The sequence below is a fragment of the Anser cygnoides genome, chromosome 1, assembly GCF_040182565.1.
Source record: "Anser cygnoides isolate HZ-2024a breed goose chromosome 1, Taihu_goose_T2T_genome, whole genome shotgun sequence".
Lineage (NCBI taxonomy): Eukaryota > Metazoa > Chordata > Aves > Anseriformes > Anatidae > Anser > Anser cygnoides.
In genome coordinates, this window is record NC_089873.1 from 38,809,550 (window position 1) to 38,928,896 (window position 119,347).

At 42.0% G+C, this 119,347-nt stretch overlaps 5 protein-coding genes and 1 long non-coding RNA gene across 9 annotated transcripts; 4 read left to right on the forward strand and 2 right to left on the reverse strand.

Moving 5' to 3' along the window:
• The first annotated feature begins 12,925 nt into the window (after positions 1-12,925).
• LYZ (lysozyme) lies at positions 12,926-17,240 on the forward strand. Its single transcript, XM_013198195.3, has 4 exons — positions 12,926-13,833; positions 15,024-15,185; positions 16,088-16,166; positions 16,822-17,240. The coding sequence occupies exons 1-4, from the start codon at positions 13,698-13,700 to the stop codon at positions 16,886-16,888; spliced, it is 444 nt and encodes a 147-aa protein (XP_013053649.1). The 5' UTR covers positions 12,926-13,697; the 3' UTR covers positions 16,889-17,240.
• Positions 17,241-17,771: 531 nt separating this feature from the next.
• YEATS4 (YEATS domain containing 4) lies at positions 17,772-22,753 on the forward strand. The gene is made up of 7 exons (XM_048065366.2): positions 17,772-17,963; positions 18,074-18,193; positions 18,534-18,600; positions 18,694-18,788; positions 19,768-19,860; positions 19,938-20,025; positions 22,177-22,753. Exons 1-7 carry the CDS (start codon positions 17,913-17,915, stop codon positions 22,344-22,346), a joined length of 684 nt encoding a protein of 227 aa, XP_047921323.1. The 5' UTR covers positions 17,772-17,912; the 3' UTR covers positions 22,347-22,753.
• Positions 22,754-48,388: 25,635 nt separating this feature from the next.
• Positions 48,389-97,342, forward strand: FRS2 (fibroblast growth factor receptor substrate 2). 4 transcript variants are annotated; one of them, XM_066992878.1, is made up of 8 exons: positions 70,627-73,116; positions 73,618-75,726; positions 78,387-78,493; positions 80,976-81,067; positions 82,866-83,052; positions 86,135-86,293; positions 87,231-87,394; positions 89,747-97,342. In XM_066992878.1, the coding sequence occupies exons 4-8, from the start codon at positions 81,002-81,004 to the stop codon at positions 90,695-90,697; spliced, it is 1,527 nt and encodes a 508-aa protein (XP_066848979.1). In that variant the 5' UTR covers positions 70,627-73,116; positions 73,618-75,726; positions 78,387-78,493; positions 80,976-81,001; the 3' UTR covers positions 90,698-97,342. The 4 variants fall into 4 exon arrangements, with proteins under 4 accessions (XP_066848990.1, XP_066848979.1, XP_047921341.2 ...); XM_066992889.1 differs by lacking the exons at positions 70,627-73,116; positions 73,618-75,726 and adding an exon at positions 48,389-48,469; XM_048065384.2 differs by having other exon boundaries at positions 70,627-75,726.
• On the reverse strand, positions 68,843-70,106 carry LOC136790175 (uncharacterized). Its single transcript, XR_010829659.1, has 3 exons — positions 69,979-70,106; positions 69,014-69,110; positions 68,843-68,931 (listed from the first exon to the last, which is right to left on the reverse strand). It is a non-coding gene; the product is annotated as an uncharacterized lncRNA (long non-coding RNA).
• Positions 97,343-98,666: 1,324 nt separating the features above from the next.
• Positions 98,667-111,690, forward strand: CCT2 (chaperonin containing TCP1 subunit 2). The gene is made up of 16 exons (XM_048065383.2): positions 98,667-98,820; positions 99,701-99,775; positions 100,434-100,499; positions 100,598-100,709; positions 101,659-101,735; positions 102,564-102,676; positions 103,859-104,061; positions 104,261-104,361; positions 104,447-104,574; positions 105,900-106,003; positions 107,768-107,887; positions 108,526-108,654; positions 108,743-108,846; positions 109,744-109,843; positions 110,629-110,770; positions 111,412-111,690. Exons 1-16 carry the CDS (start codon positions 98,818-98,820, stop codon positions 111,440-111,442), a joined length of 1,608 nt encoding a protein of 535 aa, XP_047921340.1. The 5' UTR covers positions 98,667-98,817; the 3' UTR covers positions 111,443-111,690.
• Positions 111,691-113,756: 2,066 nt separating this feature from the next.
• On the reverse strand, positions 113,757-114,781 carry LRRC10 (leucine rich repeat containing 10). The gene has a single exon (XM_013196349.3). It carries the CDS (start codon positions 114,779-114,781, stop codon positions 113,948-113,950), a length of 834 nt encoding a protein of 277 aa, XP_013051803.1. The 3' UTR covers positions 113,757-113,947.
• Positions 114,782-119,347: the final 4,566 nt, after the last annotated feature.

The following is a 119,347-nucleotide window of genomic DNA, read 5'->3' on the forward strand; positions in this document are numbered from 1 at the left end:
ATGTGGCAAACGTTAATCATTACAAAACACACGTCAAACACAGCAGTGGTAAGCTAGGCTTATTTTGGTCAAAAAATCATCTGTACACCAGGTTGAGCTGTTGTCAGCTCATCTCCTACAGGCAGCTGGCCTAGACCCAATGGTAATGGTATCCTGTGATGGTTTAAACCTACTTTTGCCCCAGTGGTTTAACAGGTAAATATATTACTCTACTGCACAACAATAGTATATAAAAAACACATGTATACAGTTACATAGAAAAAGTCATCCGCACTGCAATGCTGTACCATAATAATGGTCAACTTCTAATTCCTAATATTTGTTGGAGTTCATTTACTGTAGCGCAATGTGCACTATGTCCATTGCACCATCTTAGATGACCGATAGCAGTTTGTGGTGTTGTCATCTCCAACTTTTATCTGTGACAAGCTTCCGGTATTCAGCAGTGGTAAGATTATGTGCAGAGACTGATATATATCTATTTTTTTCATTTGGGAAAAATATTGTTTCTAGTATTCATAGCTTCAAAGCCTGAAATGTGGTCTGATTGGCCTGAAAAATCACAGCTCTTGTGATTTTATTTAAACCTGATGTTTGAACAAATGAATGAAGGTGGGTGAGTCTGGGTACACATCTGTGAAAAAGAAACAACATGCTCAGTGAAAATGAACCTGGATTTCTTCAAGCTAGTGCCCTAAATCTATAGTAATGAAAATAACATTGGCTTACTCTATAGGGCTCCAACTTTAATTGCAGGCAGCAAGATAGGAAAACTAACTTGGCCAATGATTATTGCATTATGTCTCAGATTTGTGGTTAATGTGGGTTCTGTGCTAGGGGAGCATAGGTTGTAGCCTGGCTTTAGAGACCAGGTGAATGTCAGGACAGGCGGAAGGAGCCACAAGGGGTGTGGATTGTGGGCTTTGGAGGGCTCCAAGCTTTGTTCTGTGTGGAGAGCATAGGAGAAAACTGTTGTTAACTTTTTATTTTAAAGTACCTTGTTGCAATTTTCCTCTAGGTTAGGGTGTTCAGCAGTTCTCATTGCTAAATGGGAGAGAATTGTAAAGCATCCTGTCCCCAAAAACATAGGATGTGTACCCTAAGATAAACACAGTGAGGATTCAGTAGTGCGTGGATGAATTCACTGTGGAAGTCTTCGAGCATAGGTTAACGAACCAGGATGCCAGATCACCAAGGTCTGATTGGAAGCGGTACCCGAAGAACAAGGAAGGTAAGCACTCTGAAAATATTTTTTCCTTCCATGTAAGCTTTCTGGAAAAACAACACCGCTTGAGCAGAGACAAGGAAGTATTTCAGCAGCTTCCTAGGGGAAAATCTTGCTCAATTCTGCTTGTGAGAGCCTTGCTGCCAGGCTTTTTCAGTGAATCCTCTGCACTTGCTGCAGATTGAAAGGCCCTGGAGCCTATGGGCTATGGTGAGCCAGAGGGAAAACTGCTAGAATCCAGGCTCTGGCAGATTATTTTCCTTGCTCTCAGAAAGAGCTAACTCTTCCCAAATAACCAAGGGAAAATGAGCTTAAACAAAAAAGAACATCAAAAAAAAAACCAACCACCTAACTTATGAGGATAAAACTGTGTTTCTGAGCACAGGTGTATTGGCTGAGTAAAAGTACTGACTGGTAGGATTTCTTCGGGGAGTGGAAAGGTGGAACTATTTGTATGGTTTAGCAAGGGAGCCTGAAATAGTTGCTTATGTGAACTGTAGGCTTTTGACTGAGTTGCAATTGAAGGAGCACTTCTGGACTGCAGGAATTATTTCCATGAGGTTGCTCTTGAGTTCCTGTGAAGATGTTCTGCTACAGGTTTTGCAGCACAGGCAGTGGAGCAGCAAAGCCCGCAGGGTATCTTCATGCAAAAAAAGAAAATCCTTCTGCTACTGAACTAGTTCTGACCCAGCTTCAGTGAGTGCGCTGCTGAAGTTTCCCCTCTCACAGAGCTAGCATCTTGTTTTACTTCTGCCAACAGAAGAGCGAGCATTAGTGACTGGGGAGAGGCTTTATTTTTACAAATTTGACTCCGTGTGGAAGTGAAAGAGATGTAAGCGTTTGCTGGGAAAGTAGAACTTCAGGAAGTAGTCAGAGGTGAGCTTTTTGCCCCCTGCTGTATTTAGGGAGGGGAGAAATGTACAGGTTGAAAGTATTAGTGATGTTTCATACATTTGTATTCTCCCCTGGTTCGTCCTTCACACCTCAGAATACTGCAGCTAGTCCAGGGGAGAAGTGAAGTTGCAAAAGAGAAGAGGAGCAGAATGCAAATCAAATTCCAAAGTCAGCAGAGTGAGGTCTGTATGAAGCTGTGGGTAATAAAGCTTGTTCAGCGCAGGCAGAGTAAAAGGAAGATACAGGTTGTAGCAGATGTGTAGCTTACCATCACAAAGATGTGTGTGTGTATATATATATATATATATATATTTTAAACAAACATTATTACAGGAAATTCAGATGCTGACACATGAGTGTCTTTACACCCAATCTATCCTGAAATGCCAGGAAAGGATGCACTGCTTTAAACACTTTGGGGCCAGAACCTCTGCTGCATTGGGTAAGAGTCCTTTTGAAGGCCTATGGCATCACAGTTCTAGAAGTAAGATAGTCAACTGAGAACGATGTTTGCCAAGTTGACCTCTGCATTTCTCCAAAGATAACCACCTGGTAGCATGGCATGTTTTTATAGCAGTGCTGTCTGCACACTTAACACCTCTGACAGGGTTTATTTAACATATTAAACATACTTAAATTTAAACATTAACATATTAAACGTAGTTTAACATATTAACGTAGTTAAAGTATGACGACTGTACGTGACTTTCTGAATGCATCTTGGCTAACAGCACGTTGCTCCAACCCCAGTGAAGAGTTTAAAGACGATTGTTCATGCTGTGTGAGAGCAGCAGCTGCTGTTAGGAGAGCTGGCTGTGTAAGAGGCAAGACGGTTAACCAAGGCATGCAAGAGGAAGCAGGCTTATCAGTTGCATTGGATTGTCAGCTATTTTTCTTCGTGGAAGATCCAAAAGCAAGTGATTGATTTTGAAAAACGTAAGTAAATGGCTGGAGATGAGGAGACAATAAATAAGCCTGCTCCACATCCATGAAAAAAAAAAAAAAAACCTTTTTGGGAAATGTACAAGATAAAAACATCAGGAGGCCAAGGTGGGAATATATTTCCTTTCTCAGCTGATAGGGGAGGGCAGTGAGTTTGTTTTCAAGGGTTTGTTTCAAAGCAGAGAGGTGTGGCAACGGGAGAGAGAAGGGCTGGTGCTAAAAGGAGCGCGTGTATTTTTTGCTGGTTAAATTTGACCTGGAAGCGAGCTGGAGAAGAAACTCCCACTAGAACCACCACAGCTTCCTATCAGACTTCATTAGCTGTAAGTCTTGTAAACCGTGTCCCAGCTGTATAAATGGGAATTGAATCCACTTGGCACTGCTACCCATTGACTAGATTTCATCTTTTTAACGTTTTATGCTGAAGCGAGGCCCCTAGGTGTTCTGTCACACACACCCTAGAGTCAAAATGGTGCAGATGTTCACCGGTGGTGTAAAAGGTCCCCTCCTGCCATCTAGTGGCATGTAAAATTTCTCTGCTTCTTGCTTAATCTCATGAATGGAGAGATTTTTGCACCTCCTGTTTGGCTGCGAGGAAGTGGCGTGTTGTTGCGTGACACTTCTTCAGTGGTGGCTTTTGTTTGGGTTTTGAAATTTGGGTAGGAAGGTGACCTGAAACAGGAGAGGCTTTATTTTTTTTGGTGCTAAAAGTAATAGGTGAAAACACTATTTTTTTTTTTTTTTTTTAAGCCTGTATTTCAACTATGTATTTTGTGAGAGACTGTGGAGAACTGGTCGATTTAAACAGAGTTGTAAGAGACCGAAAGCTGACTAGTTAAGAGGAAAACACGTTTAATGAGATCTTCTAAAACTGCTGCTTCTAAACACTTGTTTGACTAATGAAGCTTTGGATAAATGAGCGCTATTATTACACCTGAGATGCTTGCTTATCTAATTAATGCCATGTTGATACATTTGTCACTTATCCCATATATTTACCTCTTTATGAGTTACGGTTTTGTCAGAACTAGACTTGATAATCCCCAGCTGTCCCAAGCATAAGAAGATAGCAGTCACTTCTTCCCCTTTTCCCACTAAATAAGCAAGCTGTGTGCTTTTTCCTGGCTTTGACACCTCATGAAAAAGTTCTAGTTTCTTGCCTTATCTTCTGCATATTTGAACGCCTTTTGAGTGCACTGCTGTTAAATTCTTTTGCGTGATTTCCTACATAATACACTTAAAGTGAAATATTTCAGTACTCAGAAGACTTTCTTTGACACAGAAAGCACTGGGAGATCCACACAGGAAGAGAACGTTGGCTGCAGTTGCTCTGATGAGCGCATCTCTGAGAAATGGACAAAGATGGGTGGGTTTCCACGAGGAACGGGCGGCGTTTGCCTCTGAAAGAGCTCTAAAGAGTTACTATTATTTCAGAACTGATGGTGAAACTAATTCTTAAAACTGACTCCTTAGGCTTCACAGCATCCCCTTTGCATCCCCTTTCCCTCTTCAGCAATCCGCTTATTTCTAGCAGCTGCCCTCACCTTTTACAATCTGCAGGCTGTGCTTTGCTTAAAAAATACGTGGCTCTGCTCTGCCTGGATGTGTTACAGCTCTGCCCTGGTGAAGCGGGATTAAAACAGAGACCATTCATCCCGAACAGAATCCTCATTCATGGATCACTTGAGCTGCAACCTCAAAATGTTAATTGGAGTATGTACATAATTAAAACTGCATTCTCACATTCCTAAATCCTTGAGCCTGGAATCTTTGCAACGTGTAGGTCCACAGCTCCCCTTTTCTCAAGGACCTGTAGTGTAAGAGTAGTGAAGCCGGTGAACGATTTAGAACAGCCAGCAGTGTTGTAGAAGAAACTGTTGGAAATAATGTCTAAATTGTGTGGTGGGTTCGTTTTTAATACATAAACTGCTTTGAATGAAAAGGGTCAGAGGAGGTCAGTGTTTTATTAGCAGCTATAAAAAACAGATGAGTGATTACTATTTTTCTCCACAAGAAAAACTATTTTGAGCTTTTTTGTGTAAGTATAAATTCTCCATAACGATTAAAACTATCTGCTGGCTGGCTTCCATCTCAGCTGGAGTCCATTAACATTTTCTTGGAGTTTCTTTCACAGTGTTAACAGTATGATACTTCAGAAAAATTGTATTTTTTCTTGTCATGTGAGATCCCGACTGTGCCCTCCTAGTTTCAGGTTGTCCCCTGACTGTTCCATTCAATTACTTGAAAAAAAAAAGTAATTTTATGCCTTTTACTAAAAATGAATTTAGAAATAAAACCCTTACCTCTACATTACCGCCTCTTTCAGCATTCTGGTTTTTAATTACAGCAATAACTAGCTTGCATTTTTAACTGAGGGAGGCTTGGGTGTGTTACTGGGGAACAAGGGAAGGTTTATATAAATTCAGGTCTTTTATTTAGAAAACTGGCAGGGTGCCAAAAACAACAACAACAGGAAAAAAAAAACTTTACCATTAAATTAATAGTCTGTTAAAACCATCAGGGGAAGTAAGAAAGATGGCGGCACAGTGTTCATGTCTGGAGCCAGGTTCGTGCTGCCTCCAGCTGTGCCTAATTCATGGAGTCTGTGGCCTCTTCCCCACTCCATTTGGTCCTTTCCAGGACTGGATGAAGCTTGAGGAAACTCGTACAAAGCTCGTGCGAAATCAGCTCCTGTGAGGTTATATGTAATCTCATGAGGAACAAAAATGTTCCTACCTCTTTTTTTAAAAAACTTGAAAATGTTGGCAAATTTAAATCCACAGCTCTGGAATTAAATCTTTGATCTAATCTGTTTAAGAATGCCTTGTCACCTGGAAATTTCATTAAAGAGTCTGGAATTGGAGGTCGATCCTCACTTACCAAAATCCTGGTATCAGTGCTCCATCCAAGGGAGCTGAAAAATGTAAGGAAGGCTGGTAAATGAAGGAAGAGTTTCTCAGTTCTGTGACATGCTGTAGTACAAACAGTCAATGTGCAACAGGTCTCAGTTTCTTGTATATCCCCACCCTATTTCAGCAATTACATCTCGGATCTCTTCTGTCTTGGGGTAAGATCTGCCCATCTCCAGGTTATCCTTGGTTGCAGTGAACAAGAAGGAAAGTCTGGTAGCTGAAGAACTAGTTCCTGATTCATGCATGCAGTTTGAGAGTACTGCAATCACTAGTGTTTGTGGGTTTTTTTGTTTGTTTGTTTGTTTTGTTTGTTTGTTTGTTTAGGATTAAACTCATCTATGATGGGAGTGGCCAACTTCCCATCCTTACAGGGTCATTTCTTTCCTAGCATCTGCATAATTATAGAATGATTTGGATTGGAAGGGACCTTAAAGACCACCTAGTTGTCAGGTCATGTCCTCTCATGGGCAGGGACACCTCCCGCCAGACCAGGTTGCCCAAAGCCCCATCCAGCCTGGTCTTGAGCACCTCCAGGGATGGGGCATCCACAGCTGCTCTGGGCAGCCTGTGCCAGGGCCTCACCACCCTCTGAGGGAAGAATTTCCTCCTTATATCTAATCTAAACCTACTCTTTTAGCTTAAAGCCATTCCCCCCCTTGTACTGTCACTACACCCCCTGACAAAAAGTCCCTCCCCAGCTCTCCTGCAGGCCCCATTGAGGTACTGGCAGGCCGCTGTAAGGTCTCCCTGGAGCCTTCTCTTCTCCAGGCTGAACAACCCCAACTCCCTCAGCCTGTCCCCATAGGAGAGCTGCTCCAGCCCGCTGAGCATCTTCATGGTCTTCCTCTGGACTCTTCATAATAGGTCCATATCCTTCTTGTGCTGGAGGCCCCAGAGCTGAACGCAGGCTCCAGGTGGGGTCTCACAAGAGCAGAGCAGAGGGGGACAATCCCCTCCCTCGCCCTGTGGGCCACACTGCTTTTGGTGCAGCCCAGGACACGGTTGGCTTTCTGGGCAGCAAGCACACATTGCCGGCTCATGTTGAGCTTCTCGTCAACCAGCACCCCCAGGTCCTTCTCCTCAGGGCTGCTCTGAATCCATTCTCCACCCAGCCTGTATTTGTGCTCGGGATTGCCCCAGCCCAGATGCAGCACCTTGCAACTTGGTGTTGCTGAACCTCATGAGGTTCGCACAGGCCCACCTCTCAGGCCTGCCCAGGTCCCTCTGGATGGCATCCTTTCCCTCCTGCATGTCAACTGCACCACACAGCTTGGTGGTATGGGCAAACTTGCTTAGGGTGCACTCGATCCCACTGTCCATGGCACCAACAAAGACGTTTAACATTGCCAATCCCCATACTGGCCCCTGAGGAACTTCACTTGTCACCAGCCTTCACCTGGACATTGAGCCAATGACCGCAGCTCTTTGAGGGTGACCACCCAGCCAACTCCTTACCCACCAAGTGGTCCATCCCTCAGATCCACGTCTCTCCAATTTAGAGAGAAGGATATTGTGTATAAGATAATGCTTCGCCTAAACTGGGTGCTTGGGTGGAAGCTGTGTTCAGCAGCTAGGACTGGGTGGCAGATGATGTGCAGTAGTCCCCAGCCAGGCTGGTGGCAGCCTGCTTTTCTTCAGGGTTGTTCCAGCTCTGTCTGCCACAGTGTGCGGTGCCGCTCAGCCCTGTCCCCTGCTATAGACAGGAACCTGAGTAACGCAGTGTGGTTCAGACAATCCCATCTATTTCCAGTCCTTTTCCTGTCATCTGCTTTATGCAGATTTTTGTTCTGCTTTTTGTTCTCACACCATTTTTCCCCCCGCGGCTGGCCCTATGCCACAACCTACTTGTGACTCAGAAACAACTGCTTTGGAGGCTACCACATCGCGTGCGATTTCCTTTATTTCAGAATGTGTAGAGCATGTGTTCAGTGTCAGTTTCTATAGTTATGCCATTTTTTCCCCTTTTTTCTTTTTTTTCCAAAAATGTGCTTCCATGCTGGTAATAACATTCATGCCTGTGAATGTTCAAACAATAAATCCATTAATTTAGTATTCTCTTGGTGATCAATTCTTCAATTCTCTGTGTGAGTTTTTTTTTTTTTTTAAAGAAGGGCTTTCTATTTATTTTTAATTCTCCCATATCAGTCTTCTCTATGACAAACACAGCAAATTAAAGGTAAAAAGGGCCAAGGATGGAGGAGGGTCTTTTAGCCTTACATAATTCACTACAAGGCTGCAGGAGAAACTGAATTCTCTAAGTAGCAATGCAGGGCTGGAGAATATAGCCTGGGACGTGCAGTTCAGGCCCCTGCTGTGGCAGCTAACCACAACTTATAACCCCTTCTAAGACTCATCTTAAATCCAAGTAGGGTCTGTTTGTGGTTTTTGCTCCTGCTGTTCCCACTGGAAGGCTATCCCACTATTCCACTGCTCCCGTGGGTATCAGCCTAAGTTGCTGCCTGAATTTCTTCTTGATCAGATTATATTCATTTGATCTGGTGCTGATATTGTTCTCTACTTTATATAGTTATTTCCCTTTTCCATTGTGTTTAACTCCTTAAGGCATTCAAAACAGCTAATTAATACTTGTTCTGCCTTTACTTTGGTAAGCCTGCTGTAAGAGACTCTTCCACTCTTTAGGACAGACTGTGTTACACCCACTTGCCCCATTCTTGCATATGCACGTTTCAGTTCCTTTTTCCTGTAACAGGAAAAAATACACATTCCTCTAACAGAAATACATGCACTATTCCAGGTGGGGTCTTAACAGGGTCTGCAGGGTGGCATTAGTACTTAGTCTGTTTACTGAAAGTACCTTCCCTGCTGCAGCCTCCCGTAAATCCAGTATATGGGATCAGATACTTCCAATAGATAAGCTTTTTTATCAGCAGAGACACTGGGTGCTTTGATGTTCTTAAGCTTTGTTCTGTTCCGACTACACCATTTTCTCCATCATCCAGCTGTTTCTGTATAATTTCCTTGTTATCTGTTGTCCCTTCTAAGTCAGTCTCTTTGACAAATATTAGCCTATTTTGGTGTTCTCTTCAGTGGCCGTTTAATTCTTCAATGTCTTCTTTCTGTTCTGTTGATACCACTGGAATTGGATTTGCCACAGTCTTGCAAAGAAAAATGTCTAGCTGAATGCCTTCTGCCATTCAGTGTTCTTACCAGTTCTTATTGTTTGGAGCGATCCCTAAAATACTAGAGCAACTTCCTTGTCAACAAGTTTGACTCTGTTGAGGGTGGAAAGGCCTTGCAGAGAGACCTTGACAAAGAGAGCTGGGCAATCACCAACTATATGAAGTTTAACACGAATAAGTGCCAGATTCTGAAGCTGGGAAGGGGCAGCCCTGGCTATGTGTACAGACTGGGGGGTGAGGGGCTGGAGGGCAGCCCCACAGAGAGGGGTCTGGGGGTTCTGGTCAACAGCAAGCTGAACACGAGCCAGCAGCGTGCCCTGGCAGCCAGGAGGGCCACCCGCACCCTGGGGTGCATCAGGCCCAGCACTGCCAGCCGGGCGAGGGAAGGGATTGTCCCGCTCTGCTCTGCGCTGGGCGGCCTCACCTCCAGCACTGTGGGCGGTTTGGGTGCCACAGTACAAAAAGGGCATTAAACTGTTGGAGAGTGCCCAGAGAAGGGCTACAAAGATGGTGAAGGGCCCAGAGGGGAAGACCTATGAGGAGCGGCTGAGGTCACTTGTCCTGTTCAGCCTGGAGAAGAGGAGGCTGAGGGGAGACCTCATCGCGGCCTACAGCTTCCTCACGAGGGGGAGTGGAGGGGCAGGCGCCGATCCGTTCTCCTTAGTGACCAGTGACAGGACCTGAGGGAATGGTGTCAAGCCGTGGCAGGGGAGGTTCAGGCTGGACATCAGGAAGGGGTTCTTCACTGAGAGGGTGGTCGTGCGCTGGAACAGGCTCCCCAGGGACGTAGTCACAGCACTGAACCTGATGGAGTTTAAGAAGCGTTTGGATTGTGCTTTTAGTCATATGGTCTGAATTTTTGGGTAGACCTGTGTGGTGCCAGGAGTTGGACTCGATGATCCTTGTGGGTCCCTTCCAACTCGGGATATTCTATGATTCTATGAAATTTGTTCATTTTACTGCATCCACTATGTAATTACTTTGAAATAACTCACAGTGTTTGACTTCATGGGCCAGCAGAGTCATAGTGGAGAATTTTTGCGTTAGGGTTAGGGTTATCTATTAGGGTTAGCACTGCCGTTAGGGTTAGGGCTAGGGCTAGGGCTAGGATAGGGCTAGGGTTAGGGTCAGGGTCAGGGTTAGGGTTAGGGTTAGGGCTGGCGTAGGGGTAGGGGTAGTAGGTATGGGGGTAGGTGTTAGGGGTTAGTGTTAAGGTTTAGGGGTTAGGAACTTTTGAGGCTGGCTGACATCAACTGAGAGATAGATGAAGTGGTTATCTAGCTCAATAAAATTAAGAAATATTTAAGCTGTAGCAAACAGCATTGACTAATTTATATAGGAACACCCCAAGCTGGAGATTTAATTTGCCAAAGCCACCCCACGGTATTTGGCTTATGAAATAAGTTGTGGTTACCCCTTCTGATGAATTGTGTGGAGAATCATGATGGCATTTCTTGCTGCTTTACTGCAATAAACTGATAAAATAGGAGACAGCAGAGTAGCACTTGCTCGTCTAGGTGTTCTGCCATCCAAACAGTGATTGCACTTGAACACTCAAAATGAGGGATGATATCAGCTGATATATAGCAGTGGCAGTGATGTTCAGGTGCTATTCTGCCTTTTATTAATTTCACCTAGGAGTTCATCAGCCCTTCAAAGGGATCTTTCCAAGCTGAAGGAGGTCAGCTTATTTTCTGTACATTGCCAAGCCTTTGCTTATGGCCTGACTGATGCCTCCCAGATGCTTTATAGTCAATTTCATCTTTATTTCTCTATGGTTTGGAGTCAGAACTGCTGTATTAGGAGGGAACATGTAGCAGGAAGTTTACCCCTTAGCTCCAAGGCCAGATCTTCCTCTAATGATCATGCTTCTTATGAGGGTTTGTGTGTGTGTGACTGTAGAATTGCCTTTGCTATTTTTTCTTTTTCATGCTGTTGGGAACATTTTCAATACCAGAGAAAAAGAAAAGCACTCTTCTCAGCAAAGAGGAAGTTATCACACCTACTAAATACAGGATGCAGTCCCAAATGTTTATAGCCTCAGGGTCTGAAAGAGGACTGGAAACTGTGTGTACAGTATTAGGCTTCTTTGCACGCAGTTTTTGAACAAGAAAGGTGTTCCTGGACAAGGTACTGCTAGTTAGTATTCTCACGATAGGAGACTATTACACCAGCTGGGTGAGTGACAATACATGAAATGTAATTTCTCCTCTTTTGCTTTCTTTCATACGGCCTAAGGAAATGAAGGAGAAAGTGGTGTCTTCCATCCGTTATTAATATAAAGCTAGGCTGGAAAATAAGATTCAGCTCTAGCCATGGGAGTACCTCCATGCGTTTGTGAATAGTGAATGCACTCACTTAACCTTGACAGAAGCGTATTCTGAATGACATTTCCATGGAATCAACCTAAACTTGAAGTATTTTATCTAAAGTACTGGGCAGGTCATACCCTGAAAGACTTGATAGACAGCTAAATTTGCTCATGCGATCTCCTCCCTTCTAGGCAGCATAAAGCTGTACGAAAAATGTCATTGCCACAGCCACACAGGTAACAACGGTAAGGAAATAATTTAAATATGAAACTTGGGCGCTTAGTTTGGCCCTCTGAGAAGTACTGTATGGGAATTTTCCCTCAAAGTGAATTCCTGCGAACCTATGTAATCAGAGATTGCTTCACTCCTCACTGGCTATGGCCACATACAGAAACAAATGCCTTTAAACTGCAGTCTGCAGCAGGACAGGAGGAAATACCTTGCCCGTTATGAAAGTGAATAACCACAGCCCCTGCAGGCATTTGACTCCTCTTTGAACCAACGCCGTGCATTCCTATGAAGTCTGTAGAAACAGTGGTGCATTTTTAGAAGATGTCCATGAAGGAACTTCTTGTTAAGCTCTTAAGTGTGGTACATTTGCAGTTGGCAGCTGACTGCTTGCAGGCGGATGAGTAAATAACGGTGAATATTTCTGTTTGACTAGCAGGAAGTCTCACATTTCTTTATAGGTATTTAGAAATACCAATTGTGTGTTGCAAGATGGGAATTTCTTAAGATTTTTTTTCTTCCTTGTTGGTGACAGCACCATTCTGGTTATTAAACTCAACTTACAAATAAGACAATAAAATAATGAGGATAATAAATCTAAGTTTGAAGACTAAGAAGGTTTTAGCTGCATTTATCTTGAAGAGATTGAGACCTTTACTGCGTAGCTATGGTATTTATGTGTCTCTTTGCTTTGTTACGTATTGGCCTCAGCAGAGGTCAGATAAGAACCCAAATCTGCCAGGCTACTTGATTGACTATGAGGCAACATCAATCCTCAAAAAAAAAAAAAAAGCAGTTTGCAGTTGTTAAAGTGAACTAGCTGATGCCATAATGCAATCAGTATCATCAGGTGGCTTAGCATGGCAGACGGAGTCTAGGGGCTGTGTTAGAAACTGCTCCCCTCTACCAGAGTTGCATTTTGAAGTGGGACACTGTGAAAAGCTGATCTCTGAAAGAGATTGCTGAACATTACAGAGTCAGTTTTCCATCCCACCTTTTGAAGCTTCTGCAGTTCGCCATGCAAAGCTGCTCAAACAAAGCACTTCCAATCAAATACAATTGTGTGCAGGCCGGCATACTGTTTCTTGCCAGCACTTTCTTCTGAAATAATTCAGTGGATAAGAATTTCAAAGGCTAATAAAAAGCAACCAGCTCTGAACATCATGAACAAGTAGAGCTGCCTTCAGTAGTTCAGCTCATGTATGCCCACTGGAAAATAAATAAATAAATAAGTTGTACAAACAACCTCAAGACTCAGTGGGTAAAACCCACTTCTCCTTATTCTCCTTATTAGTTCCACTATCAAAACAAGAACAAGATATAGGTGCTGGTAACTAGTGCAGAGGGTTTTTCATGCTTTGTCATTCGCGTAGATCTTATATGAGGGTTGATACATCAGGGGTATTAAGGCTGTGCTTCTTCCTCCCCAAATACTCCTGCTTGATGTCCCACCTCACTTGCCAGCAAATGTCCCCACAGCCCCCGTGCACTCAGAGCCCTGACAAACCCAGCATTGCTTCAGACTCCGGGCAAGAACACGCAGCACGGTGAGGTTGCTCCTGTTGGTACACGAACGATGCATCGACACTCTTCGGCACTTGGACTAGAAGAGCCACCTTTCTATTATCAGGGAATGGTCTAGTAATTATGCCAATTAAAATCTGTGTATTTACTTACGCTATTTTTGTTAGTAGCGATAGATTGGTGAACAGCAGCTGTGCAGTAAAACCGGGACTTTGATGATAAACTCCTAATAAACCTTGAGTAGCAGAGCCTAAATACCCAACTCCCTCTTCAATAGGTATTGCAACAGACTGTAAACAAAATTCATCTATGGCTAAAGTACTTTCCACCTGTTGTAAGAAATTTGACAAGTTTGGAGTGAGGTTTTAATTACTGGGAAATTGCCATATACTTGAAGGGCTGTTTCTGATGACGGCAGAGCAGAGAAACCAAAAGGGGGCAGGAGAAAAATATATAAGAGGCAAGTGCAGGAGAGCCTGCAGTCTCGCTCTTGAGAAATGGTGTGTGCTACGCTGACAACATGAAGGCTCTGCTGACCCTCGTGTTTTGCCTCCTACCCCTGGCTGCTCAGGGGAAAGTCTATGGAAGGTGTGAGCTGGCAGCAGCTATGAAGCGACTTGGACTGGACAAATACCGGGGATACAGCCTGGGAAACTGTAAGTCTGTTCTCCCCTGATTTCCAGTGAGCATGTGGGGTGGGAATTTCCATTTAACAAGCTTTGTTACAGTGAGCGGGTAGGCACGATGCTGCAATGTAGGTGTTAAGACTCAGCTGGGTTAGTCCACCTCTGCTGGCACAGACTGCAGCATTTTCTACAGCTTTTCCCTTTACCACTTCTTTCCCTGCCACTCTTCCACAGCCAAATAAAGCCGTTATCAGGAAGCGTTTTGCAGAAGCAGCCTGTCTCGTCATACCTCCCCAGGAGCTAATTGCTCGGCTTTTATTTGCTTTGATTCCTTCCTCTGCGGGTGGCTGCCACTGGTGACCTCCACCCTGAGGCTGTGGAGCAAGCAGGACGGGAGCGTGGAGCTGAGCTGGGCAGAGGCGCTGGTGCCAGGCTTGCTTGGTGGGAATCACTGGAAATAGTAGCGGGGGAGAGGAGACAGTGGGCGTGCTGCTGTGGAAAGGGGGCTGAGGGAGAGGGGTTCCTCCAGACAAGGGGCCTCCCTCCCTCAGGTGAAGGTCAGGTGAAGACTTCTTTCCTCCGGACAACAGGCTGTTGTTAAACCGATTTCCTTTGAAGAGAAGAAAGTGTGGGGTCTGATCCCGGATCTGGAGAGCGATCCATGTGAGGGTCAGACACAATCACTGTCCCCGTCCCTCTTCCTTCCCGCTGCCCTGACACAGATGCAGCAGATGTAGATGGGACAAAGTAAGGCCATTACGAGTCACGTGAAGTACAAGCGGCTGAAATAAACCTTGTCAAAGCGAGCGGCTATTTGTGCTGCTGCCATCTGCTGCGGTCATCGGCTCCCAAAAGCTTCAAAGAGAGACAGGATGAGAGACAGAGCATGCCCTGCCTGCTGCTGCCCACTCCAGTCAGCATCCCTTGAGACGTGGGTGCAGCCGGGCCACCCGCAGCCACATGGGCAGGAGCTGGCATTTATTTTGAAGAGTAGAAATCCTGTTCTGGGTTTTCTAAGGTCATTTTGAAGTTAAGACATGCTGTATTTGTTTTTCATACTGGGTTGGATTGGAATAAAAGGAGCCCCACCTGTCACATGCACTCTGTATACAATCACGTTTCAGCCAGGGAAGGAGATGGGGTGTGTATGTACACGAGTGAGTCGGGTCCGGTTTTAAAGCAAACATCTCTTTTTTTTCTTTTGAATGAAATTTTGACAGGGGTGTGTGCAGCAAAATATGAGAGCAACTTTAACACGCAGGCTACAAACCGTAACACTGATGGAAGCACTGACTACGGAGTTTTACAGATCAACAGCCGCTGGTGGTGCAATGACGGCAAGACCCCGAGGGCCAAGAACCTGTGCGGTATCCCATGCTCAGGTGAGCTCAGCTTCCACAGGCAATACCGTGACGGGCTGCCCTTTCATATTCCCGTTGCAAATGAGCAAAGGTTGGTGGCAGCCTTGGCTTCAGAAACATTGCCGTACAGAGTTCAAACTCACCCTGCCCCCTTTCAAAAGGGAGATCTGCACCATGGTCATGCACATGTGAGAGGAAAACATTTCTTTACTGCAGGAACTGTATTCCCGGTTACCCATCTTACTGTTTCTAGAGTAAAGAGGTTTCTGCAGAACACATTTATTAATCAGTAGTGACACTAACCCCTGGAAAATTTTCTTTGAAGGTAGTGAGAGCTTGACTTCTTGCAAAAGGCTGGCCCAAATGACCTCTTGCAGCCTGGTTTATTTTGTATAATTTCTGGATTTGCTTCATTGGTTTTACTCTTGCATTCTGATAATTGCAAGTTGCCAGAGGGAAGTTCTTTGCTTTTGCTTAGAAAATAGAGAACAGAAAAATTGCCACACATCTCAAGCCTTTGGTTCTTGTTGCTTGGTACAACGTCTTACCAAAGAAGGTGATACACTATATATATATATTCAAGAGCTGAACAAGATTTCTGGAGTAGTCAGTCCATAGCCTGAATATTTTGAAGTTCAAAGCGGCGGTACAACTATTATCATGCTTGCCACTATCATTTTCTCATTTTCTTGGGTGTTATATAGGCTTTTCCTCACATCATGTTTGCCCATGTACTATTTATTCTTCGGAACTTGTTTGTACAGGATGTTTAATTTAACCAGACACCATTTGGGCCCTTGGGAGAGGGAAGCAAAAAAATGGTGAACACCAACACATACTCCCTAAGGACATTTGAAGACTATTTAAAAAAAAATATGAAAAGAAAGAAAAAACTGACGTTGTTTCCTGTCTCCTTTTTTAAGCACTACTGAGATCAGACATAACAGAAACTGTGAAGTGTGCAAAGAAGATTGTCAGTGATGGAAATGGCATGAACGCATGGTAGGTTTTGGTGGGTTAAAAAAATGAGCTGCACTTGTAGAACACAGACAATTAAGAGAAGGAAAATCATTTTAAATTAATCCAGCTTAGAAAGAACAAGCAAATTGTAGCAGTCCCTTTCACATATATTTCAACCCAAAGCATATAAGAACAGTAGCTAAAATGAGCATCAGTGCAAATTGCAGCCGTGGCATCCTTGATGTTCTTCAAACCCTGATATGCACCAAATTCTTCATAACTAGCAGGGCACAAATATTGTCTCAGTTTTCCATTCCCCAAACTTTTAGTATTGAAGTGTAAAATAAATGACCTACAACATACATGTAACTGGTTTTGATTTTGCTGGCTGCAGGGCAAAGGGTAGAGTCATCTTGACCTGCTTTTACAATGCCCATGTGTTCTAATAAGAATTGACACTTTCAAAGAATAGAGTGCATAGACCAGTCCAACCTATAGTCTTAGGTGTGCTCTAATTTCTACATCAGGAATGCTTAATTGTGCCTCTCTCTTTGGGGAAGTAGCAAAGTACTTGATATATAACCTGGCCTTTTGCAGAATTTAGCTGTGTATCTAAGCCAGGGTTACTAAGAAAAGTCCCACCAGTGCCGACATTCGAGCTTGCTGTCATTAATTGCCCTGATCTTCCTCTGTCCAGGGTCGCGTGGCGCAACCGGTGCAAAGGGACAGATGTCTCCCAGTGGATCAGAGGCTGCAAGCTATGAGGCGCAGGTGCTCAGCGGAGCCCGTTCTCAACAGCCGGCACACCGAGCAAACTGGTTCTTCAAGGCGCTTGTTACGTGATCCAGACAAAATTCAGCCTTACTGCAAGGCAGCTCGTTTGTGAAGCCGATGCTTTACTCCTTGCTGATAAAAGGGGTTCGTTTCCACCCACCCGCCCCGTTTGCGCCCGATGCAGCTAAAACAACCAGCCGCTGGTTTTGCTGTATGTAGGCACGAGCAGGAACCCAATCTAACCGAAATCTCACCGCTAGGTTTTGCTGCTGCATACTAGCATGATGTTACTTGCTTGGCAGTTTTAAGTCCATTCATCATTAAAAAATATCTGCAAATGGCTGTGTATTGGTGAGCGTGCTTTTTAATTGCTAGTGCTGGCACGGATTTTAATCTGTGACTGCTCAAAGTGGTTATGGCTAATGAATTGTAGAATCATTAAGGTTGGAAAAGGGCTCTGTGATCATGTGCTCCAACCATCACCCTGATACCACTGTCACCCACTGAGCCGTGTCCCTAAGCACCACGTCCAGCCTTCCCTCGAGCACCCCCAGGGACGGTGACTCCACCACCTCCCTGGGCAACCCGTCCCAGTGCCTGACTGCTCTTTCTGAGGAGAAATGTCCCCTCATTTCCACCCTGAGCCTCCCCCGGCACAACCTGAGGCCATCCCCTCTCGCCCTATGGCTAGTTATCCGCGAGAAGGGGCCGACCCCCCGCTAACGGCCGCGGGACAGCCTCCTCGGCTAAGCCAGGAAATGGCGGCGGCGGCGGCCGCCTCAGCGGGGCCGCGCGCGGCGGCCGCCATCCCCCGGCCGCCCCCGGCCGCCATGGGGGCGCGCGCCCCTCCCGGCGCGGGCACGTGACGGCGGGGCCGCCATCTCGCGGTGCCGGCTGCGGCGGGGCCGGGCCGGGCCGGGCCGGGCCGAGCCGAGCGGCCGCGGGGCGGGAGCTGAGCGCGGGCGGCGGCTGGCGGCGGGCGGCTGGCGGCGGGCGGCGCCCCCTCGGTGCAATATGTTCAAGAGAATGGCCGAGTTCGGGCCTGACTCCGGCGGCAGGGTGAAGGTGCGGCGGGCCGGGCGCGGAGGGAGGGAGCCCGGGGGGGTCGGGGGCTGCCCCCCCGGCGGCTCGGGAGCGGCTGCGGGACCGTGGGGTTGTGGGTTTCTCGCTTTAAGGGCGTTACCATCGTGAAGCCGATCGTGTACGGGAACGTCGCGAGGTACTTCGGAAAGAAGAGAGAGGAGGACGGGCACACGCACCAGTGGACGGTTTACGTGAAGCCGTACAGGAACGAGGTGAGGAGCGGAAGGGGGCCGGGGTGCCGGCCCGAAAGGGGGCCGCGGGGGGAAACGGCCACCGAGGTGCGCGGCCCTCAAGGGGGAAAACGCTGCGGGGGGACGCAGCCGCTTCACGTGGAGCGGGACAGTTTGTCGTACAAGTGAACGAGGGGTTTAACGAGGTACGTGTGGTGCTACCAACCCGTGGTGCTGCTAACTTTTGGGTCCATGCTCTTATTTTCCTGCTGTTGTTGAACGTAGGGGTGTCAGAAGAAGGGCTAGGCGCCTGGCACGGGGGAGGAAGCAGCCGTTTGTCGTGCTGTGCAAATAACGAGAATTACCGGACCTTCCCTTTCAGGACATGTCTGCCTACGTGAAAAAAATTCAGTTCAAGTTGCACGAGAGCTACGGGAATCCTCTAAGAGGTAGGGTTTGTGTTTTGGCCTTTGTTTCTGGAGCTAGGGTTTTGGTTAGTTGCATGGGGGCTTCATCACCTTCCCTTCTGCTTCTTACTGCAGTTGTTACCAAGCCGCCGTATGAGATCACTGAGACAGGCTGGGGTGAATTTGAAATAATCATTAAGATATTTTTCATCGACCCCAATGAAAGACCTGTAAGTACATGAAACTTTCAACAGTACTTAAGGAATTATGGAGGCCTAAGGTTGTAGTGCGTTATATTGCTGGTCAAAATAAGTGCTATCAGCCACAGGGATAAGATACCTTGCTTTTGTTGGAAATGTATTCAACGGTTGGCCATGTTTTCCGATTTCTGTGCTTTATTACAGGCTAGGGTATTTGTGAAGGCTTTTGCTGTTCCTGGCATTTGCTTATATGTGAACGCATGCTGCACCTTACCTGCGTTGAGCACACAGGGAGGGTTTCTTCTCAGTGGCTTCCTAATCATAGGATATTTGAATATTTTAATTATCATAACGTAGCGTATGTGTGTGCGTGTGTGTGTATATATATATGTATATATTGTCTGTCAGATTTGGTCAAAATCAGTCAAAAAGTGGCAAAGTTGCTATACAAGCGTTAGTTTCCAAAGAAAAACAGGCTAGCACACTTCTGTAAAGCAGTGGAATGAACTATTTTCTTCCTATCATTTGTTTCAGGCATCTTGCAGTTTTGTGTATCCAAGTTTAGGTAGGAAACTTAATTACCATATTTTAGGGTAAGATATTAGCTCCTGAAAGGAGCAAGTTCATTCTGTCACGCAAACTATGGGGATGATAAGGTTGTGCAGACCATTTTCAAATGGATTTATTGGCAAAGTTGGTTTGAAATAAATCATCTGTTCTATTTGGAAATCTTTAGAGAAGGTATTTTTAGTAGTTTTTATGCATCAATCCTACAGCAGTTGTTTAGATGCTTTAAAAATACCAAGCAGCCTTTGTGGCTGGAATGTTTAATAATGAACATTAAACTTAAATAACTGCTGATGTTATATGACATTTATTTTTGTATTCCTAAAAGCCCTTTAAATCCTATGCAATTGTTTAGTAAGAACAAATACTACTTCTTCATATCTAGAAGGTGATTTGTATTTCCCTACAATTGTCAAGCTAATAAATCTCTGTCTCTGCACAGGTAACCCTGTATCACTTGCTGAAGCTTTTTCAGTCTGACACCAATGCTATCCTGGGAAAGAAAACTGTAGTTTCTGAATTCTATGATGAAATGGTATGAAAATTTTTAATGTAATCCTCACCTTATTTTGAAAAGTATTAGTGATATCACTTGTTTCTCTCCCCCATTAGATATTTCAAGATCCTACTGCAATGATGCAGCAGCTGTTAACAACGTCTCGTCAGCTAACACTAGGTGCTTATAAGCATGAAACAGAGTGTAAGTACAAAATACGTTCATTTTAGAAGTATAAACTATAGTTGGTTTTGGGTTTAGTGTTTCTTTTGTGGGATGTAATCATACAATGGATTTGGCTGCCGCTAGAAAGTGGTATTTTTGCCTTCAATTAACTTCAACTTTACAAAGATATTAATACTTATTTGAAAACTTAAGATTTTCAGATCTGTATGCTTGCTGAAAAGAAAGGAATTACAAATAACTTGGTATTAGGTTGATGGCATGATCTATGCCTAGTTTATCGTATTTGAAATGAATTAAAAGAGGATAAATTCAGACCATTGCCTTAGAGGTAATTAGGCTTGTGTCATGAGGATGTTAACTGGAAGCAAAGATTGTGCTTCACCACTGAAGTACGTAGCTGTTAGTGCTGCTTGAGACAAAGCAGCAACCCCCTTGGGATAGAGAGGAGCGTCTGGAAGCTCTTGCTGTTCTTTTCCCTTCTGTCTAATACTTTAACTGTAGGTCACTTCGTAATGCGCTTTTTCAGTGTAGTTTAATGTAACTTCTGTCCCTCCTGCCTAATCTGTCTTTAAATATAAAACCGAATATTAATGGAATTAAGGAAATAGGGCTATGAAGATAGTGCAGGGTCTAGAGGGGAAGATGTATGAGGCTGAGGCCCCTTGGTTTGTTCAGCCCAGAGCAGAGCAGGCTGAGGGGAGGCCTCATGGCGGCCTGCAGCTCCCTCACGAGGGGAGCGGAGGGGCAGGCGCTGAGCTCTGCTCTCTGGGGACAGCGACAGGACCCGAGGGAATGGCATGGGGCTGGGACAGGGGAGGGTCAGGCTGGGGGTTAGGGAAAGGTTCTGCACCCAGAGGGCGGTCGGGCACTGGGACAGGCTGCCCAGGGCAGTGCTCACAGCATGGAGCCTGCTGGAGTTCAAGAAGCATTTAGACAATGCTCTCAGACACAGGGTCTGGTTTTTTGGGTGGTCCTTTGGGGACCCAGGAGTTGGACTTCATGATCCTTGTGGGTGCCTTCCAACTTGGACTATTCTACGGTTCTACAAAATAAAATGAAATGCATTTATTCATAAAGTAATGCATTTAGCAATGATTTCTGCTCTGATCTTCTGAACTTGATTTCTGATTTTACGCTCTCAGAAAGCAGTTGTATTTATTAAGTACAAATTCTGCCTTGGTAGTTGCAATGCCATTGTACTTCTGGTCACTTGCTCTTTGGCTTTTTCCCCTGACACTGAATACCTCGATCAATGAATGCTTGAGCTCTACAGATTTAGGGTTCTGATTTGCTTCGTATCTGTTCAGGTGTTTGAACATGTGAGGTAATTCCATTTTCTACCTCAGTTTTGTCAGTCTTAAGGTGGATCTTTGTAGTATTGCATGTTGTTATGGTTTGTGGATAGAAAGCATTTAATAATTTGAAACTTTTTTTAAAAGTCCAGAAGTTTTCTTAATTAGAAGTTCTACATGTTTCTCCTGAACATCAATTAAAAAAAATAGATTTTTTGAATGCATTTCCTTAAAAAGTGCTATAGAAGCAGATAAAATTTTAGATCCAAAATGATGTAACGTAGGATCTGGAGGGATATCCATGGCCTAAGAAGACTTGTTGGCTTTGCATTGTCTTAAAACTTGTGCTTGACAAAAAATAAATAAATACCTCTGTCAGATGTTCCATCACCAGTCAGATGCTTATTAAAGCAAAGGTACCACCATTGAATTTTGTAGATGTGCAGAATCAAAATACAATGAAGAGCAGAAAATATGATACACTCTTCACTCTTCTTTTCCCATGTGCTGTATAAATTATTTGCAATAGTCTATAATCTCCTATTTCTTTTGCTGTCAACCATGTCATTTTTTTTCACCTATTTTCAGGTGTCGTTTTTTTTTAATTTTATTCTGGCAAATGCTATAGTGAATTATACTGTTCCAACCACAAAAACGATAGACTGAATGAGGTCATAAACACTTTTCTAATTCCAGCTTTTTTTCATGTATCATTTTTACCACAATCGTTGAATCTAAGACGAGTCGTCTTTTTTTTTTTTTTTTTTTAGGACACATACCTTCTAAATGGCTATCACTGTTTAAAAAATAAATGTATTTTTAATAATTATAACTTCTTTTTATACTTACTACTTATTTTTCTTTATCACCATTGCAGTTGCAGACCTTGAAGTAAAAACCAGGGAAAAGCTAGAAGCTGCTAAAAAGAAAACTAGTTTTGAAATTGCTGAGCTTAAAGAACGATTAAAAGCAAGTCGTGAAACCATCAACTGTTTAAAGAATGAAATCAGAAAACTTGAAGAAGATGATCAGTCTAAAGACATGTGATGAGTGGTGACTTGATAGGGAGCCTGTGCTGAAAATGAAAGGACTCCGGTCATGGAATTGTATGTGTTCTCCTGAATTCCCTAACGGAGACTGTGATTTTTATTTACAAGTCATTGGAATGCGTGGCGACTGACTTCATGAAGAGAACAAGAATGAACGTATCCTCTTTTTATAGTTGAAATCTGTGGGTGTGTACTGATTTATTTCAAGGAAACCAGGACTTGAAGACCAGATGACTTCTTAACTGCATTTGAGTGGTATACGAAAAGTTTGCATTAAGTCTTGTATTAGTTCAATGGGACTTTACAAAATGCCACTGTTTACTTTTGTATTTTTTTCTACTGTTTAGAGATGCATCTTTAAGTTGAAAATAAAACATGCTCTTTTTTTAAAAAAAAAAAGTCTCTGTCCAGTTTGGGCTTCAAGTACCATTATAAATAACAGTTTAAGTCAGGGGCTGTAATATAATAGTATGCAAGATGCTTAAGTCTTGTTAAAAGTAATTTCTGTAAGTCTGTTTATTACCAGCAGCATGAAAAAAACACTTCATAAAATCAGGAAAATATTGTTTTTAATAACTTCTTTATCTACAGATAAGAGTTTCTAGTCCCACATCTGCTTTAACAGAAAGGCATCAACCAGACAAGTTATGTTTGGATGCAGGAAACTATGTGTGTCCTGTTTTGTTGACATTCTGTTTAACATCTATATTCTGCTGTGCTTACTGTTAAGTAGGAAGTGTTCCCCCTGAAAAATTGGTACGTGATCTTTTGCTTGTGAATTCTTCTCTTCATTTGTAGAGGTAAACGAGCCTCACAGAGATGGCAGGACTTGAGGCTTTGAAAGGCTTGGAAATCTCTACTGCTTCAAAATCCTTTGATGCAGTAACCTCTGTCATAGAGAAGAAAAAAAAAAATACACCCTCCACTTCCATACAGATCAGTGTGAATGCTTTCAGACCAAAGCACTGATTTAGTCATACTTGAAATAATTGGTAATTTTGCATTTAGTATGGCGTGGGAAAGATTCATGACTGAAACAGTTCTAACAGTCTGGACTCAGTATGGAGATGTCATTAAGGAAGATAACTTTAAAATTCGGTGTACTTCGTTGAGGAAGATGAGGCAGCTTGTACCAGCAGCGTTCACACAAATCCCCCACAGCACTGCAGACCACCCAATTTTCTCTGATGAGGTAACTGCCATTGCTGATGATCACACTGAACAACTATTTTTACCAGCCGCTAGCAATTTTCTTGTACTGTTTTCCAAGCATTGTAGGTAAGTATAAATACGAGGGTTCCAGAGCACGCTGAAGTCAGTATATTCAGTTAAAACATAAACGAAAGGCAGGTTTGTTTTGTTTGGATACTGGAGACGTTTTTTCATTCCCACCTACTCTTTGTTACAGGCTGTCTTCTGTGGATGGAATTTGCTTTGACCAGTAGAGAAACTGGCAGCTGAGATACTGCTTATTGAGGGATCCTTGTTAACAAAGCTAAATGAATTTTAAGGTTTGGGTTATTCATTCAGTAACCAATTTCCTGGTTAGTAGTAGCTGAAAAAGAATGTCCTTGACAGCTTTGGTAGAAAAAAATGTGTCAGGTTTTGAAATAGGGATTGAAGGTAAGACTTGTGAGAGCCACAGTATATTACACATCTTAAGAATACTTTTCAATGAAAAATTAAAATATTCACATAATTTTATCATGCCTTATGTTATTCAAGATGTTTATTGCTTCTGAAGACTGAACAACTTTAATTGTTAATTTTAAGTAGTCAGATGCTTATTGGAAATCCTAAGAAGCTGAACTGGGAAATTTTCACTGAACTGATTACATAACAATTTTAGGACAGTTAAATAGCTGTGGAATTCTTCATTAGTTTGGTCTCGTGGGGCATTGTTAGAATTGTAAAGATTCTTATAATTTATAGGTATTAAGCAAGTCTGAGGCAATTTCTTAAACATACAGTGTCAGTAGTACCATAACAGAGCTGATCAAAACCTTTGGCTACTTCCTTTTCTCTAACAGTCATCAGTAGCAGATGTTCCTAAGGAAACACACAGTAGGGTTGGCACGAAGCGAGTCCTTCCAAATATGTTCTCTTGGCTTCTTGCGGATTTATTCCATTTCCTGAGCGGACCTGCTTTTAGGGTCCATTGAAAGGGCATGTTGAAATCAAAATGGGAGCGGAAAGCACGGTTTTGGTGTATAATAAACCAATACCAGGTTGTATTCAATGTTACTATCTTTATATTTCTGAGTTTAAATAATATTAATGCAAAGTAATTCAAATGGAATATTGAACAGGTTCTGTAAGATCTTTGACCAACAAAACGGATTTTAATATCCATAGTGCTGCAACAGCCTTGAACAGACTGAAAAAGAACGGAGTGGTACCTCTTGAGGCCGTTTTTAATGACATCCTATAACCAGCTGAGTAGTCAGCTTTACAGAAGCAAAAATCCTGGCTCCACTGTTAGTGGAGCTAACATCAACATGCTAGACCAGTGATGTAATTTTTGTTTGTGGTTAGTGGGTTTTTTCCTCAGGTTTTCTAGTCTTTTTGTATTTTTTTTCACTCTTTTGTGCTCTCTAAAGATTATACAATAGGCATTCTCCAGCTCATACTAAGGCAAGAAAATAGTCCTAATAACAGTAATTTCTCAGCATGGTCAGTTGACAAAAAACAGCAAAAATATACTGTGCTTTAGAAGGTTCCTTATCTGTCTGTGTTCTTTGTTTTTGTTAGAAAATCCTTCAGATGCTGACAACGCGATTGAACCCTGTATTAGGAAATAATAAAATTATGGAGAAAACTGAATTAAGAGTTTTAGGATCTTGGCTTGATAATAAAACGTGAGAAAAGCACCCCCCTCTATTTGACAAGGAAACCTGTAGAGTTCTTCAACCTCCTTTACATGCAGCTGTGTGGTTCACAATTGGCTTGGGTTATGTTTGGGTTTATGTATCTGCCATTAAAAGAGTTGTTCGTGCGAGCACCTGAGATATACCTATGGACACCTACTACGTATATATGCTAGTGTTGTATGCACATACAGCGTAGTACAGTGTTGATGTAGTGAGTATAATTTTAAAACTTACTGGAACGGAAATAGAGTGGGGCACCTAGGGACTCAGTTGCATTTGACCTCCATTGCCTTGATTTAAAAAAAGAACAACAAACCCACAGCTACGCGAAGCTGTATTTTTGGCAGCCCTTGAAAGATGCAATTCGAGGCAGATCGTTACAGTTTGTGCTTACCAGGGGGTTTTAACTTAAATGCTAGCTATTTTTATTGTTGCGAATGACTTCAGACTGTGTTTCCATCCTGAGTTATAATGGTGAAACAGATTTATTTAAAATTGCTTTGCAAAGGAAGGAGAAAATCCTTCATAATACTATAGGTACAGTTTGATATTACTGAATTGCACAGTAATTTGTCTAATTAAATACACCGAAGCTTTAGGCTCTGATTGAGCTAACCCTATGGTGGATAAAATTAAAGCAGGCTTATCTCAGTTTGTGTCCTTGCTGTTATCAGTTTTACTAACGAGGAATTTTCTACTCCAGGCATCAAACACCCAGGACTCATAGTTACTGTCACTTCTACTACAAAAACTTGTTTTTTTAGCTAAGGCATATGAATAGTCGTCACAGGAATTTCAAACACCTACTGCTTACCCGTTTGCTAGCCGGAATTTTTTATCACGTTTTTTTCTTTTTTAACCTAGCTCGGTCTCTTATATAACTTACCTCTTTCCTTCACCTTTGGGTTTGGCATGCTGCAGTTTACGGTCAGACTGTTGAGCCATACAGGGCTGTGCCTGGCATGTTTCTCTTCAAAGCGATACTACTACCCGATGGAAGACCTGTGCATGCACTCAGCTCAAAGATTTACTTGAGACCTTACGTGGTTAGTAGAGATGAGACTGGAAGGAATATTGCCACCCTGTCCCTCCTTTTTCCAGACAGCTGCTGGTAGTAACACCAGCCTAAAGACGCTTTTGCTGATGATGTATTAAAGACAAACCATATGAAATACATCATTGTTTGTTTCTTAGTGGGAATACAGATGTAAAAGCATGTCGGGTTGTTCTCCAAACACCAGGTGGCAGGTATGTGCAAAACGTTCTTCAGTCTCAACAGCATTTTAATTACTGGGGTTTTGGCAGATCTGTAGAGTCCTTGGTTGGTCTCGTTTGCTTTGAGACTTTGAGATCGTCTGATTAAACAACTTATATTTATGCAGAGATGACCAAATTATCTCTTGTGTATTATGAAACTGTTCAACAGCCTTATGAGCAAATCAAACGTACTGTGACAGGAAGCAAAAACAAGTGTGAATGTTGTTTTGCAATTTTTATTCATTTGGCAAGGGAATTACCTTTACAATTCAATGCCTGGTTTTTCTTTGTTTGTTTGTTTTTTGTTGTTTTTTCAGGCCGAGATTGTGTGACAATATAAATGCCCAAAATGTGATTTGGGTACTCTGCTGGATTGCATACTTTGCTTGCACTCAATTGCAGGTACAAAATGTCAGGACTTTCCATGAGTAACTATTTTTTAAACTTAATTTCAATAGACATATTTCAATGTTAATAGGCATCCATCATGAATTATTGCTTAATGAATACTGTAAATTAATCTTTAGCTTGTATGTTTGTTGGAACTTGGGATATTCCTGAATGCAGTAGGGAAGAACAGCTTAGTATGGGAAGAAGAAGGTGTTAGGATGATAAAAAAGAAAAATAGAAAGAATGAGAATAGGCATCTTAATATAATAGTTAGGATTTATTGTAACATTCATGTATGCTACATTTATACTATTTCTGTTTTAAAATGGTCTAAACTAGAACATGAAATTGTGAGTTTCTAGTGAAACACTGTCTTGCCTATGCAAATAGCTAATACCTGTCCAAAGTTAAAATCTACATCTCAACTTTCAGAGCAAAAACCTCCTGAAAGGAAAGTAAGGAGGGCAGAGGCACTTCTCCATACTGGACTCCACCACCCTCCTAGATAGCATTTGGGAATGATCAGAGCACCTGCCACTTTGCAGAGCTTTGCGTTTGCTCTCAACCTTCCACCTTCGTCCCTATCAGCACCGACCGGGGGCTGAGGTGTTGGAGGAACGCTGCCGTTGCCCTGGGTGGCTGACAGGATGCTGTGGGCAACGTCAGTAGAGTGCAAAACAGATTTGGTGCCCGGCCGACTGCCAGGCCTCGAGTCAGCATGTCTGCCCCTGGGACAGCGCTTTGTGCTCTCTGAGCATCTCGTCCCAGGTCTGTATCCTGCCAGATTCACAATACATACAATAAATACTCTACAGTATTTAGCAGCCAAGAATCTGCTTGTGATTTCAAATAGCTAACGTGATCTAGCTGTATTGAAAGTAAACTGTGTTTTGAGTTTTGCTTACTTTTTTATTAACAAACAAGCAATGAGTCCTAGTCCTTGTGCATTTGCTGAGGACAGAGAAGATAGTTTTCTAAGGCTGGGAATTTTTTCTAGTGGTGTTTTGTTCTTTTTCCTCGAGGATAAAAGGCAATGCCTTTACTGTAAAGGTTAAGTTAATTTATATGAATTTGTGTTGCTTTCTTGGAACAGGTTGACACAGTATAGGTATTTTAAAAAGGAGAAGCAGTAAAACCTTCATTGTCTAAAAAGTGAAATTTAATAAAAGTTCATTCATAGTCTAATCTGATCCCATATGGTACTGAATGCTCACAAGTGTCCTGCCTATGTATTTAGAGCTGCAAATGCTTAGTACTTCACTAAATAAACCTGACCTTCAATCCTTGTGAAGTTGGTGGGTTTCAGTCAGGACTCGGGTGGATGAAGGTAATAGATCAGTAAATGAAGAAGCCACCTTTTCATAGTGGAAAGGTCACTTGAAAAAAGGGCAGCCACTTCAGTAGTTTCGTAATGGCTACACTTTACAGCATTCCTGTGGAAGTTTTAAGCTAAAACTTCCGGAAACCTGATATGTATAAATTTATGTATATGTATAAATTAAAAAAAAATAATCAATTTGTCACCTAGCCATTGCTGCTGTATGCCCTCTTGTGGACTTTGCAGTAAAATTATTTTCTTGTAGTGTATTTTATATATTTGCCCAAAGCCTTGCCCTTGATAAGTTCATTCTCCCTCCTCAGATCCGTGCTACAGCTCTTTCACCACTCTTGACAAATAGTAAAGGGAAATCATCGGTAAGACACAAAGCGAAGAATCCCAGAGTTTTATCAGATAGTGTAAACTGCGAGCTTCAGTTTTACCTGAATCCAGAGATAGTTTGTGCAACACCTCTGAATGCATTTTGTAATCACCTAGCAGTTGTCCCCAAACACAGAGCTTGGCTAGCAGCTGTTTTATCTGTCACCTCTGAGTGGCCTATTGCAAAAATATCCAAACAAACCAGAACCCTGATGCTGAACCTCTACTGTAGTGTCTCTGATACAAAAATAAAATTCACTGATGTATGTTTTTTTTAATAATAGCAGCAGTTTGTAAACTGTGTCTAATGGTAAATCGTTAGCATATCACTGTGTTAGACACTCACTTATCGTTACAACTTCGGTTGGAATTTCTGCCTTAAAAAATACCACCGACAAATAAATCAACGCAGTTCTTTGAGTGCATTGTGGTCTCTTCACTGCTCCACAGTTTTATCGTTTTTCCAAGGACTGACACTAGCTTACTCCGGTTGGGCTGGAATTGCATCCAAAGTAACTTCAGCGAAGACATTTAGTAATTGAGAAGCAGAACTGGATTTGAAATAACATTCTCATGATCAAAGATTCTAAGAAGCTTTTGTAGTAATTGGAGAATAACAACTATATAAAATGTGTTTGCTTCTCATATTTAAATTAAGCATAAAGATAAAATGCATGAGAGCCTTATTAAATGAACGTACAGATATTGCATCTGATAAGATCAAAGCAATTGAGTGGGATTTTAATTTAGGCATTTGACTGACCTTGTCTTAAAAAAAAAGTTTTTGAAGTAATGCTGGCTTTGCTCCATAATATCTGAGAGGTTCACTCAGTTGTGGATTGCTGCACTGGGCTATTCCCTCCTCTGTTGCCATATTATTATTTATATAGTATCCTGAGAGTACTGCATGGTGCACATGCAAACTGTGCAGGCACAGTTCCAGGCCCGAAGACCTTCAGTCTAAACAGACAATATCGAACGGGCGGTATAATAAATTGCAGAGCTCTGCTTGAACTGTAAGTGGTGTCTTTCAGCTCTAAGATTATAGCCTTCAACCACTTTGAACCGAAAAGCATTTTTTGCAGTTCTCATCCTTCTGTAGCACCACAACTCAATCCAACCAGAGTGGGTAAGTGAGGTGACTGCTGTTCTGTAAGTTCCACTACCTTTTAAAATTAAAAAAAAAAGCTTCTTTAAAAAAAAATAGTATTCTTGGAAGTCACTTGAATAAAATTGTTCTTATGGTTTTAAAAAAGGAAATAAGACAAAAATTCTCTGGAAATATCCCATTTGTATCCAAAAGGCTTTGAACTGGAGAGTTGGAGAAGACATGCGGTTGTCTGGTACAGAAGTGAGGGCCCTTGGAATGAAAATGTAAGAACAAAAACTCTAAGCCTTTGACAAAATAATCCCGTATCAACCAATTGTGAATGTAGAACAACAACAACAACAAAAAAGCACTTCAGGCTGTTTTACAGAGGTTTGCACTGCCAAGTGGATCTTAAATAAGATGGGGATATGCAACGTGCCCTGAGCGCTAACAAGACGAGGAACGACTTGAACCAGCTCTGGAAAGGCCAAGGGTATGACAGAGAAGGGAAAAAAACTATCACAGATCATCTGTGGCCCGCAGTTACCAGCTCAGACTTTCCGTCACAAGGGAGCTTTCTTCCCTGAGGGAGCTCAAGCTTGCTTAACAGTGGAATGAATTTCCACAAGAGTCAAAGGCTCATAAACTTAAATGTTTTCGCTTCAGCTGGAAGATTATTTCTCTGGGGTTCTTTAACATGGAACAAATATTTTTATTTTATTTTTATTTTTAAACGCCTTGTTAAAGCAAAAACAACTCTGTCATCCTTTTCTGTTCCTGCTAAGAGGCAAGTATGGATTACAAACCTGATGGGCCAAGTATCTCCCTTACAGCAGATAGAGCTAGTCCCACCTGAGCCAAACTGTGCTGGGAAAGCTTCCGTGAGCCAGACAGACCTCCTTGGTCTCCATCCTTCAGACTCTCCCCCACACTTGTTTCTGTGTGAGAGAATAACGTTGGTATGTGTTTTGATCCTGTCCTTGATTTGGCTCAAAATCTAAGCTATTAAAAGTAATTGAAGGGAAATACAATTATTTCTGCTTAAAATAATTATTGCTTAAAATACCCTTAAATTAACAAGTCTACTTTTATTTCCCATGTCTCAAGCAATTATGTCGTTTGCTTATACCAGCTTCGCGTGTGAATTTCGGCAGTCCTGAAGTTGAGAAATAATACGCTGGCTGTAAACTGAGGCACCGTAAAAGCACACTTATATTCCATTACCAATATTTCTGCTTTGCCATACTTCATCTGTTCCTGTGTTACGCCTCTTCTGATTTCGGAGGATGGGGAACGAAGGAGAGCGAAGCCTGCTGCACCAGTGCTCAGAACTGTTGATCTTGCACTTTCTCTGACCACTGCTTTCACTAACAAATTATGATTAAGAGGCAGGAAAGAAGAGTAATCCTGCCAGTGTGAGCTTGGGTTCCCTCTGCAGATTTATTGCTGAGCAGGCAGAGTTGTTTTGGAAGGCAGAAAGAGAGCGCGTTTCACTGTTTCTCAACTTGACAATTTGACTTCTTCAGAGCAGCTTTTATTTCTTGCATAAAGTAATATATCCACCCCAGGGAAACTGCACAAAGGCAGTGTGGGGGCAATTTACTTCAATATTTACATTAAGGGTAATTCAAATTAATGCATTTTATCTTTTCTATCCAGATAGGAAAAACGCTGGATGAAAACAAACACAATTATGTCTGATTTTGCTGAGTCAGATCTACCTCTGCTAGGGGAAAAAAAAAAATCCAAGTTGCAACTTTAAATGTTCCTGTAAATGTTCTTCCTTGGCACAAAAAAAAATATTAATGATAATAATTTTAAGGGTTTTTTTTTGAAAAAGCCAGGGCCTCTCTCTCTGAGAAAGGACACGGGAATTTCTATGTTAGAGAAAGGAGTTTCAGAAGGGCAGGGGTATGAAACTCTGGTACGTGATACGGATTATAATCTGACCTTAAAGACCATCTCCCAAAGACATTTCAGTTATTCTGCAGCGTCCCTTAGGTGTGCAAATGCTCAATGGCAATGCTGCTAGCTATGTATTATTGTGATGGTACCTGCTGCCCCTGTAGGCCCTGGGTGCCCTCAGAGTCATGTTAACAATCTCTGAGCATGAAAAAAAGTCTGTATAAGTAGTAGCCCCAGAACCTGGAATAATTAATCCAGCCATTTATGAAAAGCATCAAAAAGATGCTTGGGCAGTTCTATAAGAAACACTAAGTCATTCTGTAATTCTGTAAGCTGATGGCAAAACACACACCAGAACAGCTGTTCAATAAAAGTTTACATCGATTCACCAGTCTTCTCTTCTCGCTGTCTCAGAGCCTACAAGTTGCCATCCTATGGCCTCGGACTTTCTGACAGTGCGATGCTTTTGCAAACTGGAAACTACAGCAGGACATACGCTTTAAGGATACAGGCCCAAGGCAAAAGTGGTGCTATTTGTAACATTTTCTATCTGGTAGTCACCATTCATAACTTACAACTTAGACTGTGAAAAGGCTGAGAAAACCATTGATTGATTTAAATCTGACTTAATTTTTCACCAAAGGCAAAAACTCCACGCACTGGTGCTTAATCATCCTTTGCATCATGTACAAGCATGCAGTTTTCCATACAAATTCCATAAGGTGTTTAATCTGCTATTGCAAAAATACTTATTTGCATACAATCACACCCTACTGTGGTTTTAAATGTTTTCTGAGAATACATTTTGAGCCTATTATCTTAACCTCACTGCCTTTCTACCCACATATAGACTAGCAGACATGCAAACCCTTTAATTTTTATTCTGGCCTGACTGCAATTAAGTTGAAGTGCATTTGTTCTTTAAAACTATAGGACTCAGCTTATTCCATAAGTATTGTTTGTGAATACCCTGTCGCACAGCTGCCGAGCTGCAGCACGGGCTGTGTCTTTCAAATAAAAGACAGATCTCCTCTTATTACAGGAGAAAGCAGCGACGGGCAGTTTGGGGTATTTTTGTAGCGCAAATTGTTTGTTCGTGCCATGCATCCCAGTTGCTGAACACAGTCAGTCACAGAGAGCACACGGGCATCTTATCTTCCAAAAATCTTAACCCAAATACCAAGAAGCACTGACCCTGGAATATTCCTGGAGTATCTTCCAGGAATGAGGCTGCACAGCCTCTCTGGGCAACTTCTTCCAATATTTGACTACCTTCATAGGAAAAAAATATATAAAAATGATCTCTGTATCTTTGCAGTGTATCCTTTGCACTCCATTTACCTGCTACCAATGGCACTGCTCCCACTTGATTTGAATTCTTTTTCTAAAGCAATGATAGTTTTAGCCAATACATTTCTGGAAACAGTGAGCTCCTTACTCTAGTTCTGTAGCATCTGAAAAAAAAACAACACACTACCTTTTGGCTGCTTTAAACCTGTTCATTACTTCCCGTGTTACCACTTTACTACAAGGAATGGATGATAGCTCCCTACTTTCTCTGCACAGCCCACCACTTTATGTAATTCAGTCCCCTTCCCTCAGTCATCCAGGCATGGTCCATTTTGTCTTTCTCTAACTGAGAAGTCCAAGCGTTGGCAGTCATGTTTTAAACAGAAATCATTATCAATGCTTTATTATTCTTTTTCTACATTCATATTCTTTCTGATGTGGGAAACCAGAGCTTCATGCTGTTCTCAAGATGTGGCTGTACCACCTATCTCCATAAAGATGTCGCAACACTCTTTGCTCTGCTGTCTTCCTTTCCAAATAATTCCTGACATTTTTCACTTGGAGCTGGAAATGAAGTTTCTGAAGAACCACCTATAGCGACTCTCAAGATGTCTTTTCGCTGTAATAATAGCCCATGTAAAACCGTGCGCATCTAATTAAGATTGGTTTTGCCCATATGCATCAGCTTACAGGTATTGAGACTGAATTTCAGCTTCTAGCTTAACACCCATGCTCAGCAGGGTGGGATCCCTCCACAACTCCTTGCTGTCAGTGTTATATTCCATGCCTGTAAAGGATTTTGCATCAGCAGCAAACCGTGCTGCTTCCTTACTCACTCTCTTTCCAAGACCATTTCTGAGTATGCTAACCTGGGCAGGTCCCAGCATGAATCCTCGTGGGAGTCTGATCGTAACTTTCCCGCAGTGTAAAAAATGACTATTTATTGCTTCCCCATTAACCCTTCTCTTTCAACCCGTTACTAATTCACAAGACAGCCTTCCTTCCAGACCTATGACAGCTAACTTTCGTTAGCAGCGTTGCCGTGGGATTGTGCCAAAAACTTTTGAAATCACTGCCTTGACTATATCAGCCTGGTTTATCAGTTTGTTCGTTTCGTCAGAGAACGTCATAATTGTGACAAAGCTTTTCTATCTACAAAAACTATGTTGATTTTTCCGCGGTCTGACGTACTTGTTTGTATACCGAAGCCTCACCCCAGCTCCCTGCCACTGATTTGCCTGTGTGACCTGAGACATGTCTTGGTTAGTTCTCAATAGGAGGACTCAGATGCTTGAAGTGAACACCTAGGATCCTTAGATCCAAAATAACTACTTTTGAAATCCTCACCCAGTTGCTTCCCAGCTATGGAGATGCTCACATTCCATGAATTCTTATTTCAGTGAGGTTCCCAAAACACCTCTGTGATTGCTCCAGTATGTACTCCCAGCAACCTAATCCTGCTCCTACGGATCCAGTCCAGGCAGTCACAACTGAATGATTTCAGCGGGTAGGACTAAGGAAGCTGTAATAACCATGTGATGGTTACGGCACCTACCAAGTGAAGGAAAATACAAATTCATATTTTCGCAGGTAGAGGATGAAACCAAACCCAGGTTCCCCTAAAAACTGAGTTTGGGACTTTTTAATCACCAAATTAAGGGAAAAGCACAGTTTGTCCTACCCCTTAAACATTCAAGTCTTGTATATAGGGGCCCCCACAGGCATCTCACAAGCTGAAGTGAACTCCAAGTGGAGCAAGCAGCTCCTTGTAACCCAGTTTTAGTTTTGAGGATGTTGAGAGACAAATCGTAAATGTTGGGACTGTACTTCCCAGCCTGCTCTGCACTGAAACACCTCCCGTGTAGCAAAATGGACCATTTGTCAGTGTCCTCGTTAAGAATTTGCAGTGTGGTCCCACCCTAGCATTCCTGAGCGCCCGCTGTAGAGGCTGAGACAAACGTGCGTAGTCCATCTGCCAATTTTCCAGCTGCAGCCTCGATACCTGCTCATGGGCCGCCGCAGAGCAGCATCTTTCGAGATTCCTTGGCACTAAACCCTGACCGCTGTGCCTGCAGTCACATAAATGCCATCAGCCTTTCACAGCACGAAGTTCAGCCAGCTTCTTGTTCGGGGTGGATCCCGCGTGATCCCATTCCTCCCCTTGCCTCCGCCACGTACCATATAGGAAACCTGGAGAGAGAACTGGGCGTCAGGGATATCACCAAGCTTCAGGATTGTGTAATGTTAACGGCCACGATGCTGAGCACTGCAGCACCGAGACCCCCCGTACCCCAAACCCACACACCCTTGTAAGCAACATGCAGCTGTAATTCTTCCTCTGGAAACGGGAACGCAGAAACAATCCCACTAATGCTAATGAGGTATCAACTAATACAATGACAAATGCCCTACGAATACCTAAGTAGTTACTCACTGAATGAATAAATAAATAAGGCAAAGGGCACTTGCTGCACGCAGAGATTTAAACTAACCAGCTGTCTTCTCCTGGGAGAGGCGACTACTCTGCGTCCTGAGCGAGGAAGGGTTTGCAAACTAGAAAAATGGCACATGACAACGTACTTCATTCCCCACCCTTTGCACTCACAGGGGAGTCAAAATTACAGAAGTTGCCTAATTTTTGAAGAGTCTGACATTGTGTCAATGCTCTTCGAACGCTGCTTAATACATATAGTACAGAGTTAAATGTGCGCAGCTTCGGGGCCCTGAAACTCCGCAATACCGGGGGGGAACTGAGGACATATCGGCAATCTTCACTCAGAATTTCCTTGCTTTTGTCAGATGAAGTCAAATCTTGAAAGATATTGCAACATACTGTAGCTTTTTTTTTTTTTTTTTTTGCATTTAATTAGATTTACGGCCCACTTGGTTATCACAGGCTAGTTGGAAACAGGCGTGCGCACATTGTGCAGTCAGCACATCGATGCTGCTCCTGGGAAAGAGCCAGCCAGAAGTTACAGGAGCTGCATGTGGCAGCCTTTGTTAGGGGAACGAAAACAGTTCAGTTGGGTTAAGCAGAGCATTCACTTGTGAGGCAAACTGCATTTGTATATGTACTTGTGAGGCCCAGAAGGCAGCTTCACTGGCAGTAATAATGTTTCTCAGACTTCGGATGTCCAAAAGGGTAAGGGACCAAGTATCTAGTATCTCAAGGAGTAGAACACCTAGAATCTCAGCCAGCAAGCTTAGTCTAAAATGAGGTCAGAGAAAATACCTGAGTTTAAATTCATGTTTTTGCAGCTCATTGTAATATCTATAAAAGTCTAGCTGTCACAGCAACAAGTATCCTCCCCTTCACAGCACGTTACTTAGAGCTCTTGGATCTTTCAACCACGCCAGTGGCATCCGTGTACAAGAACAAGGCAATTTATACACCTGAGGAAAAACAAATTGCGATACCACCAGTGACCTGCGTAACCAGTTCTGCTCCACTTTTCCGTGGATGTCGCAGGACTAAGAGCGGGTTTGTCATATTCTGGCAGGCATTTCAGGAGAAGTTTCATTATGTGAATTAAACCGTACGATGCCTGCATTTGCCACTGGATTTCTTTTTTTATTTTATTTTTATTTTTTCATTTTAAACTGAAATTTTGACAGCTCAACTAATGATGACCAGTAGTGAATTACTGGTGTAAATTTATGGGCTCAAACTTGTACTTACTTCTGAAAAATGAAAAAAAAACTACTAACTTTGTGGGGATAGGGGTTCTTTCTTAAGAAGTGCAGACCAGGCTGTAAGTGGCTGCTATATGGCCCTTACTGTATGCACGGGCTTTGTTTGATCATGAAAACAAAAACTTCTTGATCTGACACACAAAGGGTCATTCTACTTAGCATGCCACACATGAGGAGAGGCAGAATGTGACTGGTGTTATTCTGTGCAGCTAGCACACTAAGTCCAGCTCTCTCTCTTTGTAAATCTGTTTTCCAGCTCCAGAAATGTTTGCTATAGACTGTTTTTTTTTTTCTTGGTTTGTTTGTTTGTTTTTTGAAGAATTTTTTGTTAGTGTCTCATGGATTTTGGAGCCAGGGGAGAGGGCAGAATAAAATTACACTCTAGGCAGAATAAAATTACACTCCAGATAGTCTCTTACAACAGAGTGAGTTTCTGCACCACATTTCAGCCAGGAACATGCTTTTGCTGCTGAGTCATAAACCCTGAAAGACACTGTTTATTATATAATAGAGCCCTCACCTATAGCTGGGTTAGGTGGTGCCTATAGCAACATCAAAGGCCTTCTTCATTACAAAACAAAGCGACTGCAAAGTTCCACGATTTGTCATGAGGCTGTTGCTATGGTTTTATTTTTAGGAGAAACTGTTTACTCGCCTCTGTTTACTTCAAGAGCAGAATTTATAGTTGAAACATTAAGGATGTGTATCAGTATCCATCTACGAAAATACTTCCATTTTAAGATAAGCTTTAAAGAGAAGTATTCCTGCTGGGGAATCTCAGGCTGATCAGAAAAGGCTTCCCAGGTGAGAAGACAAACTATACATGAAATGGGGTAGGTTCCAAAGTTTTTTGGGGGAAGAAATATAACTCTTCTCTTCATACCCTGAAGAAGTTTGTTGCCATGAATCTCTAAACAACATATGAAAGGAAACTGCAAAAACATGGCGCAGAATGTGGCATTCCATTCCCCCACAGTCCCTTCTTTGTCAGACCCAGGCATTAAGAACACAATCTGAATAAGGGAGAACTTTCTTAATGGATAAATCTACTGTTAACATTTTTAATGTGATGGGACTGCTCTCTTGCTTACAGAATTGAATACCGTTAAATCGACGTAGGTAACAGGCAACAGCGATTGATCTGCTGAGTACAAGTTTCATGATGAACCCCACGATGTTGGTCCCTTCTTGTAAGAATCCAGGAACTGGAACAAGACAGATCTATGAACCAATCCTGAAATACATTAGGACAGTGAAATGAAAACTTATGGAAACACAAGCTGTGGTAAGTATATTTGAAGCAGTTCAAGCTCATTTCCTCTTCAAAGACTACGAATTGTTCCAAAATACCTCTATAACCTTCAGAATTTTAAATAAAAAAGAGGTGTTAACCTGAAAGTTTTAATTTGGGCTGAAAGTGTCATTATTAAGAAAGGAGTTATTCTAAGTAGTATTTAAAATAAACACCTTTAAACACAACGTTTAATTGGGTAAACCAGTTATGTATCAGAGAACGATTAAATGTACGATTACTTTTGTTGCCCCAGAAAAGCCAGTTAGCACATCCCATAACCACTGTATAAGACCATATAAAAAATGCCCAAGCAAACAATTTGAAATGTTTAGCTACTAAAATAGTTACTTTACAAGTTTTAGCTCTGAGCTAGCTGCTTATGGAGAAGCCTTACAGGTGGCATTGGCAGCAGCATCTCGTTTTTAAAGGGAGAGAATATGAGCTACACTGAAATGACAGAGGAGGTCTCTGATTCCAAAGTTGAAGGAATTATTCAAAAGGAAATTTAGGAAGATCCAAAACAGAATTGAAGATGTCATCAAAGGATTTAAAGCAATGTAGGTTCATAATTTGCAGGCATCTGCAAGCAGCTGTGCAATCTTTGAAAGAATAGCAATCTTGACAGATATCTCAGTTTGGGATGACAAAAATGATTATATATATGACCAGCAACCAATATGACATGGATCAGAAAGATCTATGAAGTGAGAAAAAGAAGGAACGACGTGGCCAGTTAGAAATTCCCAACAGCAGTGAGACACAGCATGATCTTAAGGAGCTAGAAAAACTCAACTGGAGAATGATACCCAACAGCTGCAGAATACAGCAAAGTAGCAGTGTCTAAATACAGAATTGGTCTGCCAGAAAATCTGAGTGAGCTAGCTAAGATAACATTTCAGTAAATAGTGGAGATGGCCAGTAAACAGGTGAAAAATTTCATTGCTTCACCTCTGATTAAGCTGTAGAACTAGATCCTCAAAGAGATGCCATGCTATCCATACCCAAAACAAACACTGACATGTAGTTTAAATACAGCCATTCACATGAGCGAATGCATGGTAAGAGCTAGAACCATAGAATCACAGGATCACGTTGCTTGGAAAAGACCTCTAAAATCATCTAGTCCAACCTTTAACCTAGCACTGCCGAGCCCACCATTAAACCATGTCACTAAGCTCTACTTCTACATGTTTTCTGAAGACCTCCAGGGATGGTCTACATCTACTACTTCCCTGGGCAGCCTGTTTGAATACTTCACAATCCTTTTAGTGAAGATTTTTTTCCTAATATTCAATCTAAACTTCCCCTGGCGCAACTTGAGGCCATTTCCTCTTGTCATACCTGTTGGTGCTTGGGAGAAGAGCTCAATCCCCACTTCGCTGTAGCCTCCTTTCAGGTAACTGTAGAATGCAATAAGGTCTCCCCTGAGCCTCCTTTTCTCCAGGCTAAACAACCCAGCTCCCTCAGCCCTTCCTCATAAGATTTGTTCTCTAGACTCTTCAGGAGCTTCGTTGCCCTCCTTGGGACACTCTCCAGCACCTCAATGTCCTTCTTGTAGTGAGGGACCCCAAACTGAACATAGTACTTGAGGTGCAGCCTCACCAGAGCCGAGTACAAGGAGACAACCATCTCCCTGGTCCTGCTGGCCTCAGATACAAGCCAGGTTGCCGTTGGCCTTCTTGGCCACCTGGGCACACTGCTGGCTCATATTCAGACGGCTGTTGACCAATAACCCAGTTCCCTTTCTGCCAGGCAGCTTTCCAGCCACTCTTCCCCCAGCCTGTAGTGCTGCATGGGGTTGTTGTGCCCCAAGTGCAGGACCCAGCACTTGGCCTTGTTGAACCTCGTAGATTGGCCTTGGCCCATCAGTCCAGCCTATCCAGATCCCTCTGCAGAGCCTTCCTACCCTCGAGCAGATCAACACTTGCACCCAACTTGTTGTCGTCCCCAAACTTACTGAGGGTACACTCAGTCCCCTCATCCAGATCATTGATAAGGACATTGAAGAGAAGTGGCCCCAGTGCTGAGCCCTGGGGGGCACCACTTGTGACTGGCCTCCAGCTGACTCTAACTCCATTCACCTCTCTTTGCACTTTTCCTACCCCCCTTGACAGAATAGGGAAAAAAAAAAAAGACTCAAGAGTCCTGTGGAAACTTTGTTTATTGCTTATCCAGATGCAGCTGAGGGCTATGGAAAAATTGCAATGTAGAAATACTTAGCTGGATGTGGACTCACAGATTGAGATCAACAACTACGGCTGAAGAGACTTAAAGGCAATTCTGTGTAAAAGAGGACCTACAGGACACAAGCTGTGCTGCAGATGTCTGTCTTTAGACCAGCTCGTTGTTTCGTAGCCCATTAGATAGGCTACATTTATGAGATATACAAGCATACACAGTATGTTAGATGACCATGTTTGCTAGAGACTTCATGTTACATGACCCAACTATAGGAAGATCTTGTCTCCTCTGATCTCATCCACATCCACCCTTTCAGCTATCATTGTGTTTCTAGGACATGCAGTTGAAGAAAACCTCTGCATGAAGTTCAGCTTCTCCAGCTCTCACACAGCCCACAGGTTACATGGACACTGGGGACCGCTGCCATTCATTTGCTTCTGCTTCATCTGCTGTCAAGAGCAGGGACAAAAGGTGAGCAGCTAACACAGCAACATTTTCCATTCTCCCTGTGAAAGCCCTCAGATGACTGAAGCAGTCAAAACACAAGGTGCATGACTGCTAAGATGGTTGGATGTATGGGCTGAGCAGTTCTGTGCAGTGACCAGAAGCCAGGCATTGTTTGGTGAAGTCAGAAGTCAGAGTAAGAGCAGAGAAGTTGGACACAACAAGGGGGAAATGCTTCTGTCATGGAGCACAAGTCCTGTGAGGAGTGGCTGAGGGAACTGGGGTTGTTTAGTCTGGAGGAGGCTCAGGGGAGACCTCATTGTTCTCTGCAACTACCTGAAAGAAGCTGTGGGGAGCTGGGGGTCGGCCTCTTCTCACAGGTAACTAGTGATAGGACTAGAGGGAATGGGCCTCAAGTTGTACCAGAGGAGGTTCAGGTTGGAAATGAGGAGACATTTCTCCTCAGAAAGAGCAGTCAGGCACTGGGACGGGTTGCCCAGGGAGGTGGTGGAGTCACCGTCCCTGGGGGTGCTCAAGGGAAGGCTGGACGTGGTGCTTAGGGACACGGCTCAGTGGTGACAGTGGTGGCAGGGGGTGGTTGGACCACATGATCCTGGAGGGCTTTTCCAACCCTGATGACTCCGTGACATGCGATGGGGGCGCGTTAAGCACCGCTCGCTGGCTGCTCAACCTGCGACCCAACCGCTTCATCTGTGTGTGCGCGTGCTTAGACGTTAACTCCGCAGCCACCCCGGCCGGGGCGGCCTCACGGCCTGCGCCCCGTCCCGTCCCGTCCCGTCCCTCCCGCCGCTGGGCGCCGCCGCGCAGGCCCCGCCGCCCCCTCCGCCACCCCCGGAAGGCGTCCGCGCCGTGCCCCGGAAGCGGTGGCGGGCAGAGTCCGGCCCAGCGCGAGGCCCTGCGGCTGCCGGGAGGCGCAGCCGTTACCGCCGCGGGACGCGGGGCCGCCCGCTCGCCCCTCAGCGCCGGCGGGGCCCGGCCCGGCCCGGCTCGGCTCGGCGCGGCGCGCGGCCGGCGGAGGTGGGTGCGGGCCCTCCCCTTGCCCCGGCTCCTCCTCGGGGGCCGCCTGCGGGGCGCGGGGCGAGCCCGGGGGCGGCGGCGGGTCCGGCCGGGGCGAGCTGTCAGCCCCCGGCCGCCAGCCAGGGGCCGGCCCCGGCGGCGGGGCTCGGCCGCGGGGAGCGGAGCCCGGGCCGCGCTCGCCCCGCTCCGCCCGCGGGGCTGGTGGGAGGGCGGGGGGGGGACCGGGGTGACCCGGGGGTGCCTGGGGAGCGGGGGTGCTGCCGCCGCTCGCTGGCCCCGCGGCTCGCTCCTCGTGATGGTCGGGATAATCGGGGTAATCGCGGGGAGAAGCCCTGAGGAGCGCTGACGGGCGCCGGGCTGGAAATGCTGTGTGTAATACGCGCGGGGAAGGCGTGCAGCGGAGGTCGGGGTTGGAGTCCGAAAGTTGCCGGTGGTGGTTGGGTGCTAAAAGCGTTAGGGAAAGGTTTTTGGTCGCTGTATGGCTTCTGAGTCGTCTTTGAGGCTTGCGGGTTAAGGCGCTAGTGACGGAGCGGTATGTAGTGTCACGAGAAAAACTGTTTTGCCTTACCGGTGTTCGCAGTACCTCCGTATTATGACTCTGTCATTAACCCTGCACTCCCTGCTCCGCAATATGATTGCGTTTAGGGGAACGAAGGACCATTTTTTCTAAGGTTCACTGCTGGGTGAAAAGTGATTTGTTACGAAGACACCTGGGTTCAGACCCCATAAGCATCCTGCTTTCCTGCTGGGGTCAGCAGAACTGCCGGGGACGTTGTTTCATTACCTGTTTTTCTCAGCAAGTGCATCTGAAAAGCACACCGGTCCACGCCTGCTTAAAAAGAAATGTGTGTTGGTATCAGCATAAACTGCCCGTTCAAGTCCAAAAATATGAACCGCGTTACAAAAGCAAAGTGATTAAGGACGTCATTTCTTGACCGAGAACCTCTGGGTTTATTTGCTTGCAGGTAAAGAATGCTTTGAAAACGCTCGGTGAGACAACATTCCAGCAGTTGTATTTATACCAGGTTAAATGGCTTCCCAGGGCTTTCCTCGCTTTCCAGTTCAATGTCTTGTCTTGAATGTTGGTGCTTAGTTGCAGTCAAATAAACTGGTCTCATTTCTGTGTAATTCTCGCACAGTAACTCTGTCTGCTCCTTCCTTGTGTGAGAAACTTCTTTTAAAGAGAAGTAGTGCAGCCTTTGTACAAAACGTTGTCTGAGGCAGTCTGTGGAAGAATCCAGCTTTGTAAGAAAAGGAGTTTTCGTAAACTGTCGAAGAATACAATATACGGCACTTGTGAAGACTGGTTTGAGGATCTGTCAATACAATTCTGCGCTTCAGCTGCCTGGTTCTTGATCTCTGAGGTTGATGTGCGATATGTCCCGTCTGCTAAATTAGTGTGTTTCTGTCCTCCGTTAAACTGGGTGAGCGTAAACAAAGATATTTATGTGCCATAGAAATTACTCCCTTTAAAATCTGATGATGCAATAATAAATTGCATCGGTTGAAAGTTAGCAACGTTATTTCTAACCACCAATCTGTACTACTGCTTACGATACTTTACTCTTCAAAAATTAGCTTGAAAGTAGCTATATCCATGTTTATTAGGGGTCTAATCCAGAACCCAAATCAGGCTTACTGCCTTCTGCGACCGTTGGCTCTTGCGGTGTAAGCGATGCAGCTCTCTGAATAGTGGTGAAATCCACTCCTGAGCCACTTTAGGACCACTTTAATCACCTGAACTGTTATTTAAATTTCTGGTAAACGTTAAATTCCAGTTAAGATAATACTTGACGTGGCTGTATTGGGTTTATGGCATATATGTTCTTATTAAGCAAAAAGCCCAGGCCGATTTAATCAGTGCTGTTTAGAGGAACGTCTGGCGAAGGCACCGTTATTAGGTTAGCGTCGCTCCCGCTCTGTCTTCATTTCGCTAACCATGAAGATTGGAGCCAGGAACGCCGTTACCGCTTCTGCCCGAGTAGGCTGCGGCTGCTTAGGCTTCTGAAAATGTGGTGACAACGCTCGGTCTTAAATCTGCCGTGAAAAATAATCCCGTTGAGCTGCTTTGGCGAGTTTAAATGTGAGCTGTGGTGGTGCACAGGCGTGTTTCCCGGCATCGCAAGCGGGTCAAAGTCGGGCTTTCTGCCTTCTGGCCTCCTGCCCGCTGCCCATCCCTTGGGGATGCCGATGTGGGGGGCTGAGCTGCCTGCGAGCCCGTGGGGCTGCTCGGGCCCCGTCTCGCCACGGACACCGTGGGACGTGAGCCGGGAACCAGCACCGTGGGCTCGGCGAGAGCGTATGGCAAAGCGGGGTGCTGCTGTTTGTTTGCGCCCTGCCTGCCGCTTCCTCCTCGGCGCGGGGCCGGGCCGAGGTGCGCAGGGAGCCGGGGAGGGGCAGGGTGAGGGGGAGGCCGGGTTCGCTGCACAAACACCTGGGCTGGCGGTGGGAGCGGGGTGCGGCCCTTGCTTTCGATGACAGGGGCGCGTCGTGCCGGTTTGAGGGGCGCTTGGTCCTGGCCTGGCTCAGCCAGGTCGCCTGGAGGGTTTGAGTGCATCTCTCGGTTACAGCTCACGGGCATAATTCACAGCTAAGACCCCTTAATCCATGGCAGCGTGTCGCTGATTTCGTTACGCACTCCAAAGGGATTTTGAGGGAAGAATCTGGCCATTTGTTTACTAATACCTCTTTTTTTTTTTGGTGTTTGCATTTGGTACCTATTGTTTTGTTTAGCGGTGCTTAATGGGAAAAATACGCTTCTGCTTATAACTGCAGTTCATCCGTCAAATTCTTGGAACAATGGATTTGTTCAGTGTGTGTGTTGAGTTCTTAAAGAGTAACTTCAGAACAGACAGTTATCAGAGTGTGTGCTAAGAAAACTGTGAGATATCCTGCAAGAGTAAGTAGGCTTAACAGCACCACCAAAAAAAAAACCTGTGAAAGTTACGATGCTGACCTGAGACTTAATGCTGTTAACTTCAGACAGCGTCCTAGGAGGCAGCGCATGACTCCTCTGCTTAAATAACAGTGTGGTTTTCAAAGCCTGGCTTAAGGCTTTCAGGCTTTACTTAATGTTTCAGGATGTGGATAGGCATTGCTTTTTGCAAACATCTATGAAAATTGTAGATACTGCATCCCGCAGCCATTTGTCTCTTCTGCTAGGCCACTGATGATGGCACCGAACGATCCTTCGCAGCGAAGGAGCCGCTAGTTGGTGGTGCTGCCTGCCCTCGGCACAGCCGGCACGTAATGGCCAGCGTCAGCTCTGCCTTCAGCACCCGGGTGCCACGGGGAATTCCTCCTGACGTGGATGAATGAGCCCTTACGTGATCCCCGCCCCTGCAGGTCTGTAGGGGTGGTGGCCTCTCTGCCGGCTGGCGATGAGTAACCACGGGCAGTAGCTTCTGCTGGAAGAGCTCATCTGTCTACTGCTGGTCAGCCACGTTTTCCCAAACAAATTTACTGGCTTTTGCTTTGGCTGCTGCTGTGTAACGTTGTTCTTTCTGATTGAGGGGCTGTTGGCTGAAAACTGCTGTCCAGAGATGTGTCGTTTCATGCAGCTTACACAGATGATATTTCAGTCGTGCAGAAGTTGCCCAAGAGCATGCATAATATAGCAGACTTTGCATCTCTCGCTCTTAAGCATCTTTTTTTTTTTTTTTTTTTTTCCCCTTTGGTCCTCCCTTCTGCTACAGGTAAGCTTTCATTTCAGACTTGAACTGGTCACAAACGGGTGGTGATCTCTTCTCACGTACACGTGTGTATGTGCCTGTATGTGTGTGTGTACCTCACATATTCCCCAACACAGCGCGCTCTTCAGCTTCCTCCTTTCTGCTGCTTGGCCGGCAGCAATCGTGATACCCGGTTTAGTTCAGTCATTATTACGGCCGATCTTCCTGGAGCCGTGTGATTCTCCAGGATTTCAGTCTTTCCCTCAAGCTTGAAATGACAACAAAAATAATTATCCCTTGGCTTTAATAAAAGAACTAATCACTTTTTTCCTGATGTTTATACAATAAAATTTCATGATTATTGCATGTTTGGGATCGGCTATATGCGTTCTTTTCTAATTAGTGGAAATGGCGTTATGATTACTGACTGTTCCCTTCTCTTCTTTTTGAATACTTTAATTTCATGGCTTTGTTCTCCTAAAATGCTCCCACATCCATATGTGGGGTAGTGAAGTTCTTGTCTCGTGAGCCGCGCTCAACCTGAGGCTGACTCGCAGGTGGCCAAGGATAATCCCCAGACCTTTTGCCGGGACCTCGGTCAACAAAGCCAGGCACCGTGTCTTTAGCCAGAAGAACAGGTTTCCTTCTCCGGGCTTCTCTTCGTTGGGATTTTGGCCCTGGCAGGGCTCAGTTGCTATTGCTGTCATTCCTATGGTGGTGATGGTTGCTGTAAACCACCGATCTGTCACTGTGTGCTGACTCAGTGGTGAAAAGCCGCTTTAATTTCCTGCCTTCTCAAGGATAAAACAGACCCTCTGTCCAGCGTGAGGTACCTGGACTCCTGTGTTCCTGGTGGGAGGTGCGGAACAGTGACTTGGAGCCGTTGGGTTGCCGGGCCCACCGATCTCCCGTGGCTGCTGCCAACAAGTTCAGCTGCATGGGACATCTTGCCCGATGGCGTTTCTTACCTCCACACCCATCGAGCAATCGTTTGTCAGGCAGATTTTCTTTGGATGGGATATTATGTGTGACACCTCGCACAGTGTGCAGACGGGGACATTTCATCGTTACCCGAAGTCAGTCAGTAAAAATAATTGTAGCAACGCCGCACTGAGTATGTGGGCAGGGGAAGGGTATTCAACGGCAGAATATTTAATTAAGCTAGAAAGCTTTCGTAGACTTTCGTCCTCATACATGATACTTTTTTGCAGCAGTATGTAGTCATGTATTTCTGAGAGGGGATGTCTTGATTTCATGACAGGGCGGAGAGTTGACGGGTTTTGCTGTGCCTGAGCACACGGTGACATCCTCTCCCCGAATGGAGCTGTTGCAGCAGCAGCTTTAAAAGGGAAACTCCGGCTGTTTTCTGCCGAAATGCAAACTCTGCCCTACATACTAGCTTCGAGTGACAAACGAATGATCCGCCGCTAACTGTAGTCCATTTTGGTAGCAACGTGTCTTGTGCTGAGCTCTTCTGAAATGACAGCAGCAGCTTTTTGCTCGCTTGCACGGCCGAGCAGAACAGAGCTGGCTGTGCGGCAGTTATCCTCCAGACGGCTAAATTTTTCAGTCTATTTATGAGTATCAACAAACACTTTGTGCATACTTTTGCCGTGCGTTGAATGCTTCTATTTTCCTTTAATTTAGCTTAAAACTAGTAATGGAATTCCTGAGGTTTTGAAAGGAATAGCTCTTGGCAAGCCTCGAGTTTTGAAACCAAAGGCAAATTAAGATACCAGGCAAACCCAGGGAGGGCTACTACTTCAGGGAAGCATGTTAAGATTCTTCCGACATCTTGGAGACTGTTTGCTGTATTTATGTTTAAAATATATATGTGTATCTTTGAATTACTCCTGTGGAGCGTAGTTGTTGTTGTTGTTTTGTTTAATACTTAAAAAAAGATAATACTGAAACTCAAGTGGAGGTTGTTTTTTTTTCCCTTGACACCGTTGAAGAGGTTTAGCCTCCTCAGCCAACCATTAGAAGCAGAGCGTAGAATATTCCTTTTAGGTTTTTCTTTGTATCTGACTGTATTTTTCAGTAATTCAAACAGTGATTGAAGCATGTAATTGGACTACAGGTTTTATGCTAACTCAAACATGCTTTTCCTTCCAAGTGACCACAATAAGTGTAACTGAAATAGTTATCATACATCTGTCAGGTAGTACAATGTGCAGCCGGGACGTTTATTTACATTTTCAAAGTGTTGCCGTGCTTTTTACAAAGCGCACAGCTAAGCGTTGCTTTCCTTTGGTGGGAATAAGCCCATTTGCACCGTAGGGAAACGTAGGCATCTGTGGGGCTGCTCGCTGCTCGTAGCCTGTTCCCAGTAATCCCGAGGTGTGCCGTGCTTGTAGAGAACTGCTGTGCTACCTCCTTTATTGAGGTTGCTGCGTTTCTTTTTGGAGTTTCGCCGCTCTGCGTGCCTTCATTCAGCCCTACGTTTCCTTGCAGTGTCTCTTATTATCATAAACATTTTGAATGTCTTGGAGCTCATTATCATCTCTCTCAGATTTAACTCGTTTGCTCTCCATTTGCAATGCTGCTGACAGCACTATAATCCTCTGTCGCCCGGGGCAGTAATTTGGGAGTAGCCCTCTTTTTTTCTCTTCTCCTTGAATCCACAGTCATGTTTTATTCATATCCTCCTTCTTCCTTGTCCAAACAACATTTCCAAGATCACATTTTCTTTTTCAGTCTTTACAAATAAAGTTTAGGCCTGTGTCTGTCATCTGGAGTACTTCAAGTACCTCCTCCCTCCCCTCCTGATATTCATATCTCTGCGATCTGCTTAAAATATGGCTGGGAAGATTTTTCAGTAGTCTGCTTGACTGCTGGCTTCCCTCATCAACTTCACGTTCATTGTCTTTGAGTCCGAAAAATCCGCATCTTGAATTTCCACAATGTGCTCTTCTTTCGCCCTGCTACTCGTGGTGCTTCAGTCTGTCCTTTTTTCCTCTACCACTGCACTTGTGTTTCAGGTCAGATGCTTCTTTTTGATTTAGGAAACTTCCGAGTGTTACCATATGATATATGGTGACCCTACTACATGAGAAAATCATTGCACATCTGACTTTTCTTCATGTCGTTAGGTATTGTGCTCTGCTTATACAGATGAACTGCATTTTTATCTAACGAAGCGGACAGGGATGCATGCTATCTTTTTTTTTTTTTTTTAATAGAGACCTGTGAAAATTATTTTGCTGTGTCTTCCCAATTTGGTTCACTTGTCTGATGACTGTACTTCCTTATTCTGGAATAAGAGAGGAGCACTGGTGACGCGCCTTAAGCTTTGTTGTGTGAGTACAATGTCAGGTGTTGTGAACTTTTATTACTCTATGTGATTGCAGTTAGTAAAGACGTTTTGCTGTACTTGTTAAGTTTATTGGGTGAGACAAATCTGACTCGTAGTCTGTAAATGATACACTAATTGAATTAAACTAGCAATAAAAATAGCATTAAATGCTATGTCTTATTGCAGAGCTAAAGCTAATACTAACAGAGGTAATACTTCTTTTTCTTTTTGACTATGCGAAACCAGTTGACTCTTAAGTATTTTTCATGTCTCATGAAGTATTGGGCCACAACGTTTTTGCATCAGTGACTTGTGATTTATTTATCGAGTGTTTAAACTTTGTTTTCAATTATAATGACTACAATAATTGTAATATTTAGCTTGCTGTACCTGTTTTAGGAATGTTTGAGGATAGCGGAATGAAATTGTCATGACCTCTTCTGAGTCATAGCAGCTGCCTTCTGTTTCATTCTCCTGAAACCTACTACATAGGCTTCAGTGCCTTGAGATTGAGAGCGCAGGGTACGTATTGCTCATCAGTTTGTACAGCAGTGAATGTGAAAGGACTTGAGTAGTTCTAGTTTTAGTGTTCATTTTAGAATCATAGAAACACAAGGTTGGAAAGGACTTACAAGATCATCTAGTCCAACTGTCCTCCTATCACCAATATTACCCACTAATCTACTAAATCGTATCTCGTAGCACCTCGTCCAGGCGCTTCATGAACGCTGCGAGGGACGGTGACTCCACCACCTCCCTGGGCAACCCGTTCCAGTGCCTGACCCCTCTTTTATTAGGTGTACCAGCAGTAATGCCAAAGCAAGCTGAATGGTTCGCATCATTCGTGTGGTGTTTGTGCGGCTAGGCTGGAGATAGCCTTAGTCTTAGCTGACTGGCCCCTACTTTAAGGCTCTTAAAAGCATTTAATCGGCAAATGTTTGGATGCTCTGTTTGAATGTGAATGCCTATTTTCTTATCTTTCTGATAGTCTCTTCATTTACTGCATGTGTTGTAGCCTACAGTGTTCAGTTTCTGAGGGAGCATTCTCTACTTGCAGTTTGGCTGGGAAGGATGCCATTACATTTATCTTTGTTACTAAAAGGCATTTGACTAAGTTTAGATCTTAAAAAGCAATGAACAAGCTAATATTCTATACAACGTTGTCTAATAAATTACTCTCTAAACTTGAAATTTATGCTCTTTATTTAGTGTTCTTATAATAACATTTTTAGGCCCATGGAGACGTCTTTAGTAATACATGCTAGTCAGGCAGTCCTGCACCTCTAGAGAATGCCTCGTTCTTAATTGCTGGGCTAGAAAAGAATGTATGCGGGAAGGGTAAAAGGGAATATACTACATCGGCTTCAATCAAATTATTATTATCATTTTTCTTCTTTTTCTCCTCATCCTTTTTTAGGTAGACAGCTAGATAGGTAAACCTTTCTTACCCAGTGCTTACATTCCCCCTTCACCAAGTTCCAGAACCTGTTTTGAAAACAGAGGTGGGGAAAGCGTTTTCAGGTTGTCTTCTAGGTCTTCAGTTCTGGAGCAATGTTTGTTTTGTCTTAGAGGCACAGCGTATGCCAGAAACTCAGATAAGCTTCTAGTTTCTGTAAGACTCTTCAGGTTTAAGTGTATATTATGACTGTTATTTTCAGATACTTATAGCCACTTAGGGTCTTGAAATATTTCTGCTAGTAAAGGGCGACGAGCTGCCCTTCAAAATCTAAAGTTTAAGTTATTTGTCTAGGATTTTCTGTGCCTACAGTGAATGTGGATCATCTGACCTTCAGAAATGTGTTTTCTTTTACTGTGACTTTTGTCCATAAATGTCAGTATGTTTGCTTACTAAATATTTATTTCTTCCTGCTTTAGAGTTCCTTGTTCTGCAGAGTCCCTCAAAATTGGTCCCGTACAGCACAGCTTCATGTGTCTGCTAAATTTAAATTTATTTCTCTTGAAGAGTTTGTATTTGTGAAGTCACCTGTAATCTATAGTTCTGTTTGTTAAATGGATGTAATTCACTAACTTTAAATGGTGTGTTTTTAAAATAGTTTAATATAAAAGTAAAAAGTAGCTTAATATTGTTAGTTGCATGGAACTTAAAAAGGAACCAACCCTTTCTGAGAGTTTGATTTGTGCCAGTACCATATCCATTTCACATTTTCTGAGAGCTCTTCATTGTTGACGTTAAAATAAATCGATCACATTTATGCTGCAGCCTGTCCCCTATTGTGCCTCCCCCTCCAAGGACATAAATGTCTCTGTCTTACCCTGGGGCTCAGCCTAAGGCAGGTTTTCGTTGTTTGTGTCCCAGTTTAAATATTTGTAAGTTTTAGGGCTCACAAATACAGGCATGTAAAAAGCTAATTGACAAGCAGTTGATAAATCAAGTTTCATGTTCATGTCACCTCTGAGAGCCTCCAGTACTCTTACCTATTGATGTGTAAATTGGAGCACGGTTTTGAGTTACGCTTTATTTATTTAGATTCTGATTCATGTAAGATTTTGCTGGGTGTTTTGACTTCTCGCTGAACCCCAGGCGACAAAACTTAGCAAAGGATGTAGGAAAAATAAGGTGCAACTTAAGCATATGCCAATCATTCTGTAATTCAGTGCTCGTAAACTCTCCCTTGGGAATGAAGGCGAGCCAGGTTACAGGTGAAGTCCTCGTAGCGTGAAGTAGGAAGATGTCAGAGGAGGAGTAAACCTGTGCAGCTGAGACTTTCAGGAACGAAGCACTTCATGATAAGTACTGCATTCTGGGGAAAGTTCTAGATAAAATAATTAAATGTCGACGAGGCTTACGCTAATAAATAGTGGTACCACTATTTACAAGGTGTTGGGCGGTGCGTCCGACTGCCGCCGCACTGCTTGCGGGATGCCTGGTCACGGAGGAGCGACGGGTGGGTTGGCTCTGGCGCTGCCTGGCAGAGCGGGCAGAGCGTTACGGGTTGTGCGTTGCCTTTTCATGAAACTTTCTGCCATGAGCATAAGTTTTTAGCACCAGACCGAATGCAATATTGTACATGGAATATGCAGTTTGCAACTTCTGTGCTAGAGAAAGAGCATTTGTTTCCCCAGTCTACGTATTGAGTTGGTAATTATTCCGAAATTAACTAAACATTTTTATGAACTGCTGTAGTGCTTGATTGCATAGAGTTCTCGAAACATTTCACGAAAATAAGCGTATTTGAAGTAAGACCTATTTTCTAATCCTGCTGTCAGATGTCAAAATGTCTGAAAGAGGCAGACTGCGTTTTTTCGTGTTGCTTTCCAATGCCCTACATAAGAGTTTGTGACCTAGATGTGTTGGTTTTTTTCTTCTAGTCGAGTTACGCAAGTTAACATGGCTTTTGTTGTTGATAATTAGCTAAAATTATTGGGGGGGATGGGGAAGGGACAGCCACTGTTCATTCTTTCATGGAAAGAAAATCTTCAGCTCTCTTCTGTCATTTGGGTGTATTCAGCTTTAGGTTCTCCTCCATCATTAGTGTGTAGAAATGCTAGCTTCCAGATTGTCAAAAATTGGACACAGCCCAGGAGCTGAAAAGAATGTAAACTTTTGTATAATGAATTATATGAAACTTCCCTGTCAGCTAAAGAGGAGTAAGTGAAATACCATACTAATGAGGTTTGAAAGTAGTTAGATTTTAGATTTGTTGCATATGATACGTTATTTCTCAAGTGCGCTGTACCAAGGAAGCGTAGCTTCAGAAGCGTGTTTCTGTTCTTCACTTCAGAACAGAAAACAAAATAAATAAATAAAAAGAATGCTTGAAAGGACGGAATAATAAAGTCAAATGGTTTATGATGAACAGTAGAAGTATTTTTGTATATTACTTCAAATGGTAAACGTTGTGAGTCAGCTGTTAGTGATTTGAGAGAGAATTTGCTTTATATGTATACAAATATATACATGCTCTATAATAATAATAACAAATATATACATACTTTACATGTATAAATTCCAATACCAAACAGAATTTTTGTGAGGCCAGATTGTTGGTTACCTATCATTATGAATGGGCTATTTTGAGGTGGGTGATTTTATGATTTTTTTTATAACTTCAGGGATATTATACAAAGAAGCATTTCAAAATAAGGTGAGAAAGAATAAGGGGGTGTCTTCTTTAGCATGTGAGCCTGTATTTGTAAATAGAATGTAACTAAAACTGTCACCAAAATGTTTGATGTTGAATTTTGTATGTTAAAAGCTAAACTCTTGCCAAGTTCCTCACAGGCTAACCCTAAAAACAAACTGTATTTAAATTTTCTTTGGGTTTCAAATCTGCATTTGTGAATATATCACTTTTAAGCTACTGGCAGGACTAAAAATGTTGAATAGAGATTTGGTAAAAATCCTGGAGACTGAGACGCCGAGATGGTTTTGCCCTATGCTAAAATCCCATCACATTTTCTTTTCAAGCTGAGATGTGGAGAAGAAAACTCCGTAAGAAGAGGAATCTTTAGGGTGTGTAATTTGGGACTGTGGAGTTCTACTTTTAAAGTTACTTTTATAGAAATTCAATTTTTTACAGAGGTTTAAACTTTTGTGGTGGTGCAGATACAAAGTGAGTAAGTAGATCATTCCCACTCTCCTCTAAGTATGTTTTTAAGTTTGAATGGCACAGTTTTGTCCAGCTGCTCCACAGCTGGGTGAAGTGTTAATAGTTAAACTGGATGTCAGCGCTTCTTTTTTATTTTAACTCAAAAGTAGTGACAGCATAGCTTGAAGCAGCCGGTGCCCTTTTTTTCTTCTGTTTGCCTTACACAACCATCATGTACACAGATGATCAAACTGTTTGTAAATCATTTTACAGTATGCCTTACAGATTTTTGTTCGCTTGCTTTAAATGGCAAAAATCTTGCTGTGAACTGCAGCAATTAGCAGCTGGTTTGAGTGTCAGTGGTTCAGTGCTTGTCTCCTGAGTAGGGTAGGGCTGGCACCTCCTGAGGTTAGGGAATTTATACATCAGCTCCTTCCTTGGAAATGTTGTTTGCTGCTTCCCAGAACTTCTTTTTAGTTCCAGGAAAAGTGTAAATGCTTCCCTATAAAAGTGTGCGATGATGTATCGGTCAGCCTGCACCTTATGTTACGAATTACACTGGGGGGTTTTGTGGTGTTCCGGAATTTTTCGTGCAGATTTTGTGTGTTATTTATACATATATCTTAGTGCTTTTTTTTGGTCTTCTACTAACTAAGCTACTGTTGGCCCAAAAGATGTGTTTCATCTAAGGTGGTATGTCACTATTAATGGTATAAATCTGTAGTAGTGACGTGACATTGCACGTGGAATTAAACTTGCCAAAAGTGTCATCGCTGGTGATTCTCGGAGAAACTCTCAAATGAGTTCTGAGGATCTTGTGATTACTTCTTGTTCCCTGGGCTATCTGGTGGCCGGTAGGAAAGTCCGGATGTGCCAGAGATTAAAGAAATCAGCTATCACTTCAGTACATCCGTTGCAAAAATTAGTAGAATTGACACACCCATACAAATTTGTTCTACCCAGTTTGACCCTAGTTTAGTGGATATAATAATAATAAAAAAACACTGTAGCACCTCAGCAGCCAAGAACTAATGTTTTTTAGGTTGAATAAAAAAAAAAAAACACAACATACCATGGGGGTAGGACTGTTAGAATGTGGAAAGTTAATGAAGTTGATGTGCTCGTGATCCCTGTTTGGTGTTTGCAAGCTCCTGCAAGAGTTGTGTGGCTGTATGGAACCAGTTGTTCAGCTGATGCTCTTCAGGGTGACTTCACTGCATTCGATCAAGATCATGGCGAAGTAATTAATTGTTACAGAAGAGTTTGTGGGATGTGCTAGGAGCCCTTCAGTAACAACTCTTGTGGGGACAGGCGTATAGCTGAGTTGCTTCTGGTCGGAGTTTCAGTGCCATACCTAAAGCACACCCAGGGCTTGTCTGCAGGGCAGAGTGAGTGGGCAGGAAGCTGGCGTATGAATTACAGCCTACCTCTGAGAGCCTGCGCAGCAAGAATTAGCACAGGCTGATCAGTGTATTGGTGCAAATTCACACTCTAATAGTGTGCTAGTCAAGCTTACTGGGTATGTTGAGTTGTTAAATCATTAATGTGCTTCCTTGCAGTTCCTTCCATCATTACAGACTTTCAGTCAAGTGGACGGTGGACCATCACGCTACTGAACAGAATCCTGGAGGCAATAAAAGCAGATAACATTATGTATGTGCGTTATGGACAAAGAAGTTGAATGTACTTTGGCGGTGATTGGTGTGAAGAGGTATTGGAACAGTTGATTTGAAAGTGAAGGGTGGGTTTCCTTGGGAGGGCAGACGTGTACCCTGTGAGAAGCCCAAGACTTCCCTTTGGAAGCATCGTTCCTCTTGCTGCTGCCGCAGTACGGTGGTGAGGCTGCTCTTGTGACTGCAGCACAGACAGGGATGCTCTGGAGCTTAGCCTGGGGGGAAATGAAGAAGAAACCAGGGAACTCCATGAAGTCAGGGGAGGAAACTTCAGAGAAGAGGAGGAATCACTTGAAAGGAAAATCAGAGCTAGTGTGATGGAGCAGAGGGTACAAAGGCAGATTGTGATTTAAATTAAAATACAATTTGTAAAGGTTGCTAGTTTACTTCTGCATCCTGTTCCATAAAATGTGAAGCTTCTGAAGTGAACATTTTGTATTTCACCGACATCTTCCTGATTGCAGATAACATAATGAGTTTTCCTTCTGCACAGTTCCAAATGATCCATCTGTCCTGAAAGACGTGTCTAGAAGCTGGTTATGACCTACAGGAGTTAATGTATTTTGGGTGATAACAAAGGTGCTTGATCAGCTTCCGCCCTTATATCTGGGAGTGCTATTTGAAATAAGGGAGACTTTTGATCACAGAAGGAGGTACATCAGAAAACATAATCTGGCGTGCCGTGAGGAGTTAGATGCTGAAGAACAAGCTTCCTCCATTTGCAAGTTTTGGGTTGAGAATAACATTTAGCAGCTATTTATAAACTTTAGCTTTTTGCTACCTACAGGAAAGCAAATTGCTTGAGTTAACCGAGGCTTTAAAACACAAAATGTAACTTTATTCCATGGTACAGAAAGGACTTTGCTTTAGAGCAGCTGCACGCTAGGATTAATCTTTCGCTCCTCATTTCTTGTGAACTGAAATTCTCAGATTCTGCTCCTTCCGTCCCTTCTTGCCAATAAGCTAAAATCTTGGTGACCCTCCTGTCGATGGGGAGTTAGTCGCCGTTTCTGCTGTAGTAGCCGATTTGCATCAGTGTGCAGCACTGGGCAGGTTTCAGAGTTTGACACGAGCCCTGCTTGCAGCATACCACAGGCTTCCAGCCGCTGGCACAGCAGAAGCGGGGGATGAATGTACTCTGGCTGTGGTTCCGTGCTATATTATTTAAAAGTTTTCCAACTGTTTGTTTTCCCTTCTGCACTACGTTTTGCTGCCCTCTCACTTATGATGTTATGCATACATACATAACATACATACATACATATATGTATATATATGGTAACTTAAGTAACCTAAATTAAAAGTCCTCTTTCCTTGCAAAGAAACATCAGTGTACACGCTTTGTATAATGTTCTTGCTTCTCTAGTTATTTTCCAGATACTTGTTAAGCAATATTTATTTCTAAATTAAAAAAGATAATATTCTCTTACTGTAGTTTATGGGGTAATGTACAGAAATTGATCTGCACTTTTCAGCTAGTCAACGTAAATGAGTAAGTAATTTGAAGGAGCCTGGAGATGTCAGGTTCACAATCTTAGAAACACTAAGGATTAAATAATTTCTGTGAAGTCATGCAACAGTATAAAAGCGTATATTATCTGTAGAACAAGCCAATTATGAGTGTGTTATGGTGATCAGATGTTACAGAAAATTCATCTGATTCAGATGCAGAACCGGACCTGCGGAAATCTGGGGTGTTCCATATACGTGAGCAGTGTAAAGGTTGGTGGGGTTGAACAAAAGTTGTAGGAGCTGGGCAAGATGAGGTAGTGGAAGAGCCCAGGGGATCGAATGCTACCTTATAAAGAAAAGGGACTGGGAATCAGTAGGAATAAACTTGAATTTTTGGAATATTCTACATTTGGGGGGTGCTTGACTTAGGTTAACCTGTGTAATATCACCTATTACGTATAAAGTTTGAATTACGGTGTTTTACTGTCTTAGCAGTAGCTAATGATGGTGTTTCTTAGTTCTAAATTACTTCCAGTGTTCCTGCAATATTATGTGGGGATAGGTAGCTTCTGTGATTTGTTTTGGGGAGAGTGTCTTCTAGAGTAAACAAAGGAATTGCAATAAATGGATATAATACCTGGATTCAAGTGCATTGTATTTACATAATGATTATTTCACACTTCTTCTGTGGCTCTAACATTTCTTTAGTTCCTTCCTAGTTCTCTTTTGTAAAATAATGTAGCTTTTGCAGAGTATATTGTGGGCTTGCAGTTTCCGTAACATGTTGCTGTTGACTAATTCAGTTATTGCTAGATGTAATGTGTTGCTTTGACAGAAGCGTTTTGTTTGCTTGTGCAGTCTGACACACACATTCTCATTTGCTTTTGAATTTTCTATATTAACTGCAAAAGTACAGAGAGAAAGAATAGGAGTCATGGTTTATCTTGGAATACCCAAGCTTGCTTTGGAACAGTACTGCCAAAGGCTATTACGCTTAGCGATTATTATGTTTATGAAGTTGTTGTATTTTCTCAAACCACAATTCTTGTAAAAGGATAATTACGTTAAAACTTGGGCTATTCTTTGCAGATTGTGTCAGTGCCAAAATATTTTCAAACAATACTTAGTTATCATTTCAAAGATATCCTTTTAACTTGAAATACTAAGTAGTATAATAAGCTCTTAAAACATACTACTGTCCCTCTAGTTTACTGAATATTAATTTTAAGGTGAAAGGAGGCCATTTATCTTCTGCTGCCATAAGAAATCAGATAGACTTGATTACCGGGGTGAAATGGGATAATTAATGTGAAGGCTTAAAGCTTATGTTCTTACTCTAAATTAATCTTTGTGCTGCAGATCATTTGGGAAGGGGGACAGAAATCTTGCCATCTGCAACTGTTGGTAATGAGTCCTCAGGTTTAGCAAATCCCAAACTTTCAAAGGTTTCATGCTGTGTATTTATGTAAAATGTAACTTACCCATGAGTTGGATAAGGCTCGGGCTGGAGTTTGGGAGGATGCTTGACATCACTAGTTGACTTTTTACTTGCAAAATGTTGGGAGTGACTTCTGTCTGCCAAATGAAATGGCTTAAATCTCAGAAGTTTAATCTTAATTTGTACATTCAAGTGAAGTTTTATGGCCTTATTTTGTAGGAGTAAGAGTATTTTATTTTATTTTTTAAACAGAATCTGTGCTGGCTAAATGGTTGCCATTCCTGTTCCTAAATATGTAGAAACTTTTGAAGCTGTATTTCTGCAGTTTTTTTGATGCCTCTACTGCTAAGGGAATGGAAGTTCAAAATTGCACTGCCAGACGTCGCAGAATGTAAGATTGCTGCTTGTATAGATCTAGATTAGGGAGTTGTACCAATTACTATTCTTGATCCCGAAACTCAAATATACCTTATTTTCCCCAACATTTAAACAGAATTTAGTAGTTGCTTGAAATTGCACTTTGCATAGATAACTGTAGCTTTATATGTACTTAAATATATATAAGATATAAATATATAAGTTGAAAGGAAGCGGTTTCAGAGGCTACAGCCTGTTTTCTTTTCCCTTAGGTGTTCTGTAGGTTTCTATAAAAGTGAAATTCTGGTATTTTAGCAGATCCCTGTAATATCCCTTTATGTTATAATGAAGCTGTGTTTTCATGACCACTTTAAAATGGTCAAGTAGAGAATTACAGTTTTTAAAAATAATGATTTATTTTGGCATTTTTGGGGGGGGGGTTCAGTGTCAACATAAGTATCAGCAGTAAGTTAAGTGGGATAGATATGAAAATATTAGTACTGAGTCATTTGAACACTGATTTCACTAGAGTAGTAAGAAATTATTGTGTTTTTTATTTATTTTTTTTTTCTAGGGAAGCAAGCAGGGGTTGGCAGTGTAAAAGTTTATGCAGTAGCCCAATATTTAATACGCAGTATTTAATGTGACCTTGAGTTAGTGCTAGGCAATTTATTTTGATTAGCAATATTCACTCTGTTCTGGCTATTTTTAAAGGTGTGCAGCGGTCTTAGTTGTTCCCTTTATGTAACTAATAGCAAATGCTCTGGTTAAGGTGCATAGGTATTACTACTAATGGAAATGAGATGTGAGTAGAGTACAGCTGAATTTCTTCTGCAAACTGGAGTTTTTTACATCCGTCTCCTCACCCTCCAGTCACTCCTATACCACGTGTACGTAGGTGTGGCTACTGGGACATGGTTAAGGTGATGTGGCTTTTTAAATTGTAAAATAGGATATTTAAGAAAAGCTCTAAGGTTTTAAAAGGTTTTCATTAATTTTGAGTATATGGTTAAAAGAGCTTTCAAATTCCATTTATTTTGAAAAATGTCTGCCTGTAACATTAAAATCTTCGATATAAAACGTGACCCTTATCAACATGAGTATTTGCTTGTAGTAGAAGAAGAAACGCCTCCTTTAAGCTTTTTGCTCCTTTTCAGTATAGATATTTGTTGCTATTGGTAAAACAGGTGTGCTTTTGGTGATTTTCAACCTGCTCCTGTTCTGTCTGCCCAGATTGGTACTGTTGCCTTGATGTGCAGAGTAGTATCAGACGCAAAATTACCTGTGCAATTTCTTCTCACTGTTAAGTTCAGAATGATGGAGTGATTATTACGCAAAACTTAAATTCTTGATGCTGACTTGTAGGTTTACTAAGGGGTGGTCTTGGATGCAGAATTTCACAGGAATTTTGTTCCTCTGTTCTCCCCAGAAATGTCCCGTCTGTCCCCGTTGCTTGAAGACAACAGAAACCCCATGGTTTGCACAGGATCACTGGACAAGCTTGTGATGTTAATCACATGTTACAACATCTGTTCTGCCATTCATATTGCTCCTTTTTCCTGAATCAATTAGAGAAGCCAGAACAATTAAAGATAAATACTTGGAATTTGAACGCATCAGTTCCTGATAATTGAAGATGCAGCTTAAGATTGGAAAATAGATATAAATAGTAATTGCACCCTTTAATGGTTTATAATTATTTAGATATTATTCAACATACATAGAGAGGTACATTTATATGGGAAAATGTTCTCAGAGTATAATATGGATACTTGTGCTATTGTTAATTTGTTTGACTGTTTTGGGTGGTGTTTTTTTCCTTCCCCTCACCGTTACTGAATGATAATCTTTGTGGCAGTTGTCACAGATCTGATACCAATCATACTTCAACCCTGTTTTCAGCCCCCTCCACCACAGCAAAGAAGAAGAGATGATATTAGTGGATCCAATGCTATATTTGTGTGTTGCAAGATCCAGGTGTAAAATCCACCCTGCTTGAAACCAGTTGCACTGGGAACCCGCGTTCCTCCCCAGTAGGCAGTGCATCGGAAGGGGAAGCAGGAGTGCTCGGGAGCTGGCGGCGCCCACATTACCGTCCTGCTGGGTGCAGGTGATCAGCTTCTGCCTGTTTGTTGGGTGACTTCAGTAGGGACTGATCTTTTTGCGTCAGAGAGCAGCAAATTGGATAATTCTGGTGTTCTGTGACTAGGTAACTAATGGATGCTTCAATCCAGCTGACGGCCAGAGCTCTCTGCACCAGCTCAGCATGCTTCCTGATGCGTCTCCAAAACATGCCGATATCCAAAATTACAAGCTCGCTGGGCTGCTAGGGCAGCTTGTGCGTTTGGTTGGTAGGAGTTGCACCATCCTAATGACTCTTTGTTCCTTGAAGTTCTCGCTGGCTGTTTACAGTGATGCACGCTCCTTTTCATTTGCCACGCAGGCACTGTTTTTTGAAACGTTTGTTGGGCACGTGCTCTTCTGACCTACCTTCTCTCCTTGCCACACAGCCTTGCCCCTGTATAGGCTTCGGTTTGTAAGGAATTGTGGGAGAGTTTTTGACAAGTTGCCCTTTTTGCCCTGGTTTACAAGCAAAGCCCTGAAAATGGCAGCGGGAAGGATTTGAGTCTCACGTGATTGAGATCCGTATGTAAGGACCTTTGGACTCGCTTTTTAATGTTCTCTCTTAGCATACAGTTCCTATAGGGCAAGTAAAGTACTTCTGGCACAGCGTGTCTTGAAAATGCTTTTATTTCAAGGTCAGTGGCCGTTACTTTTTATTCCCTTGACCCTTTTAGTATTGCGGACTGTTTACACTACAGGCTTACGAAAAGCAGTGGGTTTGTTGGTGCTGCGTGCTGACGGTGCACAAGGTATAGCTGCAGCTCCCTGGGAGGCTTCGTCTGGGTCAAGTTTTGTCTTTGTCTAGTTTCCTGAGAGGTTGTATGTTTTGCTTTTTCTGAGCCCGTACACATCAAGCTGTATGTTTGATGTCCTTACAGTTGTGGCTTCGAACGGTTACATGGAGCAGGGTGTTAGATAAAACCTCTGTTTAAGTACAGAGCTACATGTAAGATTTCATAACTGCCTGTACAGAAATTAAGGGTGAAATTAATGGAGGCTGTGAGGGAGGGAAAAGGTCAAATCAGCACAGGACGGATGGGCAGTGAGATCTGCGGGGAGTTTTCCAGGCCTCCTGGACTCCAGAGGTCCTGGCCGCGGTTGCTGCTATGGGCGGTGGTGGTGCGGTCACCCGGCTGCCCTTCTCCACCCAGCAGAGGGATCGGCACTGGGATGATGGGTGCTCTGTAACTTACATCGGTCTTACATGCGACAGGGTGATATGATAACGCGTACGCCTTGGAAGGGATACATTACGTTTTATTATCACCAAGTTTGTCTGTAGTTTTTACTCTAAAATGGCTTCTAAATGCCTTTGAATATTGAAGAGAGGTTTGCTCTTTTGTTCTGTTTTTGCTTGGTAATGCCAGCATTTGTTGTTAGCTGCTCGTTGCTTAAGGGCAGGAGGAACCTGGTCTGATTCCTTTTTGTTCAGACAAACTATTACATCTCACCCATTTACTCTTGAAGTGAAACCAGTTAACTTTCTACCTAAATAATATACTCAGAAAGGTATCTGACGTTGGTTTTGGAGCTACTCAAGAGATCAAAGCTCCACTAGTTTTCTTGTCAGTTGATTACAGACATTAATTACCATGTATTTATTGCATGTTTAATTATTTGGTGTTTTTCATACTTAATGGCTTTTAAAAACAGATTTCTTATTCTCAGAGGTTCTATCAAGTTATCTCCTCTTGAAGTGTAAACAATCTTTTTTTTTTTTTCCATTTGACCAGTGATTTCTGGGTGCAAATATTTACTAAGCTATAACTTCTAAATCCAGAAATCCCATCTTAATCCATTTGTAATGAACTCACCTGCTTAGGATAGGACAGCTCAGGGATCTGGCAGCGTCCCGCATCTCTTCTGAACACCAGAGAGCACCTCAGCAGTCGTTAACGTGTTTCTCCACAAAATATAACAACGTGCAGGGGTCTCAGGTGGCAGTGTTCAGCTAGTACAATATGTATGCAAAGTTCCTCAGAAATACCTTTTAATCTGCTGCATTTTGTTAAAACTAGTAAAAACAAATCCTCTCCTTGGAAAACGCTGTTTCAGCTGAGCTGGTTTTGGAATTCTGGTGTGCTGAGAAAGTATTACATAAAAAACTTTTTTTCCTAGCACGTCAAGCATTGGATTTCTGTACCTGTCAGCTGGAGATGGTGAGTAAAGCATCACTCCTGAGCTTGCACCAGGCTGCTGGTGAGAGGCTGTCAGCTGTCGGTCTCTCTAGCTGAGTTTTACATTTTTACCCAAACTGGCTAGTTCTTTTCTATGTAGTTAAATTACTAATTTTTTATATTGTTTTAGCCCGCTACCTTTGAAAGCTGATCTTTGAGGACGTGTAGTCGTCTTCTGGGTATGTGACAGATCTGGATTTACCTCCAGAACTGTTACCCTGTGAACTTTTCTTGAGAGAAATTGTTTTTATTTCAAAAAGATAAGCAAATATATTTCTCTGCTCTCAATAGCATGTTGGAAACTCTGCCCCCAGACCTTGCCTACGGAAAGCCAACAAAATGCACCAAAAAAACTGGTTTGGGGTTTTGCTGGTTTGTTTGCATATTGTTCCCAGGGCTTTCCTGAGCAGTTGCAATGTGTTGTAAGGAGTGAGAAGATTCTTTACGTACTTTACAGGAGTTTGAATATCAACAAGAGTAACAAGTGATTTCCCTTAGTTAAAAGAAATATTTGTTAAGATGCTGGAGCAGAGAAATATAACAAGGCAAATCTTTGTATAGATGTTTTACTGCTTTGAGTTTTCACCTAGAGAGTAACTGTAGAAGGGAGTTAGCAATTCTGGAAGGGAGTCTAGAAGTCAATTAAATATCTGTTTGAATCGGTTTTTGCTTCCATTCATCTGTAGTGGGAGTCTAGTTTATGATATTGAATCTTAGAAATTAAAGTTAAAATACAAACTTGAATTAGAATTGAACTTGAACTAGAATTGAGTGAGTTATTTTTATTTCCATTCTTGTCAAAGTAAGTGCCAGCAGGCTTTGTCGGCTTTTTATTTAAATGTTTTCATGCCAAAGTATTTTACATGCTGTGTTGTTTTTTTTTAAAACAACTGTGCTACTTTGTTAGAGACCCAAGGTTTCACCCACAGTCATGGTGCCGTAGATGTAAAAATCTATGAATAATTGGTTTTTATATCATGCTTCGGATGGACTTGTAATCCCCTGAAGCAGCAAGTTGGCTGTTTAAATTCGGTAAATAAAGTTACCTGTCATCTTACAGAATATTGTCGCATCGGGAGGGTATCCGTTTTCCTTGCTGTGGTTGCTTTAAAATTCAGCAGAGTCCCACAGATGGGTCAGAACCGTGTCTTTATTCATGTTCCCCGTTAACAGACTGCCTGTTCATCTGTGTTCCCCTGACTTCACACTGACAGCAAGGTATGATCGCTTATTTAATTGCAACACAGAGTAGGGTAACTACAAAGGTGTATCTGTGGGTGTAGTTTCAGGAGTGTTTCAAAGCCTTGGGGTGCTGTTGGGATAAGCAGTGCCACCCCCGTCTTGTGCTTGTGTGCTCACGTGGCCAACCTGATCGGAAGCTGGTGCAGATTAAGAATAGCCCAGCAAGGAAAACGATCGTTTTTAACCCAGGCCAGCTATCAGTGAAATAGCGATGTATGGGAGCGATGGCTAACTAGAGGAGCATTTCTAAGAAGCGCAGCCTAAGACAGTGGAAATGTAGGCACGTGTTTTTTTTTTACTATTTTTTTGCTTGTATAGCAGTAAATGTATTTCACTTACATTTATCAGAGATGAGGTACGCTTTAGCAGGAGGAGGGACGAGAGGCACTTCATCTGTGGTCAGATTGTGCTAACGAAGCTGGGATTCGGCATGACGCTCCAGCTGAGCTCCGAGAGCGGCCAGCTGTAGTCTTGCTCTCCCCGCACATTCCTGCCTCCTCTCTGTTTCGCCAGCCCTGTCACCAGGCCAGCAGGGAGGCAGCTCAGGAAGCTAAGCTGGCTGCAACACAACCTTCCAAAAATACGTTTCCAGCTGGCCTTGCTCCACGACGCAGCTCACCGTGGAGATGGGTGAGAGTTTGCGCTCACCTGTGGCTGGGAGCGGGCAGGAGGGCACATGGCGGCGCCTCACGCCTGTGGTACTGGGCAGCCTCCTGCTGCCGGAGACCGACCTCCCGGAAGGTGCCGGCGTGTCTCTGAGCAGCCCTGCCGTCCTCTTCATCCTGCTGCCCCTGGTGCCTGCCCGTGAGCCCTGCCAGGGTTCGGCTGCTGCTGCTCCCAGTGCCTCCGCGGCGGGCTCCATCCGCGTTAATGGTAATAATAATTAGCTCCGTCTGCTAATAATAATAATAAAGTACTGGGATCTTCCGCTGTCTGTAGAATCAATCTATTACAAGAGAAAATAGGCATTCAGTATAGCCATCGGATGCTGGCAAAATGGCTAGGCAAGGACATGCTTGTCCATGCTAACTGTAAACCAAATCAGCTCATCATGCACTGTTTGAAGTCCTGGTGTGGTATTTTCAAGCACATCGGCCTTGTTCTTCATATCTAGAAGTTGCAGATGTTTGCAGCATGTAAGGTTCCCTCATGAAATAATAGAGAATCATAAAATCAGCGTGTACTTGTACATAGAGGATGCCATTGAATGCAGTTCTGCTCATTCAGAGAGGGTTGCAGCTGAGCCTTCATATGCGCTTCTGAAACCCAGTCCTGCTACAAACACTGCGCTGAAAATGAGGAGCTACAAGCAGGTGGGGGCTGCTTGCTATATACATCTTGATGTTGCAATGAAGAAAAAGGATGTGACCACTGCATGGCAGCGTGTGCTGCACACACTCAGGCGTCGCAGTTGCTGATCACAAAACATGCATCTGCTATCAAGACAAGGATCCATAAAGATCATTTACTCTCCTTAAAAATTATCTGCCACTTAAGATCGAAGGTGATGATTTCAGTATAACGTGATGAATATGATTTATACTCTTGATTTAAAGAATTATGGCTTTTCTGTGTAATTGAAGGTACCAGTGCTTATAAATGTTGCGTGACACACAAAGTAGAGAGTTTAACCCTGAAAACCTTGCACAGAATTGACACAAAGTAGAGAGTTTAACCCCAAAAACCTTCCACGGAAGTGGTTCTCTAAAAGACATCTTCCACTTGGTTAGTGGAAGGAATCTTAAGGAAGGTCATGTTTAAATAAAATTAAATGTGACTTCTATGGTGAGGGAGTCTTCATTTTAGTGTAAAATCCTGCTCTTCAAAATTGGCACCTTCACTGTACAAACAGACTTTCAAATTACTAACTTGGGACTATAAAATGCCTGAGAAAGAACCTTCAGTAATGTCTTGAGTTCATTCTTAACACAAAGAAGAATAAAATCAGATATTTTTTCCATTTCCCACCATCTCACCCCAGAACACTTTTCCACATGATACAGATATAGTTGAAAAAACAGATTATTTTTTTTCCCATCACGGCTTTCTAAAATAATTATCTAAGTAGTAGCAAAGTGTGAAGTCCACAACTGATGGTATTGGGGGATTTTAAAACATGTCTGAGTTTGCAAGAAACACGTACATTCTTACATTATAATCCATTATTTTGAGAAGTAAAAGCGAGCAAATAGTTATTCAAGTTAACTTTAAAATGAAACTAGCAATTCAGTGGAATTATTTTACAGCATTGATTAAAGATATATTTTTAGGAATAACGGTGTAACAAAATTTGGTGCAAGATCCTATAGAAGGGCAAGGTGATGCCCTTGTTTCTCCAATCTCTAAATCAGTCATCACTCGTTCTCTGACAGATGTCATTTGCTTGCAGCCTCATGTCCACTCACTCAACAAGGACCAAGACTTGAGCCCAAGTGTGTTGGCCAGGATCCCCTGTGAGCAGCACAGGACAGGAAGAAAGCTGTCAAATCCTCGTGACACCTCGGGGGTTCCTCTTGATTGCTGGTGACAAACTAATTTTTGGATGACCTTTTATATCCTTTAGTGATCATCCAGCATTGTGTCATGGTCATTTTAGTTTTCAGCTTCCATAAATCTTAGGACAGGCAGCTGTTCATCATCTGTTTCTCCTTTGTTTTTCTGTAATAAATGTTTTTAAATATATGCCAGTAGGCTGTGTTGCGGGCTGGCTAACGGGAAGGGGACTGATCTATGTGATGTGATGCTGCCGTCCTCCAGGCTCTGCCACTGGCAGAGGTCGGGGACCTGTGTTCTTCCTTCTCAGCCCAAGCTAAGCGTTTAATCCACGTTCTGGTGCCAAGGCACTGACACACGTACATGCACACTCGTACACGCCCATTTCCATTCCTGTTACCTGTCGTTCTCATATTACTTTTACAGTTCTTTACAATCTTTATGAGGTATTTGTGAAAAGTGGACAATTCAGTATGGAGTCTGTAGGCAGGTATGTTAATTCTTTAATAAAAGAAGATGCTCTGTGATGTTAAAATTGGGCAGCAGTTGTCTCCAGTGGTGAAATATTCATCTAACAGAATAAAGGTTGGTAGGGCTCTGTATAGAGAGATCTGGATTGCTACAGAAATTTCTGTTCAATGTTTCAGCAGTGTTCAAGAAACAAACATTTTCTAAAACCCAAAGAGGAGCTTTTTTTTGAAAATCAAAAATATAATACAAGTAAATGGGACTTCTAACCTGTGTTACTTGTAGCACACTAAGAAAATAAAGATTTTTAGTTTAATGGAAGTTTTCTATCCAGTGTACTGGCAGATCACAGTCCAGTTTTTTGGTAACTTCCACCTCAGATAGGAAAAATAAAACTTTTTTAGGGCCTGTATCAGTTAGGCTAGTTGGGAGTCTGTTAAATCACTAACCAAGGAGTACTCAAAACAGATGAAGATGTTGTAAAGGGTGAAGTGCTATTTAATTGTGTGTAAATTGACAGTAAGAGATTCAGCAGCAAACAGAAGAAAAGGGTTGCTTTGATGCCCAAATATGATTAGGTTTGGGTTTTACTTAAATCTGCTGGGAAGATCAGGATGTGAATCACTTGGTAGAGCTCAGCTCGTGGATGGGTTAGGATGGTTCAAGAAATCAGCCACGCTAGATGTACGTATGCTCGTTTTCATTGCAAATGCAAAGAAAAAAAAATAACCTACTTGCTTTTTGACAGATGTAATTCAGCGGTAACGAGATTATGGATCTAACTAAGATCATGGATCTCGCTTCTCATCAGCTACCGGTGAAGTCTACGTAGTCCAGCTTTTGCGGAGAATGCAAATAGCTATTGTTAATCTTCCCCTCGTACACCCTAAGCTGGGGTTGTAGGGGAGGTGGGGTTAAATGGCAGTTGGAATTCTTCCTTAAAGTGGGAAGAAGAAACGTATGAGAAGCACATGAGGAGGCATGTGAACTGAACTAAGAAATTCAGCAGTCTTTCAAGTGTGATGAAAGGAATTTTCTGCAGAAAAGGGAGCAGCGATAAATAGAGGTGACAAACGATTTTTAAAAGAACCCAGATTTAGTGACACCTTGTAAGGATGGGACTTTCAGTTTTCCAAGAAACAACAACAACAAAAACACAGCTATAAAAGCAAGATGTTTGGGTAATGCCAGGTTACTTTTATCCACATGCTAGCAATTTTTTGATAAACAGAAACCAATGTATGGATAAGGAAGGACACAAGTTGAGAATACATACCAAAACAGTATTTTTTTTTAATTTCTTTTTTATAAAACACAGTAGCATGGTCTTAGCTTTGCTAATGTGTTACTCTGTCTGCTTTTAATTTGGGTAAGGCAAACCTTGCAGGCTTTTTAATGTTATTTTAATTAATGTATTAGAAGACTATGTGCAAAACATGTCAAAAACATAAAAGCAAAACGTAACCTTTCCTGAAATGTTGGAATGAACACTATTTCAGAGGTCAGAATAATGCAAAATATAAATTCAGTGCCACTTAGTTAGCAGATTTGGCACTTTGCTGGCTTTGAAGAATTGGCAAGAGCTGTGGGCCTCAAGTTTTAGGAGGCATTTGTGGTTAAATATTAGAGAGCTGACTCACTATTTCAACAGTTTGAAGCCAGGCATCCTTTTCAAGAATTAAGCTCAAGTCTCCCTTCTTCCTAGGGCCCATTACTTGACTTAATTGTTGTACCCTTTTGCTTTATTTTCCCATCTCCTTGCCTTTCTCCTTGATCCTCTATCCAAAAACCTTTCCTGTAGCAACGATGCTTAAAACTTCAGTCCCATTTCTGCTGTTTTGTTGTTGCATAAAAATGATACTTTCGCATATGTTGTTTCTCAGAGGGCATTTTTAAAGATATTTGGAGTTTCCAAGACTAAAACAATTCAGTGCAGCTTGCTTGTTTAACCTAATGCAGTGGTTTGGAGTTTGATGTTTTGGTTGTTTCTTTTAAAAGGATGTAGTTATTTTGGCAGACATTCACAGAAAACAGCATGGTGTTGCGGATCTGGAGAAATTGTTTTATTAAGAAAGTTAAAAAAATATATTTGCATGCGTGTAAGTTGTTTTAAAAATGATACCAAGTAAAATTTAAGTCTTGTTTCTCTGGAAGTTTAGAATAAGGGGATAATTTTTTAGAGAAAATTTAAATAAGAAACAAGGAACATTGTCTAATCCTCAGAAGGATTAATGGGGATGGTGGCATAAATGGCTCGTATTTTTTTTTCAAGATACCTTTTCATTAAAGACCTAGTTTTTTTTGGTTTTTTTTTTGAAATACGCTAACCTGAAGATGTTAAACTCCATTTAATGTCATTTTTATCTGTGTACCTGTAGAAAAGAGTAGTTGTATTGATGTAGTGCCTAGATGAAATGTGTGAGTGTCTTTTATATCGCCAAAAGATGGGGTGGAAGCTTCCTTCAAGGGAACGTGGGTCTCAAAGCGCTATGCTAGAAGTAAGTGGAGAGAGGTATAGGATCAGTGTCATGGAAGTGAGCCTGAAATGTCCCGTTGTTAGCAGGACACTGCTACCTGCTGTAGTTATCTCTTTGCTTTTCTGACCCGGCCCTTGAGGTTGCTCTTCCATCTTCATTTTGACATAGTGACAGTGGTGAACACAAGGGCTTTTCTGTTGGAAAAAGCATGTATTTTGAAGGGATTACTGAGAAATGGTGTTCCAAGAAATGTTTAACTAACTTATCTGAAGTTGAGCATTTTGCTAAAATGATCGCTTTTAAGAAGAACTGTAGAGCTTATTTTGTTTAAATACTAACATGTAATTTCCAAATTTTATATAACAGCTCTTCAAGATAGTTGGCAGGTCATTGTCAAGGCAGACTGTTTGGGAACATTTAGTTTAAAAAAAAATGCTTTTCTATTTTTTTCTTGTTTCTTTTTATTTTAAGTGGGTTTGGGTCATTGTTTTACGATAATCAGATTGAATCCAGATACACCAAAAAACTCCCCCAAACCTCTGCAGCAAAACAGAAGCATCACTTGAGTTGTGAAGGTCTGAAACCCACCTGTGCAAATTTGGGTGTTGGAAAGGAAGGAGGGGGGAAAATAAGAGAAGAGAAGGAGAATCTCTTCTGCCGGAGCCGCCTGGAGAGGGATGCTGCTGCCGGGGCAGCTCCTGATGTGCGCAGAGAGGAGGAATCGGCTGTGCTGGTGCATCAGCCCTCCCAATCACGCCTTCAAAGAGGGCTCGGAGGGCGGCACGCAGAAGCTACGGGCTGGTGTGCCGAAGCTTGCGTGTGGTTGCAATAAATTTGTTTTCACAGGAGCCAGGAGGCTGGCAGTTTAGCTTGGATTTTGCCAAGTTTCTTTTTTTTTTTTTTCTTTTTAATCTTGGAAAGGGCTAGCGAGAGAAAAGGAGTGTACGTTTAATACTGGATTTCAATCATAAGCCTGACAGCATGCTCATTTAATAAAAATCTTGGGGTAAAGCTCCACCTGCTAGCATAAATGAAGTTATAAACTGGATTCGGCAACCTCACCTCTGCCGTTCGTTGTCTGTTTTCCATAATTGCAGCCAGTGGCACCAAACTATTTCTCAGCACGTTTAGTTTCTTCTTGGATCTCCTTTGTTGTAGTTCTTAGCTCTGTGATGGTCTGTTAGCACCGGTGTTTTGTTCTTCCTGCCAGTACTTCTGCTAGTGAGCACTGCTGCCTTTTCTGCCTTATGGTACTGATGCAGCTTCAGTCTTAATTTTCTCAACTCTCATTGCCAAATGGAAGAAGGGCAAGGATTATGTCTGACCTTAGCACCATCTCTCCAAAATACATTCACAGCGTGGGGCCGAGGCGTTGTTACGTCAGGCTGCGCGAGGCCAGGACATCTGAAAGAAGAGTTGATTCGAAGGATGGCAGCGTGTGTGGGGAGGCAAGGAGGCAAGGTTTCTTCCAGTTCTGCTGAGCACACGTATCCCTTTAAAGCGCTCTGTTTCCATGGGAGAGTATTCCAGCTCTGGCACCTCTTACATCTGTTCTGTCTTCAGACATCAAAGCGAATTAGTCAGTCTTTGCTGATGTACAGAAATCGTCTATTTTTTCTCCAAATAATTACAAAGTGAATAGGACCATTCTGCGACCGTTGTGGGAACAAGTCTCTTGGAGCTGACCACAGTCAGTAATTACTAGTTCAGGGCAAACGCTTTATTTTGATGCTGCATCTCTTCTGTGCATGTGAGGTCTGGTACGTGGGAGTCCCGTGTTCCAGAAACCTAAGTTTTGTTTTCCAATTGAAAGAACTTGGCTTCGTGGTAGTGAATGTAGGCTAGCCAAAATAAATAGAAGGTCATAGTATGGGCTATTTTAAGTCTTAAGTAGGATACCAGGATTCTGAAATCATATAGAATTTGCCACCGTGGATTACATCACAACTCTGAAGACGCGGGGCTTGCCACATCAGATGAATCGGTTACCCATTTAATCTGTTGTACTACCCAGTTAGGAGATGGGCAGGATTCAGCTATCAGCAGAACTGCAGATTGCAGGATCCCTTCAGCCACCTTCACCGATATTCTGCAAGGAGTAAAATGGTGATAAAGCAGTTGTTATCTTGCTCAGCAGCAGTTTGCCTACATGGTGAGTTGGTTTCTCTGTTTGTTAGTCTGCCTGCTGTCTCCAGTGCCTTCCACTTCGATGAAAAATTTGTTCTGTGCTGAAAAATTAAAGCAGCTTTGTTGCAGTGATGTCTGTGTTTAGCGAGCGCAGGATGTCCTGAGTTACTTAGAAATTGTCTGTGTATAACCTGAAACGCTTGGCTTTGTACTTTCGGTTTGTGCTTAATCTCCGGGGTGACGGTATCCTGGTGCAACTGGTCGATGCTCCAGGATAACCGTCAGCATCAACATTGCTCAAAAACTCTGAGCTGGGAAAACTGCCTATCATAATGTGTCTGTAGGGACTTGGCTGTGTTTTCCTCAGGTATTTCCAGTTGTGAGAGTTGAAAAGAAGAGAGAGATGCGCTGGAATGAGCTTCAGGGAGGGGCAGGTTGCATGCTGTACGGCTCATCCCGGGGCAAACAGAAAAACAGAAAACAGAAGTTCGGTGGTGTTGCTGGCTTTCAAAGGAGCTGAGCATGTAAGCTTCAGGTTCTGCCAGAAAAGTTTGGGCAAGTAAAGGTAGTGCTACTTCTGCCATTATTTGGGGGTGTTTTAAATGGGACTTAATACACAGCTTGTGCAGTATCTTTTAAAGCATGTTTTTCCTCTTCGACATAACCCAGTCCCCAGTATTCTTCGTGAAGGAAATAGTGAAATAGGCTGCTTCAAATTTCATTCTGTGCTCGCTGCTTGTGTTTTTGCGTGGCAAAAATTCACTGTTCACAGGCTAAATGCCAGATGTAATTAGACACCAAGCAATATTGGACATGGTATGCAAGGGTGGAAACTGCGAAGCACAAAGGATGTCAAATCTGAAATTAAATGAATTCATATTTAGTATCACTCTGTAAAAAGCTTTGAAAAGACAAATAGGACAGGAAACATGAGGGTCGGGGGGAAAGATGGAAAGGGAGTTGCAGAGAGTGGTCTGTGTCCTTAAACGTTTGACAGTGATTTTGTTTCCAGATACTCGAGGTCATGGAAAAGATTAAAAATCTTCTAACATTTTTCAAGAGAAATCAGCGTTAAGGCGGTGTGGTTCCTGCATGAAGCCAGTTGTGGAGCTGTACCAAAATGGGGTTGCTTGTTTTGAATGTCACCGCTGTCCCCAGGTACTGGGGAAAGGGGTCAGCCTCAGGTGGAGGCATTGGTTTAACAGCATTCAGGCCAGCAACCTAAAGCAGAGGATGAATCTGGTGTTGTATTTAAAAACAAGTAATAGAAATTTTTTTCTCCATACTCCCTAGGTTTTTCTTTGCACTTTTCTATTTGCAGTACAGAACTTCCTTTTTTTATTTTTTATCCCAGTTGAGGTAGATACTTTTAAAAATAAAAATTAAAAAGTCTAGACGAGGCAGATGCTAGAAGTGTAATGGGTCTGTTCCTGCACAATGTGGTTTTAAGTGTTACGTATCTTAATAGCTTGGGAAGAGCAATGTTCCATTTTTAAGGAGTTTTATTAGAGGTGACAATATTAACATGCCTGGAGGAGGGGAGAAGGGGGAGCTTTCCTTAATCCTGAGCAATTTGTACATATTTTTGCATAGATACAAATAATTTGTTGCCATCAGTTCTGACAATTCCTGAACTCGAAGGCAGCAGCAGCGAGAGCCCTTCTGGGCTTGGGCCAGCTGTCTGCGGAGAGCAAATTCTACCTTTAGGCTGCAAATTCAACAGGCTTCGTTTCAGTCTTAGTGGAGACTTGATGGGGTTTCAGAAAGAAAGCCATTTAGTTTCATCCCACTTGCTGCTTTAGTTTCAGGCTGCTTCCTTCCACCTGGGGGAAAGCAAAGAGGGGCGCCGTCAGGTGGAAGGAGGCCCTTCGGCTCTTCGCTACCGCTTGTTCTGCTTTACACAGGTTATTTTCTTGGCAAGGTCACGGTTTCTGTGAAGGGCACTATTTTGGGAGGCCTTCGGGTGAACTTCTGTATTTCTGTTGTGTGGTCTGGTGCCAGTCATTCTCACAATGAGAGCACTTTGTGATGAAAAATGCCTGGCATTGATGACCCTAGGACAGAAAAGGACGTGTAAGTTAAATAATTCCTTTCTTGTCTTCTACATGGCAAATGTAAGTCAAAGGATGGAAGAATCTGAGTTAGAAATAGCTTGTGGGGTCTGTTCCTTCAGAAGTCTTAAAAACTTCAGGAGAAAACACTAGCCACTCTTCTAAACTTTTCTTGTTCCCATAAACACTGGTATCAGCAGAATACTTACTTATAAGTTACCGTGTTCTCTTCTTAAGATGTGTCTGATAATCCTAGATAACTTCAACTTTTAAAAACCGAAAAGAACCTCAGATGGCAGGAGGTTCATCTCCTGTTTTGTTACTGTTATGATTCACTGGCAGGTAACTTTAAATAGAGAAAAGCTTGTGAACAAAATGCTGCAGCTAAAAGAAAAAAAAAAAAGAAAAAAAGAAGAAAAAAAAGAAAAATTGTGAAAATATCTGAGATTTTTTTTTTTTTTAATATAATAAATGTTTGTCATTCTAACTGTCCCCCAAGCAATAACTTGAATTTATTTCACAGAAGTCAGCTATGAAATTGAAACCTTCCTCGGCTTGGTGCAGAAGACAGCCCTCATGTTCAGTGCTCCCTCTGCTCCCTTCCCACCGCTGAGCTTTTGCCTTTCAAAAACTTAAGGGTTTATCCTAAGGCTGTCAAGTACAACTAATATCCTATTTTTTTTCCTTTTTGTTTTCTTGATTGATCTGAGCATTAATTACAGAGTTAAGAAAGAAGCAGGTGTTGAAAACCATTCATATAAATTGTATTTTTAAGAGTATGGTAATGAAACTTCAGATTGAATATAGCCTTTCTGTTTGTTCTTGACAGCAAACAGCTGTGAGAAGCCTGGAGTTCTGCAGCTCTGAAACGTTCAAGTGTCATGATGCTGGTGCAGCTGGAAAAAATCTTAAATAGACTTAATTTTTGAGCTGTCTGAATTGTCGTGATTTTAGCGGTGGTGTTGGCTAACTTGTTTCAAGCGTAGATAAACCATGGCTAACACTTGGCAATGGTTGTGGGACACATTTGGGAAAATGTTTTAGGAATCAGCAGAGTTTGAACGATGAGGTTTTCGTCCCTGCATTGTTACTGAAGAAAAAACAAATGTGAGATGCTAGGCGTGCCAGCATCATCAATTCATGTGCTATTTCATGTTTTAAAAATAATTAAGGAATTGAAAAATATTATTCTACTTAGTATGCTAAATAGAATTCTTGACAGAAGTTAATGAAAAAGGTGAAATACCCCTGATGGAGATCCATCCATCTCTGAATGAGTTTGCAGTTTTCATATGCCTCCAAAAGCTGCAGTACTTTTGTTGGCTTGCTTTTGTCATAACACACAACATTTCCACCAAAATTGATGTTAAATGTAGAGAGTTTGATAATACATATCTTATTTTTACTCTACCTTTTTAATTAAGCATTTTAAATCTGAGTAAGAAATAAAAGCACAGGGGTGTTCTGTGTTGTAGTTGCTGGGATTAAAAATAAATAAATAAAAATTTAATTGTATAGACCAAACAAGAAACAGTCTTTGAAAACAATGGATGCTGACACTTTACGATTTAAAAAGTAGACACAGGCTTCCAAATTGGGTGACGGAGAACTCGATGGGGCTGAGAGCAAGATGCAGAGCATCTGGCAGCGTGGCAGCTCGGGGCTTTGAAAGGCCGCTTTGTCCTTGGAAGAGAGCATGCCCGAGAGATGGGTTTCCAGCCTTTGCTTCTCCCTGCCTCTTCTCAAGTGTGCTGCGCTTCGGGGTTTTCACTTCCCTGACTTTCAAAGGAGGTGTGCTAGGAATAACTGGAAGCAGAAAGTAGCCCCCCAGAGGTAACTTAACGTTGGCTTCTGCAGCCGGAGTGTGCGGAGCTTGGCTCGTGCCAGTTTTTAAGTCAGCTGTGCAACTCTGAGCTGATTTTGGCGGGGCTACCAGTCAGCCTGAGCACAAGGAGGGAGGTTGCTGCTCATCCGTGTGCCTTTCGGGTCACAAGAGGAACGCACACGTTGTTCAGACCATTCCCGGCCCAGGGCCGATGGCAGAAATGCCAATGTTGTTAGAAATTTCAAGGGTTTGACTGTGGGATTTTAATTTTACTTTTTATGTTATTATTTTTAAAGCGTTGACAGTGTTTACAGCGGAGCCTCTCCCTTCTTTGACTTCTGAGAGAGAATCACTTGTAGCCTCTGCAGTAGTGCTGGTGGTGCCCGCTGAGGGGCTGTAGCATCCTTACCCCACCTCCCTCCCCAAAATAAGGTATTTTATTTCTAAATGTCTAAGGCTCTGCTTAGTCTATGAAGGAAGAGACATGCTTTACCTTACCAATCCAACTAATAAGTCTTACTGGATTTATGGCAGTTCCTAATTTTCACTCCTGTTCATCAGGTATAAACACGTGCAGGTCTTGCTTTGTCTTTCCTGCCATTTTTGCCTCGCAATGCACCAACGGATGTGTTGGGAAGAAGCACAAAATCCTCTCCTGCCCCTTCTCCGTCCTTGCATGACTGCACCCCGTGGCCACTGATGCTTTGTGAAGGGGAAATTACAGCTCCCAAGTTTGACATTGTAGACATAACTGAGAAGATTAACTTTTACGGTTGTGACTGAAATTGCCCACTTCTCCTCGTGTGTGTAAGTTTGTGTAAATATTTTGCAATCTGGGAAGATTTAAGAAAATCCCAAATAGAGTAAATAACTCTTAAGCAAAACCCAGCTTGTAATTGAAAACAACTTGTTGGAGAATTCTGTTACAGCTTTACATTTAAAAGAAGATAGGTGCTGTAAATCTGTGTGCTTTCATTTATCCATTAAAAACTGCATTTAGACCATTTAAGAATTCATGTGTAACGAAAGCAGGGTAGTCTACCGTACGTAGTCAAACCATGGGAAGGCTTTAAAACTTTCCTAGTAAAATATCAGGGTAAATATCACCGCAGACACCTGCATTAGTGTGATTTCCATGTGATTTTTTGTTTGTTTACTATATAATTCTTATGACTACCTGTAAGATTTGACAGATAAAACACAGTCCACCAGAGAAAGTGGGTAATTTTTTTTTTCTTTCTCTGTTTTCTCTCCCTTCCTGAAAGTTTTCTCAGGTAATTTGTTAAACTAAGTAAAGCTTAGTATTAGTGAAAGGGCTGGGTTTTCTGAACACTGTCAGAGGTCATCCTGTTGTCATCCTGTCCCCAGCTGGCTCAGGTACTCGCTGGTCTCTGCTGATCTGGTTTTGATGTGCTAAGTCAACAAAAATCTGACCTCACCCAAAAATCTATGTGTACTCAAACAGATTGGGTAGGGCCATCACCGAAACAGAGCCTGCGTGTGTTGCAAAGGGATTGATCTTGAATACAATTGCATACAGTTTCGTCGAAGATCAAGAAGGCTTGTGGCTAAAGGGCAAATAAATTATATTAAGGGTACGTGACTGGCTGCAAGTTCCTGATCCTAAATACCGTTTGGGCACAGGAGAGAGAGAACCCATGTGTTGTATATGCAAATAGCCGTGTCCGTAGAGCACTTCAGAAAGGTTGTCCTTCTGTGCCTTTGTGGAATCTGCGTCTTAGCTTCAACTTAAATACAAGTAGTAAACTATTTCTTTTTTAATGTTGTATGACCAATGTACTCAAAAATTTATGCTCAGTCCTTGTCATCCTTTTCCGCCAGCTGGGAATAGCTCTTTTGTGTCAGACTGAAGTAATCGGTCTAGTATCCTGCTTCTTACAGTAGTCAATAGGAAATATATAGGGAAGGGAATAACAATAACCAACATTTTATGACCATTCCTTAATGCCCATCCAAGAATCTGCAGCTCAGAGACTTCTTGAGCCCAATGGGAAAACCTTGAGTTTAAAAGCTCATTACAGAGATATTTATTTATTTTTCTTCCTTGCATCTGTCCAGTTACTTTCGGAACCTATACATTTTTGATACTCATTCCCATAAGTTATCGTAGATGGCAAAGTTTAACTACACGTGGCATGCAAAATATATTTTTGTGTGGTTTTTGAACCTGCTCCATAACGTAATCTGCTGTTCCCTAATGCTTGCATCTGGAGTAGTTGTGCTTTTGTTATCTTCTACACATCATTCTGTACTCCTATTTTCTGCCTTTGATTATCCATGCCACTTGTAGTATATTTTCTGGCTTTACTACGTCTTTTTTTTTTTAACCGGGAAGGGGGGTCACAGTTGCACACATGACTGAGTATGTAGGTGCTCTGTGGATTCATACAATGCAGTTGTATTTTAGTTTTTGCTCTTCTAGTTCTTTCTGACCAATTCTGTTTCATTTGCTTTATGTTGGTAGCTATCGAGCTAGTTTATTGAGCTGTCGAGTGTTTTCATGACTCCATGACAGATCTTCTGTAAGAAGTAAAGCTCTTTTGCTAGGTGTGTTATTTTGCATTTTCCAGTATTGTATTTCTGCTGTCCTGCTGCACAGTCCCTCTATAATAAGAGCGTTCTGCAAGTGTTACTGCGATGCCAGGACGGGGGGTGAGCTTGGGACTACGTTACGTTTGATGCTGTGCAAAACAGAAAGGTGCTTTAGCTTCTGAAAATGCTTTTAATTGAACCATAAGGCAGAGGTCAGCAGATGGATACAGAATCATGGCAGTACTCTTGGTGGGCAGAGTTGCAATGGTTTGCACAGACACCCTGAAAGGCTGGTAAGAAAGTGGCTGAATAACATGGTTTTGTGAGAATTTAGCCCTTCTCGCCAGTTCAAGAAGCAGTGTCAAAGAAAACATGAAGAGCTTGCTTGGCAGTTCTCCAGACAGCGGATGGAGGCTGCCAACTGCTGGCCTGGTGGCAGCAGGAGTGGAGCTTTCAGTGGTAAATGCAAGAGGGCAGCTTGTATGAGAGTAGTCCAGGCAAAAAATAAAATAAAAGTGAAAGCAAGCAATTTATGGTTAATGCCATGGAGCAAGAGCCACGAGGGATGCAAAGAAAGGGGATGTGTTAGCCATCCATACAAGGTGACATTTGTATGTGGTCAGTAGGATGAGCAAGAGGGCCTTGAGCAGAGTAAGTTGTGTGGCTTCCTCTGTTTGCCTGCCCTGGTTTGTTTCAGTATGTGCTAAGGATAACAGGAGATAGGCAATGGAAATGCTCGGGGAGCTCGAAGAGATGAGGCTGGGCCTAAGGTTCCCCGTAAGAGGCAGCCTAACTGTGGAGACCTCACTTGACGTAATGATGCCAAAATAAAAAGGCCATATGTATTTCTGTTAGTTTACTAACTGGCGTCTTGAAAACAAAAACAAAAAAACATTTTTTATGTACTTTTCTAGTTCTAGGTCAAATGATTAGTTCTGTGACAAGACAGCATGACACTTTGAAGTATGACAGAACCCCTGATGCCGCAACAGAGGCTGGGAATATTAATGGCCAAATCTAGGTGAGTGATTTTAGCTTTGACGGTTCCCTGGTTGTTTTGTTTCTTCCTCATTGCCTTAGTTCCCATCGCAGCTTTGAAGCAGCATGATGGTTCTCGGTATTCTGAGGTATTAATATTAGAATATATTGGAGATGAAATAACAAGTGTGTATGATTGATTTTGATTACATCCATTTTCTTTGTCTTTCTTGAGACATGGTAGCTATATTTCAGACTTCTTCATATACTACATCTTTTTATTTGCAACTCTATATACTTCTCCCAAACTACTTTGCAGTTATTTTTTTATTGCCTATTCAGTTCACTGTTGATTTATCTTTATGGTGAATGCAAAGGATGTCACATTACTGTCACAGTGTGCTGCTCTTTAGTTGTGTTACGCCTTTGTCAAAAGGTTTTGAGAAATCTAAGACTGGGCTTTATTAAGTGTGAGCATCTGTGCTTGAAGGCTTGTAGATGCTTCTGTTTTTCAATTTAGTGCCGTAGGGACCAGAGCTTGAAAACCTTTGCTGCAAATTTATATTGCATTCGTTGTTAATCTGCACTGCAGCTGTTTTCACACATTGCTCTTTTTAACAGTGTTATCACAGAATAAATTGGGTATCGTCAGTCGGGTGATAAGACCAACATCTGAACATCTATGTAGTGAGGCATGGTGGGGTGCCAGGGTAGGAAACCAGTAACAGAAGATGTTCTGTATCTTCCTTTCCTAACAGAACAGGCAGAATTCTTCAGCAAAAAAAATGAGTAATTAGTCTAATAACAAGATACATGTATGGAGACTGTTGAAAGCAGTCTGTAATTGAGAGGTTGATTGGACTGATTAAGAAAATTGAAGGCTTCTCTTCACTGTGCAAGAACAACCAGCCAGTTGTGTGTAGCATAGCTTCTTTCTGTTGTAGTAGAAGCAGACAACAACCTAGTTCCCTGTTGGGTTGGGAAAAAAGCTCTGACAAATTAATGCATCTTTTTATGCTATGGCCAGGAATGACATCAGAGAATCCATTGATTTTTGGCAACGTCGGGCTATCTGCCTCTTTGTTACTGGATTAATCTAAGCCATGTTGTTAGCCTTTCTGTTAAGTTCTTCATTTCACCTCTGCAGGGCTTTGGTGGCCACTTACAGATGTCTGCAGTCTCTAGGGTAGCAGTATCGCTTTTGCGTGGCCTGTCTGGTCAAGAATAGTTAGCTGAACTTCACCGTCTGCCCTGTACCTTATTTTTCAGCAGGCTAAAGTGCTAATTGGATACTACTGTTGCACACTAATACAAATGCCTGGCTAGAAAGTGAGTCCCAGTTTTCCTAAGATGAAATCTGATTTTTCCCATTCTGTCAGAAGAAGTTCCGCCTTGCTTCTTCTTGACTCCAAGTGTCATACCTGTTGTTGCTTACTAGCTCTCTTCCAAGATTTTGATCCACTTTTCATTTGTGTAGTGGAAATTTTAATTCTTATCCAATATACAGCTCATGTAAATGGGTATGTTTCCTTTTATCTGACCTTCTTAAGAATTTAATATTGATCTGTAGTGGGGTAGTAAAAGGAGAAGAAAGTTGTGAGGCTTGGTTCTGTAACAGTTTTATCTTACTGCTCTATGAAAGCTTTACCATACATACAAAAATCTTTTCAGTTACAATACCAAGAATATGAAATATCTTTTTTCTTAATTTAGCCATGGAGTTAGTTGAGTATTTTCTTGTTTTATAGTAAGTAGACTGTATAACACAATTTAATCCAAAGGTAATGTAATAGGAATAAAAAAAAAGTTAGTTTTAAAATATTTGTGTTGAACATGGAGCTTTGTTTCCCTTGCCTTTGATTAGGTAGCTGTATGTACTTTGCTACGTGGGAAGTATTTTAAACTGGAAGCACAGAAGTTGAGCAGAGGGCTGCCTCCAGGCCCCTAGTGCCTCCACCCTCTATTGAACGTACTGGAGCTGCCCAAAGCAGGGCAGCTTTTCAGGATTGCCCTGCGGGCTCTTTGTGTTGCCTCTGCCTGGTAACCTGCAACCCTGGGCTGGGACGGGAGTCAGCCAGGGCTGTGCTCAGCAGCAAGCTGGAGAGTGCTCGTTTAGGTGGAACTGGGATCCAGGTAGTGCCTTACATAAAGACCTTGGTTTAGGAGAGAGAAGAATTGCAATCAATATTTGTTCTTTTTCTTTCTTTTTTTTTTTCCCCCCTCAAATGCTACTATGGGAACTAAGGTGAGAGGTTCAATCAAGTTCAGTGGGTCTGTTTGGTAGTAACATCGAGCTGAACTGTTGGTAGGACTTTCAGGGCTTAGCGCAGTCACTTCTCAGTGCCAAATCTCACATAGCTCTTAAATATTATTTTTTATCATTTCTGCCTGCAAAATTCATCATGAAAAATTGTAATTCAGGCAGAAATTTGTATTGTGTTGTTCTGTTGATGATGCTCTATTTTTACTTCAACTAAATGATCACCGTGTTTGGTTGTGGTTTGCTTTTTTTCTTTTTAATTTAGAGATCACATGGTCTTCTAAAGAAGTCATGGGTAGCTGTTGTAGCTGTCCAGATAAAGAAACTGTCCCAGATAACCATCGAAACAAGTTTAAGGTAAGCACTTGGTGTGGTATGCTGTGAATTATTTTGTTGCTTTCTTGCAGGATAGGTCTGTGATGGAAAACACTTAAACGAAAACAGGGAGAGAATTACCTAACGGTTAAACCATTACAGACCTGCAGGTGTCTGGCTGCAGGTTTCTCTTTTTTTCCCTTTGAGACTCCTTTCTTACTAGCAGTGACGGGAATTCTTTAGACAGGTTTTGTCATGACAGTTTTGATCTTCAGGTGGGAGAAGCAGCCCCATGTTTTTGGTCTGTCCCAGTTTGAGCTGGGGGCCCAATTAAACGCTGTTACCTCTGGGAGGTTTGGGACCATATGAGGGGGGTCACAGGCATAATGCAAGAGCTATTGGAGAGCTGTGGTTATGAACCTGGAGGTGGGGTCAGCAATGGAAGACTTTAGGACCGCTGATTTTAGTTGAAGATCACGGTTGATTTTATCATTTGGACAACCTTTTTTCCTTTACTTGAATGAACTTCATTTATATACGTGCTTCTGTCCCTTATACCCCTGGAATTTATAAGCTTGTGAACACTTGTTCATGTGCTTAACGTGAAGCTGCTGAAGTCAGTGCCTTTAAGTAAACATACCTTTGCGTAGTCACACAACTCGGCTCTGCCTCTGTGCTCCAAACTGTCTCCGTGAGCTGGCAAAGGAATGTAGTGCTTCCATAGTGAAAAATGATTCATGCACTGCCTGAGGGCACCACTGAAATGAGCTTTAAAACCATGGGAAATTCTGGAAATATTTAATATTATCAGTACGAAAAGCTGAAGGATAAAATATTTTTGTGTTCTTGCTTTTTATGCATTTGACTTAGCTTTGTGTAACTAGTTCCTACTTTTCTCCTTGTAGCATCTCTCCATTGTTTGTGTGGGTCTCTGATTGAGCAGCAGGGGGGAGAAGATGAAAGAATGTAGTTTGCAAAATGAAGACATTTGGCATAGGCTTCAGTGGCAGATGAAACTATTCTTAATTCTTTTTAAATGACTAGTTTTCAAGTTGAAAACGTCTCTTTAAGGAGTAAAATTAATTGATACCATAGGGAAGCTCTTTTTGTAGCCTTTTTATTGAGTAAGAAAGAATCCCCCTAAAAGCAGCGTTGTGAGATAAAACGCATCTGGGGGAAAATACATGTCAGGATTCCTTAAGGGGTGCAGAAGACCTCCAACTGGTGTAAAGGCAAAAAGAATAAGAATATAAGCTTTATATGCATCATGTTTTCACACAAGATAACCATAGGGTATTTGAATTATTTGTTGACATTAAAAAGGCAGGAAAAAAAATCCAAAACAGTCTGGCGATTGTGCACAGTACAACGCCCTACGGATATGTGAAGGTAGCTTTATCTTAGAGACCCTTCTCCTTTTTCATTCCTTTTCCCAACTTTAAGTGGGGTTATATGACAAAGCAAATAATTTTTTTTTTGAAACAGCGCTCTGAAAGATTTCATTATCTGAGGTATGCCTTATCTATGTGGAAATACTAGAATATGTACATACAGTCAGTTTAAAAAAATCATTAAACTTACAAATCTCTTTAAATATCACCACGGATTTTGCAATGATGTTACTTAGTCTCACTCATTGCTTTTAAATATGTATTATTTTAATTCTGGGTTGGAGGAGCAAAGGAACTGGTTTGGTGAGGTTTTTTTAAACTTTTACCTCAAGGATCATAACTCAAATGATGGAGCAGATGGAGCACATTAGTGGAACATTAAGATCACAGTAGTAGTACTGGTGCTCAAAAGAATACTTACCTGATGCTGTTGAACTTCCTTTTTGTAGGTTATTAACGTGGATGATGATGGTAATGAGCTGGGTTCTGGCATAATGGAACTTACAGATACAGAACTAATTTTGTACACCCGTAAAAGGGACTCTGTAAAATGGCACTACCTCTGTCTCCGTCGCTATGGCTATGACTCAAATCTTTTCTCTTTTGAAAGTGGTCGAAGGTGTCAAACTGGACAAGGTATGTAGAATTTTTGTATACAAAGATGTTTAGAAAGTAATTTGATGTTGGGGGATTTATTTATTAATTTATTTAAGGTGTACTTGCTATGTGAATGCAGTTTCTGGAAAAAAGTAAGTTGGATGGTCTTACAGTAAAATGAGGATTCGAGTTGCTTACAGATTTTGGTCTGGAGTATTCCATGGCTGTATGTGTTGATAGTTCTGGTCAACTCAGAAGGTGGTTTTGACAGGGAAATTCTTCTGTCTCAGCGGTTGACTTGACTTTCAAGGAAGGGTGGTGAAACCTGGAACCATGGGGGAATCTTCTCAGAATTCAGAGTTTTCACTATTTTTACATTTTTAAGAGACTAGAGCGCTGGAATGAACTGGATATCTCTGCTCTCTTATGGTCTTCACTAACACACTTGTTTCATCCTCTTCCTGAAACAAATACCGCTGATTTATTTCAATGACATCATTCTCAAATTTTTACAAATTTTTGTATTCAGACTGCAGACTCCAGCTATGCTTAGCTACTTTCTATGTGGCTTTAACCAGAAAGATAGCTACCTTTCCAGTTGCCAGATCATCCCTTACCTTGGCTAAGATAGGCTTTTCAATCTCTATTCACTGCAGCAGTCCCCAGTGGTGCAATAACTGTATTGGTTGAGGTCTGCAACTCATTTTGCATCTTCCTATCATGATGCAGCTCTATGTACTTGAAATTCTTATGTATTGATATGTTGTGAAATTAAGTTGCATTTTTATTTTCTTACCGATTTTTAGCATTTACTAGTGTTTTTATAAATAACAATATTTGCAATTACAAAATATTTTTTATCTTCACTGTAAAAAATCAGGAACATGAAATAACTTGATCATAAACAAATTTGGTCAAGCTTCATTGTCCAAGCAGAGGTAAGGGCAGATAGTTATTTTACAGGAAGAATTAAGAAAGCATTCTTGATTCAGCTCCTAATAAGAAATAAAGATGTTTTAAAATGTTACAGTATACTGCATATTAAAGTAAATTTTCAGACTTCTGAGGAGAAAATCATGATCTTTTTGTTTTGAAAAAAAAAAAACACCACTTTGATTTTTGCAGGTTTAATTTACTGTTTCTTTTAAATGTGTAAAATATATACTAATAAAATTCAATTGAAAAGACAATTTTGAAGGTTCTTCTCCACAGCCAAGATTTTCCACTGACTCTAATTGACTTCTCTGCTTCCCTCCTAATTTCCGTTTTTTTTTTTTTTTAAATAGAGAAGATTAAGCAGACTGTGTGAGCAGCAACGCTTTCTTCCCTCTTTTGTTTCTTGCCTTCCTTACGTAATATTAAATACTGTGAATATTGAGAAAAAAGAAATCTGGCAAAAAATGTTCTCTCTGCTGCCGTTTTGCAATGGAGCATTGTTTCTGAGACCTATACTAGTATTTGTGGGCAAGTTGCAAAACTTCATCTTCAGCTGGTGAGATGACCAAGAAGTTTTTCATTTGAGAATATCCTGCATATTGCCTTACAACTGATGGAATTAGTCAATATTCTTGTTTGTTGTTTTCCACTTAATCTCAGATATTTTATATTGATATATTGTCAGAATGCACTGGTGGTAAAACACCAAGTTTGTGCGAGGTATTGAAGTCCTTAAAGATATGATTTGGGAGCACAGCTAAAAGATAATTCGGGATAGGGAAATTAGAAGAATTACTGTGTTTCCATGCTATATACACCACAGATCATATTGTATTTATTGCAAATGTATTTAATAAAAAATCAAGGTTCCACAAAGTTACTTTTGCTTGCACTTTTAGTGCCAATTCAGTTTGCCTCATATTTGAAAGAATTAGCAATTTGGAAGCACTTTTTTTAAAGAGAGGGGACAAAGGCAGCTAGCAGGTTTTTTTTTTCCCCCATAAAGGCTTAAGGATCCAGTGTGAATTTCTGGAAATACAGGAAAAATTAAATATAGGCTGTTGTACTCGAGCTGGATTGTTGGTTAGGTAAAAGTGGTAGAAGCAGCTCTACAGCTGCTGTGTTGCAAGCATGAAGCTTATTCACTGCACCAGCCAAATATTAGTTGTTGATCATCATTCCTCTTAGCATCATTCCTCATTTGGTACGCTCCCAGCTAGGTTTTGTGAGCTTCTGCCGTGTGGAGTTTCTGATAATTCTGATCTATCTCAGTTCTGTGTCCGTAAATAAAGTTATGATGGTAGGTAGTTGCCAGCATATTAACATAATTGCACTTACAGAAATAGCAATATAGGTAGAGAGTTTTTAGTAAAGAGTGTAATTTTAAGACTGTAATACTCATTTAAAAAAATGAGCACCTGCACCCACGTTTAACAAGCATGTCAACTTTAACTTCATGCTTTCAATGGAAGAATAATCCAAAGCTGCGACTTTGCTTGTGAGGGTAAGTTGGGGCGCTCCCTGCTGTTTAAAAGCAAAGTGGCACAATACACACTCAAAATACACGGTATTGCTGCTCACTTTGTGCTCTGTGTCTATCCTTTAGCCTAAAACAATTGGTTTGTTACTGTCTGTTTCACACAGTTTGTCTTACTAGCTTTTCATTTTAATCTTCTTAAAAAAAAAAGCAAAAAACATTTGCGCAATGTTTAAATCCTTCTTTCCTGTTGTGCTGGTATCTTATTCTTATGGTAGTTTAATAGAAATCTGGTTTAAGAAACGTAACCTTGTAGCACCACAGTAATTTCATTTAGTGTATTTTTTTTTTTTTAATTTAACAGGTACCCTTTTTATCCACTTAGACAAAAACGCAACTTGCTGTTTGTGGCTTTTTTTTTTTTTATTCCTCATTTAGCCCTCAGAACGTACTTTTGGTGTTAACTGAACCAATTTTCTGTTCCTATTTAACTTCTGGTGCATGGGAAAATTATTCTATCAGATAAACACTTGAAAGGGTCTCATGGTATTTGTATGTCTTCTGTACAGTAAAGATTTCTTAACTTTTTTGCTTCTTTAACAGGTATTCGTTATGTGGATTCCAGTTTTATTACCTGAAAGCTATATATATTGTAAGGCATGTTTCTTACGTTAAAGGATTTTGATTTTTTTTCTTGTGTATTTATAGGAATCTTTGCCTTTAAATGTGCCCGTGCAGAAGAGCTATTTAATATGTTGCAAGAGATAATGCAGAATAATAGCATAAATGTGGTAGAAGAACCAGTAGTAGAAAGGAATAACCATCAGACTGAGTTGGAAGCTCCAAGAACCCCTCGAACGCCTACCAGTAAGTATGGTTATACTGTCAAATGACAAACCTGAATTTAATGTGGTACTTAGCTTTAAAATAGGCTTTTTCTTTTTTTTTTTTTTTTTTTTTTTAATTAAAGATTTAATGCAAATTAAATGCTATTTTCAGCTAGGAGGTTAATTACCAGCAATGAATTATTTTGAGGTACTTGCTGAGGATTTGCTTTCCAGAATCTCAAGTCCTGGGAGCAAAATGTTTGTAGACAAGTTCTTCAGCTTTAAGAAGTAAGCTTTGGGAACTTAGTTCTTGCACAAGAGCACTGTTTAACCATATACTTAATTCAGTTGCTTTATTATACATCACCATATTTTACTTTCAGCATTTCTGAGAAATTTTAATATTAGGCAGTGCTCCAACCTTTTTGTTAGGAAAAACGTAATGGTAATATCACATCTACAGGGGATTTGAAATCTTTTGCTGTGGGTAGATGGATGGATAGAGTGAAGTCTTACCAAAACTGCTGGAAGATTTTAGGTAATCCCAGGCAGATACCAAGACATCTGAAACTAGAAACAGCATGTTATTGATGAGTTCAGAGAAATAGAAGCTTAAATAAAGAAGTCGTCGTCCATCCTGTTACTGCCCCCCCCCCCCCCTTTAAAGGGATATGTGTTGTTAATGTGTTCATGGTAGCAAAAGGAGCTGGACGGGGAGTTTATTGAGAAAGCTGTAGTTATACACCTAGACTTCAGTGGTTGCTTCAGACATGTTTCCCAGTAAATACTGGGATGCTCTACTCAGCAATTTGCTTCCCCTTTCCTCCCCCCCAGCAAAATTGCCTTGTGAATATTTAAACTGTTTTACATATTTTGACGTCTTGTGAAAATTGAAGATAAATATATAAAACATATTACTCATATATAGTAAAATGTTCTATTTTAATATGTTTTTTCATATTTTCTAATTGAATCAGCTCCTGGGTTCAATGCACAAAGTTTACCTAACGGCTATCCCAGATACCCATCTTTTGGAGATGCTTCATCACATCCTTCCAGCAGGCATCCTTCTGTCGGAAGTGCACGCCTCCCCTCTGTCGGTGAAGAATCAACACATCCTCTACTTGTAGCAGAGGAACAAGTGGGTATATTCTTCCCCCTCCACCCCCCAATTCAGGCTCAACATTAGTTGAGGGTTTTTCACTGTTAATTCTGTAGCATTATGTTTTCATTTTTGTGTTTTTCAGAGTCAGGTATAATGTATTTCTACCACACCTGAGCTACTACTTAGATTTGTTTTTCCTCTTTATGATGCTTGGTAGGACAGATCACTGAGGAAGTGTAACTACTTGAAATTTTTATACTTTCGATGTCTTTATTTGTATATAAATGTATTTCCCTATACTCTTCTCAAAAATTTCAGAAGCTAATTTTAAACGCCTAAGTTGGACTTCACAATGAGAGATCTTGGTCAAAAACTTATTTACATGTAAGTCTTCTGTTTGGCAAATCATGGAAAAATGAGGTTAAAAGCAACCTCTGCAGTTCTCTAGGTCTGCTTGTGAAGTTAGAGGAGAGATTGCACAGAGCCTTGTTTGTCATGCTTTTAATAAATAGTACAAGCAAGGTGATCCTACAGTGTCTCTGAGCTGTGTTCCTGCCTTTGACCACCTTTATTCTGAAAGCATTTTTCCCTAATATGCAATCATTTTTTTTTCCTGTTACAGCTGGTGTCTATTGCCCCTTAGCCTTTTGGTGAACATTCCCAGAAAGGGTCTGGCTCTGTCTTCTCTTTAACTGTCTAAAAGTAGTTGAAAGTGACTATTAAATTGCTTCTTAGTCTTCTCTTACGACTGAAGAGAGCTGTCTCTCTCAGCTTCTCCTTGTATATCACTTGTTCTGGCCCCTCTAATCATGGCCCTCCTCTGGACTCACTCCAGTATGATGATGTTTTTCTTGTACTCGGAGCCCATTACTCCAGATTCGGTATCAGCAGTACTGAAATGAGGATAATGACTACTTTCCTTAACCTACTGGCTGTGCTTTTACTAACACCAACCAATAGGCATTTGGTATTCATTGCTGCAAGGGCCCACTGCTGACTCACATTCAACTTGGATCCCTGGTGCTTTTCTGCAAGGCTGTTCTCAAGTTAGTTGGTGCCCGCCCTGTACTGTCAGTGCTATTCTGTGCCTGGCTCTGGGCTTTAAGGTTGCCTTGCTGAGCTCTGTGAAGTTTATGTGAGGTTATTTCTCCAGGCTGCTGGGATCCTTCTCAGTGGAAGCCCTACCAATCTGGGAAAACCTGAAAACTTTCTGAAGGTGTGTTCTATCTCACCCTTCCTGTTGCTGATGAAAATGTTAGTCAAACGTAATAAAATGTAATCTGTCTTCAGAAGATTGTCATGTGTGACAAGAAAGAGTGTTGAAAACCAGAGAAGGTAATCAGAGCAGAGATCAGTGAACCATCTTTTGGGAAGGCATTTGGTAGAAGCCATCACAGAAGAGTCCAGGTGCTGTTGCTGGAGTTACTGCAGACTAAATCAGTTTAAAGAACCAGTGTAGGAGTCAAGTGAGCTGTAAATAACACTGCAGTTTGTAGAGCTTAAAGTTGTGAAGACTGGATGAGTTCCGCTGTTAAATACTGCTCTGCCATTTGGGTGCGCAGACAGTTTAAATGTGGAGGTGGTGTTCTTTACTGACTGCAGTCTTTCCCTTTCAGCCTCATGTTGATCCTCTGTGGGAACTTGGAGGGATAAACTAGTGGTGTACCCCTGCCTGCCGTAGTGGCATCTGGTGTTAACTCCTGCTTATTTTTAATCCTGAGTGCCACAGGTCTTGTGGAAGTGTATGTTTTTCTGTTTAGCTTCTGGTGTTAGAAAGCTGTTGGTTCTTGAAGAAAGAATGAACTGTTCTTGCAGTAGAGCCAACCTCTTGTCAATGGTTGAGTGGTACACGAGGCACGGTCCTGTTTTTTAAATGGGCAATAAATTTCCTTTGCAGCATGGAAGTTACAAAGACAAATTTAGCCAAAGCAAATCTGGAACTGTTGGTCGTTTTCATGGTAAGGGAGATCAAAGCAGAACTCTGCTTCGCTGATTTCTCCAAGTGAGCTAATGAACTGAGTTTAAGAAACCAAGGTTGCTCTGTCCAGAGCAGAGTTTGAATGGAACCTGGAAGGCTGCAACTAGAGCACAACTGAAATGAAAGATCAAATCAAAATAATCATTAATTTGAGATGTAAACATTATTTTGTCTGTCTCAAATACCTCTAATTTTATTTAAAGTAACATTGACAAAACCAACAACAAAACCAAAAAAATAAAGTTGAGCACAGCTCAGTGAAATTTGAGAAAGAGGATCTTAAACAGTTGCCATCGTGATATTTGGTTCTCAGGTATTTTGATCAGAAAAGGGGGGAGTTGAGAAGGAATGAAATTAAAAAAATAAAAATGTGCAACTAGAATTTGAATTTCCTTTTTTCTTCCTTTCAGGTGCACACTTACGTCAACACTACTGGGGTACAAGAGGAGAGGAAAAATCGATCAAGTGTGCATGCGCCACTGGAATCAAAGCTTTCAAACACTGAAACAACTAAAGTGAAAGAAGATCAGATTTGTACTGATGACAGAGATGCTCAGGTTCTCCTGGAGCCTGAAGGAGTCAAGTTTGTTTTAGGACCAACACCTGTTCAAAGGCAGTTAATGGAAAGAGAGAAACTGGAGCAACTTGGGAGAGACCAAGTTAGCGGCAGCAGCACAAACAACACTGAATGGGACACTGGATACGACAGTGATGAACGTAGAGAAACACCATCTGGTAACAAATTGGTGTATGAAAATATAAATAGGTTATCAATCCCTAGTGCCTCAGGGGTCAGAAGAGGTCGTTTGACATCAACCAGTACCTCAGATACCCAGAACATTAACAACTCTGCTCAGAGGAGAACTGCGCTGTTGAATTATGAGAACTTGCCATCCTTGCCTCCTGTTTGGGAAGCCCGCAAGCTGAGTAGAGATGAAGATGACAGTTTAGGACCAAAGACCCCATCTTTGAATGGCTACCACAATAACCTAGATCCAATGCATAATTATGTCAATACGGAGAATGTAACAGTACCAGCAAGTGCTCACAAAATAGAATTTACACGACGTCGGGACTGTACCCCAACAGTCTTTAACTTTGACATTAGGCGTCCAAGTTTAGAACACAGGCAGCTCAACTATATACAGGTTGACTTGGAAGGTGGTAGTGACTCCGACAACCCTCAGACTCCAAAAACCCCCACCACTCCACTTCCACAAACTCCAACCAGGCGCACAGAGCTGTATGCTGTGATAGACATTGAACGAACTGCTGCTATGTCAAGCTTGCAAAAAGCACTGCCCCGAGATGATGGTACTTCTAGGAAAACTAGACATAACAGTACTGACCTGCCTATGTGAGCCTGGGAAGCATTAGATCATTTGCACCTTTTGTGAAGTTTATAAAATTGAAGATGCAAGTACTTTGCATTTCTTAACACTAACGCCTTTTATAGACTAATAGAACTTTTTCTGCATATTTCATGTACTTGTCTAACTAAAGGGAATTAATGTAGAGCAAGTATTCATTTAGGTAACACTATTTCATTCTACAGTAGTAGTAATTACTGCATAGCAGCATCACCACCTTTCACAGTGCCTCTTTAAATTGATTAGAGTCTGAGTGACATGCCAGTTTTGAATTTATAAATATTCTGGTCTGGTGCCTATAGTCATTAATGGCATTTATAACAGTTTTTAAAGCCTCTTGATATGTGTGTTTATTAGCAGGTAAACCTAATCTTTCAAGATACATATCTACATTCATTCCTCATTGACGTGGCTCCTTCAGAATGAAGTGTATGTAATTCATTAATTCACTCAGTTTGATGTACACCAGATATATTGGTTCATCTCAAGGGATATAAGCACCACACGTTTTTGTTGGTTTTCTTTTTTTTTTTTTCCTTCAAAGACCACATGGGTAAGAAGGCATCTAATTCCCAATAGTTTTAAGTTGTGTGATGTTTGAGAGGTCACATCGAAGTTTGTTGATCAACATTATGAACACATCTAATCCCAGCCTTAAGCTACTTCAGCTAGAAGAGAATTCCAAGTGGCATATCAAGTTCCCTGTGAAATCAGACAGAATTTTAATCTCAGTAGAGTTTTTTTGTGAAGGAATTCACAGGTTGGCTATATGAATTAAGGCTCTTTTGTCATTTCTTAGTTCAGTGTGCCTTCCTTTCTTTGCATTTGTGCTTCTTTTTATCTGTTCCGTAACGTTTTAAGAGTCTAAATTTTGTACATAGCTTTAATTATTGTTCAGGGTTGTGTATGTGTTTGTCTTACTCTCTGCATTTGTCAAAGAAAGACTCTTGAAGGTCAAATGTTTGTCTTTGTCCAGTGTTCTACTTTTTTTATGCCTGACGGAAATATCCCAGCTCTCCAGCAGCATGCATTATTGCACAACTGGAAAGGTTTATTATGCAGTCATTGTCTTCCTCTAAAGCATCAGACACAGGTTACACGGGAGGCAGGGTACTGGACTTGATAGTTCTTCATAGAAAATTGCACATTCTAGCAATGTGCATCCATAGTTGATAGTGTACTTTAATTTAGAAAGAGATGTAGTAAATTATCTGAAGGTAGTATTATCTATGAACATACTTCTTTTGCAGTTGGTGAACTTGGTTACAATAATAGCTGCTCAGTGTTACAGGTACATCCAGGTGGAATGTCGTTTGAGTATGCCAGATGCACCCTTAGCAGAACTTTTTTTTTTCTTTTTTTTTTTTATACTCTGAATAATTTTAGAATTCTGGCAGTATTGCAGGTGCACCTTGGTACTGGCAGCAGAAGAGATTACTCTTGAGCCTGTGATTGCAAAGGAACTGACACTTGTGAACTGGTGCGATGTAATATAACCCTTGAACTGTGTGAGGAAAAACATGCAAGAAAAGCCATCTGAAGATCTGGAAAAGAAATAAGGGTCTTCATGCAATATTTAAATTTAAGTTTTATTAAAAATATATATATATTTTCAGGTTTTTAAATTGGAGTGTATCCCTGTTCCTTTGTTAACGTTTTCTCTGTGCTTCTCTCAATTTAGTAGTGGCAGCAGTGGTAGCACCTGAAGTACGTGTTTCTTGCCACATCATTAAGGGATATCAGGCAGCCTTTTAATTCTGAAAAACTTTACAGACTGTACGGTACTGAAATACCAGATGCACAAAGAACAGAATTTACAGAAGTAAGGGATGGGAGTTGTTGAGACCATTATGAGGAACTTAAATGAGATAAATAATAATAATTCATTAGTAATCTCACTGTCAACCTATGCATACTCATGTGATAGACTTGTTGACTTGTGGGGAGAACTTGGTACTCAAGAAGGTAAAGGCTACCGTATAGGTAGAGGTTCTTACAGGTCTGCAGTGTTAATGCTCATTCACATCTTTGCCATTGCTTCGCCTTATGCCAAGGAACAGTCTTGTACTGAAGAGAAATTACCAGGTGTTGCAAAATATTTACCGGTTGATGATACTGGTGTGATTCTTGTTCTTAGTTTAAGAACATGAATTTAAGTTCACTTAAATATGTGAGCCAGCCTAATGCTTCAACATGTGTTTTGAGGCAAATGTGTTTGATCTAGCTAGCTGCCTAGAAATATTTGGTCCTCATCTGTATAGTACAGGTGTCTCATAAATACTGATTAACTGAACCTTTAAAACATTCCTGTGAGGCAGGGAGATAATAGTCTTAATTGACAAATAGGGAAACAGAGGTTTACGGTAGATCCTAAGTGACTAGCCAGAATTAAAGGAAACATACGCCTTTTAGTTCTGGTGCACTGTCCCATACATTTATCCTGAATAGTATCAGATACAAGAGATGGTCTGAGTATTTTTATTTTTTATTTTTTTTATGTTGCAAGTTTCACAATACTTCATTACGGATGTTTTCTTAGCTATGGCCCCCAGAATTCAGAACATCTTGAGGTTCTTGTGATTTCTGAATGCATAGTCTTGGCATTTTTTTTAATATTCTAAATGAAATATGCACCAAGCAGAGTTAAGCAAAAACCTTCTCTAGCCTTAATTATATTAACCAATCTGGTACCATATTTTCTAGGACTTTTTTTTTTTAACCCTCTTTTATTCTACAGATGGGATAATGCTTTCTTGTTGCAAACACACTGGTTAGTCCCTGTTATCTGCACTGCTCATCTTTAGCATTCTTTTTTATTTCTTTATTTTATGCCCCTTGAAGTAGATGTAGTTGCAATGCACTTTACCCTTTGAGACTTGGTAAATATTTTTTCAGTTCAGTCTCTTTAAAGGTTGTGATTTTAGATTTAGTGTCTGTAATCTAGGGTTCAGTTTTCAGCTGAAATCTCACTACAGTATTTGATCATATTTATATTTTGGACCCACAGGTATATAGACTGGGAAACAAATATGTAACAAATTTCTTTAGTAACTGGGATCTGTTAAGTTTCCATACACTAGCTCCTGCAAAAATGGCAACATCGCCTTCAGGTCTGCTATTCATCCACAGCATGCAACTGGCTGCTACAAGCACATTTGATGAAGAAAAGCCTTTAATTATAGATATTCCTTCAGTGCAATGATTTATGAAAGACGTTGGACTGTATCTTTTTAAGAAGGAAATTGAATTGATAAAAAAGACGTAGCAGTGACTAAAAGTAGGCAATAAATATTGTACTGGAAATACAGTTGGCGAGAATCTAATCCATTGGTTATATCACAAAAATATTTTTTCTCAAATTGATCTGAAGTGGCAGTCTGATTTTAGTTTTGTGGTCTTTGTCAGTGACTCCAGAAAACAATATAAAAACGATCATTCTGAAACCTTTAGCTCTAATTGTAACATTTTTCCCCTGATAAGTAAGTTTTGCATATGGTAAGTGTTAAGTGTAATGGTGTGCATTGAAGCGCTACTCCTATTATAGTCTACAAAATTTTTGTAGAAATCTGAAATGTTTTAAGGATATATCATAAACTCCTTAATTCCTACCCCCCTTCCTTGCCCCCAGATACTTAAACATTCGTGTGTGTTTAAACCTCTGATGAGGGCTTTACTCTAAAAAGGGCCACAGAAAGGTGTAAGCTGTAGAAAGTCCAAAACAATGTCAAAACAGGGCTGCTCTTTTGCAGGTGACGGGCCAGCAGTTGGTTTTGCTGGATTTATGACAGTGTATTGGCTCAGAATATGTTTTATGTATAGCCACTTCATGCTGAGACAGAATCACAATATTGCAGACTGTCTCCACTGTTGGGGAATTTAAGATGCAAGTTCTGATTAACTTCAGTTACTACTTTGAGCATATCATATGAGCTGTGTCTGATTTGGACCTCTATTTCTAAGCAGTATTCTCTTTGTGTAAGGTGGGATCAATGGTGAAAATCCAATTTTTGCACTGTACTAATTTATTTATTGGCTACAAATAAGATAAAGCTGGTTTAGTAGGATCTAATAGTGGACTCAGATCTGAAATGTTCCAGTAACCCCCAAGAAGCCAAAAGAAATTTGGTCCCGCAGTTTGACAGATAGAATTAGGTGTTTTTAGAATTTAATCATAAGATCTTTTCCCATCTTTTCTTTGAGGTAGTAATTCAGGCATTTATATTTGACAGTATTTACTTAATATAAATCTAAGTTCATTTACAATATCTTTATTTTAAATTCATAAACACTCCAGAAAAGAAAAGAAAAAAAACACCAACAAAACAGCCACCAACAAAATCCGGAGGAAATTCCACCACAAAAGACTGCGTTAAGATGGAGTCAGGGTTGCTGATGTCCTTCTTGCATAGCATATATTGAAAAGATGGGAAGTCATGAGCTAATGTTCTTTCGCAATCTTTAGAAATTGCTTCCTCTTTTGGACAAGATAAGTGAATAAGAAAAAAATCTTAGCAGCTGTAACTCTGACCATGTGTACATTATATCTTGTAATATTGTGCTGTAAGGTATGTGACTAAATCTGTCAGGTGTCTTATGAGGATATTATCCTAATGTGGTGTTTACTCCAGATTAACGCAGTATTTTGTTTGGAAATGTGTAGGTGTACAGATTGAATATGAGATACAAAGTTACCTTTAAAGTTGATGAAACAAGTGTTGGACATTTCTATATTTTTATATATCACAAAGGGCATTTTGAAAAATTTCTTGCAGTTTTAGTAATTATTTAGTGTGGTAATATACATATATTGTGGCAATGTTTTCTGATATATCCATTACTTTGGTGTAATTCTATTTTATGTAGCAAATATGTGTATATACAAAGGAGATTATGTAAAAATATGATTCAGAAATAGGCTCGAGCCCTTTGGAACAGGGACCGTCTTCCTCTGTGTCTGCAAAATACTTACTTAATGCCTTGGGGTCCCAGCCACAGCTCATGCCTGAGACCCGTGGTGACTGAACCGTCAAGAGATGAACGTGGAGGAGCAGCTCCTCTGCTATCCATGAGAAGCCTTAGCACGAAGGTGCCATGAAGCTCACCTTGCCGCTCGCTGACGCTGGGGCTGTGCCATACGTGGTTATTCCCAACCACCTGCCAACAACCCAGACCCCGGAGTCGGCGTGTCCTGTGCTCCAGTCCTTCCCTTTGGCAGTAGAAAAGGAAGTCTGAGGTAGGAGCTTTGATGTCATCAGGGAATCTTCCTTGCGAGCGTTTGGGCCTCATGCAGCACCCTTTGAAGCCACACGAGTGGTTCGTATTGGCTTCGAGGGCCCCTGGATGTGTTCCTACAAGATCAAGTTCTGCTGACATAACAGCTCTGTTACACCTGAGGACCTGGTTGGTCAAGTTCTTCAGGAATGGTCTAAAAATACTGTAAAAATATAAATATATTTAATTACGTGTACTGAAAAAAAAAATCCTATTTGTTGTGGTCAGAGTTCAGATTACTATGTGAATTTTGATTTCTTAGTCATACTTGCATATATATTGCTTTAACTATTATGTATGAAAGAGGAAGTGATTCTAAAGTGTGTGAAAGATCAGGATTACACCTGTATTTTTAATGTTTGTGTTATTTAGGAATGGATGTCAGCAAATTTAACTCCATATTAATGCAGTTTTTTTGCATTAGAATATGTGTGTATATCATACACCCACATTTTATATATAATATATTATATATTTGGTACTAACTTTGTATTTTCCCTGAAATTTGCCAAATCCCGAACACAAATGTTCTCACTTGTAAGACTTTGGTACTTAATAACTGAATGTATACGAAATGCTCTGGTATGAAAGAAAGTAGTGTTGTACGGTATCCCACAACCATACAAATGTCTCAACCAGCAGGCGTGTTGCCTTTTTCGCGAGTTACATCTCATTCCACTGCAGCATCACTTTACGTCTCCTGAAAAATTGTCTGTGTTTTAACGAAACTGCAGACCTGCCCTTACAGTACAGCTGACTACACTTCTAGCAGGAAAGCTGGCTGGTAGGAGTAAGAATACAATAGTCACCAGTGTGCCACAAATGCATTTTTTTAAATGCAGAAATACACATTTCTACAAAGGCCAAAATCTTATGTTGTATGTTCCTTTCTTGTCATTACATTGTATGATATTGTAAGATTATTGTATGTCCTAATTTGCATTATAAAATGTTTTTTCCTACTTTAAAGGCATAAATATAGCAACTTTGTATAAAGGTAGCTTTCTAGATTTTTATTTCTTTTATATAAAAAAGTCTAAACAGTGGGAGTATCATTGCCAAATTGTTTATAAAATTTCAATTAATTTGCCCTGTTCAATGGATTTGTTTTTACAAACATTCCGTATTTCTTTTATGAAAAAGTTATATTATACTATGCAGAAAGAGTGTATTTTTATGCCATTCCACGTTAATCTTAAAAAATAACTTGTTTTAAGCTGTCATGATTGAGAGAGCTTACCAAATGTGCATTTTTAAAGGTGTGTTATGTACTATGACAACGTTTCCCCCTTTACCAGTGCCAACTTCATTTGGAAAGAAAAAAAATTGTAGCATGGCAATAAACTATTGATTTTACATTGACAATATGTGTGGATTACTTTAATGCTTACCAGTGTTAGTGTTCCTGTGTTGTATTGCATTAATAAGAGCTTTTTTGCTTTGCTTTAAGTCATTGCTCCAGGTAGTTACCTAATTTTTTGCACATTTATTACATATGAATTTTAGTAGTGGGAAGAAAAAACAGAACATGACGACCTGGAGTTTGTAATTTTTTTCTCCAAGCTTTTGTTTCATTTCTACTCGATTTATATTTTATCATTCTCATGTCCGTAGGACTGGATTTGTAGTAGTAGTAGTAGTGCTGCTATTAACTACTACCTTGTGAATCACATGCCAGCAAGTTGAATGTACTCCTTCCTCAGCTATTAAATGACTAAGATTTCACAAGGCCTAACTGTAGTTTGTCAGCATAGTACTGATGAGTTCATAAGAAAAATGCAAGGTTGAAGTCTTGTCCAGATGGCATTTTCACTTTCCTCTGGAGACTATAAAATATGGTGATTTATCAAAATTCGGTATTTGTCTCTCCTAAATCAGTGTTTTTGAGGCATAATTTCAATAGGGATGTTTCTAGCCAACAAATTAATAAACCCCCAGAAATTTCAGGAGATGTTTTGTTTACAGAACCTCTTAAGAAATGTTTCTTTAGCCATGCCTTTGTAAAAGGCTTTGTTCTCTTAACCCAAGAAGAAATTATAGATACTACAACTCCGGTCACTGGCACAAATACTTGCACAGGATATTTTTAAGTATCTGGGAGCCAGCAGAGGAATACCAGTTGGAATTAATTCCTGAGGAACTTGTCATACAAACCTTTCTATATTTTGTTGGTGTGGCCAGGTAACAGATTTATTTGTGTGTGGAGAAACCAAGAGGACCAGGCTTGGCTGTGATCGCACACATCTGCTGTACCAGACACGGACGTCGTACCCAGAGCCTTGGCAGTGGATTTTTTATGTCTTTTAATGTGAAAACAAAATTTTATTAGGTGGAAGAGTGCAGGGCCGTCTCCCACGTCTAACTCTGCTCCCTTTTGAGGGGTGATGTGGGTGGTGCCATGGCACAAGTCGGGGAGGGGCTGTGACGCTCAAAGGACACCAGAAGCTGAATTTAAAGTTTTTGGTACTTAATTTAATTTGAATTTAAAGTTTTTACCCTGTTCAAGAGCTGACCTCCAGGAACTCGACGACATTTTTTAAACTGGGGCGACCACAAACTGCTTTGGGGCAGGGTCAAGTTTGCCTAGAAAAACGCTTTTATAGAAATACAACTGAAATGCGAACGGAAGCCGCGGCTCTTGGCAGGCAGGTTTGCAAGGCGCAGCGAGAGAGACCCGGCGCTAATTACAAACGGTTAATGAGCCCCCCGCTGAGGCGCGGACTACATCTCCCGGCGTGCCACACGGCGCCTGCCCGGGACGCCATTTCCTGCGGGCGGCCCGGGCGCGGCGGGGCTGTGCGGCGTGGTGCGATCGCTCTGCGGCGGGGACCGGCGGCGCCATGGTGAGCGGCGGCCAAGGGGACGGGGCCCGGGGCCCGGGGCCCGGGGGGGGGGGAGGGCGGGGAGGGAGGGAACGGCGGGGAGGGAACGGCGGGGGCGGCCTCGTGCCCTGCCCGCGCCGCGGGGGGAGCGGGGGCGGCGCCGTCGCCGCCTCGGGCATGGAAGGTTCCAGAGCGCGGCCGTTGGGGGGGGCGGCTCCTGGCAGGGGGCTGCCCGGGGGGGGCTGTGGGGGTGTTCGCAGACCGCCGGGTGCCGTCCTGCTCAGGGCGATCAGGGGGAGCCTGGATGGTCTGCAGAGGGCCCCGCCAGCCTCAGCCATCCTGCGGCTCTGTGAGGAACCACGGGGGGCTGGTCCCGGCTCGTTCAGGGCCTTGGGTTCCTTGCGAATGCCAGTCTGTGCTCTGAAACCACGTGTTTGTGCCTCCGATAATGTGATTTGTAAGGAAACGCCTGAAAAACAAAAAAGGCCTAACGCAAATATTCAAGTACTAAAATCCTAAATCCTCGTTGTGCTCAGTAACCAGATTTATCGGGTTCCGCTGGCCATCAGCACAGACACCGCCACAAAGCAAGGTGCTCACCACGGTCTGTCAGGCCTGGAGATGTAGCTACCAGACTACACGGCGCACAGTCATGCGGTAGATTACAGTCTGCCTTACAATCTCTCTGTTACGTGAACAGCTTTTTTAAGAAAAAGTCAAGCTTTGTTTGCCTCAGGTAGATTTTTCCAGCACTGTTCACCTTGAATACACTTTTTATCAAAACCAAATGGGGTATGAAAATAAATCATTTCAGTAATACAGACATTGTTTAGGTTGTTAGTGCCAGCTATTTGCTTTTAAAATGAAGTGATTTATAAGAAGTATTCTGATGCTGTTTTAGGCATCCATTTCCCTTGCACCCGTGAACATTTTCAAGGCAGGTGCCGATGAAGAAAAAGCAGAAACAGCTCGGCTGGTGAGTTTACTCTCTAAGAAATTGGTGATGCCCTGGGCAATTAAATTTTGTGTGTTCTTTTGTTAAATGTTTTTCTGTTAAGTGTACTTTCAGTTCATATTGATGTAGAGCTTCCTTTGTCTCTTAGTGTTTTGTCCTGTTGCATGTCTCTGAACAGAAGATAGGAAAACTGTTCTGTCTATACAGACAGAGTAGCTGTATCTTAGCTCAGAAGGTTCATATTTGTTGGAAGGCTTTTTGTTTAGCCACGAGACATGGTTTTATGGTTACTGTGAAAATTAAGTGTATTTGAGCGGATTACCAAAATACAGCACTCCAGAAACTTGGAATCAGACTCTTGGAGCGTGGCTGTGGAAGGGCTGGGTTAAGATCTCACATCTTTACTGTGTGAGTGCCTGAGCATGGCACAGGCTGCCCAGAGAGGCTGTGGAGTCTCCTCCTTGGAGACCTTCAAAAGCCGCCTGGACGTGGCCCTGGGCAGCCTGCTCTGGGTGGCCCTGCTTGGGCAGGGGTTGGGCCTGGTGGGCTCCTGAGGCCCTGCCAGCCTCAGCCACTCTGGGATTCTGTGATTCCCCTTTGGAAGATACGGCCCAGCATTTACTACTTATCTTAAAGTAGAAACGAATCATTTTCTAATGTGTATTTGCTTTCATTTCAGTCATCCTTTGTTGGTGCAATTGCTATTGGTGACCTAGTCAAGAGCACTCTGGGGCCTAAAGGCATGGTAAGATAGCTGCAAGTTCTCAGTGGTCATATTTGTTAATTTAATTTTAATAGTTATAGTACGTTTTCAAACACTGTTCTGTGTCTTGCATCATGTAGGACAAGATTCTGCTAAGTACTGGGAGAGATAGCACGGTGACAGTGACCAATGATGGTGCAACCATCCTGAAAGCTATTGGAGTTGACAACCCAGCTGCCAAGGTCTTGGTTGGTGAGTTTTTAACAGCTTGTCATTGTTGCACTCGGAGTTTTTTCATTTGCAGCTTTATTGTATAGTTCTTACTTATTTGTAGAAAAGTATTCTTCACATAGTGTGCAAAATTGAGGGGAAGGTTAGAAAAAGTCCTGAAATAAGGAGACCAAGGTGTTGAAAGAGTTGTGGAACTCTGTGAAAAATAAATTTGAGGTATGTGCTGCTCTCACAAACTATTTTGATGTCTCCTTATCTACCCTCAACCCTTGCTTGTCCCTGGTGTCAAAAGGGATGAAAGACAGCTGTGGCTGTCTGTCTTGAGAATCACAGAACGGTTTGGGTGGGAAGGGACCCTAAAGCCCACCCAGCTCCAACCCCCTGCCATGGGCAGGGACACCTCCCACCAGACCAGGTTGCCCAAAGCCCCATCCAGCCTGGCCTTGAGCACCTCCAGGGATGGGGCACACACAGCTGCTCTGGGCAGCCTGTGCCAGGGCCTCACCACCCTCTGAGTGAAGAATTTCTTCCTTATATCTAATCTAAACCTACCCTCTTTTAGTTCAAAGCCCTTCCCCCTTGTCCTATCACTACACCCCCTGACAAAGAGTCCCTCCCCAGCTTTCTTACCGGCTCTCTTTAGGTACTGGAAGGCCTCTGTAAGGTCTCCCTGGAGCCTTCCCTTTTCCAGTCCTCAGGCATGGGGAGAGAGGGGGATAGCTCTTGTCCATTGACAGGCTGGTACTGGTGTCTGTTGTAAATGAAGATAAGGAATTTCATGGATGCTGAATCTGATTTCATCTCAGGTTTTTCTGTGACTTATAGTTTGACAACTTCTTTGTCAAGGAGCAAGGTTCTTTTTTTTTTTTTTGTTCCGTAAACTAATGTGAGATAAAAACACTTGCACTTTATAGCAGTTAGAGCATGGTATTTTGAATCAAAACATTAATACAATGGCTTCCTCTTTCAGATATGTCAAAGGTTCAAGATGATGAAGTTGGTGATGGAACTACGTCTGTCACAGTGTTGGCAGCTGAATTACTGAGGGTGATGTATTAAATTTTTTCAAATGTTTTTATATTTGACAGTGTAGTCCTGTGACTACACTATCCTGAAACGTCGAAGTGTTGTTCTGTCCCAGGTCATTTTCTGGATTTTGCACTAAGCAGGATATAGCACTGCTTAATTGTGAGGTTCAGGCCTTTTTCACAACATTAAGGGGAAAAAAAGGCATGTTAAATTCTGCTGTTGTGTGCACAAGACTTGAATTCATAATGTTCCTTTAAACACCGCGTACCGAAGACTGCCAAACTCTAAATTGGAAATTACTATGAAAGAGAGATGTCAGAAGTGAGGAACTCAGCAAAGCTGTGCCAGTGAATCTAATGATCAGAGTTGCTGGATTTGAGATCGAGAAATCTGAGAAATTATCCCATCAGCTTACCAAGTTCCTCACAAAACTTTTGGAGAAAAAAAAAATTTGAAGATCTTTTGTTTGTTCGTTTTTTTCCCCACAACTACACCTTAACTTGCAGTTGTAGGTGAATGGGAAACTGATCTCAAACGTGAAGTGAGAATTCACTTTAAGTATGTGTCTGGTTACTGTTCATACTGGAGCTAAGATTTTTTTATTAATCAATATTTCTAGAAGGTATTCCAAAGGCAGATCATGTTCGCCTAGACTGGAGGGGAAAAAAAAGTGCCAGTATGGTGGCTAGAATAATCTCCCTTTCTTAGGTCTTCACTTTAATTTGATTGTTACAACTCTTGTGCTTTTGGTGGCGTTCAGAATTTTCTGATTGCTTGTAAGTGCCTTTCCTAGTTAATGTGAATGTGCTGTGGAAGAAAGCTAATTATTTATTTTATTTTAAATAGGAGGCAGAATTGCTGATTTCTAGGAAGATTCATCCTCAGACCATCATTGCAGGTTGGAGAGCAGCCACAAAAGCTTCAAGAGAGGCACTTTTGAAAGCAGCTGTGGATCATGGGTTAGTAACGTACATTGGCAGTAACTCTTTATAAACCATACGAGGTTAAAGCTCACTGGAGAGAATTATGTAGCATTGGAAAATTCTTTGCGGTCTTTTAAGCTGAATATGTGAATTTAACAGTTACTGAAAAGAAGACTACTTTTGAGTTGGATGAAGTACAGAAGCTGTATAAAATTATTTAAAATTGCTTGCAACATGCAGAATCAGAAAATAAGCAGTAATTTTCTTCTTAGGACAAAAATCGGAGCTGTTATTTCTGATTTCATACTCTGATTTTAAATATGTCTATTTTCTGTGTGTGACAGCATAGACTTTTTCAAAGCTGAATGGAAAGGTTTTGTTCTTAAAACAGTTGATCTAAACTACTTTGTAGTAAAATTGCACATCACAGAGTACTAGTTCAGTAGTGTAGTGCAAATGGTAGAAGGTACTATGAAACGGTATTTTTTTAAAGCCTTAGTGTGGCAGAGAAGCAGCATCAATATCTAGTTACATAACCTAGTCTCAAGAAGCAGTTCCCTGGTATCTGAACGAGTTGTGCAATTTCTCATTCTGCCAGGCAAAAGTGTAGATTAAATGTTTTGCTATATTTCATAGCCAAAAATCTTAGAGATACCATCTTGACATACCAAGTTGGTGATAGAATGCCTGCTATTGTGGTATTTGACCAGAATGGCAAAAAGTGGGTATGTCATTGTAAGACAATTGATTTTGTTCATTGTTGGTTGTCCTTAATTTCACAAAATATTATCTCAACAAAAATGAGGTTAAAATCAGCTTCATACTTTACCTGTGGCTTCTTCAACTTCTGTATGAGTATGGATCTTATTTCTTCTTAGTGTTTTGAGATAGGCATATTTGTGTGCCTTTGTGTCATTTAGGAAAAATGCGAATGTCAGAATGTCATCCCTTTAGCACATAAATATGTATGGTGTCTCGCACCCAGGAAATAAACCTCTTCTCACAAGGAACCCCTAATCTAACCGGGGTTTCAATAGAAAGTTGTTTCTTGGGACACTGGAGGAATTCTGTCATTTCCTCAGAACGGAACATAGTACAGATCTGGTACAGATACACGTGGGTTAGGAAGAGCAGGGAGAGACTCTCAGTGTTAGGTGAGTGATAATGAAGGCTCTCAGACACAGACCTGCCCATATAACTGTACTGGCTTTATTGCAGCGATGATGAAGCGAAGTTCCGTGAAGACTTGATGAACATTGCGGGAACGACTCTATCATCAAAGTTACTTACTCATCATAAAGATCACTTTGTCAAGCTGGCTGTAGAAGCTGTTCTTAGGTTGAAAGGTTCTGGTAATCTGGAGGCTATCCACGTCATTAAGAAACTTGGTGGAAGTTTGGCTGATTCTTACTTAGATGAAGGTAAGTCTTTGTATATTGGCTGGAAGTGTGCTTAAGAAATGAAATTGTTAAAAGTCATACATCTCTATACAAATTTGTTCTAGAAAACTTTGTTGTAACTAAATTGAATAATAATATTACTAATTATTTTGCAATAATTTAAATGAACTGTTCTCCTTTTTTAATATGAAGTCTTAAAAATCTTTTTCTTACTATACAGGGTTTTTGCTTGATAAGAAGATCGGTGTAAACCAGCCAAAAAGAATTGAAAATGCAAAGATTCTTATTGCAAATACTGGCATGGATACAGATAAGATTAAAGTATGTGACAGAACTGCTGTTCTGAAACAATATTTTCCATACATAGAATTCATTTTTTTAACTGAATTTGTTTTCTTTGGTTTAGATTTTTGGCTCTCGCGTCAGAGTGGACTCTACAGCAAAGGTAGCAGAAATAGAACAGGCAGAGAAAGAAAAAATGAAGGAGAAAGTAGAGCGTATTCTTAAGCATGGAATAAACTGCTTTATTAACAGGTATGTTTCCTTGGAAGAGGGCTAGAATTTAGAATGCAGTCACAGAGTAGCAAGATTTTAATACCGTATATGTGTGAAGAAGGTTATTCCTAAAATTAGGTGATCTTACCCAATACTTAATTAATTGAGTCACTTCAGTGACACCAGAATTTTCACGTTCCCTCAAGTGTGGTGCAGTGTCATCCCTCCCCTCTGCTGCTTTTTTATTTTTTTTTAAGGCGGAAGTGTTATTTCATAAGGGATCCATGTTTAAATCCAGTGAGCATCACAATCTAAATTACATGTTTTTGATAGCAGTGCACTTCTCTTTTAAACTGTCACGATGCAAAGCATTGATATGTTTAATAATGTGAGAAGTGCTTCTGCCTTTCAGTAATTCTCATTTGAGTGGTTCTGTAGTCTGCTAGGAAGCTGGTTAACCAGCACCGCATCAAAGGATAGGAATATAAGAGTTGCACTGGTTACATCAGTAGCAAAAATTTACACTTAAGGGGTACTGCACATCTTAAAACTCCAAAATCGGCGTTAATTTTAAGAACTAGTATGGATTTATAAATCTCAGTCTCTTCATCTGTCGTGTTTCATGTACATGATGTTGTAGTGTAGACACAGTGAGCAAGGAGATGCTTGACAGGATGCTATATGGATCTAAAGTAGGAAGAATCTTCTCTGTACGTAGTCAGCAATGCCAGCTGTCCCTTTTGAAGGTAGATTAGGAGCGTCTTTTTTTGACAGACATGGTGTGTCCCAGCTTCTGCTAAATTTCTGCAACACCCAGTCTCTAATTTGGAGGGGAAAAATAGTTTGGTCATTGACCCTGCTTTGAGGGGAGTGGAATACATGCAAACAAAGAGGCACATGCTCTTGTCTGTGGCCTGTTCTCTATGGCCATTCATTGTTCCCACAAAGTTGTATCCTGTTTGGATTTTATGTTGGTAAGGAATTAAAGAAGTTACTTTACACCTTGTAGTACGCTCTGCTAGGATAGGCAACTAAGTGGCTGGCGGGCACTTAGGATCAAAGAACTCAGAATTTAAAGCATTGATAGTGTGTCTTCGGGGCAGTGTATTTCGAAGCTACAGGACATTGAAATTTTTTGTAGCTTATGTTTTCGTGTCACTGCTGTTGGTTTGCTTCTGTGTGGGTGTAACTTTCTTCACGTGGCTGGTGCCTCACAAACAGAGTGTTTGGGCAGCTTGCAGAAAACTATGTCCATACTACTGAGAATCAGGTGTCCTTTGTTATTCTGGTAACAGAGGTTTTAAAGTCTTTTTAAAGGTTTGTTCTTTTGGCAATGTGAGGATGTGACTTTGTTTTAATTGCAGGCAGTTGATCTACAACTACCCCGAGCAGCTCTTTGGGGCCGCTGGCGTCATGGCAATTGAGCATGCGGACTTCGCTGGTGTGGAGCGCCTGGCTCTTGTTACAGGTTTGTGGAGTACCTTACTGGGTGCAGCTCGGAGGGTCACGTTATTTATTTGGCCTTCGGTAAATATTAATGGTTGATCACCTAGGTTTTACTTCCTTTTTACTATTAAGCTGATCTGTGAATGGGAGAAGTACTTAGCATAAGCTTTATTTTACAGAACTTAGTACAAACATATATGGAGGATTCTATGAAATTTACTGTAACTAACTTGGAAATTAAGTTGCTGATTTAACTGCTATATAACTGTTAGTATTCTTTCAGGAGCAGGTATAACTTGGTTTCTATCATCAGTGTATTATACTTGTAAAATGTTCGTTTTGATTCTGAATCCTCCCTGTGCAATGATTTAAACATGTTTTATTCAGCAGCTGTGAATAAAGTAACATCTTACTAACTGGAAAGTATAGGTTAGCCAGTTAGTATTTTTCTTTCATGTTTTAACAGTACTTTATGATTAAGTCCCTGCTTGATAAACTTTTGAAATGTTTGTTTTCTGGGGAAAAGATAAAAGTTAGCCATAGAAAGTGTAGGATGATAAACCAACAAATTCATTTCTACTATCTTCTTATAAAGGGCTGTTGTTTGATTGTAGTAACAGAGAAGACTAAGGAGTTATCCTCTGTTAGAATTGCGGGCCTGAGTCATCAACTTGAGGCGGACCTCAAATAACATAAGCATCTTGGACATTTTTAGTAGTGGTCAGTGTAAATGTGACTTTAGGAACTAATCAAAATGAAACAGCTTCTGGAATGCTACAGATGATCCTCATTGCCTAAATTCCAGTTAGAGGTAGTTAGCTGGAATATATTAAAAAGAACTAATTATGGTAGTGATCAGTAGAATGGAGTTTGCTTTGCAGGGAGAACGGAAAAGATACTGACTAGTTCAGGCTAGCAAAACTAAAGTTGCAGTTTTGTGCAGCCGTCTGTAGGTACATTGACACCAGCAGACACTTCAGTGAGAGAAACACTGCTTATGTTCTGGAACAAATTCAAAACAAATTTTATAGGTAGAGCAAGTGGATTGTATTGGACCACAGTGGATCAAACAGAATAGCTGAAAAAACGTGACAAGCTCGTAGTAAGGACAAACTCAGCTGCAAATCTGATCTTTTCTTGTAGAGCTACAGCTAAAGCAATGCTATTAAGCTAATATGGATTAATAGAGCATCCATGGGGAATGAATACATGTAAATGGTTTTCTAATGGGAATAGCAAAGTACTAGAACAGTGTTTCATTCCAGGACATTCTGCTCTTCATAATGTCTGTTTCATTTATGATATGGGAGTTTATGAATGGTGCACAGCATGGCTGCCGTGACATGCTGCTAGACTCATGATTTGGGAGAGTGATGGCCAGTCATTTTCAGCTGCGTAATCAGGAAGGCAGGATTAATGCTAGCACAAGTTTCAAAACAACAAATTTTGATTAAGTAGTTTATGAACATTTAATGAGTTAAATAGTTTTAAAAGTTTAAACAGATATACATTGTAATACTGTCACAACAACATGTATTCTCTTATCTGGGCAGAACTCAAAAGCATTACAGCTACTGCAGTTCTTGTGACATAAAACAAAACATTGGTGGTTTAAGAACTTGTCAACATCAGTAGGAAGTTGACATGCTTTGGTGTTGGAAAAATTTGATTTATCACTATTGTTCCCTTTATTTTTGTGCAATTACAATGACTTTTTTTTTCTTAATTTAGCCCTTGCTTCAAAAGGTGTTTTCATTTTGACACTTCAATAATCTCACACTTGTAGGTGGTGAAATTGCATCAACCTTTGATCACCCTGAGCTGGTAAAACTAGGAAGTTGCAAGCTTATCGAAGAAGTCATGATTGGAGAAGATAAACTCATTCATTTCTCTGGTGTGGCAATGGGTGAGTGTTTTACCAGGAATGGCACGTTGTAACATTTGTGTTAATGCTTTGCTAACGCTGTTCAGTTACCAGGATGGCATAGGTAATTTGTAATGATTCAGGTAGCCATTTTTTGGAAAGCCTTGCTCTTCAGTGAAACACTAATCCTTCAAAGATACGTGTTCATTGTTGAAATTGTTCATTTACATAATGTTAAACATTTGCATAAACACTTGCAAGGATGGGACCCAAAATTTCTGCTTTGTGTGATTGATGAGAAAAGTAGCAATCTGTCATGCTTTGAGAACTTGATAGCTTGTTCTAATAAGTGCAGATAGTGTAAATGTCTCAAAACTACAGCTTGGAAAAAAAATCATTTTCTACTCAATTAAATAAGGTATCTTACAGCAGTTCACTGATAAAAGCAATGGCGTAGTGTACGTTGTTTCATTCTACCTGTGTCTACCTGTGAAATGTCATCACGCTTCCTGCTTCCTCCTCCACAAACTGATCTCTTTATGTAAAACTTGTCTGCAGTGATAGCAAACCTGTTACAAATGCCTTGTGACCGCCTCTTGTTGTGTCATGTTAACAATCTTGGTCTGGCTCTTATTTTGGTTTGTTTGTTTGTTTAAAATCTTGTGTTTAAACTTTTTCAGGTGAAGCTTGCACCATAGTTCTGCGTGGAGCAACACAGCAGATTCTAGATGAAGCAGAGAGGTCTTTGCACGATGCTCTCTGTGTTCTTGCCCAGACCGTGAAGGACACTAGAACTGTTTATGGTGGAGGTGAGTGTTAGATTCTTTATAATGTGGCCATAAGAGACATTGTGTTACTATTCAACTCATAAAACACCTGTTTGTCTTCAATGAATAGGTTGTTCAGAGATGCTGATGGCTAACGCTGTTGCAGAACTTGCCATCAGAACACCTGGCAAAGAATCTGTTGCAATGGAGTCCTTTGCTAAGGCTTTGCGAATGGTAAGTTTATTTAGTCAGATTGCTGGACTAATACATGCAAAATTTCAAGAGCCAGTTGCTTTACTAACTTCTGATATCAGATGGTTGCTTCTCTCTCTCCAACTTTAGGTTTTCTAAAACTAAAGAAGTGAAATTTAGCAATGTGCCTTGGATGAATGATGGGGAAAAAAGTTACTGTTTTCTATTTGAGAAAAAAGTATTGGTATTTTAATAATAGCCTTTCTATAAAAGCCCTTGATTCTATTTAGTTGTATTCATTCTCTAGTACTATCTAGAATTTTCTAGACTTGTATTGGAGGTTTCGTCTTAGCAGAAAATAGAATACCACAAGAAAAGAAGTTTATAGAATATTACTGTGCTAACAACAGACTGTCAATTTGAGGAAAACTGCCTTCCAGCTTCTCTATTTTAAATTAGGGGAAACCGTCCTTAGGAAATTAAAGACTGTAAGAAAACATTTCTCTTAAGAAAATTAAAGAGTGTCGTAAGACTTGGCATTGCCTCTTCAGGCAGCATGTGCAGTTTTTGTTAACAGAACAATCTGGTGGCTAATGCTAACCAGCAAGCTATGGTCTGAAAGTAAATCCTCCAGTTGTAGTCTGAAATGATCAACAGAAACAATTCCTTTCTGTCAGTGTAAAACAAGGTGACAAATCTGCTAACGTGCTCTCCTCTGTTGTCTTACAGGGCCTTAAACAAAAGGGAATAGCATCCTTAGAAGGGTAGTCTGATTGTTTTTTCTGACTTCTGTTCAATGTTAACAGATCATATATCATGTTGTTGATACTTGCTCTTCTTGAAACGGAGTAGTACGATAGCAATATCAAAGTGTGCGTGTGATGCGTAATAGGGATCGGTCTCTGCCTTAATGAACACCAACCTGTGTTTACCCCTTAGATCCCAACGATAATAGCCGATAACGCTGGCTATGACAGCGCAGATCTGGTTGCTCAGCTCAGGGCTGCACACAGTGAAGGGAAGACTACCTATGGACTTGGTAAGGAGTTTGATAATGCTTCTGTTACTGGGTTGCTGTTTGTGGGGGGGGATTAGATTTACAAAGCTTGGTCACATCTGTTTCTCACTAATACATTCAGCTGAAAGAACTGTGGTGATGCCACAGTGTGTGCCTACCATCTGTATTATTTTAAAGTCTATATTACATAGTTGCACTCCTGTGGCTCTCTGAATCTTTTTGGATGAATTGTTTTCTTGGTGACAGAAGCCCCTGTGCATTGAAGTTAATTAAGAGGTACTTACATTTCTACTTGCTTGTGTTGCAGAACAGGGTGATGGATATGATGACTTTTCATGTGCAAAGCAAACAGAAATATAACCATACAATGTAACACTGCTTTATCATTCTATCAGGCTTTTCATGGTAGGGTGAATGTGTTCGTGAAGGGGATAGTTTCCACCCATAAAACCATGTGCCTTAATTGCATTGGGCCTAGTCATATGAAGCTCAAAAAGAAAGGCACGTATTTAAAAAACAAACAAAAAAAAACATTTCAGAGAAGAGTGTTGAAGTTGACATACATAAGGAAACGGTGCTGAGAGTCCCGTTGGGTATCATCTCCTTTTCCCAGTGGAGTTTTCATCATTATTTTTTGTATGTAATTGCAAGATGCTAGGCCTTGAAGTGAAATAATTTTAAAAATATTTCCTCTACTGTTAGTGTGGTTCATTTGAGGAGGTAAACTACCCTATTGTCACCTTCTTGTAATTTCCTTTAAAATAAGCGAGGAGAAAAAAGACTTCCTAATGTATCTCTTCTTAAAGATATGAAAGAGGGTACCATTGGAGACATGGCAGTCTTGGGAGTGACGGAAAGTTTCCAAGTCAAGAGACAAGTTTTGCTGAGTGCAGCTGAAGCAGCAGAAATGATTCTTCGTGTAGATGACATTATTAAAGCAGCACCAAGGTATGGCTACCTGTGTTGGTCAGTTACAATGGCGTAGGGTAATCTCCATCAATGGAAGAGTAACTGCAGAAAAGCCTCGCGATAAAAATATCTTATCTGAAATGAAGACAGACATCTGACATGCTAATATTCATTTTGATGATTTTTTTTGCATTAGTATGACCAGGCCTTTAGAGCCATCAGTGCGCTTACAGTAGCGTGCCTGAGAACTGCCTAGTGAATCTTAAGTCACCAGCTATTCAAGTGACACTTGCAGTACTAAACCATCCGCAAAAGTGGCTGACCAAAATGCAAGGGATTTTTCTTTTGGGGAAATTTGTAGTTAACTGCAGCTGCTTCTGAAGTGGAATCTGCAGCTAGAACAAAAGTGCTTTTGTTATTAAGTATGGGAAGAAATCCCACTTGTTGGCAGATTATCCTGTGTGTGCTCACTACGAGGTAGTTTGCACTGTTTTGTGAATCACTTTCTTACCACGCAAAGCTGGTGTATTATCACAATAGGTAGCGCCATCTCAAAGCTGTGAGATAAAACTAGTATTGAAAGCAAAATATCAACTAAAAATTAAAAATAAAGGCAGGTGGGGGGAAGCTGGTCAACCTCAGTGTTTTCTGAGTGTTATGATTTTTTTTTTCCTCAACAGAAAACGTGTCCCAGACCATCGCCCATGTTAAATTTTCTCCAGTACCTGAGGATGTGTGGACCAGATCTCACCGAGCAGTTTTTTAAGTGATTATTGTGAGGTTATGGAACGGAAGCTTGAGATGAACAGCTCCATCAACGGCAAGAAGTAATTGCCTTCAGTTGATTTTAACTTATTTCAGTTTACATGTGTTGGGGGGAAGATTTACTTGTACAACCCCTGTTCCTTTCCAGCTTCCACCTAAAATACACTGAAATAAATAAAATCATATTCATCACAGTTGCACTTGTCTTTGTGTAGAACCAAGAAGTGCAGTTTCATTAGAGAGGGAGATGCAGTTTGGGGGAGAGAGCAACGTGCTGGGCCAAATAGTCCGTGTGTGTGTCTGTCAGGTACCAGACTCGGGCTGGCTGTCTTTACAAATACGGGTTGTTACAACAGGAGGGCAGCTGGTGAGAGATGCGCCACGCTGCATCACATTCCTTTTCCTCTTCTCCACTCCTTTCCCCACGTGCCTGTTGTGACCCATCTCTTTATATTCCTTCCTATTCCAGTAGCTCCCGCGGTGCTAATGTGTGTCTCTATTGCACTATGTCCTTTATTAGGAACTCGGACTGTGACGAAGTCTGATTCCTGCAGCAGTCTTCAGGTAGATTTTTGATTCTGAGCAGAGAGGAGTGCAGGTGCCCCCATCTGAGCGGTGGGCTGTAGAGAGGTGCTCGCTGGGTGCTGTGATGCCACTGACCCTTCCCGGTGCACCGCAGCACCTTGGTGAACAGCAGGGGCAGTCTGCCAAAGCAGGAAGGTTAATCTGAAATCAAGAAAGTGTGCAAACGTTTTTCTTCCTGAAATGAAGCGAATCTGCTTATGGAAAGCTCCTCCAGCCTCAACATAGACTCTCTTCTAATCACCCAAATTGAAAATACTGTTAAGAGTAGTGTTAAAAACAAACCTTTAAAAAGCAGGTGAAAGTGTATCTTCCTCCACCCTCTCAGATAACTAGAGTACCAAGTTAGTTCCCCAGGAAATGAAACACTGACTGTTGATGTTAAGAAAGCCCCAGATTTTCATCCCATTGAATGATTTCCTTTGTAGAAAGAAATTGTTGGAAAAAGCTTAGACAGAGAGCTTGGAAAGTTAGTTCCAAAGAAAGACAATCTAGCTCAGTGAGAATCTAGTACACTTTTATTTAATTTAATGAATATAGCGAGTACACTATGTGGGTACCAGCCAGATCCAAGCGCGCACTTCATTTAACAAGGCAGCCAGTGCTAACGGAGATTATATATTTCCAGAGAATTTTTAAAGAATGTAAATGACGTTAAGCAGTCACAAACTGGCATTGACTCAAACCTTTTATGGGAAGCCAAACTGTCACTTCTGCGTGCCGTGCTGGAAAGACAGTTCCACTTGACAAGCGAGGGAGAGGGGGAAGTGGCTGCTCTGTACCACCAAGGGCTCCCCACCCTTCTCTAAAAAGCTGTCTTCCACCAAACCCAGCGCTCAATGCTGTGGAATCAAAAGCTAAAAACGTAAAGTCACTTTGAGCCAGGTTTCTATTCTGTGCTACACCATTAAACCAAAACGTACTGGAAAGTTCAGTGCATTTCTAAGGAAATCTGAACAGGTCTGAGGTTTGCAAGCACCCAAGTCCAGCAGCACCCTGCTGGAGTTCATTGGGTAAAGCTTGCCTCAGCTTCAGTTTCTGTGTGAGTCTGAAGGCGCAGGCTCCCAGCCTTACGTTTCCTTCACGCACGTTACCTCTGCAACGATTGTGGTTCTCCCGTTTTAGTCAGGGCTTTCTGCTACTGCATTGAAACTCAGCACGTACAGCTGCCCTCACAGGCGGTGTGGTCAGCTACGTAAGACTGATCATAAAAAAAAAAAAGCATGTAGCTTTCCTCACTGTCATTTGAAATGCTAATTAGCAATAACAAAACCAGAGTGGTCACAAATTTTCCAGGAAGAAGACAGCAGCTGTAAGAGGAGAGTTCTCTGGTACGCGTTTCTTCCTTGATAGTGTAGCCAGGGCTCTGCTGCCACGTACCACGCGGTGGGCAGGGGAACCTCCGAGCTGTTACTTCTGCTGCTGCCCTTCAAACAAGTCACTGAGACAAGTGCCGTGGGTTGCTTTAAAGCTGTAGCTCCCAGCAGTGATCTTCACCGTGCATGGTGGCTTCCAGCTGGGCTTGGACACCTCAGCAAGGGGAAAGGAGGGAAGGCGAGCCCACGGGGTTCCTGTGGGGGGAGATCAGGGAGCCCGTATGTGCTCTGCACAATCCACCACAGGAAACATAAACCCTGCTGTGAGCTCCGAGTGGTCCCCACAGAGGGGGAGAGGGAGAAGTCTTCGCTCTGGAGAGCGTGCAGAAGAGGGTGGCTGTAGAAGAGCGTTTTGCTCTGAACTGGTGCACCTACCCTGAGGTCTTCCAGGCGGCACGATGCCTTCTCCAAACCAGCAAGCGAGGGATGGGCAGAGTCTGGGCAGCACCGTGGGTGTGCTGCCACCTCTGCTGGTGGAGGTAGCTGAGCAGCATCACGACTCGGCTTCTGGCTCGGGCTTGTCAATAGGAGGTGTCGACGGTCTCTCATCAAGCGTGATTTCTATCACTGCCCCCGACCGCTTGCGGGGTTCAGGGCTCTCCTCCGACCACCTCCCCACCCTGCGCACCCCTTTGGCCACTTTGGGTGCGTTCCTGCAGGGGTTGTGGTCGTAGATGACCAGCTTCAGGCCGGGGAGGTGAGCCAGGCTGGGGAAGAAGCGGATGGCGTTGCGATCCACGTCGATCACCTCCAGGAAAGGCATGTGCAGGAGCACGGGGGGGAACTCGGACAGCAGGTTGCCTGAGAGCCAGATGGTGCGCAGCTCCTGCAGGCCCCGCAGCTGGGCGGGGAGCGTGCGCAGCGCGTTGGAGCCGGCGTGCAGGGTCTTGAGCAGGCTGAGCTCGCACACCACCTCGGGCAGGTGCTGCAGGCAGTTGGACTCGATCCAGAGGGTCTTGAGGTTCTGCAGGAGCCGGAGCTCGAGGGGCAGGCTGCAGAGCTTGTTGTTGCCCAGGTAGAGGATGCACAGCTGCTTCAGCGTGCACACCACCAGGGGCAGCGCCTTGAAGTTGTTGAAGTCCAGCGCCAGGATCTGGAGGTTCTGCAACTGCTCCAGCTCAGGAGGGAGGTGGTTCAGGTTGTTGTCGCTCAGGTACAGCTTGACCAGCTCCCTGAAAGAGCAGATGTGCAGAGGCAGCCTCCTTAGCTGTCTGCCGCTCAGATCCACCATCTTGTCCACTGGCATCTCTTCCAGGTCTTCCAGGAGGTACTTCTGGCAGTCGTCAGAGGGCACAAAAGCAACTATGGCTTTCAGGCTGTTGCCCATCCTGGGACCTTCTTTGTGCAGAGACTGACACGGCTGTGAGGGACGAGGCCAGCCTTGGTTTCCTGCTGCTGTGCACTGGCCTGCTGGTAACTCTGTCTTCCCAATATAAGGCTCTGTTTACATGGCACCAGGCATTAATCTCAAGGGCTCTGAAATGTTTCTGATAACTGAATGAGTGTTCAGTGACGGGGATTACGGACACGATGGCTGAGAGTGCAGGTCTCCCTCCCTGCCTCACACACATGCTCAGGCCCACTTGGCTCTCCCAGAAAACATCCCATCTCCCCTCTTCCTGCATGCTCTCGACATTCTCCAATTTTTCCTCAAACTATTGCTTTGATGGAAACCCTGCTCCTCTTGGTTTGCTGTGGTTGTTCTGTCTGTGCAGCTGGTGCTGGTGGTGGGGATTGACTGGAGAAAGCAAACACCCCAGAAGACCAAATTTTTAAACTAAAAGGATTAGCTTTAATTAAACTTTCAGTGGAAATGTCAGCTATAATCTAATTGTTGTTTAAAATACCTGTTAAGACTTGACTGACTTTCCAGACGAGTGGCACTTTTATGGATTTGCTTTGCAAGGTGCCAAATACATAATTTAACAGTGTTACTTGCCACCCAGTACTTATCTCAAACCTTTAACAGAAATACTTGGCAGTCTGCTACCTTTAGCTGCTCCAGTATTTATGTTCCTAATTTAACCGTGTTTACTATAGCCTCTGGCACCCTTAACTGTGTAGGGTCTTCTTCATTAGATCGTGTTTTGCTTCTTGTCTGAATCCCAGCTTAATACACTCGCTGTCACAACTGTCCAAGGCTGCTCTCCAGACACCTTCCAACTGTGTTACTGCAATCCGCAGACTAAAACCTGACGAGAAACTGCCATGGATTAATTATAGCCAGAATTGTCCTCAGTGACTGGACAAAGGGAACCATCACTCCCATTTTTATAAAGGGTAGGAAGGAGGACCTGGGGAACTACAGACCGGTGAGCCTCACCTCTGTGCCTGGGAAGATCAAGGAACAGATCCTCCTGGAAGCAGTCTTAAGGCACATTCAAGGCATAGAGGTGATCCAAGACAGCCAGCATGGCTTCACCAAGGGCAAATCCTGCCTGACCTAGCTGGTGGCCTTCTGTGATGAAGAGACTGTATCAGTCAACAAGGGCAGACCGACCAGTACCTGGACATCTGTAAGGCCTTAGACACAGTCCCACGCAACATTCTCGTATCTAAATTGCAGAGAGATGGATTTGAAGGGTGGACCGTTTGGTAGATAAGGAATTGGCTGGTTGGCTGCAGCCAGAGAGAAGGGGTCAAGGCTCTATGTCTGGGGGGAGGCCAGTGATGAATGTTGTCCCTCAGGGGTCTGTCTTGGGACCAGTGCTGTTTAATATCATTGTCAATGACAAAACAGTGAGATTGAGTGCACCCCATGCTCAGCAAGTTTGCAGATAACACCAGGCTGAGTGGTGCAGTCAATACACCACAAGGAAGGGATGCCATCCAAAGGGACCTGGGCAGGCTGGAGAAGTGGGCCCGTGTGAACCTAATGAGGTTCAACAAGGCCAAGTGCAAGGGGCTGCACCTGGGTCGGGGCAATCCCAGACATGAGTAAAGGCCGGGAGAGGAGCTCATTGAGAGCAGCTCTGTAGAGAAGGACTTGGGAGTTCTGGGGGATGAAAAGTTCAACATGAGCCAGCAGTGCGCGTTTGCGGCCCAGAAGGCCGACTCCATCCTGGGCTGCATCCACAGAGGGGTGGGCAGCAGGGCAAGGGAGGGGATTGTGCCCATCTGCACATGGAGAGTTGTGTCCAGGTCTGGGGCCCCCAGCACAAGAAGGATGTGGGGCTGTTAGAGTGGGTCCAGAGGAGGGCCACAAAGATGCTCAGAGGGCTGGAGCACCTCTCGTATGAAGAAAGGCTGAGAGAGCTGGGGCTGTTCAGCCTGAAGAAGAGAAGGCTCCAGGGGGCTTCTGAAAAAGGAGAGAAACTTTTGTTGCTCAGTCAGACAATAATAGAACAAGGGAGAATGGTTTTAAACTAAAAGAGGGGAGATAAATCTCACCTCTAAAAGATTAGAGATTAGGAGAAAATTCTTCACTCAGGGGGCGGTGGGGCACTGGCACAGGCTGCCCAGAGCAGCTGTGGATGCCCCATCCCTGGAGGTGTTCAAGGCCAGGCTGGATGGGGCTTTGGGCAACCTGGTCTGGTGGGAGGTGTCCCTGCCCATGGCAGGGGGTTGGAGCTGGGTGGGCTTTAAGGGCCCTTCCAACCCAAAGCATTCTGTGGTTCTATGATTCTGTGAAATACGATGTTAAAAGTGGTGACTATTTAGACGTGACTGTGCTGTGTGAGCTGTTCTCCTTGCTCTCAGCAAGACACGTGCCATTCAGGTCAGGAACACTCGTTTTTTCAGAGCAACCTTCCTGTCTCTTGTGCTTTGACCTCTTGTGCTGCTGCTGATTTAAGCTTTCTTGTGGATTGTCCCACAAGTGTGTCAGCCATGGCTGTGTCATGGTCTTTGGATTTGAAAGCTGGCAGTGTTTAATGTTGAAGCAGCCTTTCTGGCAGCTGGCAGTTATCTTTGTTATCTGCAGCTTATTGCTGCCATTTTCCACACTTACCATAACTTAGGGAGGATATTTTCTTCAATCAATCTGCAGTCACTTTCCAGGAGTGCTACACAGTCAAAATACATGGTATTCTTGGAACAACAAAACGCAGAACAAACAGAAGATTGAGAAAAAGGCAGTATCAAACAGTCAAGGTGGCCTCATGATCTCTGGTCAAATCTGATGATGCAGAGCTCTCCAATCACTTGCTTTTAAATGCAAACCAGCTCTTAAATATGAATTGGGTATAGACTATAGGATGTTTTCTAGTATGTGTGCTGTGCAGACGTGATGGCATGAAGTGTATGGAGGATTTACAGGGGGAGGAGAGCAACAGAGAGGGCAGGTGGGGACCAGTGTAGCAGTGGGATGGAGAACAGTGAGCGCTGCAACCTGAGGGCTGTAAAACAGCACGGAAGCTGGGCAGCATATCAAGCCTGGAGAACAAGGATACACTGCAGTTGCCCGTGGCCTTGCTGTGGAAGAGTGGTGTTGAAAATCCTCTCACTATGGGGGTGGGAGGCGCTGCCCGCGCAGGCTGCCAGCTCTGAGCGCCAGTCTGCACCGAACAGGCCTCGCTGGGCCGCCGCTGCCTCGCTGCTCCAGCACTGCGCGCCCTGCGGAGGCCTGCCGTGGGGCACGTGCCCCGTCTGCTTTTCGCAGGGCCTCCTTCCTCAAGCAGTTACCCCGGGGTGTGTTCTGACTTCAGAACAGCCTTATGGCCCTCAGCAGGGCTTTCTGCCATTTCTAAGAGGCCGTGGTGCCTTCTGAAGGCCGCCTGCTCTGCTGCAGGTGTGGAGGAGCAAATGCACTTGGCAGAAATAAAAAGGGCTGAGTAGTAAAATCTATACCCCTAACAAAGACGTGGTCCTTCGGCAAATCCCTTCAGCTATCCTGCTGATCACAACAGCATAAAACTCTACGTAAGAGGATGTTAATAATGTAGTTTAGATATATTTTTCTTAATAACCCATGTATAGAGAAACAACTTTGCAATATACCTTATGTCTATAAACACACACACACACACATATATATATATATATTTTTTTTTTTTTCCTGCTTGAATTATTTCTACTTAATGAACCTTTTAAGCTCTGGGAAATTATTTCTTAGGTATCCTCTGCATTGTTGTTTAATCATTATTCCAGTTTATCAAAAAAAGTCACGATGACCTTTTGTTGCTGCATTTTGTACCTCTGTTGGCTAAATGAAAGCCTGTTTGGAACACGCTGTGAGATCAGTGTACTTGGGAGAAAATAACCTTCATGTTGTGGGATAATAAAGGCCTACATTTGCAATAAAATGAACAATCTTGATCCTTCTGAGAATTAGTGACTTTGTGGAGGACATGAGGCAGAGACAGTTCCCTCTGCAGACCCAGAGCAGTATTTTGAAAGTCACTTAATGTCTTCAGAGTCACTCCCGATGCCCTACAACACGAGTATTAATGACTTCCCAGAAGCATTTGTGGCATTTGAGGAAAAGTTCAAGCGATAAAGGCGCTCAGCACAGGCGTTGCCTTGCTCTTGTCAAAGTGACAGTGCCGTACCAGAGGGCACGACATCAGCTCTGCTTCACAGAGGGGTTTCTGTGGGTTTCTTCAGAAATGCTGCTGCTTTCTGAAAGCTCGCTTATGGCCACATCTCTTGCTCTGTGCGGAGCTTCACTCACTCTTCTCGTTTGAAGCACAAAGGTCCCGTAGCTCAGTGGCTGGGATGGCTGCTGGACGGAAAGCACAGCTGCTTGTTGAAAACTTTTGTAAAAATGGCTGAGTCGAGAAAGAACAGGGAACCCTGATCAAAGCCAGGCAGAAACATCACAATAAAATGTAAATCGATATAAAAGCTGTGTGTTACTATTGCATTTTTGAGATTTTTTTTTTCTTTTAAACCAAAGATTAGAATAGAAATCCTTTCTCAGAGCCAAAGCCCTGCACACAGCTGTGGGACTACT

Coding starts and splice junctions, on each gene's coding strand:
- LYZ (XM_013198195.3), top strand. CDS start 13,698: ATGAAGGCTCTGCTGACCCTCGTGTTTTGCCTCCTACCCCTGGCTGCT. Junction 15,186..16,087: donor GTGCGGTATCCCATGCTCAG/GTGAGCTCAGCT, acceptor TCCTTTTTTAAG/CACTACTGAGATCAGACATA. Junction 16,167..16,821: donor GGAAATGGCATGAACGCATG/GTAGGTTTTGGT, acceptor TCCTCTGTCCAG/GGTCGCGTGGCGCAACCGGT.
- YEATS4 (XM_048065366.2), top strand. CDS start 17,913: ATGTTCAAGAGAATGGCCGAGTTCGGGCCTGACTCCGGCGGCAGGGTG. Junction 17,964..18,073: donor ACTCCGGCGGCAGGGTGAAG/GTGCGGCGGGCC, acceptor TCTCGCTTTAAG/GGCGTTACCATCGTGAAGCC. Junction 18,194..18,533: donor TGAAGCCGTACAGGAACGAG/GTGAGGAGCGGA, acceptor CTTCCCTTTCAG/GACATGTCTGCCTACGTGAA.
- FRS2 (XM_066992889.1), top strand. CDS start 81,002: ATGGGTAGCTGTTGTAGCTGTCCAGATAAAGAAACTGTCCCAGATAAC. Junction 83,053..86,134: donor AAGGTGTCAAACTGGACAAG/GTATGTAGAATT, acceptor GTGTATTTATAG/GAATCTTTGCCTTTAAATGT. Junction 86,294..87,230: donor AACCCCTCGAACGCCTACCA/GTAAGTATGGTT, acceptor TAATTGAATCAG/CTCCTGGGTTCAATGCACAA.
- CCT2 (XM_048065383.2), top strand. Junction 99,776..100,433: donor AAGCAGAAACAGCTCGGCTG/GTGAGTTTACTC, acceptor CTTTCATTTCAG/TCATCCTTTGTTGGTGCAAT. Junction 100,500..100,597: donor CTCTGGGGCCTAAAGGCATG/GTAAGATAGCTG, acceptor TGCATCATGTAG/GACAAGATTCTGCTAAGTAC.
- LRRC10 (XM_013196349.3), bottom strand. CDS start 114,781: ATGGGCAACAGCCTGAAAGCCATAGTTGCTTTTGTGCCCTCTGACGAC.